Source organism: Rutidosis leptorrhynchoides, chromosome 10 (assembly GCF_046630445.1).
Source record: "Rutidosis leptorrhynchoides isolate AG116_Rl617_1_P2 chromosome 10, CSIRO_AGI_Rlap_v1, whole genome shotgun sequence".
NCBI classification, from domain to species: domain Eukaryota; kingdom Viridiplantae; phylum Streptophyta; class Magnoliopsida; order Asterales; family Asteraceae; genus Rutidosis; species Rutidosis leptorrhynchoides.
In genome coordinates, this window is record NC_092342.1 from 311,591,120 (window position 1) to 311,735,298 (window position 144,179).

The window sequence follows — 144,179 nt, forward strand, 5'->3', positions numbered from 1 at the left end:
AGAGATTATTAAATAAATGACGGATTATGTCATTTATAGTGGGATATTATGAAATGGTATGCATACCTGTCAACTCTCGATGTAATGAAAGTTTGTCTTTTAAAAACGAATGCAATGTTTGTAAAATGTATTATTTAGAGGTCAAGTACCTCGCGATGTAACCAACTGTTATGAATCGTTTATAATCGAGAAGGACTTCGTCTGGATGGATTTGGACGGGTCTCTACAGGTGGTATCAGAGCGGTGGTCGTAGCGAACCAAGTCGACATTAGTGTGTCTAACTAGGAGTTGTTAGGATGCATTAGTGAAGTTTGGACTTCGACCTAGTAGTTGTTAGGTTATATTAATGAGTCTGGACTTCAACCTGGTCCGCATGTCAAAAGTTTTGCTTATCATTCTTGTCAAAAATTATCTGCTTACCATCTTTAGTCTAGACACATCTTACTGCATTGGCTGCATGAATAGTGTATAGACAAAATTCATATCTTAGCGTATCTGCTAATCCATATCTTAACGTATCTGTTGCTATAAACTTTGCCTGATATATTTCGTAAATTCCTCAGTAATCTATGAAATCTTTTGTTCTATATATATAGATATCCTATGTAATTCGAATACTATTCGATTTTCGAAAATCATTTATTATCGAAAAATCCTTTATTCAATCGTACGCAGTGGAACTCACCACTAGTTCAAGTCCCTCGGATTTCGATATGGAGTCCCACTCCAGCTCCGAAAGTAGCATCACCAGAATGAATCAATCAATCAGCCATCCCCAATTCACCTGATGGGTTCATAGTCGACTTAATCAATGGAGACATGAAGAAGGTGATCCTTTCCATCAACCAAATTCACCTCTTGGTGAAGAACCTGAAGCACTTATCGGCGAACCTATTCGAATCATCATTTTCACTCTCATTTCCAGGATATCTCGCAACGATTACATAATATCTACAATTCTGAACCTTATTCACTCACCCGTTCTTACCGACAATCATCCCGAAATAATAGAAGAAGTCAACGAGCTTCGCACCCGAGTTGTAGCCTTGAAAAGTATGGTGCAAAATGTACCAGCTTCAGCAACATCAATAGTACCACCAACAACAACATCCGCATCCCAAGCCTCAATTTCACAATCTGTCCCACGAACATCAACATCATACGCACCATAGATACCAAGGAGTAACAACAGCAATTAAAAATGAAGTATTGAACCATAACTTCATTAATATTCTGCGAAGAATATGTGGATCCTAATAATTAACGATGAAGTATTGATCCATAACTTCATCAATATTCTGCGAAGAATATGTGGATCCTAATACTTTTAGAGATTACTTATTCTAGCTCAAATCGAAAATCAAACGAGTCTAATATTATATTGACTCATTAAATCCATAATTACATCTGAAGAAAATATATATGTATATATATTTTCATAAAGATTGTGATTAAAAAAAATAAAAAATTCTTTCGTACAAACTGTTAATGATGAAAATATTTTAACGGGTAGGTAATACCCGAAGAATATTTAAGATTTCACTTTAATAAGTTACATTGTTCATTCTTCAAATCTGATTCAACAGTCATTTCCTATCCTACTTACATCCACAGATATATAAATCTGATCACCACAGAATAACCATTTCCATTCAACTTTCATAATTGGATTTTGACCTATCAGGATCCAACAAGTGGCATAATGAAGAAAACATTTGATGGAATAAAATTTGATAGAAACAAACAAATTAACTATGAGAAATTTTGTTAAGAATCCACGCTAACAAAATCCTAGCTAACTGTGGACTAATCAACTGAGGACTACCAACAGTGAACAATTAAAATGAATTAAAATATTGATTATAACATATGAAACTAAATAATTCTCCAAGTTGCCACTTGATTTTCATCTTAAACCTCATTTGTATCTTGACGATTACAATCTGTGTTCAAACCTTTCATGATTTTTGAAAACATTTCAATCGGGAGGAGGAATCAACCGCACTTCATCTACGGGAGAAAAGATTGATGCATATAGTTATGCACTTGAAAACACTCGAAACCTGAGTAAACGTTTAACACTTATCTGTGCTACCTCCTTTGACGTTGTTATTACCTAAAATAACTTTGCAATCCCTTTTCAAATTAGCCAATTTTGTCACAGCTCCAGCAAATCAATTTCGACTTTCATTCGGATTAGTCTTATTATAACCTTGATATAAAAGTTTACCTTTCATCATCGTTACTTGGGAATCGTATATATCCCACCACTTTAGCAGTAAACTTACCAGCAACTTCATTACTCATTGGCTTAAGTCTCTCCGAAGAACCATTATAGTTGTTCGTTAAAACCTATTCATATACTCATTCACATCTTATAACGAGAATTGCCATACCAATTACCGAGAATCCGCAATCAGTATTTTGAATCTCACAGCGTTTCTACATCAAAAGTTATATATACATATAACATTTATCCTTTAGAATTATGATCTCTCCTCCTGAAACTCTGAACAAATTACAAGGACTAAACTTGTACATAAAGAATCCTGATGATTCTGTTCTGATGAAATTTTTAGCGAATACCTTGCTCCTTAACCACTCTAAATCATCGTGAATGAATTTCTTCATATTTGATTCTGAAATCCTAAGATATCATCGTACCTTTCTTTATTAATATCCTCAATATTTCTGAAGATATCTTCATAACTATTCTCGTCCGATATTAATTATCTCTCTGCACTATCCGTATAATATCATAAAAGGAAACTGTTTGGGTTCTATATTCTGTAAATCTTCGAATTTAAAATATGAATGTTTTTGAAGTAGTGTTGGGAACTGATGCATGAGTTAGTATAATATAATGACACTTGATCAACGTGATTATATTACAGTAATTCATGCTGAGTTTCTAATGAAACTTGATGATTCTCGGTACCATCATCATGTGCCATTTACACGACTCTTACATTTTACTCAATCTCCAAATATATTAAGAACATATCTTCTTGATAGTTCTATCTTTTCTCGTGACTTCTGATAATTTGACAAGTCAAATCAAGTTGTGGAAATAAGGAAACAAAGAGGGTGGATTTATAGTGAAATATTCGACAGAGAAATCGAAACGGATTATGGCATTTAATCAAAGAAGATCCTGATTTTCTAAATCACCGAAGAACCAAATCTTATTACAAACATTTTCTTTAAATCCCTTGAATTCTGAAAATCAATCATAACTACGTCATCGTTTAAAACGAATATACATTTACTCATTTCATTCTTTTGCGATAGCTTCACTTATACTCTTCGCGTAATTCAATTTGTTTTATCTACATTACTCAACGATGATAAAACTCTACTTACCAACTCATATTCGTCATGAAAACATTTGTATAGTTAGTCATGACAACCTCGATCAAATTTCGGGACGAAATTTCTTTAATGGGTAGGTACTGTGATGACCCGGAGATTTCCGACCAAATTTAAACTTTAATCTTTATATGATTTCGACACGATAAGCAACGTCTATTAAACCGAGTTCCAAAAATGTTTGAACTATTTTCATGAATACATTTGACCTTTGACCATTCCCGATGATTCACGAACAAATTATTTGAAAATAAATATGTAATTAAATATATATATATATATATATATATATATATATATATATATATACATATATATAAATGTAAGTATTTATGATAATTAAAAATAATAAAATAGGATTTAAACATTTGAATAAAAAATGTAAGGTAAGTTATAAAATAATTATGTTGTAATCTAAAAAGAATCTATATATAATTATATTTGATTTTTATGTATATCATAATATGTGTATAGAGTATAGATATTTAATTACATATCATATAACTATTAATTATGATATAATGGATAAAAGGTGATATTAACATATCAAATGCAATTACAATCTAAAAATAAAACTTATCATTAAGAATATTAATTATTACCATCAATATTAATAATATGAATATTAAAAAGCATATTAGTTAAATTATTATTTCCAAAGTACAATATATATATATATATATATATATATATATATATATATATATATATATATATATATATATATATATATATATATATATATGAAATTTATACATTTAATTTGTTATGGTATTATTATTACCAATAGTATTATTATCATTACTAATTAATATTATCATCACTAATATTATTATTAATATTGTTAGTATAATCAGTATTACTAAAGATCATAAAATTATTATAACTTTGATTATTATCATTATAATACAACCTATTAAATTTTATCATTAAATAATTACCATTATTATTAGTAACATTATTAGTATTAACTTTATCACTAAAATTGTTAAAATTATTATAATTCTTGTTATTGTATTATAATACAAACTATTATAGTTATCATTGTTATCATTATAAAAATAATACAGATTAATATTATTGATATTAATATTATTTCTGTATTTATTATTATTAATATTTTTATTATATTATTAACAATATATATATTTATTAATAATTCAAAATACAGATAGAAAGAATAACTTTCTGTTTCACATCCACATCGAGACTTTAGCTATTTTGTTTCTTGCCTCTAATTCTGTTACAGATTCGAATTGAATTACAGATGAAGTCAAATTCTGTTAGCAATCATTTTCTCTTTATTTCTTTGTTTATTTTGGTGTACCTGGTTAAAGATTCTATCGACTTCAATATTCAATACCAAACAAAAATCAATCCTATCATATGTACTGCCTCAACTATTCAATTATCATCTTTATATTCAGATTACATTTAATTGTAATTGGAAGAAAATAAAACAGAAATAATAATATTACTTACATGTACACTTGTAATTAATCAAGTAACCTATAATCATCAAACTCATTCTCTTTCGTGAACCTCATTGAAACAACCTTCAAACACAAACATCAATCCTTTATCTCTCTCTCTACTCTCTCTCTAGATATATTTTTCGTAAACATCCGAGAACAATCACCACCGTGACACCATCCTTCTTTCCTCGAAAACCATCGCCAACTAGCACCATTAAACCTACTTGCTTTAACTCTTATTACTTGGTCGAGCTATATAACTATTCTCCACTTTTTCTCTTCCTCTCTTAAAATATTAATAACCAAGGAACCATTTAACCACCACAACCACCAAGAACACCATCAAACTTACTTGCTATATTCTTGTTTTGTTGTTAGAAGACACAACCAACACTTTATTGCGACTGTTGACCATCAAGAACCGCCACCACCACCGGTTACCATCAACCACTGTAAGCTTCCACCACTCTCTCTCTTTCACTCAAAAATCTTGTTTTCCCATTTCCTTCTTCCATCGACTAACTCACTGCAGAAACCAAACACCCTCGTTTAAAAATAATAATAATAATAATAATAATAATAATACCAGTTTCTCTACTATATGTTTTTCTGTTGCTATACAAAGATGGAAGATATAATGTGAGTTAAATAATGAACGTGATATTAGGATACATAATGTTGAATTTTCCACATCCTTTTTTTTCCATTACAATCGTGGCAGACAAACAAACCCACCCAAATGATATTGCCGACAACTAATATTTTCCTTTTGCTAGTGGGACGTTTGAAAAAGATAATTAAATAAATGTTGGCCTGCAAGATTCCGTTTTCTATTGTGCCTAGACTAAATTCCATCTTATGTCTTGGGCCATAATTTGTATTGGTTGATTTGGCCGGTACCATTTTTGGATATGAGGGTAGTGGGCTTGCTCGAAATAAGATGGGTTATTAACATCGGTTAGAATTGTTCGATTATTTATGATGATAATGATCATGATGATCATGGGTGATGATGAGGTTAGTTTGAGATCATAATAATCGGATTATGATGATGATATTCGTTAGGCTATGATCGATTACTTTTGAAAAATAAGAAGTAAAACTGTTGGAGATACGAGTAATATATTTTAGCCAGTGATCTTAAAACAGAAATATATAAATGGAGGAATGGATGGGAGTGTTGTCGAGGAACGAGAGGTCATGGGTTCGAACCCGGGCATGGGTTTTTTTTTAATAGGAAAATCCTTCCTTTGAGGTAGTCTTTATGTATTATTATTATTATTACTTATTAACATTTATTATTAGTATTATTATTAATATTATCATAATTGTTATTAATAAGATTATTACTACTAATATAAGTAACATGAGAAAGAAAGATTATCATTTACTAATTTTTATGAGGATTATAGCTACAAACATGATTATTATTATAATCGTTATGAAATTGGTTATAACTTTAAATTATAGGAACTATAGATATAGGTTACAAATTTAACATGATGTTATGATAAAATTTATTATTACTAACATTGTTATTATTATTATCATTATATTATCAAAGTGGAGTATCATTATATTTTAAAATTTTCAAAGTATTACTTTTATTAAAGCTATCATTAACAGTAAAATTAATATTTTTTTACAGTTATAATTATTAATATCATTATTATTACCATTAATAGAATTATTAACATTATCATCTTATTAGTAATATATAGTATTATAATTATTATCATTTTTACCACTATTAATATTATCTTGAATACTATTATAATTAATATACAAATGATATATATATATATATATATATATATATATATATATATATATATATATATATATATATATATATATATATATATATATATATATATATTAAAAATATATTTAATATATATAATATAACAAAGATTAATATTTTATATAACAAAATGAATATAAGAAACATATATATACATATATATATATATATATATATATATATATATATATATATATATATATATATATATATATATATATATCATTAATATAAAAAGGATATAATTAATAAATTTATAAATATATTTGTTCGATTACAACTATGTATATTAATAAATATACAAATGATATAGGTTCGTGAATCCAAGTCCAACCTATATTGTTTAGTTGTTCAATGTCGTCATATGTATTTTTACTACAAAATACAATACGGTGAGTTTCATTTGATTCCCTTTTTACTCTTTACATTTTTGGGACTGAGAATACATGCGCTTTTATAAATGTTTGACGCAATAGACACAAGTACCTTAACTGCATTCTATGATAGAATTATCTGGGATTGGGGTTGATTATTATGACACGCATTAGCCCTCGGTTTCCGTTAGAGCGTGTGAGCTCCCGAGCTGGGTGGATGGTTTATTATTGATGACATTTTGACACCGGTTGTCCTATATTTTATAAACATGTGTTCAGCCGTGGGGTGTAAAGACCGGCACAGAGGTTCTATATTTTGAAGGTACATGTATTCAGCCGTGGGGTGAAAGACCGGCACAGATGATTACTATTATATTTTGAATCCTCACCAGGTGTTCTTCATATAACAGATATTTTTTTTGTAGTTGGAATGGGACTTCTGCACGTTTTATAATATTTAAAATCTTGTGGTCTATTAAAATGATTTAAATGAAATGATTACTATAAACTAATGAACTCACCAACCTTTTGGTTGACACTTGAAAGCATGTTTATTCTCAGGTTTGAAAGAAATCTTCCGCTGTGCATTAGCTCATTTTAAGGATATTACTTGGAGTCATTCATGACATATTTCAAAAGATGTTGCATTCGAGTCATTGAAGTTCATTAGAGATTATTAAATAAATGACGGATTATGTCATTTATAGTGGGATATTATGAAATGGTATGCATACCTGTCAACTTTCAATGTAATGAAAGTTTGTCTTTTAAAAACGAATGCAATGTTTGTAAAATGTATTATTTAGAGGTCAAGTACCTCGCAATGTAACCAACTATTATGAATCGTTTATAATCGAGAAGGACTTCATCCGGATGGATTTGGATGGGTCTCTACAATTTAGAGAAGATAGATAAGGATATTCATGGGATGAAGGTTGGTTGTGAATATTGTAGAGGATTACATTTAGCAAAAGATTGTGATGCGGGTTTGACTATGAATCAGAAAGAAGAGATCGCTTTTATTAGTCAATAGAACAACAATCAGTTTTAGGGACGTGCTCAGTTTAATAGGAATTTCAACAATCCTTATAATCCTCAAGGTAATCAGGGTTCGAGGTTCTAGCCGAGATCTAGTGGAGGATTTCAACAGCAAGCTCCCAGGTATTTTCAAAAGCCCCAAGCCAAAGAGAAAAAGTCCAACCTTGAAGCTATGTTTGAAAAGCTTGTGATATCTCAAACTCAGCTTGTTACTACTGTTACCCAGAACAATGAGAAGAATGATCAGATGTTTCGAAATCAACAAGCAGCTATTCAGAATTTAGAGAAACAAATTGGTCAACTTGCTAATTAGAGTAATGAGAGGAAACCGGGGGAGTTACCGAGTAAAACAGATACTAACCCGAAGAATGGGCACGCTAATGCTATCACCACCCGAAGTGGTTTAGCATATGATCCACCAAGGAAGCCCAATGAGTATGATTTGCGGATAGTGAGCCGGTTGTTGTTAGTGAACCGGAGGGGGGAAAGGAGCCGGAACAGGTGATTGAGAAATTTGTAAGGGTACCGGAAACCATTGCTGCTAAACCAGTAGTTAAAGAGTATCCACCACCGCTTCCATTCCTGAGGAAGCAGAGAATGGAGAAACTAGAGGCAGAAAAGTCCAAGTTCATGGACTTGATTAAAAAAGTTAACATAAATATGCCTTTTATTTATGTGATTGCAGGTATGCCAAAGTATGCAAGGTTTCTTAAGGATTTGCTAACTAACAGGAAGAAGTTGGAGAACGTGTCTTCAGTCAGGTTGAATACCACATGCTCAGCGGTAGTTGCAAACAAGCTTCCCGAGAAGTTTGAGGATACTGGGAGTTTTACCATTCCTTGTTTACTTGGTAATTTAAACTGTGTGATGGCATTGGCGGATTTGGGGGCTAGCATAAATTTAATGCCTTATTCTATTTATCTGAAGCTATTATTTGATGCCTTATTCCATTTATCTCTCCACTCTATCTATGTTATATCATAAAAGAAAACTGTTTAGTTTCTAAACCTCTGAAAACTTAGAGTTTGAAGTATGAATGATTTTGAAGTAATGTTGGAAATTGATGCATGAGTTAGTATAATATAATGACACTTGATCAACGTGATTATATTACAGTAAGTGATGCTGAGTTTCTGAATGGAACGTGATGATTCACAGATCATAACGTCATCATGTGCCATGTTACACGGCTCTTGTATTCCACTTAACCTCTAAACATATCAACAAAATATTTTTCTTGATGATTCGGCATTTTCCGGATATTCTGGTAATTTGACAAATCAAGACCATACTATTGCAATTTTTTTTAGAACATTAACTATGTTCATTTCGAAATCCATACCTACAAATTCTGGACCATTATTCGCTTGATTTGAAGTCGGGAAGAGGAGACAAAAGCATGAGACTTTGAAATATAAGGGAATATATAAAACTCAACAACACCCCAGAAATTACAAACCGTATATATCGATGCATATAGCAATATAAAGACACGGGAGAACTAAAAACACTATAAAACCAAGAGTATAGTAGAAGTAAATAGATTCTTCCAGCGGTAGATGAAAAAAAAGAATGACAGATATAAAAGTTAGGAATATATCAAGAAGCAGAACTGGATGAAGCATATTGACGAATGCTTTAAAGTATGAGTTGAGGGAGAAAGAATAGAAGGTGTGAGTGGTAAGGAAACGTAGGGGGTGGATTTATAGTAAAATATCCGACAGAGCAATCAAAATAGATAATCGCATTTAAAGCGGATCCTAATTTCCTTGATTACCGAAGAATCAAATCTTATTACGAAGATTTTCTCCAAATCTCTTGAACTTGGAAATCAATCCTATCTACGTCAAAAGATATGACAAATCTACGTTTATTCATTTCACTCTTTTGTGATAACTTCACTCTTACGCTTTACATTGTAACATCCCGTTTTTCCCGTATATATTTAAAGGTACAAACTTAATTATTAGTACGCTTATAACTTGTGCGTTTATGTGATTAATTGAGTTAGAGTGTTAGTTGTGGTGTAAATGGGTATATATATATATATATATATATATATATATATATATATATAGTATATACGCATGTATAAGTATTTGTATGTGTTGCGTTGGTGTTAAGTCGTGTGAGACTTAAGGTTGAAGTTTAGACGTGCATAGGAAGAGTGAATGAGGTGTACAAGTTATATAAATCATTGTTTGAGTTTAAGTTGTCGAAGTGATCAGGTGCAGGTCTTTACCGCGCCGCGGAAGCCTTTGTCGCGCCGCGTCATTGAACTCAAAACAAAGTCAGGAGGCCCGATAATTAGATCAAAATTTACTTGTAATGTCGCGCCGCGATAATGGGCGTCGCGCCGCGACCTTCCTGGGTTGCTGACTCCGAATTCTGTTTTTAAAAGGATAAAATTGAGTGTATAATCGTCTTTTCAAGTATAGATCTGATGGAGACCTTAAGTCTCAGCCACTTATCCTCTATTATCCATTTCTTTTCCATTTTCTTTCTCTAATTTCTCTCAAATCTTAAAAACCCATTTGATTTCAAGTGAGATTTGAGAGTGGAGATTTGTGAATCAAACCTTGGAGCAAGAATTAAAGTTGTTCTCCTTGTTCTTAGCTACAAGTGGATAGTGTTGGTAAGTCCTAACTCTATGTTTTAAGTTTTAATTGGTTTATGCTAGGGTTTTGTTCATTTGGAACTTGTATGACCCATTTGAGGGTTAAATGGGTGGATTTTGGGTTAGATTGTTGAAAGTAAACCCTAATAGCCATAACCTAGGGTTTGGTCTTATGATTTGAGGTTGTAAGTGTTAAATGGTGTTGTTAGTCACTAATACACTTTTAAATTGATGAAAGAATTGTTAATGGGTAAGTTTGACTTGATTGTGAGTCTAAGTATTAAAGTGGGTCAAATAGGTACTAGTTGACCTAATTTGGTGAAATGGGTATGAAATACCCCAAGTTTGTGTTAGTTGAAGTTAGTAGACTTTAATTCACTAGCTTTAGTGATTAAAGTTGAGTCATGGCCATTAATGGGCGGTTTGGTGAGTGTGAGTCATTTAATGCGGTTAGGACATTAAATGCTCAAGAATTGAATGATAGTGGTTAATTTCACTAGGTTGTATGTTAATTAAATGCATAATGTGATAGGTGCATTTCATTGAAGGTTGCGAGCTCGATTCACTAGATCACCAAAGGCGTTAAGGTGAGTGAAATAATTATATGCGTGCATATATGATGTATTTATTTGTGCAGTATGAGTTGTGAAGTGTCGACGTGTTAAGACACCACTTCTCACGTGGCGAGTGAAGTGTCGAAGTGTTAAGACACCACTCGGGAGTGAAGCATCAATGTGTTAAGATGCCGCTTCAAGAGATGTAACGAGTGAAGTGTCGATGTGCTAAGACACCACTCGGGGTGAAGTGTCGAAGTGTTAAGGCACCACCCGGGGTGAAGTATCGAGGTGTTAAGATGCCACCCGTGGGGTTAGTGTACGAAGTGTTAAGTGCACTAATGATTGTTATGAACTCCGACGATCTTTAAACACCGTTCCCTCGTTCGATTGGTTAACCATGGTGGTGTGTGGATTGTAGCATATTATATTGTTTAATCTATATGCTATTGACATGCTAGCTCGTATGGCGGAAGGTTTAGTATTATACTTGTGATGGTATGATTATTTATATTGCTAGCATGTATGCGATAAATGCTTAAGTGATTGCAATTAAGTAGGCTGTATATGTAATCGTATAATTATTGCAGTCACTAAGCATTAGCTTACCCCTCTCGTTGTTTATCTTTTTAGATGCAGGTGCAGGTAAGGGAAAAGGGGTTGTTGGACATTAGGTGTCCTTTGATGATGTTTCGTTGGAGCTTTTGGAAGTTGGCCTAGCGTTTTGGGTAGTTTAGCCCCAAACCATGCTCGATGTGTTGTTTGGATTAAAACTATCATTTTTGGATAGGTCAAACTTGTATCACATTTGTTAATGGCCTTCGTGCCTATTGTAAACACTAAACTTGTTGTATGTTTTAACGAAACGTGTGGAATGGTTTACATATTTGATTGGCGCATAAATGTGTATTATTTTAAAAAAAAATTTATCGTATGGAATACGGGTTGGGTTGTTTCAAGTGGTATCAGAGCATGGTCTAAGGGATTTAGGCGACTTGAGATAGGTGCCTAGACTTAGACTTTATTATGTATGCGCTTTTATGCGGGACTTGTAGGACTTCGGGTCGGATCGGGAATTGTTAGTACTTAGGTTTATGTGATCTAACCTTGCACTAATTGTTTTGTGTTGTAGTTGTAATCATCAAGTGAAATAAGCGTTGTACTAGCGAGTTAATGCGATGTGCTCGCGTAGCAATGACTAGCTACCATTGTTACGGGTGTAAATCGTGTCAAATGAGCGATGTACGACGATTGTTGAGAAAGATGGGGCGGTATGATGTATATGTGAATATATGTGTCATGTCTTTTGTTTTGTTGTTTAATCTTTTCCGTTTTATAGAATGAAGATGAGAAACGGACACGACACCGATAATGGGGGCACGAGCGAGGACCCCGAATTCACGGCCAAGGTTGAGGCCATTTTGAAAGATCATCGTACGTCTTTCCTTGAAGATGTTAAGAAAATGTTTCTTGATACGATTGACGAGCAATTAGTCAACGTAGTAAAGGAACAAGTCAAGATTGTCCTTCAAGAGGATAACGTAGGAAGGCGTGACTTTTTCTACAAAAACTTCAAAGATGCTCAACCACCTACTTTTGAGGGCGAAAGAGACCCGTTAAAGAGTTCCCGGTGGATCTCCGATATGGAGGGGGCTTTTCGAACTTGTGAATGCCCTCTTGATAAAAAGACAAGGTATGGTTGTAGCATGTTGAGAGGTGATGCTAAGCTATGGTGGGATGCGAAAATTCAAGTTTATGGTGAAGAACAATGCATGGATTTTACTTGGGACGAGTTTAAGACAGAGTTTTTCCAAGAGTACCGAAGTTTGGCCGATCTTACTAGGCTTAAGGACGAGTTGCGTTCCTTGAGGCAAGGGTTGATGGATTTGAACACTCTTAAATCCGTTTACTTGTCAAAGACCCAATTTTGCCCGGAGTATGTCGGGAATGATAAAATGTTAAAGGAAGACTTCTATCGAATCTTGAACGACAATTATCAAGAAAAGATTAGTGTAAATGTGGTGAAGAGTTTTGATGAGTTGTTTGATATGGCCAAAGGTTTCGAGTCGCTCATCTTGAGAAAGAGTGGCTTTACCTTAGGCAAAAAGAATTTTGAAGCTACTAGTCATTCGAATTTTTCTAACAAGAAGCACAAGAAGGGCTCCGAGAGTGTTGGTAGTGTGATAAAGGGTGCTTCCGGTGATTTTACTTATGCTTGCTACAATTGTGGGCAAAGGGGGCACATGGCTCGTGAGTGCCCGAAACCATCATCCACAACCAAGCTCACTTATTTTAATTGCGATAAAGAAGGGCATAAGAAGGCAGAGTGTCCCGATTTGAGGGGGGTGATCACGGTAAGAGGTTAGAGAGGCGGCGGGTACGACTAAGGGATGAAATTATTTGATGACTAATGATGAGGCCAATCATTCCAATGAAGTTATCTCAGGTACTTTCATGGTTAACTCTAATCCGGCAAAGATATTATTTGATAGCGGTGCTAACTTGTCTTTTGTGTCGCCTCGATTTGTGTCTAAGCTTAACAAACCACTAGCTAAGTTAAGTCATCCGGTAGAAGTTGAAATAGCGGATGGTAAGACGATGCTAGGGGTTAATGTGTGTAAAGATTGTAATGTTGTGTTTGGTACCGAAACGTTTAAAATTGATCTCATTCCGATGACTTTGGGTGAGTTTGATATTGTTGTTGGTATGGATTGGCTCGATCGTTATAGAGCCGATATTGCATGCCATGATAAGTTCATTCGTGTCAAAACCCCAAGTGGGGGAGAGTTGATTATTCATGGTGATAAACGAAGAAGACTCGTACCATTATGCACTTATGCACGGGCGTGACATTTTCTCAAGAGTGGTGGTATGTTTTATCTTGCCCATGTAGTTGATACTCGTGATGAGCCACCACCCATTCGTGAAATTCCGGTGGTTAATGAATTTGAAGACATTTTTTCGGATGAGTTACCGGGTATTCCGGCGGAAAGACAAGTTGAATTTCGCATTGAGTTGGTTCCGGGAGCTACTCCCATTGCTAAAACTCCTTATCGTTTAGTGCCGACGGAAATGCAAGAATTGCTAAATCAAACCCAAGAGTTGCTTGAAAAGGGTTTCATTCGACCGAGTTCCTCGCCATGGGGTGCTCCGGTTTTGTTTGTGAAAAAGAAAGATGGAAGTATGCGGATGTGCATCGATTATCGGGAGTTGAACAAAGTGACGATCAAGAATCATTATCCATTGCCTCAGATTAACGATTTGTTTGACCAACTCCAAGGTGAAATGTATTTTTCTAAGATTGACCTACGGTCCGGCTATCATTAAGTGCGGGTCCGTGAGGAAGACATAGAGAAAATGGCTTTTCGAACGCGTTATGGGCATTTTGAGTTTGTAGTTATCCCTTTTGGTCTTACGAATGCACCAGGGCATTCATGGATCTTATGAACCGAGTGTGCCAACCTATGTTGGACAAGTCGGTAATTGTGTTCATTGACGACATACTTGTTTATTCTAAGAGTATGAGGGAACATGAACACCATTTGCGTGAAGTGTTGAAGACATTGCGAAAGGAGAAATTGTATGGTAAATTCTCCAAATGTGAATTTTGGCTAAGGGAAGTTCAATTCCTTGGCCATATTGTGAATAAAGAAGGTATTCAAGTAGATCCGGGGAAGATAGAAATGGTGAAGAGTTGGGGACGACCGACTATGCCTACGGAATTCGGAAGTTTTCTCGGATTGGCCGGTTGTTATCGTCGGTTTATCCAAGACTTTTCAAAAATTGCTTCTCCTTTGACGAAGTTAACTAGGAAGAACGTGAGGTTTAATTGGGAAAACGAGCAAGAAATTGCTTTCCAATTGTTGAAGGAGAAATTGTGTCAAGCTCCGGTGTTGGTATTACCGGAAGGAATTGAAGATATGACGGTTTATTGTGATGCTTCATTAAACAGAATCAGGTGTGTTCTAATACAAAGAGGTAAAGTCATCGCTTACGCCTCTCGACAATTAAAGGGACACGAAAAGAGATACCCTACTCATGATCTTGAATTGGAGGCGGTGGTACATGCGTTGAAAATTTGGCGCCATTACTTGTATGGGGTTAAGTGTACGATTTATTCGGATCACAAGAGCTTAAAACATCTTTTTGATCAACGAGATTTGAATTATCGTCAACGTAGATGGATGGATGTGGTGAAGGACTATGATTATGAAATACTCTATCATCCGGGTAAGGCGAATGTGGTCGCGGATGCGTTAAGCTAAAAGAGTCAACATCCGGCGATACGAGTAGGATCGTTACTCATGATTATTACTAACGAATTTCTTGTTAAGCTTGGCGAGACTCAAATCGAAGCTTTTGTTAACAATAAGCATGAGGAACGAATCGTGGGACAAACAGAGTTTATTACCTTAGGTCTGCATGGTTTGTTGTCTTTTCAAGGAAGAGTGTGGGCGCCTAAGATGGGTGGTTACTGATAAGTGCTACTTGATGAAGCACATAAGTCAAAGTACTCCATTCATCCGGGTGCAACGAAGATGTACTATGATTTGAAGAAAGAGTATTGGTGGCCCGGTATGAAACGTGATGTTGTTAAGTACGTTGAACAATGCGTCACGTGTTTGCAAGTTAAAGCCGAACATCAAAAGCCGTATGGTAAGTTACAACCATTGGAAGTTCCGAAATGGAAATGGGAGCACATTACCATGGACTTCATTACCAAATTACCAAAGACGGCGAGAACCCAATATGATACAATTTGGGTGATAGTTGATCGGTTGACGAAGAGTGCTTTGTTTCTTCCCATTTGGGAAACGATATCGTCGGAGACTTTATCCAAGTTGTTTATCAAGAAGGTAATATCAAGACACGGGGTTCCTATATCTATTGTTTCAGATCGAGATACTCATTTCATGTCTCGGTTTTGGAATATGTTTCATGAAGATATGGGTACTCAATTAAAAATGAGCACGGCGTATCATTCTCAAACGGACGGTCAATCGGAACGTACGAATCAAACGTTGGAAGATATGTTAAGGGCGTGTATTATTGACTTTGGTGGAAGTTGGGATGAGTACTTACCATTGGTGGAATTCTCGTACAATACTAGTTACCACACTAGTATTGGAATGCCACCTTATGAGATGCTCTATGGGCGTAGATGTCGAACTCCCATTCGTTGGGGAGAAGTGGGTCAACGATAAATCGGGAGTACCGATTTGGTTTTAGAGACGAATAGTAAGATTGAGATGATTCGGGCTCGACTTAAGGCGGCGCAAGATAGACAAAAATCTTATGCCGATAAAGGTAGGAGAACGATTGAGTTTCAAGAAGGTGACATGGTAATACTTAAAGTTTTGCCATGGAAAGGTGTTATTGGGTTTCGAAAGCGAGGAAAGTTAGCTCCTCGGTTTGTTGGTCCTTTCAAGGTTTTGGCACGTGTTGGTGAGGTTGCTTATCGACTAGAGTTACCCGAAGAACTTGGGAGAATTAATAACACATTTCATGTTTCTTATCTTCGTAAGTGTCTTGCGGATGACTCGACTTGGGTGCCATTAGATGAGATTGCATTGAATAATAAGTTGGAGTATGGGGAAGAGTCGATTGCAATCCTTGATGAAAAGGTTAAGATGTTGCGGAACAAGGAAGTTAGAACTTTTAAAGTGCAATGGCGACATCGAAAGGGTTCCGAGTTTACGTGGGAATCCGAAGAGTTTGTCTTGGTTTATCTTCCAGCTTGTCATGCGGCTTGGGTTGCGAGGACGCGCTCCGATTCAAGTGGGGGAGAGTTGTAGCATCCCGTTTTTCCCGTACATATTTAAAGGTACAAACTTAATTATTAGTACGCTTATAACTTGTGCGTTTATGTGATTAATTGAGTTAGAGTGTTAGTTGTGGTGTAAATGGGTATATATATATATATATATATATATATATATATATATATATATATATATAGTATATACGCATGTATAAGTATTTGTATGTGTTGCGTTGGTGTTAAGTCGTGTGAGACTTAAGGTCGAAGTTTAGACGTGCATAGGAAGAGTGAATGAGGTGTACAAGTTATATAAATAATTGTTTGAGTTTAAGTTGTCGAAGTGATCAGGTGCAGGTCTTTACCGCGCCGCGGAAGCCTTTGTCGCGCCGCGGCATTGAACTCAAAACAAAGTCAGGAGGCCCGATAATTAGATCAAAATTTACTTGTAATGCCGCGCCGCGATAATGGGGGTCGCGCCACGACCTTCCTGGGTTGCTGACTCCGAATTCTGTTTTTAAAAGGATAAAATTGAGGGTATAATCATCTTTTCGCGTATAGATCTGATGGAGACTTTAAGTCTCAGCCACTTATCCTCTATTATCCATTTCTTTTCCATGTTCTTTCTCTAATTTCTCTCAAAACTTAAAAACCCATTTGATTTCAAGTGAGATTTGAGAGTGGAGATTTGTGAATCAAACCTTGGAGCAAGAATTAAAGTTGTTCTCCTTGTTCTTAGCTACAAGTGGATAGTGTTGGTAAGTCCTAACTCTATGCTTTGAGTTTTAATTGGTTTATGCTAGGGTTTTGTTCATTTGGAACTTGTATGACCCATTTGAGGGTTAAATGGGTGGATTTTGGGTTAGATTGTTGAAAGTAATTGTGACGATCGCTCCAAATCCATATGGACGAACACGTCATTTATCGATTTCATTGCGAGGTATTTGACCTCTATATGATACGTTTTGTAAACATTGCATTCTTTTGAAAAGGCATACCATAAATGAATATTTAAATCAAAAATTTTTGACATCTGATGACTTCTACATATAGACAATCACTGTAAATAATAGTTTACAATAGTACTTCCGTTGACAATGCAGTCAAAATAAGATACATGGTGATGATTTGGTGAATGCAACGTTTCTTTGAAAAATATGCCATGTACGACTCCATGCACATAGCTTGTCTAACATATAAGCAAACAGCGGAAGACTTCTAGGAAACCTGAGAATAAACATGCTAACAAGTGTCAACACAAAGGTTGGTGAGTTCATAGTTTTAGTGTTTCGCATAATCTGTATATAAAAGTGGACCGCATGGCCAGCTGGGGAGAGTCACATGTGGTTGTTTTCTTCTACCGACGGTTTTATAATATAATATAATATATATATTAATTTTAAGAATTAATTATATATTATATTATATTCATGTGCATAGTTGACTTGTAATTTTTAGTCTGTTGCGTCGAGCGTTGAGAGTTGACTCTGGTCCCGGTTCCGGATTTTCGAACGTCCTTGTGTACAATTTAATATCTTGTACTTTTCGTTTTGAATCTTGTACTCTTATAATTTTGAGACGTTTCTCATCAATAATTGGAACCTCTTTGATTGTATTTTATACTTTTGAGCTTTTTGGTCGTTTGCGTCTTCAATTCGTCGAATCTGTCTTTTGTCTTCAACTTTTATTATTTAACCGAATATCACTTGTAAATAGGACAATTGCAACTAAAAGCTTGTCTTTCTTGAGGAATAATGCTATGAAATATATGTTCGTTTTTAGCATTATCAAATATTCCCACACTTGAGCGTTGCTTGTCCTCAAGCAATATAGTCTTGAAATATACTAGAATCACTTCTTTATTCTTCACACTTTGTACATCAGTGATTTCTATACGGCGGTATAAACAATGGTAGTAACGATGTGGTTTACAGTCCCACATGACTATAAAATTTAGATCCATTATGGAAATTGGATCTTTATGAAAACATTTGATCTTTTGAAAATTTCATTCTAGATTTTACCCTAGATAAGTTTTCCGGAATAACCCTTCACCGGTGTTTGCAATTTCTTTTTGTGGGTTTGGTGGGTTTCATATTTGAAATTTTTAGCTCAAAAACTTGTGGTTTTGTGTCACCCACTTTCTAACCTTGTATTGGGAAAGCAACACGTCCAGTATACTTGCTCCGTATATTACCTTTCGGTAAACTACCGTTCGGTTGTAAAGGAAAGCGTTGAACAAGCAACTGTTAAGACAATGTCCCCTGACATGCTTTTAATTATGGTCTATAACGTATCGGATGCAATTACTATCCTTGGTAGGAGCAATAGTAAAGCTCACCCTTATAATTTTTCTGTCTGGCACAAGGTCCTGTCTTTGACCATGCTATGCAACCACCGTTCTTACGGTTGACACCCGATTTGGTTCAGGTGACCTAATGAATTCCAGGTGAATTCCTAGGATTTTACGTTCAATGGTAATGAACGCATTGAAAATAGGTTTTCAGAAAACAAATCGGTTTTAATTTGATCAAAATATTTTCTCGTTCAAGCTCGAGTTTAGATATCATTGAATTTCATGAGTTTGTAATTCTCAATCTTTAAGGTCAATCTCTAGGATTGAGTAATATCAGTCTTAAAAGCTGATTTTTGATCTTTTAAGAGATTATCCTTTCTGGGGATCTGATTCATTAGTCTTATCCAGCTAATTTGCACGGCGTCCTCCCCATTTTACAAGACAGATCCTCTCATGGTTAGGATAAGTCTGACCACTTGGCGACCCTGTTTGATGCTGAGGTCCGTGGATTTCCTGCTAATTTTAGAGATGACTTTTCTAGATTTTTCGTCAACCTATAGTTGGTCTGGACGACAACTTCATGACCTAAATCAAGAAGCGAATTTCTTTTTCGGAAGACTTTACTTCCTTTTAATGATGGAATTGATTCATCGTGTAGATCCATCTTTCTTACAGTAAATCGGGTAAAACTGTTTAGTTTAGTCCAAAGCAAAAGTATCTTCAATTATTTGTTACAGAAATATGTGACATATGTTTAAAATAACTTGGTAAATTTTCCCACACTTGGCTTTTATTTTCCTTTTTATTGTCCTCTATTCCATTTTAAATGAATTTTAACATTTTGGTTTGTTTCTCAATTTATGTCCTTTTCGAGGTAACAATAATTTCGGTGTTAACACCTAGTTTTATCGTTCATAAATATGTATAAACATGATTTTGAGTTCATTTAATTGAAAATTTTGAAAATTTTTACTAGAATTGGGTAGTCAGTATATAAGACTAGGGATATTCTTTATTATCAAAGAGCACTAGATTCTAATACAACTACTGCTTTACAAGTATTTTTAATGGTAACCAAGTGTTTAAGATAAAAATTTTAAAAATTCGAAAGAATTTAACCCCTTCCCACACTTAAGATCATGCAATGCCCTCATTTGCAAGAAATCAGTAACAATTTAAATTATTGAGGGTGATTAGCGCAGAAAAATGATTAAATTTTACCAAAGTTTCCAAACATATTGGCGTTTGTTTGGTGAATGATAAATGGTGCATATCATTTGTTCATTCCGTCTTGTTGTTACATCACATTTATTTTTCATCTTGTCGTCAAAATTAGTAGCTTTTGCTAAACTTAATGCCAGTCTTTGAAAATGCGCTGTTTTACCCTGTTTTGTACAATCGACAATATACATACATACAAGTATAAACATGCATGGCAATTTGAAATGGGACTTAATATCCCACTTTCAAATCCTAATGTGAAATATTAGTACACAATAATAATAAAAATGATAAAAATTACATAAATATATCCAATAACATAAGTTTAAACATGAATAATTAAAAAGATAAAAACATAAAAATTATAAAAATAACCAAATGGAACCAAATCAGTCTGGATAGGGGTTCCAGTTCATCTCGTCAGGTGGGTTCCATTGTTGGTTATAGGTGTTCTGATAGGCTTGGTTATAGTCATACCGGTTAAAGGGTGGTCGGATGTCGGGGCTGTGTGGTGGAAAATGAGCAGGTCGAGTAGGCACGTAATTATTTGGTACCTGATATGATAGCTGGCTCATGATTTGGTGCTGATGAACTAACCAGATATCGTGTTGGCGTCTCCTATAATCCTCGTATACTCGCTCGGAGTTCCACTGTTCGTACATACTATGTCTGGCCGCACTCGTCATTGATTCCTCATCTATACGAACGTGGACATCAAGAATAGCATCTCGAATGATATCCCTAATGTCTTCCGCTTCCTCCATTTCTTCGTCTAAACCCCTTTCTACCTGTGGATGATTACCTTCATAGGGCAATGCCTGGTTGCATCTACTCTTCAATACCTTAGCACCCACATAAACCCTCAATCCTATGGTTTCATCCTGTTCTCTACAAAGCTGTAATGGACCCCCTTGGTTCCTATCAACACCTAAATACTCTCCAATGAGAGTAACAAAAATACATCCTCCTATTATACTCCCGTCCTGCATTCCTTCTACCATTTTAGATAAATAAAAACCAACACAGTAAGGGATATTAACAAAGCTTCTCGGGTCCCGAATACACTTTAGGTAGAATAAATCATGTAAGGTCATTTTCTCCTTATTGTGACCTCTCTGTGTAATCGAGTTAGCCAAAAATCTATGAATCACACGAAGCTCGGCTTTGTTAATATGTAAGTAGGAGTGTTTTCCTCCTAGTGTAAAAACATTATAGTTTGACATACGCCTCCAAACGGCGTCAGAGTCAAAGTTCCTATCTACCCTTTCCCCATGATAAATCAAACTCATACAATCGGGTAGTAGCAATTCACTAGGAGTGTAAATCTGTAATGCCCTGGCCATGTCCATCATGGACATTCTGTACATCCTACCGCCAAGGATAAATCTAAGAAAACTTCTATCATCTAACCTATCTACATCTACATTTAACGCTATAGTACTCATCAGCTCAACACACCATTCCTTATATACAGGTCTACGAATGGTGAAAATACGTATCCAATCTGTAAAAGAAGAACTGCCATACCTTTGTACCAAATGCTGTCTAACACGGTTAGCTAGATGGACCGTTTCCAAAGGATTCCAATCAATTACCCTTGGCACCTCTACCTCTTTTGTTACTAATTTGAATTTATTACTTTGATATGATGGGTAATCTCTCCATCGTCTATCGAATCTCAAATTAGGATGCAATGTGTGTTCCAGAATTGTTGGGTATTCTACAGGTGGATGTGGGGGAAATACTATGAATTCATTAGGTAACTGTAGCGGATCATAATAAGGTACGTGCTATTCAGGCTAATGTTTTGGTTCCTGTTGTGGTTGTTGTTCAGGTTCATATTGCATTTCTGGTTCTGGTTCTGGAGCTGGAGCAGGCTGTCTAGATGATGATGCTCCCGAACCTCCAGTATCGGCTTTCTGCAAAATACATTAAACACAAAATTTGTGCATCCAAGTATGCATTAGTGTTAGCAAAATAACAATTTAAAACAATCACAATAACATGTTAAATCAAAATTAAACTTATACACATTTTCACAATTTTTCACAATTCTACACTTTTCCAAATAAGCACATATGAAAATGTAGACAAAGTTCATAGGCATTTAACTCAAATAACATGTCAAAATAGTCATTACTAACAATTAAACAAGTCTCAAATGGCAAATATATCAAATTAATCAAGTTCATGAATTTTGGACTTAAAAAGTCCACTTTAATCTCCAAAAATCATGTTTAGGATCAATGTTTGGATCATTTAACTACCTAAACATGTTACACTACTCAATTTAGCAATAATTCATGATAAAAATCGGCCATAACCTGTTTATATTAAAAAGCCCCAAATTGCTCAAGAACACAAACCCTAGATTTCTAAAAAAATTGAAGTTTTTGGCTTCAAATCATGTTAAATAGCATCAATCTAGGTTATACATGCATAAAATACTAACAATTTAACACTAATTACACTAGAAATCAACAAAATTGCATCAGGTAAAATATTGGTAATTATCACAAAAACTAGGAATTTATAGAGTTTAGGGGTGTAATTTTTATCTTTTTGCTGAAGAATGAGAATCTAGGCATGATTAGAGCAAAAAATTTGACGAATCACGGTGAATTTTGGTGAAATTTGGAGAGAATTTGAGTATGTTTTCGTATGTGTTTGTGTTTTGTGTGTTGAAGAACAGCTCGCTGAGCTATTTGAGTCTGGCCTGATTTTCAGCCTCATGCGATCGCATGAGGTTGAAGTGTAAACCCCATGCGATCGCATGGGGTGCCGGCTACAGTGATTTGGCTGTTTTTTTTTAATATAAAACCTTATACTTTATAAAACATATAATTAATTAAATTCTAAAAATTTTGTTTTCCTTTAGGAGCGAGGGTGTTTTGGATCGATGTCCTAGTCCGTCCCTCAACAATATTTTAAAATTTGTCAATTCAAAGCGCGGTTTTAAAAGCAAAGATTTTTGGATTTTTTAAATGTTTTTGGCATACTTTAGTTCAATAAGATTAAAAAATAATGATAATAAAAGTTCTCGTCCCTCTCTCGGGTAAAGCAATTTCGATTCAACGACCTAGTCTTCAACTCATGACGAATTTTTAAAAATCATATTTTTAACTTAGCGAAATAAAGTAAATTTTTGTTTTTATAATCACACCAAACTTAAATTTAAGATGCATAAAATTAAAAAATTATATTTTAAAAATTAAAAATTCACACCAAACTTATATTATATTTTTGTTTTTATACATACAAACTTTTAAAAAAAATATATTTATTTTTCAAATATTTACAATTTTAAAGAAGTTTACAATATTAAATTAATATTTATATATTAATTTAAAAACATGGTAAAAATAAAATTAAAAATCTTTTTGGCTTTTATCCCACTTTAATCAATCAAATATTATCAAAAATATACGCCCCTCTTTTCGGTAAAATAATTTCGGTTCCATAACCTAGTTTAACTCATGACGAATTTTTGAAATATTTTGGTTTGATTGATTAAAGATATTTATACCTTAAGAATAAACGGTAAATTTCGCAGTGATGTAATAAATTTTTGTATGATATCAATAATTTCGGTCGCAAGACCTAATTTTATCGAATACCAATTTAATACTTTATAGCGAATAAATTATCGTTTATTATCAAAAGGTTAAAAATAAAAATAAAAATAAAAATAAAAACTGTACATACTTACCTGTGAAATAAAATTCTTAATGATATGCTCTAGCCCACTCATAAGATAGTCGGACTAATTGGTTCTCCATGGCTACATAGGCGTAACCTCGAGCATTTAATATTTTTTTCTTCTAAACATATGAACGGTCTGTCTCTGCATAGAGTAACAAATTCGGTATTTGAATAGGTTTGATTATTTGAACATTTACCTTCGTGTGACCATTTTCCGCATTTGTGACATTTTTCAAGGTGTCGTGCTCTTCTTTTCGCTGCGAATTTTGATTTTCCTTTACCAAATTGTAACTTATTATTTTCGCATCTGGATTCTTTTCTTACTCCGTCCAATTTACTTCTGATTAATGATACTATTTCACTTGGAAGGGTGTCATTATTATGTTTAGTGATCAAAGCGTGTAGCATTAGACCATGGTTTAGTTCACAGGAAGTCTTCATTTCGTAAAAACCTAAAAAAAATAAAAATTCAGAATGGGGGGAGAAGACTAGTTCTTTAGGGTCTGCTAGGGAAAGACCATTCGGGTTCCATTTTCGAGAACTACACGAAAACAGAAAATCTAACTCTAACAGAAATACATATTATCCTTTAAAGACTTGATTCTCCCCACACTTAGTTAGCTGTGGTATCGAAATTGTGATTAACATCGTTGTCAACTTCCATCGGACTATCTATGTAATGTTTAACTCTGTGACCATTAACCTTAAATTCAATCCCATTTGAATTTATTAATTCTACTGTTCCGTACGGGAAAACTCTTTTGACTATGAATGGTCCAGACCATCTTGATTTCAATTTTCCAGGAAATAGCTTGAATCGTGAATTGAAAAGAAGAACTCTGTCTCCTTCTTTAAATTCTTTTGAACTTCTGATTCTTTTATCATGCAATTTCTTCGTTCTTTCTTTATAGATTAACGAATTTTCGTATGCTTCATGTCTTAATTCTTCTAATTCGTTTGATTGACTTAACCGTAGTCGTCCAGCTTCATGTAAATCAAGATTACATGTCTTCTAAGCCCAAAATGCTTTGTGTTCAATTTCTACTGGAAGATGACATGCTTTTTCGTAAACGAGTTTGAAAGGTGTGGTTCCAATTGGAGTTTTGTAGGCTGTTCTAAAATCCCAGAGTGCATCCTCCAATTTAATGGACCATTCCTTCGGATTTGATCCTACGGTTTTCTCTAGAATACGTTTTAAAGCTCGGTTGGTATTTTCAACTTGTCCACTTGTCTGTGGATGATATGCGGTGGAGATTTTATGAGTTACTCCATATCTTTTTAGAACTTTCTCAAGTTGATTATTACAAAAATGAGTTCCCCGATCACTTATTAAAGCTTTCGGTTTTCCAAACCTTGCAAAAAGACGTTTTAAAAAGTTGACTACAACTCGTGCATCGTTAGTTGGGAGAGCTTGTGCTTCCGCCCATTTAGATACATAATCAATGGCTACGAGAATGTAGAGATTATTATGAGATTTTGAAAATGGACCCATAAAGTCAATACCCCAAATGTCAAATACTTCACATACTTGAATGACATTTTGTGGCATTTCATCACGTTGACTTATTTTTCCGGCCCTTTGACAAGCATCACAGGATTTGCAAAGAAGGTGTTCGTCTTTGTAAATTCTAGGCCAATAGAATCCAGCATCATAAACTTTTCTTGCTGTGAGTTGAGGCCCATAATGTCCTCCTGTTGGTCCTGTGTGACAATGGTTTAAAATTTTACTAGCTTCATCTCCGAATACACATCGGCGTATTATTCCATCGGGAAAACTTTTAAACAAATGTGGATCTTCCCAGAAATAGTGTTTTATATCACTAAAGAATTTCTTTCGTTTTTGGTACGATAATCCTTTTTCAAGGAATTCACATACTAAGTAGTTTGCATAGTCTGCAAACCATGGAATTTCATTATAATCTATCTTCAATAGATATTCATCAGGAAAGTTGTCTTGTATGGCCGATTTATTTAGAACTTCTAATTCAGGATTTTCAAGATGAGAAAGATGATCAGCGGCGAGATTTTCTGCTCCTCTTTTATCTCGGATTTCAATATCAAACTCTTATAAGAGTAAGATCCAACGGATTAATCGTGGTTTAGTATCTTGTTTCGAAAATAGGTATCAAAGAGCAGAATGGTCAGTATAGACCACCGTTTTAGCTAGAACGAGATATGATCGAAATTTGTCAAAAGCAAAGACAATAGCAAGAAGTTCTTTTTCAGTAGTTGTGTAATTTGTTTGTGCTCCTTGTAACGTCTTACTAGCATAATAAATAGGTTGAAATCGTTTTTCAATCCTTTGTCCTAAAACGGCTCCCATTGCAAAATCCCTTGCATCGCACATAAGTTCAAACGGTAAATTCCAAGTTGGTGTTATCATGATCGGCGCATTAGTGAGTTTTTCTTTAAGAATATTAAAAGATTTGATACATTCCTCTGAAAAGATGAATGGAGCATCTTTTTCTAGGAGTTTATTCATAGGAGTGGCAATTTTAGAGAAATCTTTTATGAAATGTCGGTAAAACCGGCATGCCCTAGAAAACTCCTAACTCCTCTAACATTGGTGGGATGTGGAAGTTTAGCAATTACATCTACTTTAGCTCTATCCACTTCAATTCCTTCCTTTGAAATTTTATGTCCAAGAACGATGCCTTCTTTAACCATGAAATGGCATTTCTCCCAATTAAGAACTAGATTTGATTATTCGCATCTAATAAGCATTCGTTCAAGATTAGCTAGACATATTTCAAATGTATCACCGAAGACTGAAAAGTCATCCATGAAAACTTTCACGCATTCTTCTATTATGTCGTGAAAAATCGCCATCATGCACCTTTGAAAGGTTGCAGGGGCGTTGCAAAGTCCAAATGGCATGCGTTTGTAAGCAAAAGTACCATAAGGGCACGTGAATGTGGTTTTCTCTTGATCTTCGGGTGCTATTGGAATTTGAAAGTATCCGGAAAAACCATCAAGAAAACAATAGTAACTATTTCCGGCTAATCTTTCCAACATTTGATCAATGAAAGGTAAAGGAAAGTGATCTTTTCTGGTGGCGTCATTTAATTTTCTATAATCAATACAAACACGCCATCCTGTTACAGTCCTAGTAGGAATAAGCTCATTTTTCTCATTTGTAATGACAGTCATGCCACCCTTCTTAGGCACGCATTGAACTGGGCTTACCCACGGACTATCAGAGATTGGATAAATTAAACCTGCATCAAGCAGTTTAATAATTTCTTTCTTAACAACATCTTGCATATTAGGATTTATTCTTTGTTGGCGTTGCACATACGTTTTATGTCCTTCTTCCATAAGGATTTTATGTGTGCAATACGAAGGACTTATTCCTTTAATATCATGAATCTTCCATGCAATGGCTGGTTTATGAGCTTTTAATGCAGAAATGAGTTGAGATTTTTCATTTTCAGTAAGAGAAGATGATATTATTACAGGTAATTCAGATTCACCATGTAAATAAGCATATTCCAAATGGTTTGGAAGTGGCTTTAACTCTAATGTTGGTGGTTCTTCTATCGATGATTTATATCGATATCTGTCTTCTTCTTTTAGCATTTGAATTTCTTCTGTTGTTAGTTCATATCCATTAGCCATTAGTGTAACTAACATTTCAGTTTCATCAATTGGTTCAGTTCCTTCTCTTAAAGAACATTCTCCTGTTCCTTATAATTCTGGAAATTCTTCTAACAATTCTGCATGTGAATCTATAGTTTGAATATAATAATATGTATCATCTGTAGATTGCGGTTGTTGCATTGCTCTATCAACTGAAAAGGTAACACTCTCGTCCTCTATACTTAGGGTCAATTTCTTACCAAACACGTCTATCATTGCTTTAGCCGTGTTTAAGAATGGTCTTCCTAATATGAGAGGAACTTGAGAATCTTCTTCCATGTCCAGAACAACAAAATCTACTGGAAATACTAAAGTACCAACTTTAACTAGCATGTTTTCCATTATCCCTCTAGGATATTTTATTGATCGATCGGCTAGTTGTATGCTTATTCTTATTGGTTTCAATTCTCCAAGGTCTAGTTTAGTGTATAGTGAATATGACATTAAATTTATACTAGTACCTAAGTCTGTCAATGCTTCTATTGAACTAAGACTACCCAGAAAACATGAAATTGTGAAACTTCCTGGATCAGATAGTTTTTCTGGTATCTTATTCAACAGCACTGCAGAACAATTAGCATTCATAGTAACGGCCGAGAGTTCTTCCATTTTCTTTCTATTTGAGATTAGATCTTTCAGAAATTTAGCATATCTAGGCATTCCTGAAATTACATCAATAAAAGGAAGATTTACATTTATCTGTTTAAACATATCCAAGAATTTGGATTGCTCGGCTTCAAGTTTCTCTTTTTTCATTTTACTCGGGTAAGGAAGTGGTGGTTGGTATGGTTTAACATAAGGTTTAGCTTTAACTGTGTTATCTTCATTAACCTTTTCAACTACCGGTTCTGTTTCCTTATCTTGCTCAGGTTGTGGTTCTTGTGGAGTAGGAATAGCTTCATCAGAAATTACAGGTATTTCAGGTGGTTTAAGTGTAATACCACTTTTTGTGGTAATGGCTTTAGCTGTTTCATTCCGGGGGTTAGCATTTGTATCACTAGGTAGACTTCCCAGTTTTCTTTCACCTATTAACCTTGCTAGGTTACTTACTTCTTGTTCCAGATTTTGAATGGAAGCTTGTTGATTTCTAAATGCTTGAGCATTTTGTTCATTGGTTTGTTTCTGAGATGTGAAAAACTGCATTTGAGTTTCAACTAGCTTCATCATCATATCTTCTAAATTTGGCTTTTTATCATCGGTTTGTGGTGGTTTGTTTTAAAAGTTAGGTCTTTGCTGATTGTAAGTATTATTGGATACTTGTTGATTACTAGGACCTTGTTGGTTGTTGTATGGAACATTTTGGTTATAATTCTAGTTTTGATTGTAAATCGGTCTTGGCGGTTGATAATTATTCTGATAATTATTTCCAGGCCTTTGGTTTAGATATGAAACATTCTCTCTTTGTTCCATTGTTAGTTCAATACTGAGACAATCTTTTGTCAAATGTGGTCCTCCACACTGCTCACAACTAATTCGTATTGAGTGGATATCTTTAGTCATCTTTTCCATTCGTCTCTCGACAGCATCTATCTTTGCAGAAATGGAATCTAAGTCATGGCTAGAATCGGCTCTAGCTGCTTTAGATGATCTGACGATATCTTTTTCTTGGTGCCACTCATGTGAGTGGGAAGCAGTGTTATCAATAATTTTGTAAGCATCTGTTTCCGTTTTCTTCATAATGGAACCACCAGCTGCTATATCTATGTCTTTCCTTGTAGTGATGTCGCATCCTTGGTAGAATATTTATAGTATTTGACAGGTGTCTAAACCATGTTGCGGACATCCTCTCAATAACTTTCCAAATCTGGTCCATACCTCATCTAGAGTTTCATTTGGCTTTTGTGTAAATGTAACAATTTCTCCTTGAAGTCTCACGGCTTTAGATGCCGGAAAGAATTGTTTAAGAAATTTTTCAACTAAAATGTCCCATGTATCGATCGCCCCTTCAGGTAACGATTCCAACCAATCTTTGGCTTCTCCCTATAAAGTCCAGGGAAATAACATGAGATATATCTGTTCATCCTCAACTTCTCGGAATCACTAGAGGATTCTGATTTAATGGTTCATTCCTCAACAATCTCTGTTTGAATGATTGGTGGTTCCGGAGGAAAAATTAATGGTTCAGGATCTATGAATTGTCCCTGAATATTCTCCGAATTCTCAATTGTGAGGTCGGGTTCAAAAAATGGATTATCGGAAATTTGAACTGGAGTACTTGGTCGACTGGATGAAGATTCTAAAGAAAAATCAACGGTGGTAATATTTGCTAAATGTCTTGATCTAGTTACAGGTGGTGAACATACAAAAGGTGGTGAACGTCTTGCTCGGTACATTCACTAAATATCCTATTAGTTTTTAAAAGGAAAGAAAAATTATATAAGTTATCCAATTAATAGACTTTTCTGATTTTGCCCACGTTTCGAATAGCCAAAAGATGCAGCAGAGGGGCAGGATTCGTTTGGTCTCAATATAATTGAGTACTGTTTGGTTCCAATAACCGGGTCCACGTATAAATCCAACTATTACTACGAACCAGAAAATTTTGATGTCTATCAATTTAACCACTTAAAATAAATTTTTGTTTAAATTTGAAGAAATTTTAGATAAGAAATAGAGAAAATTCTAAGTCCTAAAAACTAGAATGGCGAGAAATAAGAAAGAAAAAGAGCGCGTCAGTATTAAAATTGGAGAAATAAGAAAGAAAAAGAGTGACTTATAAAACTTTAAAACACTCGACTAACCCAACCTTATTATTATCACTAACTTAAAATTAAAATTGCAAATTGAGATTACTAATTGGAGTGATAATTGATACATAGGTAAAAGGCGTCGAAAAATAAAAATAAGAAAGCAGCGCGTCGAAACTTAAAAAGGAACTAAAAACTTAAAAATTAAAAGTTGCGTCTAAAAATATTAAAGCTTACAAGTAAAACTATATCCCAAATGGCAATAACTTAAAAAGGTACCAAAACTTAAAAAGGCGTCGCAAAATTCTAAAGCACCTAAATCTTAGTCTAAAGAAAAAACACTTAAGGGATTTTACGGCAAAGCCTAAAAATCTAGAAATAAAAATAACTATTGCAAAAACTATATCTTAAAAGTAAATACGAACGAAAAAAATACAAATATTACGCTAAAACAAATAAAAAGGGACAAAATATAAATATATACTAAAAGTTGTAAAAAGTACAATTTTTTATAAAAATATTATTTTTATATTATTTATTTTATAAAACTATTAATTTTATAAATTATATAAACTAAATAAACTAAATATATAAATTAATTAAAACTAAACTAAATTAATTAAATAACAAAACCTAATTAGGGTTTTTAATTAAATAATAATAATAATAATAATACACCGTAATTAATGCAGTTAGGGTTTTACTGTGGCGTGTCAGTTGCCTTCATGCGATCGCATGAGTTCTAAGTTACCCAGCCATGCGATCGCATGGGCTAGGGTTTCGGGCCAGAGAGTGGGCTGCTACAGTACGGGCCGAGAGTTTTTATTATTATTTTTTTTAGTTTTCTGTTTTATACAATTATATAATATATATATATATATATATAAATTAAATAAAATTTATATTTTTATAAAATAAAGATAAAGAAACTTTTATAGAACTTATATATTTAACAAACTCTTAAAAATATTTATATTTTTGTTTTCTTTTTATATTTTCGAATATTTAAAACGTATTTTTACAAAAACGTATTTTAATAAAAGTAAACTTAAAAATTAATAAAATCTTTTTTTTATAGCGTTGCGCTTCCGGCATTTAAGCAGATATGTTCCCCGGCAGTGACGCCAAAAATACTTGATGTGCGAGCGGAGTGTATATAAAATAGCTTATATTTTACTAGGAAAAACTATTAAATACGATACAATTTTACACAAGATATTTATTTATTTATAGAATGGATATACTTAAACCTTGCTACAACACTTATAGGCAGTTTACCTAATCGTACAGTAGTTTAGTTTTTAGTAAGTCCGGTTCGTTCCACAGGGAAAATCTTTAAACAAAGCTTAACGCTATATTAATTTTAATTTAAAAAAATACAAATATATATAAGTAATATTATTATTATAAAAAGGGGGTTTTTACCGTTTAATGACCGGTTTTTCGATTTTAAAACTTTAGTCGCAGTTAAAACCTAATGTAAAATAATAAATAAATAAAAGACTTAATTTAAAGCGTAAAGTAAATAACGATAATGAAATTGCGATAAATAAAAGTGCGATAAAATAAACTTGCGATAATTAAAGAGTACGATAATTAAAAGTGCAATTAAATATAATAACAATAAATAAAAGTGCGATAATTAAAAGTGCAATTAAATATAAAATAAAGGAAATTAAATATGAAAATAAAGGAATTATGCTTATTTAAACTTCCATAATCATAATGTTTGACGTGTTGATTTTAGTTTTATGCCCATGGGTTAATTGTCATTTGTCCTGGATTATTTAATATGTCCGTCTGGTTTTTGTCCATAACAGTCCATCAGTCATAAATATAAAGTGCGAGTATCCTCGTCAAATTATCCTTATACCCGAAGTCAAATATTCCAACTAATTGGGGACTTAAACTGTAACAATATTTTAATACTTTGTTTAATAATTACACCAGGTTATCGACTGCGTGTAACCCAAGGTTTTAATACTTTGTTATCAATTATGCCAAGTGTCCTTGTACATAATTTCGTCCCTGTTTTAATAATTCCATAGACTATTAATCCATTCCCGTGTCCGGTTAAATGAACGATTATTCGTACATATAAATACCCCGCCCATCGTGTCCGATCGAGTGTATATGGTTATTTATAGGTACGTCCAATTGTAAATCTTTATATTAAAATTAACAAACTATCATTTAGTTAAACAAATATAAAGCCCATTAATAGCCCATAGTCTAATATCCACAAGTGTCGTTCTTTTGTCCAAACCCCAATTATGGTACAAAGCCCAATTACCCAATTTTAATATTTTTAGCCCAACATCATGATTACTTCGTTTTAAATAAGCATAATAATAACTTAGCTACGAGACATTAAATTAAAAAGGTTGAACATAACTTACAATGATTAAAAATAGCATAGCGTTACACGGACAGAATTTCGACTTACACCCTTACAACATTCGCTAACATACCCTTATTATTAGGATTTAAAATTAAAATTAAAATATATATATATATATATATATATATATATATATATATATATATATATATATATATATATATATATATATATATATATATACGTTTACATATGAGTGAATGAGAAAAATATGTGTTAAATGGTGCACCAAAGCTCGATTTTTATAGGCCTGTGAACTAGAAAAGGGCCTCATGTGATCGCATGAGTTTTGCCCTTCAGGCTCATGCGATCGCATGGCCAGCTGGGGAGAGTCACATGTGGTTGTTTTCTTCTGCCGACGGTTTTATAATATAATATAATATATATATTAATTTTAAGAATTAATTATATATTATATTATATTCATGTACATAGTCAACTTGTAATTTTTAGTCCGTTGCGTCGAGCATTGAGAGTTGACTCTGGTCCCGGTTTCGGATTTTCGAACGTCCTTGCGTACAATTTAATATCTTGTTTGAATCTTGTACTCTTGTAATTTTGAGACGTTTATCATCAATAATTGGAACCTCTTTGATTGTATTTTGTACTTTTGAGCTTTTTGGTCGTTTGCGTCTTCAATTCGTCGAATCTGTCTTTTGTCTTCACCTTTTATTATTTAACCGAATATCACTTGTAAATAGGACAATTGCAACTAAAAGCTTGTCTTTCTTGAGGAATAATGCTATGAAATATATGTTCGTTTTTAGCATTATCACAAAACAAGACGTACCTTATATAAGGATTCATTTACTCGGTTGGTAATATTCAAAAATCCATTTTATCAATCTCGTAAACAAGTTGTTTAAATCTAAATTGCAGATTCAAAAGCAATTTCAATTAACGTCCATCATAATTCAGTTGATCATATCTTTTAATCCGTTCATCGAAACTATTCGATATCTAAATGAAAAGTCATTGATTTTTCGCCAGCTTTTCAAAAACATGTATATCATATACCTTTTACCAGTAATATATGTATTTAATTCGTGATTCATTATAAACTGTTTAACGACAAAATTTAGCATACAAGCATATATAAATATATATACTCGAGCACTAGACATGGATACATAATTAATATATAAAAGATAAGATATAAGTGCTTATGTATCAGTATTGAGATTCAATATTGTAGGAAAGTACGTAGACGTAACGGAGATGATAAACACTAGGTTTGATTCACAAATATACCCCCGAACATTACCTATAACCTCCTTGGCAATAACCCATAATTTCCTTAGCTTTATCCCGCTCGAAAACTCATTTTGAAAGTGACACGCTCATAACCTCGTCGTAGTATTTTATGTATAATACTACTAATAATAATAAGATTAATAATATTATTAATCTTATCTTAATAATAATAATAATAATAATAATAATAATAATAATAATAATAATAATAATAATAATAATAATAATAATAATAAATATAAATATAAGATTGTGAAAGAGAAATGAATGCATCAAAAATCAGAAACGTTCGAGCTTTTATAGAGTTGGCCAGATTTCAGACACCATGCGATCGCATGGTTTCTGTGTGTAATGGCCATGCGATCGCATGGCCCAGGATACCAGCACACATATTTTTGTTTCTTTGTTTGTCGACATAATATCTAATTATATATATAATTTATATAATTTATATAATTAATTATATATTATATTAAATTCACGTGGATATTTGACTTGTAATTTTCGTTCCGATAAGTCGTACGTTGTTACTCGATTTATGTCCCGGTTCCGGTTTCTCGAATGTATTTTCGTACACTTAGAAAACTCGCTCTTTACGTTTCGTGACTCGTACCTTTGTTAAAATATAGTCTTAAATTATCCCTAAACCATACCACTCAAAGTATATCTTAAACTTTCGAGTATTTTGGTCATTTACTTCTAATATATATATATATATATATATATATATATATATATATATATATATATATATATATATATATATATATATATATATATATATATATATATATATATATATATATATATATATATATAATACATACATTTTTATTTTGAAATAGTGATTTTTACTGTAGCAATTCACTGTAGCAAAGGTAATTTTTACTATAGCAATTCACTGTAGTAAATAGTAATTTTCGAAAACACTGTAGCATTTTGGGTACTGTAGCAACTTGAAAATACTGCAGCAAATTAGTGTTTTACTGGTTCATCTTAAACGCTTTAGTTAACTTATCTAAATATCAATCGAATCAATAAACGAATGCTACTATCGTTTACTAAATAACTTGAAATTATATATATGTATATATCTTTTTAATATACATAAATCAGTTTTAAAATACACATTGGAAGTTATTTATAAATAAATTTTAATAATAAATATTTCAACTTATCATATATATTCAAATAGATATTTAAACCAATAAGTTTAATGTACGGTATCAAATAATTAATACATTGTTACCTTTTCAAGTTATAGTATATATGTATTTATTTACATATAATTGTTCGCGAATCGTTGAAAACAACCGAAGGGTATTTAAATATATAAAAGTAGTTCAAAAATTTTGAGATTCAGTTTTACAGACTTTGCTTATCGTGTCGGAAATGTTAATCATACAAAGATTAAGTTTAAATTTGGTCAGAAATTTCTGGGTCATCACAGTAAACCCTAATAGCCATAACCTACGGTTTGGTCTTATGATTTGAGGTAGTAAGTGTTAAATGGTGTTGTTAGCCACTAATACACTTTTAAATTGATGGAAGAATTATTAATGGGTAAGTTTGACTTGATTGTGAGTCTAAGTATTAAAGTGGGTCAAATGGGTACTAGTTGACCTAATTTGGTGAAATGGGTATGAAATACCCCAAGTTTATGTTAGTTGAAGTTAGTAGACTTTAATTCACTAGCTTTAGTGATTAAAGTTGAGTCATGGCCATTAATGGGCGGTTTGGTGAGTGTGAGTCATTTAATGCGGTTAGGACATTAAATGCTCAAGAATTGAATGATAGTGGTTAATTTCACTTGGTTGTATGTTAACTAAATGCATAATGTGATAGGTGCATTTCATTGAAGGTTGCGAGCTCGATTCACTAGATCACCAAAGGCGTTAAGGTGAGTGGAATAATTATATGCGTGCATATATGATGTATTTATTTATGTAGTATGAGTTGTGAAGTGTCAACGTGTTAAGACACCACTTCTCACGTGGCGAGTAAAGTGTCGAAGTGTTAAGACACCACTCGGGAGTGAAGCATCGATGTGTTAAGATGCCACTTCGAGAGATGTAACGAGTGAAGTGTCGATGTGCTAAGACACCACTCGGGGTGAAGTGTTGAAGTGTTAAGGCACCACCCGGGATGAAGTATCGAGGTGTTAAGATGCCACCCGTGGGGTTAGTGTACGAAGTGTTAAGTGCACTAATGGTTGTTATGAATTCCGACGGTCTTTAAACACCGTTCCCTCGTTCGATTGGTTAACCATGGTTGTGTGTGGATTGTAGCATATTATATTGTTTAATCTATATGCTATTGACATACTAGCTCGTATGGTGGAAGGTTTAGTATTATACTTTTGATGGTATGATTATTTATATTGCTAGCATGTATGCAGTAAATGCGTAATTGATTGCAAGTAAGTAGGCTGTATATGTGATCGTATAATTGTTGCACTCACTAAGCATTAGCTTACCCCTCTCGTTGTTTATCTTTTTAGATGCAGGTGCGGGTAAAGGAAAAGGGTTTGTTGGGCACTAGGTGTCCTTTAATGATGTTTCGTTGGAGCTTTTAGAAGTTGGCCTAGCGTTTTGGGTAGTTTAGCCCCAAACTATGCTCGATGTGTTGTTTGAATTAAAACTATCATTTTTGGATAGGTCAAACTTGTATCACATTTGTTAATGGCCTTCGTGCCTATTGTAAACACTAAACTTGTTATATGTTTTAACGAAACGTGTGGAATGGTTTACATATTTGATTGGCGCATAAATGTGTATTATTTTAAAAAAAAATTATCGTATGGAATACGGTTTGGGTTCTTTCATACATAATCGAACCGTTTTATCCATATTACTCAATGGTGATAAAACTCTATTTTTCAACTCATATTCATCAGGAAAACATTCTTATTGTTAGCCATGACGATCTCGATCAAATTTCGGGGACGAAATTTCTTTAACGGGTAGGTACTGTGACGACCCGGAAATTTTCGACCAAATTTAAACTTGATCTTTATATGTTTTCGACACGATAAGCAAAGTCTGTAACGTTAAGTCTCAAAAATTTTGGAATTATATTTATGTAACCAATTGACCTTTGACTGTGCTCGACGATTCACGAACAACTATTTGTAAATAGATACATATATATTTAAGTGTGTGTGTATGTATATATATATATATATATATATATATATATATATATATATATATATATATATATATATATATATATATGTACATGAATATTAATTGTAAATATATAAGATTAAATATTAAATTAATTATTTGAAAATATATATTTAATATAAAAATATGGTATTTTTTTTTGAAGAATTTTATCCGCCACTAATTAACAACGGAGGACGATACAACACCCCGTGAAAACTGTCGATAGTATACACCCAACAAATTGTCACGAGATATGATTGGATACTATTATTGTTGTTATATGTTACTATCACCTATGTAATATATATACATAAGTATGTAGCATATATATTTTCATTAATCCACCAATAACAATTGCCAGTTGTTTTGTGTGCTTTTGCTCAACCTATCATAACCCATTACCTTTATATAATATATCCAATAACTTGTACGATTCTTTGTTTCCACCTTTCATTGTTAAATTTGTTACTAGACATATGTATATCCACTTACATCTAATGAATGATCAAACTTTATCATTTTACAACACCATTTGAGAAACCATACACCACTACAAAATCACTTTATGCTTTTCTTCTTTCAATAAATCACACCCCACCACCACATAAATTTTCTGTTTCTTTTCTCGTTGTCAAGCACTCAACAATCTCTTTCTCTATATATATATAGATATATATGATATATATAAGTGATACATGAATGATATATTTCTAATATAATATATAATATATCCACCTTCCTTACTTTATATATATATATATATATATATATATATATATATATATATATATATATATATATATATATATATATATATAATATACATACATATATATATATATATATATATATATATATATATATATATATATATATATATATAATATACATATATATGCACACATCAAAAACCACAAACTTTTCCTTCTATGCTAGCCGACACCTACATTATTTTGATCACAACCCTCCCTTATCTCTCTTGCAACCACTCACTTTCATAATCAGTCTACTACTAATTGAATTTGGGTTGATTACTTCTATTACTCGTTGATCAGACAACAAACAAGATCACCATGGACTCCCTTATTATTCGAAGTTGTGGTTATTATTGTATGTTTTCGTTGCATCTATAGTCTACCACCTGTTTTGCAGTATAACCATGACAAACCATCATTTACAACCACCAAGTCACTACTACTATTGCCATTTCAGTACTATACCAGCTCGATCCAAACACTAGAACACCTCGACTTTACAGTTGTTTCAGCTGTTTCTTTTGGTTCCTGTTCTGGTCACGACACAAACCCATTTAATCACCACCTTAAAAACTAGACACCAATATATCACCACCATTGAAGAACCATCGAACCCACATGGATTGTTACTGCTGCTATATCACTTCGAGTTATTACTACAACAAATATTATTTTGTTTCAACCATCACCAACACAAACCATAAACTAACCACTCAACCGTCACCATTTAAAGACCACATCTGTTATCATTCTTTGTTCCTTCTGTTTATAGCTACGGCTATACAGTTTCTTTCTGACAACAACCAAACCATCTTTGTTTATTACACTTACATACTTCTTGCTACACCAACCTTACCTTTAAACTTCCTGGATGTAACTGAGACCCAGATCCCATAGAATTAGCCACTGTAACTTGCTACAATTACTGCCAAATTCCTGTTTCACTTCATTTCTGTTTGCTGCAACTGCAGCCTTATGTTTCGGTTTCATCTCAAATCACACCTAAAGAGAATACATGCTCGATACTACTAAATATTACTGCTGCTGTTATGCACCCATGAACCAACCCAACACCATCAAAACCGTCACCCAACTTAAACTTTTGAGCCACTATTGCAATAATTATTTTTTAGTTTTTTTGTTGTCTATTCCTGGTTATTCGAAGTCTGTCTGCTCGCTAATTCCGTCCAATAAATAGCAGTTATTACAGCAACCAAGCTGCAGTTGGCACTCGTTATTTTCTGTTGATATTGCACGCGAATGATGATGATAAAGGTTGCATTTTGTTTGTTTCTTTTTCAGATTGATACCTTTATGTTATAATATTAGTAAGGGAATGGGATGTGGGGTTCAGGATGGGATATGTATTGGATTCCAAATCTAATGTTTTTTTTAAAACGGCTCCTTATTCTAATTATAGAGTTCTAGTTGGGCCATCAGCTTACTTGGGCCGTGAGTGTGACATTAGGCCGAGGTTTAGTTATGAATTTTCTGTTGGGCCGTGAGCTAACTTTTCTGTTGGGCCGAAATTGATTATTGGGCCGAGTTAAGTAGTCGGGCTGCTATTAGACTAGTGATGATATGTGAATATGTTAATTAAGAAACAAATTAATAAGTGATGCTAGGATGATGACGATGGTTATAATGATATGTTGATTAAGATGATGATAATGACAATTTGAAATAATATTGGTGAATTACAAAATTTATGATAAGGATAAAGAAGTATGATGATAAAATGATATGGATAATATGGATATGATGAAGATGATGATATATGATTTAATGATAAAGATGATATAAGGTTATACGTGATGATGAACATGATACATGATATTAATGATGGACGATAATGGTGATTTCATGGTGATGAACGAGTACGTTGATAATGTATATTGATAATGATACATGGTGATGAAACAGAAAAGAAGTTATGGTGATGAGATGATTAGGGTATGATGGTTCACAGACAAGGGTTAATTTAGGTACCATTTAAATCAGAAAAACAATAAGAAGATCATTGGTTTAGGTTGTTATTGGAATAGCGGGACGTCGCGGGTTCAAACCTGGACTCGGGCATTTTTTTAAGGACTACTTCTTTGAGGTAGTTATTTATTTATTTACTTATCATTATTATTATTCTGATCATTATTATCATTATCATTATCATTAATATTATTATTATTATTATTATTATTATTATTATTATTATTATTATTATTATTATTATTATTATTATTATTATTATTATTATTATTATTATTATTATTATTATTATTATCATTTATTATTATTATTACTACTTTTATATTAACAATATTATTATAACAAATAAATATTTTCTATATAAGAGTATATATATTACAACTACCATAATATTACATATAATTATATATATTAAGATTATTTTTATAAATATTTACATATAACAAATTATTGATTTTAAATATAAAATTAAACTATACAAATATTAACTATTGTAAACATATATAAAATTAAATATATAAGATATATAATTTAAGATATAATATATGAATTTATTTGATTACAATTATATGTGTTAATATATATATATATATATATATATATATATATATATATATATATATATATATATATATATATATATATATATATATATATATATATATATATATATATATATAATGATATAGGTTCGTGAATCCGAGGCCAACCCTGCATTGTTCAGTTCTGTCGTATGCATATTTTTACTACAAAATATCGTATTGTGAGTTTCATTTGCTCCCTTTTTAAATGCTTTTGCAATATATATTTTTGGGACTGAGAATACATGCGCTGCTTTTATAAATGTTTTTATGAAATAGACACAAGTAATTGAAACTATATTCTATGGTTGAATTGTTATACAGGATATCGCCCTTGTTGAACTTGGTAGCCTAAGAATTTGTGTTTATTATAATTGCCACCAATTGACGCGAATCCTAAAGATAGATCTATAGGCTTTGACACGCCCCATTCAGAGAATTTGAACTGCTTTAGTACTTCGATGTTTATATGTTTGGGGATATTCTAGATGCATTTTGTTAATGTCGGTTACCAGGTGTTCAATCCATATGAATGAATTTTAAACACTTGCGAGTGTATGATTATTGAATAAATGAAACCTTGTAGTCTATTAAAATTATGGAAATGATAGATTACGATAAACTAATGAACTCACCAACATTTTGGTTGACACTTGAAAGCATGTTTATTCTCAGGTTTGAAAGAAATCTTCCGCTGTGCATTTGCTCATTTTAGAGATATTACTTGGAGTTATTCATGGCATATTTCAAAAGACGTTGCATTCAAGTCATTGAGTTCAATAAAGATTATTACTAAAATAAATGACAGATTAGGTCATTTATAGATTGGATGTTATGGAATAGTATGCATGCCTGTCAGCTTTCGATAAAATGAAATCTGTCTTTTAAAAATGAATGAAATGTTTGTAAAATTTATCATATAGAGGTCAAATACCTCGCGATGTAACCATATGTTATTGTATTCGTTCTTATAGATTTGGACGGGTCATCTCATGTGGTATCAGAGTGGTGGTCTTAGTGAACCAGGTCTTGCATTAGTGTGTCTAACTGATAGTTGCTTAGATGCATTATTGGGTCTAGACTTCGACCGTGTCTGCATGTCAAAAGTTTTGCTTATCATTTCGTGTCAAAAATTACCTGCTTATCATTCATAGGGAATCAGTTGCTTATCATTCTTAGTCTAGACACATCTTACTGCCTCTATTGCATAGGCAGTGTATAGATAAATTCATATCTTAGCGTATCTGTTATTGTTATCTTTGCCTGACAGCTTTCGTAGATTCCTCCGTAACTTATGAGATTTTAGTATCATATATGCATATGTAAATTATGTATTGCAGGGTACTAATCTACATCCTATAATCTATTTCTTATCGAAAATCCTTCATCTGATCGTACGAGATGAATCCCTCAACCAGTTCGAATTCCTCGGATTCCGACAACTATTCCGATATGGAGTTTCACCTAAGCTCTGAAAGCAGTGTCACCAGAATGAATCAACCAATTCATCTGATGGGTTCGTAGCCTACTTAATCATTGGAGACAAAAAGAAGGTGATCCTTTCCATAAATCAAATTCACCTCTTGGCGAAGAACCTGAAGCGCTTACCGGTGAACCAGTCCGAAATACCATTTTCACCCTCATTTCCCGAATATCTGATCATGATTACATACTATCTCAGATTCTAAATCTTATTCATTCGCTCGTTCTTACCGACAATCACCCTGGAGTAATCGAAGAAGTCAACGAGCTTCGCGCCTGAGTAATGATTTTTGGAGAATATGGTGCAAAATTTACCAGCTTCAACAACATCATCGGCACCAACAGTACCATCAGTAACAGCACCAGTACCATCAACAATCCATGCCTCAACATCTCATTCTGTACCTCGAGTATAGTCATCATTCTACGTATCATTCTACATCAATTATCTTCGTTCTTCATGGCGATTATGTAATCTCTAATGTCATAGAGATTATGTATTCTAGTTTTGACGGTAAACCAAATGAGTTTAATACTATATTAACTCATTAAATCCACGATTACATCTGAAGAAAATATATATGTAAGTATATTTTCACAAAGATTGTAATTTAAAAATTCTTTCGTACAAACTGTTAATGGTGAAAATATTTTAACGGGTAGGTAATACCCGAGGAATATTTAGATTTCACATTAATAAGTACACTTACATTCTTTCAAATCTAATTCAACAGTCATTTACTATCCTATTTACAACCACCGATATACGTATTCGTTCATCGCAGAATAACCATTTTCATCCAATTTCATATTTGGATTTTGATTTACCAAAATCCAACAAGTGGCATAATGAAGAAAATATTGGACAAAAATAAAATTTGTTAGAAACAAACAAATTAACCATGAGAAAATTTTGTTAAGAATCCACGCTAACAAAATCCCAGCTAACTGTTCCTAGCTAACTGTTAATTCCTTATTACATTTTATTATCGCAATTTATTTATCGCAGTTTATTTATCGCAATTTATATTCTCGCAATTTTATTTATCGTCATTTAATTTCTGTTATTTATTTTACGCACTTTATTTATCGTCATTTAAATACTGTTATGTACGCATTTTTAAATATCGGGACACGTATACAATGTTTTGACATATCATATCGACGCATCTATATATATTATTTGGAATAACCATAGACACTCTATATGCAGTAATGATCGATTTAGCTATACAGGGTTGAGGTTGATTCTACAATAATATATATACTTTGAGTTGTGATCGAGTCTGAGACATGTGTACGGGTCACGATACTTATTAATTAATTCGAATATTATATATTAAACTATATATGAATTATTGAATTACTAATTGTGGACTGCTAACTGTGGACTGCCAACATTGGACATTTAAAATGAATTAAAATATTGATTATACCATATAAAACTAAACAATTCTTCAAGTTTGCCACCTGATTTCATCTTAAACCTCATTTGTATCTTGATGATTACTATCTGCGTTCAAACCTTTTATGATTCTTGAAAACACCTAAATCGATAGGATTAACCAACCGCACTTCATCTACGGAAGAAAAGATTTATGCATATAGTTATGCACCTGAAAACACTCAGAACCTGAGTAAACGTTTAACATGTATCTGTGCTAGCTCATTTGGCGTTGTTATTACCGAAAATAACTTTGCAATCCCTTTACAATTTAGTCAATTTTGTCACAGCTCCAGCAAATCAACTTCAACTTTCATTCGGATTAGTTTTATTATAACCTTGATATATAAGTTTGCTTTTCGTCATCATTATTAGGGAACCGTTTATATTCCACCACATTAGCAGTAAACTTACCAGCAACTCCATTAATCTTTGACTTTCCAAAAAATCATTATATTCAATGAAACCCTATCATGTACTCATCTACATCTTGTAACGAGAATTTCCATACCAATTACCGAGAATTAGCAATCAGTATTTTGAAATCTCGTAGCATTTATACGTCAACAGTTATATGTATACATATAACATCTATCTCCTAGAATTATGATCTTCAATTCTGAAATTCTGAAAAGCACCCAGCCTACGAATCAATTCACTGAACTTTGAAAAAGCTGAATGAAGCAGTAGAAACTGTAGACATTACAGCAAGCATTACAGCAAGCATTAGGAACTCGTCTAGACATGAGTACTGCCTATCATCCACAAACTGATGGCAGAGCAAAAGGACGATACAAACGCTTGAAGATATGCTACGAGCATGTGTTATTGATTTCGAAAACAGTTGGGATCGACACCTACCGTTAGCAGAATTTTCCTACAACAATAGCTACCATTCAAGCATTAAGATGGCGCTGTTTGAAGTACTTTATGGTAGAAAGTGCAGGTCTCCGACTTTTTGCAGTGAAGTGGGGGATAGACAGATTACGGGCCCGGAGATAATACAAGAAACTACCGAGAAGATCATCCAAATTCAACAACGGTTGAAAACCGCCCAAAGTCGACAAAAGAGCTACGCTGACATTAAAAGAAAAGATATAGAATTTGAAATTGGAGAGATGGTCATGCTTAAAGTTGCACCTTGGAAAGGCGTTGTTCGATTTGGTAAACGAGGGAAATTAAATCCAAGGTATATTGGACCATTCAAGATTATTGATCGTGTCGGACCAGTAGCTTACCGACTTGAGTTACCTCAACAACTCGCGGCTGTACATAACACTTTCCACATCTCAGATTTGAAGAAATGTTTTGCTAAAGAAGATCTCACTATTCCGTTAGACGAAATCCAAATCAACGAAAAACTTCAATTCATCGAAGAACCCGTCAAAATAATGGATCGTGAGGTTAAAAGACTTAAGCAAAACAAGATACCAATTGTTAAGGTTCGATGGAATGCTCGTAGAGGACCTGAGTTCACCTGGGAATGAGAAGATTAGATGAAGAAGAAATACCCGCACCTATTTCCAGAAGATACGTCAACACCTCCAACTGCTTAAAATTTCAGGACGAAATTTATTTAACGGGTAGGTACTGTAGTGACCCAAACTTTTCCATGTTTATAAATATATTAAATAAAATTGATATTTACATGATTAAGTGTTTCCAACATGTTAAGTAATTAAACTTGTTATGACTTGATTAATTGAAATAGGTTTCATATAGACAATTGACCACCCAAGTTGACCAGCGATTCACGAATGTTAAAACTTGTAAAAAAAACTATATGATGACATATATATATATATATATATATATATATATATATATATATATATATATATATATATATATATATATATATATATATATATATATATATATATATATAGTTAACATGATATTATGTTAAGTAACTATCTCATTAGGTATTTTAACAATGAGTTATATATATATAAAAATGAGACTATTGAATTAAGAAACTTGAAAACGGTATATATAACGATTATCGTTATAACAACGCCTTATTAATTACATATGAATCATTTTAAGATATTGATACACTATATATAAACGTGATAAATGATAAGTAAATATATCATTAAGTATATTAACAATGAGCTACATATGTAAAAACAAGACTACTAACTTAAGGATTTCGAAACGAGACATATATGTAACGATTATCGTTGTAACGACATTTAATTATATATATATATATATATATATATATATATATATATATATATATATCATATTAAGATATATTAATACATTATAATATCATGCTAATGTAATAATTTAACATCTCATTAGATATAATAAACAATGGGTTAACAACATTTAACAAGATCATTAACTTAAAGGTTTCAAAACAACACTTACATGTAACGACTAACGATGACTTAACGACTCAGTTAAAATGTATATACATGTAGTGTTTTAATATGTATTCATACACTTTTGAAAGAATTCAATACACTTATCAAAGTACTTCTACTTAACAAAAATGCTTACAATTACATCCTCGTTCATTTTCATCAACAATTCTACTCGTATGTACCCGTATTCGTACTCGTACAATACCTAGATTCTAAATGTATTTACTATTGGTATATACACTCTAATAATCAGCTCTTAGCAGCCCATGTGTGTCACCTAACCATGTTGGAACCATCATTTGGAAACTAACATGAATGATTACACAAAATTACAAACTAATGAAGCCCATATGGTGGCTCCATTTTCACATGAATGAACACACACATATACACTTTCATTTTGTAACTTACATGCATTAAACTACTCTCTCTCAAGTGTTCTTCCATTGTTCTAAGTGTTCTTCATCATATTCATCAAAATCTAGCTCAATCTAGTTCATAAATCCATACATAAACCAAGTTATAAAACAACTACTCAAGAACACACCAACAACACTTCCAAGTTTGCTAGCTTACTTCCAATCTTGCAAATCCACTTTGAGTAATCATCCAACCTCAAGAAATCTTTCTTATTTAAAGTGAGATATCTTTCTAATACAAGGAAATACTCATATTCAAACTTTGATTCAATTTCTATAACTATAACAATCTTATTTAGAGTGGAAATCTTACTTGAACTTGTTTTCGTGTCATGATTTTGCTTCAAGAACTTTCAAGACATCCAAGGATCCTTTGAAGCTAGATCTATTTTTCACATTTCTAGTAGGTTTATCCACAAAACCTGAGGTAGTAATGATGTTCATAACATCATTCAATTCATATATATAAAACTACCTTATTCGAAGGTTTAAACTTGTAATCACTAGAACATAGTTTAGTTAATTCTAAACTTGTTCGCAAACAAAAGTTAATCCTTCTAACTTGACTTTTAAAATCAACTAAACACATCTTCTATATCTATATGATATGCTAACTTAGTGATTTAAAACCCAAAAACACGAAAAACACCGTAAAACCGGATATACGCCGTCGTAGTAACACCCCGGGCTGTTTTGGGTTAGTTAATTAAAAACTATGATAAACTTTGATTTAAAAGTTATTCTTCTGGGAAAATGATTTTTCTTATGAACATGAAACTATATCCAAAAATCATGGTTAAACTCAAAGTGGAAGTATGTTTTCTAAAATGGTCATCTAGACGTCGTTCTTTCGACTGAAATGACTACCTTTACAAAAATGACTTGTAATATGTATTTCTGACTATAAACTTATACTTTTTATATTTATATTCGTAAACTTAAGTTCAATATGAAACCATAGCAACTTGAATCACTCAAAACGGATTTAAAACGAAGAAGTTATGGGTAAAACAATATTGGATAATTTTGCTTGTTGTAGCTACGTGAAAATTGGTAACAAATCTATATTAACCATATCCTAGCTAACTTATATTGTATTATACATGTATTCTAATATATTATGTAATCTTGGGATACCATAGACACGTATGCAAATGTTTTGACATATCATATCGACCCATGTATATATATTATTTGGAACAACCATAGACACTCTATATGCAGTAATGTTAGAGTTAGCTATATAGGGTTGAGGTTGATTCTAAAAATATATATACTTTGAGTTGTGATCTAGCCTGAGACGTGTATACACTGGGTCGTGGATTGATTCAAGATAATATATATTAATTTATTTCTGTACATCTAATTGTGGACAACTAGTTGTAGGTTACTAACGAGGACAGCTGACTTAATTAACTCAAATCATTAAATCGTAATAAAAATGTTGTAAATATATTTTGAACATACTTTGATATATATGTACATATTTGTTATAGGTTCGTGAATCGACCAGTGGCCAAGTCTTACTTTTCGACGAAGTAAACATCTGTGAAAGTGAGTTATAGTCCCACTTTTAAAATCTAATATTTTGGGATGAGAATACATGCAGTTTTATAAATATTTTACGAAATAGACACAAGTAAATGAAACTACATTATATGGGTGAATGATCGAAGTCGAATATGCCCCTTTTGCTTGGTAGCCAAAGAATTAGCAAATCGATCTACTAATTGACGCGAATCCTAAAGATAGATCTATTGGGCCTAACGAACCCCATCCAAAGTACCAGATGCTTTAGTACTTCGAATTCGTTTTTATCATGTCCGAAGGATTTCCCGAAATGATAGGGGATATTCTTATATGCATCTTGTTAATGTCGATTACCAGGTGTTCACCATATGAATGATTTTTATCTCTATGTATGGGATGTATATTGAAATATTAAATCTTGTGTTATGTTATTACAATTTGATAAATATATAGGTTAAACCTATAACTCACCAACATTTTTGTTGACGTTTAAAGCATGTTTATTCTCAGGTGATTATTAAGAGCTTCCGCTGTTGCATGCTAAAATATGGACAAGATATGGTGTCAGCATGTTTGTATAAAATTGTTTAAAACTGCATTCGAGATTTACTTTGTTGTAACATACTAATATTGTAAACCAATATGTATTGGTAGTGTATAAGTGTGATATTTTTAGATTATCATTTCTGATAATCTAGGTGGTGTCCTTTTAACCTTGTCGATAAAATAAAGGTTATGGTTTGTTTTAAAAACGAATGCACTCTTTGAAAAACGTCTCATATAGAGGTCAAAACCTCGCAACGAAATCAATTAATATGGAACGTTTATAATCAATATGAACGGGGCATTTCAGTTGGTATCAGAGCGTTGGTCTTAGAGAACCAGAAATTTGCATTAGTGTGTCTTATCGAGTTTGTTAGGATACATTAGTAAGTATGGACTTCGACCGTGTTTTCTTTAAAAATGATTGCTTAACACTTTTGTTGGAAACTATATATTATTAACATGTAAATATTATGTGATATATTAACCTCTTAATGTGTTTGATATTGTGTGATAGATGTCTACCACTAGTACAAATCCCATCGACTCACCTAATAATAATGAAGAGTCGAATATATTTTGGGAAGATTCACAAATTCTCGAAGAGGAGGAACCGGAAGAGGAGGAACCAGAAGAAGAGGAACCGAAAGAGGAGGAACTGAAAGAGGAGGAACCGGAAGAGGAGGAACTGGAAGAGGAGAAATCGGAAGAAGAGGTTACGGAGGAAGAAATATTGATACCTACAGTAAATCGATTAAATAAAAGAAAATCCTCAACCAACGGACCAAAGTCAATAATGGTCAATGGTGTTTCCGCCGAGGAAGCAAAATATTGGGAAGATTACCAATTTTCCGATGAATCGGATCCCGATGAGGATTCCGATGATGTTATAGAAATTAACTCGAGCCAATTTAATAAAGCAAAAGAAAATAATAAGGGAAAAGGTATAAAAATAGAGAAAAATAATTCCAACCCCGATGAACTTTATATGTATCGGCAACATCCGTATTTCCTAAAATGTAATAATAACCCGGGAACCTCTAAACCACCAGGTTTTTCTAAACCATTGTAAAAAATGACGGCTCGTATTAGAGGAACACCATATATCCCTAGAAAATTAGGAAAACGAACCAAGTCCGAAGAAGAAGAAACCAGTGATTCAGATTAGAGGGTTGCAATCATGTTGCGTATGATATGTATTATAGTGTGCTTATACTTTTATGTTCTATGTAAAAATTGCTTGTATTGTTTGTTAATTATCTTTTATGAATCTAATCCTTGTCTATTTTACAGTATAAAAACACAAAATAGACGTTAAGGGTAGACAACCGAATATTTTAGAAGACCTACCAGAGGATATGATTGATGAAATCTTGTCTAGAGTCGGTCAGAATTCATCAGCACAATTAGTTATGGCGAAATTAACTTGTCAAACATTTGAAAGACTTTCCAGAAATGCCTTAGTTTATAAAAGGTTTTCCTTTGATAGGTGGGGTATATCACATTGGGGAGACCGTAAGTTACGCCGTGCTTTCTTTAAAGCGTTAAATGCTGGAAACCCAAATGCAATTTTACACTACGGGTTAAGAACCTATTTTGACTCAACATATCCCAACATAGGATTTCGTGAGTTAGAAAGATCTTCTAACATGCAACATAAAGAAGCATGTTATGCTTACGGGTTAGTGATGTTCGTTTCTTACCAAAGTGAGAAAAAGAACATCGGATTACAACTTTTAAATAAAATCTTCCCACAAGTGACGGATTCAGTAGTTGGGGTGAGAAACAAGGTTTTTAGATTATTACGGGGCTGTTGGACATTACGAAACCCTCGTCCTTTTGATGACATTACAACATGCTGCCTAGCCAATGGTCATAACGGTTACTTTCCACAAGACCAAGGATGGGAAGTCGTCTTAGTAAAACCATAATGCATGACTTGTTTATGGACTTATGAATTACGTGTCTTTATTTCTTTTGCTGAACAACTTACGTATTAACTAGAATTGCCTTTATAGCTGCCGGGTAGCAAAGTTATTATGTGCTATATTTCATCCTATATGTATAATAGCGGTATTGTAAGTTTGTAAAATATTGTATAAAATTTGAACGCGAAATATTATTATAACCAATTTTTTCATATAGAATTGTAGTAGTTGAATTGTATATTAGCTACTAAGTATGAACTTAACGGGTAGGTACGAATTAAAACTATAAAATGCTAATATGAAGAAAAAGCTTTTATAAATGAGTTCATACTATGCTGCGAAATACTATTGACTACTCTTAAAATTATATATGATTAACTTAATTCTTTTGGGCTATTTTTGAAGGAAATGGCACCGACGACTCGTCAGAATTTGAACATGAGCGAGGAAGACTTCCATGTTTTCCTTGCAGCAAACATAGTCGCAGTACAGGCTGCGATGCAAAATAACAATAACTCTGGATCTAGCAGTGGAACTAATTCCACAAGAAATCGTGTAGGATGCTCCTACAAAGAATTCACTGCCTGCAAACCTTTGGAATTTGATAGAACCGAAGGACCAATTGGATTGAAACGGTGGACCGAGAAAGTCGAATCGGTGTTTGCCATAAGTAAGTGTACTGAAGAGGACAAAGTTAAGTACACTACGCATACCTTCACAGGTACTGCGTTAACATGGTGGAACACCTATCTTGAACAGGTAGGAAAAAATGCTGCTTATGCACTACCGTGATCGGCATTCAAGCAATTGATGAACGAGCAGTTCCGTCCTAGAAACGAAGTCAATAAGCTCAAGGTAGAACTTAGAGAGTTACGAACACAAGGGTTCGACATTACCACATATGAACGACGATTCACAGAGTTGTGCCTATTGTGTCCGGGAGCATTCGAAGATGAAGAAGAGAAGATCGACGCGTTTGTAAAAGGGTTACCAGTAAGAATTCAAGAAGATGTGAGTTCACACGAGCCCGCTTCCATACGGAAGGCATGTCGAATGGCTCATAAACTCAAAAATCAGATAGAGAGAAGAATTAGAGAGCAGGCGGCCGAAGAAGCAAACAAAAAACTACTCAAGAGGAAGTGGGAGGAAAACGGTGATAAGAGTCACCAGTACAACAACAATGACAATTACAACAACTAACCCAACAACAGCAACAACAATCGCAACAATAACTGCAATCCTAACAATAACTACAATAAACGTCCCAATAACAACAACTACAACAACCATTTCAACAACAATAACAATCCTAACAACAACCTCAATAACAACAACGGCAAGAAAAACCAAAAACAACCATGTCATAGGTGTGAAGAAAATCACCCGGGGTTTTGCACGACATTTTGCAACAGGTGTAAAAGAAATGGTCATAGCGCGATAAAGTGTGAGGTCTACGGACCAAAGTTTAACAGAACTAAAGGAACAAATAGTGTCGTAACAAGTAATGCCGGAATGAATAGTGTCGGAGCAAGTTATACCAACGCTGTTTGTTTTAAATGTGGAAAACCAGGCCACATTATTAGAAATTGCCTGAATTAGGGGAATACTAATGGGCAGGGCTGCGGAAGAGTTTTCAATATTAACGCGGTAGAAGCACAGGAAGACCCGAAGCTTGTTACGGGTACGTTTCTTATTGACGATAAATCTGCTTATGTTTTATTTGATTCGGGTGCGGATAGAAGCTATATGAGTAGAGATTTTTTTGCTAAATTAAGTTGCCCATTGATACCTTTGGATAGTAAATTTTTACTCGAATTAGCAAACGATAAATTAATTTCAGCAGATAATATATGTCGGGAGAGAGAAATTAAACTGGGGGATGAAACATTTAAAATTGATTTAATACCAGTCGAGTTAGGGAGTTTTGATGTAATAATTGGCATGGACTGGTTGAAAAAGTTGAGAGCAGAGGTTGTTTGTTACAAAAATGCGATTCGCATTATGCGTGAAAAAAGAAAACCTTTAATGGTGTACGGAGAAAAGAACAACGCGAAATTAAATCTTATTAGTAGTTTGAAGGTGCAAAAACTAATAAGAAAAGGTTTTTACGTCATTCTAGCACACATCGAGGAAGTTAAACCTGAAGAAAAGAACATCAGTGATGTTCCCGTCGCAAAAGAATTTCCCGATGTATTTCGTAAAGAATTACCGGGATTACCCCACATTGATCCGTCGAATTCCAAATAGACCTTGTACCAGGAGCTGCACCAATAGCTCATGCTCCATACAGACTCGCACCCAGCGAAATAAAAGAATTACAAAGTCAGTTACAGGAACTTTTAGAGCGTGGTTTCATTCGACCAAGCACATCACCGTGGGGAGCTCCTGTTTTGTTTGTCAAGAAGAAGGATGGTACATTTAGGTTGTGTATCGACTACCGAGAGTTGAACAAACTTACCATCAAGAACCACTACCCACTACCGAGAATCAACAACTTATTTGATCAACTACAAGGCTCATCGGTTTATTCGAAGATTGATTTACATTCAGGGTATCATCAAATGCGGGTGAAGGAGGATGATATCCCAAAGACTGCTTTTAGGACGCGTTATAGTCATTACGAGTTTATGGTTATGCCGTTTGGTTTGACTAACACACCAGCTGTGTTCATGGACCTCATGAACCGAGTGTGTGGACCATACCTTGACAAGTTTGTCATTGTTTTCATCGATGACATACTTATTTACTCAAAGAATGACCAAGAGCACGAAGAACATTTGAGAAAAGTGCTAGAGTTGTTAAGGAAAGAAAAACTGTACGCTAAGTTTTCAAAGTGTGCATTTTGGTTAGAAGAAGTTCAATTCCTCGGACACATAGTGAACAAAGAAGGTATGCAGGTGGATCCAGCAAAGATTGAAACCGTTGAAAAGTAAGAAACCCCGAAAACTCCGAAGCATATACGCCAATTTTTAGGACTACCTGGTTACTATAAAAGGTTCATCCAAGATTTTTCCAGAATAGCAAAACCCTTGACTGCATTAACGCATAAAGGAAGGAAATTTGAATGGAAGAATGAGCAAGAGAAAGCATTTTAATTGTTAAAGAAAAAGTTAACTACGGCACCTATATTGTCATTACCTGAAGGGAATGATGATTTTGTGATATATTGTGACGCCTCAAAGCAAGGTCTCGGTTGTGTATTAATGCAACGAACGAAGGTAATTGCTTATGCGTCTAGACAATTGAAGATTCACGAGCAGAATTATACGACGCATGATTTGGAATTAGGCGCGGGTGTTTTTGCATTAAAGACTTGGAGGCACTACTTATATGGGGTCAAAAGTATTATATATACCGACCACAAAAGTCTTCAACACATATTTAATCATAAACAACTGAACATGAGGCAGCGCAGGTGGATTGAATTGTTGAATGATTACGACTTTGAGATTCGTTACCACCCGGGGAAGGCAAATGTGGTAGTCGACGCCTTGAGCAGAAAGGACAGAGAACCCATTCGAGTAAAAGCTATGAATATAATGATTCACACTAACCTTACTGCTTAAATAAAGGAGGCGCAACAAGGAGTTTTAAAAGAGGGAAATTTAAAGGATAAAATACCCAAAGGATCGGAGAAGCATCTTAATATTCAGGAAGACGAAACCCGGCATACGGCTGAAAGAATTTGGGTACCAAAATTTGAAGATATGAGAGAAATGGTACTTAGAGAAGCTTATAAAACCAGAAACTCAATACATCCTGGAACGGGGAAGATGTACAAGGATCTCAAGAAACATTTTTGGGGGCCGTGTATGAAAGCTGATGTTGCTAAATATGTAGGAGAATGTTTGACGTGTTCTAAGGTCAAAGCGGATCATCAGAAACCATCAGGTCTACTTCAACAACCTGAAATCCCGGAATGGAAATGGGAAAACATTACCATGGATTTCATCACTAAATTGCCAAGGACTGCAAGTGGTTTTGATACTATTTGGGTAATAGTTGATCGTCTTACCAAATCAGCACATTTCCTGCCAATAAGAGAAGATGACAAGATGTAAAAGTTAACACGACTGTATTTGAAGGAAGTCGTCTCCAGACATGAAATACCAATCTCTATTATCTCTGATAGGGATGGCAGATTTATTTCAAGATTCTGGCAGACATTACAGCAAGCATTAGGAACTCGTCTAGACATGAGTACTGCCTATCATCCACAAACTGATGGGCAGAACGAAAGGACGATACAAACACTTGCAGACATGCTATGAGCATGTGTTATTGATTTCAAAAACGGTTGGGATCGACACCTACCGTTAGCAGAATTTTCCTACAACAACAGCTACCATCCAAGCATTGAGATGGCGCCGTTTGAAGCACTTTATGGTAGAAAGTGCAGGTCTCCGATTTGTTGGAGTGAAGTGGGGGATGGACAGATTACGGGCCCCGAGATAATACAAGAAACTACCGAGAAGATCATCCAAATTCAACAACGGTTGAAAACCGCCCAAAGTCGACAAAAGAGCTACGCTAACATTAAAAGAAAAGACATAGAATTTGAAATTGGAGAGATGGTCATGCTTAAAGTTGCACCTTGGAAAGTCGTTGTTCGATTTGGTAAACGAGGGAAATTAAATCCAAGGTATATTGGACCATTCAAGATTATTGATCGTGTCGGACCAGTAGCTTACCGACTTGAGTTACCTCAACAACTCGCTACTGTACATAACACTTTCCATGTCTCGAATTTGAAGAAATGTTTTGCTAAAGAAGATCTCACTATTCCATTAGACGAAATCCAAATCAACAAAAAACTTCAATTCATCAAAGAACCCGTCGAAATAATGGATCGTGAGGTTAAAAGACTTAAGCAAAACAAGATACCAATTGTTAAGGTTTGATGGAATGCTCGTAGAGGACCTGAGTTCACCTGGGAATGAGAATATTAGATGAAGAAGAAATACCCGCACCTATTTCCAGAAGATACGTCAACACCTCCAACTGCTTAAAGTTTCGGGACAAAATTTATTTAACGGGTAGGTACTGTAGTGACCCGAACTTTTTCATGTTTATAAATATATTAAATGAAATTGATATTTACATGATTAAGTGTTTCCAACATGTTAAGTAATCAAACTTGTTATGACTTGATTAATTGAAATAGGTTTCATATAGACAATTGACCACCCAAGTTGACTAGCGATTCACGAACGTTAAAACTTGTAAAAAAACTATATGATGACATATATATATATATATATATATATATATATATATATATATATATATATATATATATATATATATATATATATATATATATATATATAGTTAACATGATATTATGTTAAGTAAGTATCTCATTAGGTGTTTTAACAATGAGTTAAATACATAAAAATGAGACTATTGAATTAAGAAACTTGAAAACGATATATATATTTAACGATTATTGTTATAACAACGTCTTATTAATTACATATGAATCATTTTGAGATATTGATACACTATATATAAACATGATAAATGATAAGTAAACATATCATTAAGTATATTAATAATGAACTACATATGTACAAACAAGACTACTAACTTAAGGATTTCGAAACGAGACATATATGTAACGATTATCGTTGTAACGACATTTAATTGTATATATATCATATTAAGATATATTAATACATCATAATATCATGATAATGTAATAATTTAACATCTCATTAGATATAATAAACAATGGGTTAACAACATTTAACAAGATCATTAACTTAAAGGTTTCAAAACAACACTTACATGTAACGACTAACGATGACTTAACGACTCAGTTAAAATGTATATACATGTAGTGTTTTAATATGTATTCATACACTTTTGAAAGACTTCAAGACACTTATCAAAGTACTTCTACTTAACAAAAATGCTTACAATTACATCCTCATTCATTTTCATCAACAATTCTACTCGTATGCACCCGTATTTGTACTCGTACAATACCCAGCTTCTAAATGTATTTACTATTGATATATACACTCCAATGATCAGCTCTTAGCAGCCCATGTGAGTCACCTAACCATGTGGGAACCATCATTTGGCAACTAGCATGAATGATTACACAAAATTACAAACTAATGGAGCCTATATGGTGACTCCATTTTCACGTGAATGAACACACACATATACACTTTCATTTTGCAACTTACATGCATCAAACTACTCTCTCTCAAGTGTTCTTCCATTTCTCTAAGTGTTCTTCATCATCTTCATCAAAATCTAGCTCAATCTAGTTCATAAATCCATACATAAACCAAGTTATAAAACAACTACTCAAGAACACACCAACAACACTTCCAAGTTTGCTAGCTTACTTCCAATCTTGCAAATCCACTTTGAGTAATCATCCAACCTCAAGAAATCTTTCTTATTTACAGTAAGATATCTTTCTAATACAAGGTAATACTCATATTCAAACTTTGATTCAATTTCTATAACTATAACAATCTTATTTCGAGTGGAAATCTTACTTGAACTTGTTTTCGTGTCATGATTTTGCTTCAAGAACTTTCATGCCATCCAAGATTCCTTTGAAGCTAAATATATTTTTCTCATTTATAGTAGGTTTATCCACAAAACCTGAGGTAGTAATAATGTTCATAACATCATTCAATTCATATATATAAAACTACCTTATTCGAAGGTTTAAACTTGTAATCACTAGAACATAGTTTAGTTAATTCTAAACTTGTTCGCAAACAAAAGTTAATCCTTCTAACTTGACTTTTAAAATCAACTAAACACATGTTCTATATCTATATGATATGCCAACTTAGTGATTTAAAACCTGAAAACACAAAAAACACCGTAAAACCGGATATACGCCGTCGTAGTAACACCGCGGGCTGTTTTGGGTTAGTTAATTAAAAACTATGATAAACTTTGATTTAAAAGTTGTTATTCTGGGAAAATGATTTTTCTTATGAACATGAAACTATATCCAAAAATCATGGTTAAACTCAAAGTGGAAGTATGTTTTCCAAAATGGTCATCTAGACGTCGTTCTTTCGACTGAAATGGCTCCCTTTACAAAAATGACTTGTAATCTGTATTTTTGACTATAAACTTATAATATTTCTGTTTAGATTCATAAACTTAAGTTCAATATGAAACCATAACAACTTGAATCACTCAAAACGAATTTAAAACGAAGAAGTTATGGGTAAAACAATATTGGATAATTTTGCTTGTTGTAGCTACGTGAAAATTGATAACAAATCTATATTAACCATAACCTAGGAAACTTATATTGTATTATACATGTATTCTAATATATTATGTAATCTTGGGATACCATAGACACGTATGCAAATGTTTTGACATATCATACCGACCCATGTATATATATTATTTGAAACAACCATAGACACTCTATATGCAGTAATGTTGGAGTTAGCTATACAGGGTTGAGGTTGATTCCAAAAATATATATACTTTGAGTTGTGATCTAGCCTGAGACGTGTATACACTGGGTCGTGGATTGATTCAAGATAATATATATCAATTTATTTCTGTACATCTAACTGTGGACAACTAGTTGTAGGTTACTAACGAGGACAGCTAACTTAATACACTCAAATCATTAAATCGTAATAAAAATATTGTAAATATATTTTGAACATACTTTGATATATATGTACATATTTGTTATAGGTTCGTGAATCGACCAGTGGCCAAGTCTTACTTCCCGATGAAGTAAAAATCTGTGAAAGTGAGTTATAGTCCCACTTTTAAAATCTCATATTTTGGGATAAGAATACATGCAGTTTTATAAATGTTTTACGAAATAGACACAAGTAAATGAAACTACATTATATGGGTGAATGATCGAAGCTGAATATGCCCCTTTTGCTTGGTAGCCTAAGAATTAGTAAACCGATCTACTAATTGACGCGAATCCTAAAGATAGATCTATTGGGCCTAACGAACCCCATCCAAAGTACCAGATGCTTTAGTACTTCGAATTCATTTTTATCATGTTCGAAGGATTTCCCGGAATGATAGGGGATATTTTTATATGCATCTTGTTAATGTCGGTTACCACGTGTTCACCATATGAATGATTTTTATCTCTATGTATGGGATGTATATTGAAATATGAAATCTTGTGGTCTATTATTACAATTTAATAAATATATAGGTTAAACCTATAACTCACCAACATTTTTTTTGACGTTTAAAGCATGTTTATTCTCAGGTGATTATTAAGAGCTTCCGCTGTTGCATGCTAAAATATGGACAATATATGGTGTCAGCATGTTTGTATAATATTGTTTAAAACTGCATTCGAGATTTACTTTGTTGTAATATATTAATATTGTAAACCAATATGTATTGGTAGTGTGTAAGTGTGATATTTTTAGATTATCATCTCTGATAATCTAGGTGGTGTCCTTTTAACCTTGTCGATAAAATAAAGGTTATGGTTTGTTTTAAAAACGAATGCAGTCTTTGAAAAACATCTCATATAGAGGTTAAAACCTCGCAACGAAATCAGTTAATATGGAACGTTTATAATCAATATGAACGAGACATTTCAAGGACTATGTTAGTTGAATATGTTGAACCGTCTCAACAAGGGGGAGCGAGTGGTAGTGGTACGCGACATGACGATGATGAGGACGTCGCAGCTCGCATTCATGAGTGTTTTGGTTCGGAGTCAGATGAGCCGTATGGTTCGGGTAGTGGGCAACCTTGGTCGATGTTTGAAGAAGTTTGGAATAGCTTAGTATCTCGGGTTGATAATGTTCAGATTGGCGTGTCGAGTAATTTTAATGCGTTTCAGCAAGATCAGCGATCACATAATGATCGCATGTGGGGGAGCCAACATAGAGTTGAGGCGAGCACGCTACGACAAGAGGAAATGGCGGCGGAGTCATTGCATGATCAGCAATGGATGCAGTATGGTAATGACTGGCAGCGTCATAATGCACGTATTTATTATAATTATCCGAATGATTATATGAGTACGACACATGTAGAGCCAGTTTACTACCGTAATCCGATCAGGCCCCGAGTGTCCACATCAACATACGACCCGCGTGAATCTATGGAAGAGATGAGGAGGTAGTTCTATGAGAGATACCCGCAAGGCCAATGGCCTTTTGGAGACTTTTATTGATGAGGCCTGCGCGCCAATGATCATGTTGTAACTTTTTGAAACTTTTCTTTATTGGTCTGTACTTCTTTAACAATTTACTTTGATTATGTACTGTAAACTTATTTGGGGATAAGGAGTTTCGGTTACCGGGTGGTGCCACCTTATCCCGTTTATGTAGTTCTTTTGTTTTTCTTTTATTAGGTTGATTGGTGAAACGAATTTTCAAGTCTGGCATTAAGTTCATCAAAACTACATGATTGATGATATTGGTGTGATGATCGGGAATGGATAATGTTCTTATGCTGGCAGTCAGTTCAACGCCATTTGTCACTGGCATTCCGCTATCAGTGGTTAAGCTCGATAAGTTTTTTTTTATATATTTTTTTTCTCACATTATCCTTTCGATTTTAATCTATGTTGATCTCACGTGATGGGGACATTACTTGATCTCAAGTGTGGGGTGGGGGATGTAAAATCTCTCGGGTTGGTTGTTAATTGAGTCATCATCATATTAGTTTTGATATAAAAAGACTTGACGTTTCACGGGTTTTGGCCGTAAAACAAAATTGAAAAAATTAGGGGAAAAATAACATAAAAAATAGAAAAATTAGAGAAAAAAAAGTAGAAAAATAATTGAAAATTCGGCCAAAACCTTATTTATTAAAATTGGTTTTGATATGGCTTGGTATTTTTATGGTCTAATTTGTGATTTCAAAGAAGCCTAAATCGATTCACATGTTCATTATTTTGGACATGAAATCCTACGAGCTCAGGGAACTCAATAGTAGGTCACCTATACCAAAACGGGTGTAAACCGTGAGAGAGCAGTGATTGCATAGCGTGATTGTGACCAAATCACATGACAGATCAAAAACTTTTGGTTGCTTGGTATAGCAGACTTCTGAAACTATATCATTTTATTATTACATCATCTAATGGTGTGATACTGTAGGAAGAGGAGCTGTGAGCTTCACCAGTGTTGTCCTTTTTAGGAACAATAGCTACGTGCTTGTGTTTGCTTAGACAACACAAACCATAGCCAAAAGCTATGGCACCCAAATATTTTTAGGATTTATCGGAAGGGTAGTATCTACTTCCTACCTTTCTTAAAACAAGCAGAAAAGCTTGTCATGTGGGAAGTAGGCAACTTGGAAATAATTTCAACCATGTTCATTACCATTAAACGTGAAATCCTACGAATTCTTTAAGAATTCAATCGTAGGTCACCTGCACCAAGGCAGGTGTCAACCGTATGAATGGTGATTGGATCGTGTGGTCAAAATCGGGCCATGCGCTAGATCGAAAACTTTAATATGGCGATCCTCATTGTTTCTCCTAACAAGGACAATGTTGCGTCCGACCACTTTGTATAACCCTAGGAGTAAAGTCTCCAAATCGACACACTTACTGATTTATTTCAAAAGTTGTTTTCTAGAGCAGTTGTAGGGTGACGAAAAATCTTGAAAAGTCATTTCTAACATCGACTGGAAATCTACCAGGCCTCAACATCAAACAGGGAAACTGCTAGTCAGACTTATCTCGATGAGGGAGATCTGTCTCATCAAATGGGGAGCACACCATGATACACCAATCTGTGATTGATCAGATCCCCAGTTCGATAACCTCTGGAAAGGGAAGATATCAGCTTTTAAGCCTGATGAACTTCAATCTTTATGATTGACTTAACAGATTAGACGGTCACCTCATGAACGTAATGTGTATCCTCCTAAGCACATTATTTTCTTACCGACATCTCGCGATGTTAGGTACTGTGGGAGGCATTGGCTTGACCAATTGCGGGGTAGCCCGTATGGTTCGCTTGGTTCATATTCTCGGTTCATGGCTCTACTTGCTTCCTAGTTTATTTTGAAGACTTTATGACGAGGTTTGAGATTCTTTTGCTTCAAGATATATATATATATATATATATATATATATATATATATATATATATATATATATATATATATATATATATATATATATATATATATATATATATATATATATATATATATATATATATATATATATATATATATATATATATATATTGTTGAGTCCCCAAAATAATTAAGGATTTAATTATGACAAAACTGTAATTTATTTGCACTAAAATGTTATGTGCAGGCAGCACAAGTTTGTTTATGTATAGACAGCAGATATTGCTGTGTCGAGTGTTTAGTTTTCTGCTTAGTCTACCAGTACAAGGTAGACAGTGTTCTTCAATCAACACAGGATGTATACTCAGCAACTTAATAATATCAAGTGTCTCAGCAATGAAGAACCATCATAGCTGGAATGCAGCTTACTACACAAGACAGCTATGCTCCATTACAAGCATAGTAGTTTCCTGAGTGGTCTACATCAATTGTACTATTCAACAAAAGTCAAAGACAAAGTTGAACATGAAAGGACATGTGTCGGCGGCTGACAAGTGACCTTACAAGACCACGTGGGAATGCAGAAGTTTAACACATGTGCATACATGTGTTATACTTTGTCGATACCTAGGGAACACAACATTCTATTTGTTTAAACAAATAGTGGTGCCAAATCGAATTGGGGTGTTCCTGCAAATAGCTACCAAAGAGGAAAGAGGAGAGCATGCTCTCTGATGCAGTTGTCCCCATAAGTACAGACATCCTATGTACCAGTGGACAATAGAACCATTACACGGTTAATAGGACTACTATGAATTGTTGTATCCACTATTGTAACAACTAGTGGTGTGGGTTTTATTATTTAGAGTCCAAAACGTGTAATAGCTTTAAGTTTATCCTCATAACTATAATCTAGGTAAATATGTATCAACAAACAATCATTCCACCAAGGATAGTTGTAATTCTTTGTGATTTTATCAATAAAGAATAACCGTTGAAAATTACCTCTGACTCTATTTAATTTACTTGCTTGAATACTAAATTGTGTTTAATTGTTAAGTTAATTAAAGAGAAATTGTATTCACCCCCTACAATACTCCTGTTGTTAATCAAGGGACCAACAACTGGTATCAGAGCTTCAGTCTTGATAATTTAATATCTTGGATCTGAATTCTCTTATGGTTGCATACTCAAATACAACTTACCTTGAAAATGGCTCATCCAATAGACCACCGAAATTTGATGAAGATGAGTATGAAACTTGGAAGGCAAGGTTCATGCTTCACCTGGAGTCTATTGACCCACTTATGCCTGGTATTGCCATAGATGGTCCATTTGTCCTAACTGAAACTATTGATAGCATTCCAGCCACTGTTGACACTCCTGCCATTCCTGGCAGAGAGGTTGTTCTCACTTCAGCCAAATGGGATGCTGAGGACAAACGTCGTGTTGGACTTGACCTTAAGATCAGAACTCTGTTAGTTATAACTTTACCTAATCACCTGTTCAAACTGATTAAGGGAAAACTGAATGCTACGCTTATGTTAGACTATCTAGATGTTACTTATAAAGGCATGGATGAGGTTAGGCAGAACAAGATTATTGCTTAGAAAAGAGAGTATGAAATGTTCTTTGCCTATAAGAATGAGACCCTTAAGCAAACCTTCATTAGGTTTAACTCCCTAGTTGCTGACCTGCTTACTTTGAAAATCACATATACCGATTTTGAACAAGTAAACAAATTCATTGACTCATTATCTACCAAATGAAAACCAGTGACTGACCCTCTAAGAACCACTCAGACTTTAAAGAACTTTAACATGTCTTCCCTCTGTGGTACACTTTGGAACCATGAGAAGGCAGAAGCTAAACTTGAACTAAACTTGAAAGAAAACTTTAAGTCTGCCCCCACCACTTCAAAATATTCTAAAACAGATGATACTGCTCTTATGGCTGCTGCTCAAAAGGCTTTACTGGTTCAAAAGTTGACAGCAGAAGAAGAGTCAGCTGAAGATGATGTGGATAGTGGTACTGGGTCTGAAGAAAGCAGTGATGATGAAGATGATGTGGAAGGTTTTTCTGAAGGTATGGCTTTGCTGGCTAGGCAGTTCAAAATGTTTAATCGTAATAAAATCAGCAAGTCATACAAAGGGAGTAAGAAACCAAGTGCTAGGTATAGCAGCAAATCAGTCAAGGGTCCTAAATCAGAGTGTTACAATTGTGGGAAGGTTGTACATTTTGCTACTGAATGCATGTCCAGGAAACCTTCTGTCTCACATGCTAACTCTTTCTCAAAAGCTGACAAGAACAAGTACAAAGCTATGAAAGCTCAGATGAAGGAAAGTGTAAAGGCTGATAAGAAGGGAAAGAAGCCAGAAAAGGTTCTAGTTGCTGAGCATCATGACTGGGATGAAACCAGCTCTTCTTCATCATCTGACAGTGATACTGATGATGATGATGATTATAACGACCCGTCAAAATCGCTATTGACGTGGCACGTTAATCATTGATTCCACAGTGAGGCATTGACCTCTATATGATACGTTTTGATAAAATATTGCATTCATTAAAATAAGTGACTTTCTAAACATAGAAAGTTATAAACACGTGGGCGAGTGCTTAAGTATAAGTAAATCCCCGGAAATACATAAGTCTTTATCTTACAGGTTTACATCACAGTCAAATTATTTATTACACAACATAGTTTTGTTTCGAATGCAATAAAATTTATACAAAGCATGAGAGACTCCATGCAGGCAACAAGCACATCACAGCGGAAGCATTCTAAGAACCTGAGAATAAAACATGCTAAAAAGGTCAACACGAATGTTGGTGAGTTATAGTTTTAATTGCTCGAGTCATAAGTATATAAAGATGGATCACAAGATTTCATCAAAAGTTTATCAATAGATTCTACATAACAGAGAACCCTAGTAACTAAACTTAACGCTATAGTATTAATTACCCTATTCGTTTTAATACACGCAAACCAACGTGTCGTAAAATCAAATAATATACGTCCGTTAAAAGGCTAGCGCTCTAGCTCGGACGGGGATGTCAAGCCCTATGGATCCATATAAAATTATTCGCGCCCACCAGTCCACATCCTATGTACTACTGGCAGCTACTAGTTACCAAAGCTAAGGGATTTTCGGTTTTACTCAGTGTAGAATAAGTATGTACTTGTATCCATTATTTTTAAAATAAATTGCATGTATTCTCAGCCCAAAAATATTTAAAGCATTTAAAAAGGGATCTATAAACTCACGGTTCAATATTGAGATTCAATATTGTAGGCAAATTGCGTAGACGTAATGATAGTAGACGACTGTACGATTGGCCTTGGATTCACGAACAATACCCAATATTTTCTTAGCTATAAACTGTTTGAAAACCCGTTTTAAAAATCACCCGAACATAACTCGTCGTAGTATTTTATGTATATTTACAATAATAATAATAATAATAATAATAATAATAATAATAATAATAATAATAATAATAATAATAATAATAATAATAATAATAACAATATATATATATATGTATTATATAACTATTAAATAATACATGATTAAAAAATTGTAACATTAATTTTTAAGTACAAATTAAAACATAAATGTAACATTAATATTATTATATTTATTTTCATTAGTAATACTAGTATAATATTAATATTAACATTAGTATAATGTTGATACAACTAATTTATTATATCATTATAAACTTGTAGTATTAATATGTATGATATTGATAGTATTATTATTATAGTTATAATAATTATTAGTAATATTAATTATAAACTATAAAAATAAATATATAAATATAACAGATAAACATATATAAAGGTAAATATATACAAATATATATAACATATAAATATGCTGATATATATACAAATTCATATTTTAGGAAATCTGTATTCATTTTATTTAGATTATTAATATTAATATAATTATAATTATTATATTAATTAGTAATAAATTTGTATAAAATCCTACGCATGACTTTAAGAATCAAGAGCAGGTTCACATCTCAATCCACACTGTTTTTATTTTTGTTTATATCCCTAAAATTCGTTTTACCTTGCATCATATCGTACCAATTAGTTATGATCATATTTGATTTTTTTTATTAGAGTTTCTGTCCTTGTTTTTGTCTGATTGAGAAAGTGTTACCCACTCCTTACTTAAGCGATCAATTCAGATTATGATACAGATATATGAACTTCTTTCCACTAACAAAAATCAATCATAACAACCTTTAGCAGAGAGATTAAACAGAAAATTATATTACAGCTCTTTTTTTTTTATCGTTTACCTCTGTTCTTGAAATTTTTAGCCAAATCTTCAAAACGAACCAATTATCAAAATCCTTAAATGCAATATTGTTAGGAATCATGCACTCAATCTTTCTTCAAAATATCAAGTTTCAATTCGTTGTATCGAGTGCGAATTCGTGGGTCAAAGTTTTAGTTTTTAAAAGTCAAACGTTATTTAATAATTAAATTCGAGTTATATAATGTGATTCAAGTCCAATTAGTGATTTCAGAAGATTATAGGAGTGATTTTAAATAACATTTGTGTTATAAATTTTGTCTATAACAGCCTCTAAACCAAAAATTGACTTCATTTTTTTTTGTGATACAACGACTGCCGTAGCAGCCGTATGGTTTCTTTTATATATATATTTTTTTCTTTCAATACATATGAACATTTGATATTGATTGATTGTTGATATTTTGATGTATATAAACCCCCGTTTAAATGTTTTGATTATTTGGTCGATTTATTGTTTGAGGAAGAAGAAGAAGGAAGATAGAAGGAGATATAGGTTTAATAAAATTAAAGTGGGAATTAAAAACAGAAAGACAGATTGGAATGTTCGGTTTAGATGGTGTTCGGGTATTCGAGAGGTCGCGGGTTCGAGTACCGTCTTGGGTAATTCTTTTTAGCACGATTTTAAAGGGTATATACTTTTAAATTTTATTTCTATTATTATTTTTATGATTTTATTAATGTTATTATTATTATGATAAGTTGTTATTGTTATTATTATGATTATTATTGTTATTAGTGTTAAATTTATTATTATCACTATCATTAATATGATTTATGTTATTATTATCTTTAGGAAGTATTATGAACATAAGTATTATTATCATTAACATAATTAATATTGTTATGATTATCATCGTTATTATTATTATGAAAATGATAATTATTATTACTCCTAATATTTATAAATATCATTAGTTTAATCAAATTAAGAGTATTATCAATTCCGTTAACATTAGTATAAGTATCATAATTATAATTAGGACTATTATTATTATTATTATTATTATTATTATTATTATTATTATTATTATTATTATTATTATTATTATTATTATTATTATTATTTAGTGTTACTATTATTATTATCATTAATATTAAAATGATTAACAAAAATTATTGTTATTACTAATGTTAGAATATGGATATTAGTATAATTAGTATTATTAGTATCACTATTATTAGTATTATAATTACTATTAATATTGTTATCATATTTAGATTTACAGTATTAGAAATATTAATATCATTGGTATCTTTATAAGTATTGTTATTATCAATAAAAGCAATAGTAATAAAATCATTATTATTGGTAATATAACTATTAGTATGGTTATAATTAAACTTATTATCATTATTATCATTAGTAGTAAAATTGTTATATTCATAGTTATTATTATTAATATTACTACAAATAAATAGTTTTATATAAAAAAATACATTACAGAATATTAAAATCACATATCACTATAATTTTATTATTAACAATATAATAACTAAGCTATATATGTAATATGTAAATTAATATATTCATATATATATTTTTTATATGAACTCTAATATAAATTATTACTATTAATATGTGACAATGAAAGATAAACGCTAGTTAAATAAAATAGATAAATCAATATATCTATATTTATATAACAAATAATTTAACAAGTATATTATTAAAAATAATATTAAGATTTAGTCGTTTACGAGTATATGTTTTAATATATATACAAATGATATAGGTTCGTGAATCCGAGGCCAACCCTGCATTGTTCAATATAGTCATATGTATTTTTACTACAAAATACATTAGGTGAGTTTCATTTGTCTTTTTACCCTTTTTATTTTTGGGCTGAGAAAACATGCGCACTTTTTATAAATGTTTTACGAAATAGACACAAGTAATCGAAACTACATTATATGGTTGAATGATCGAAGCCGAATATGCCTCTTTTTGCTTGGTAACCTAAGAATTAGTAAACCGATCTACTAATTGACGCGAATCCTAAAGATAGATCTATTGGGCCTAATGAACCCCATCCAAAGTACCGAATGCTTTAGTACTTCGATATAGTTTTTATCATGTCCGAAGGATTTCTCGGAATGATAGGGGATATTCTTATATGCATCTTGTTAATGTCGGTTACCAGGTGTTCAATCCATATGAATGATATTTTTGTCTCTATGCATGGGATGTATATTTATGAGAACTGAAAATGAAAATCTTGTGGTCTATTAAAATGATGAAAATGATTGTTTATGATAAACTAATGAACTCACCAACCTTTTAGTTGACACTTTAAAGCATGTTTATTCTCAGGTATGAAAGAAATCTTCCGCTGTGCATTTGCTCATTTTAAGGATATTATTTGGAGTCATTCATGGCATGTTTCAAAAGACGTTGCATTCGAGTCGTTGAGTTCATCAAGATTATTATTAAGTCAAATATAGTTGGATATTATGAAATAGTATGTATGTCATCAACTTTCGATGTAATGAAAGTTTGTCTTTTAAAAACGAATGCAATGTTTGTAAAATGTATCATATAGAGGTCAAGTACCTCGCGTTAAAAAATACTATTGTGAATCTTTTATAATGTATATGAACGGGTCCTTTCAGTTGGTATCAGAGCGGTGGTCTTAGTGAACCAGGTCTACATTAGTGTGTCTAACTGACAAGTCGTTAGGATACATTAGTGAGTCTGGACTTCGACCGTGCCTGCATGTCAAAAGTTTTGCTTATCATTTTGTGTTGAAAATTACCTGCTTATCAATCTTAGGGAATCACTTGCTTATCATTCTTAGTCTAGACACATAATACTGCAATGATTGCATGAATAGTGTATAGACAAAATTCATATCTTAACATATCTGCTAATTCTTATCTTAGCGTATCTGTTATTGTTACCTTTGCCTGACAGATTCCGTAGATTCCTCCGTAACTTATGGAATTTTAGTATTATATATGCATATGTAAATTATGTATTGCAGGGTACTAATCTACATCTTATAATCTAATTCTTATCGAAAATCCTTCATCTGATCGTACGAAATGAATCCATCAACTAGTTCGAGTCCCTCAAATTCCGATAGCTATTCCGATAGTTATTCCGACAGCTATTCCGACACGGATGTTCACCTAAGCTCCGAAAGCGGTGTCACCAGAATGAATCAATCAATCAGCCATCCCCAATTCATCTGATGGGTTCGTAGCCTCCTTAATCATTGGAGACAAGAAGAAGGTGATCCTATCCATCCACCACATTGTCCTTTTGGCGAAGAACCTGAAGCACTTATCAGCGAACCAATCCAAAACACCATTTTCTCTCTCATTTCCAGAGTATCTCGTCACGATTATATACTACATCAAATTCTAGATTTTATTTATCCGCTCGTCCGAACTGACAATAACCCCGGTGTAATAGAAGAAGTCAACGAGCTTCGCGCTCGGGTAGTGGCTTTAGAGAATATGGTGCAAAGGTTACAAACACCAGCAGCAGCACCAGCAGCATAACCAGTACCACCATCATCAACGCCAACAGTACCATTACCACCTCCAACCATAACTGCGTCGTAAACCTCAACTTCACAATCTGTTCCATGAGCATCAACGTCATACGCTCTGTAGATGCCAAGAGATACCACAAACAACAAACGATGAAGTGTTAATTTGTAACTTCATTGGAGAAAGATTTTGCAACGATTATATAATCTCTAAAGTCTTAGAGATTATCTAATCTAGCCCTAATCATAAATCAGTTAAGCGAACCAAAATGATAGAAGGAAGAATAGAAACCCTGACCAAAATGGTGTGTGGTTAATAAGCTAAACTTGTTTTACCAACAGCATCATCAGTACCATCAGCGTCATCAGCATCGTCAGTGCAGTCAGTGTGATGACCCGGAAATTTCTGACCAAATTTAAACCTAACCTTTATATGTTTCCGACACGATAAGCAGAATTTGTAATGTTGAATCTCAAAAACTTTGGAACTACATTCTTGTAATCAATTACCCTTTGACCGTGTTCGACGATTCACGAACAATTATGTGTATATAGATATGTATATATAATATATAATATTAACTGAAAATATTAACAAAGTATTAGATATATGATACTTTACATGAACGTATTTGTTTCGATATGTTTATCGACAGAATTAAGAGATAATATCAAATGATTGAATTATCAGATACATTATGATATGATTACGGGCCAATGTTATGAGGTCCACTGTGATTTAAGAAATCTATTCTTTTTGACAATATTCGGAAAATGGTAAAGTGATCTATAAGTAAGAACGTGGAGTGTAAATAACTTAGATGTTGGATATCGAAAAGTTAAGTAACTTGACATTTTTCATTAAGATGATTTCATACGTTTATTAAACCTTTGGACTTTATCCCATGCTTCACCAACAGACTGTAATTTAAAAACTTGAAAACTATTATGAATATATATAATTCTACTTTTCTAAAATATTTTATGATATAACGATTTAAATTAACTTTAAATATATTTATACGCGTATTATACGTACATAGTTTTATACTTTTACTATACTTTAACTTTACCTTTACTTTACTTTTACTTTACTTTTACTTTACTTTAACTTTAATAATTCACTTTAATAATTCATACTTTAATAATTCACTTTAATAATTCATACTTTAATAATTCACTTTAATAATTAATACTTTAATAATTCATACTTTAATAATTCACTTTAATAATTCAAAAATCTATTATAAATAGAATTCAATAGGTTTCATTATTTCATAGAAACTTGAAAATATATTTATCTAAACTCTCTCAATCGAATTAAATATATATATTTACTTAGTATTATTTCAAGATATTATTAGTATACATAAAATACTACGACGGAGTTATATTCAGACGATTTCAAAATAAGTTTTCAAATGGGATAGAGCTAAGGAAATTATGGGTTATAGCTATGGAGGTTATGGGTATTGTTCGAGGGTATTGATCGTGAGGTCAACCTAACGTTTATCATTTTCGTCGCGTCTACGTACTTTCCTGCAATATTGAATCACAATATTGATACGTGAGCATTCATATCTTATCTTTTATATATTAATAGTGTATCCCAGACTAGTGCTCGATTATATATGATTATGCATGTTTGTATACTTAGTTTCATCGTTAAATAGTTTATGATAAATCACGAATTTGATACATATGCTACTGAGATAAGGTATATGATATGCATGTCGTTGAAAAGCTAAAGAAAAATAATAACTTTTCATTTAGAAATCGTGTGGGTTCGATGAACGGATTAAAAGATATGGTCAACTGAATTATTATTAATTTTAATATTATTATTAAAACGATAATTATAATTGTTATCAGTTGATGTTATTACTAAAATTATCTTTATTACTAAAAATTAATATTTTTATTGAAACTATCATTTTATTATTTTTATCATTATTATTATCAATATTATTTTATCAAATAAATATGCATATTTTTACCACACGTAATATAATTACATTAATAATACATACCACTATATTTTTATGATATTAAGTGAATTTTATAAATTTTATTACTTGAGATATATAAAAGTATATTTTTATCATATATGAATTTAAATATAAATTTTTATTTATTAATAAATGACTTGTATTATTTAGTATAATAAGATCTGATAAATATATTTAAATATATAAAACGACAATATATAAGTTATATAATAAACATGTATAGATTTTGGAAGTCATTTTGGGTTAAGTTGACTTTTGTTGACTTTTGCATGTCGGTCTCGAACATTAGGATTGTGATACATTACGACTTGACCTAAATTGTTTGACAGATATTGACCAACATATAAATATATATACTTAATATAGGTTCGTGAATCCGATAAAAACCCTGTACTTGTTCAGTGCCGTCATATACATAATTGCTACGAAATACAGTTTGTGAGTTTCATTACTCCCTTTTTATATATATTTTTGGGCTGAGAATACATGCACTGTTTTATAACTGTTTTACAAAATGGACACAAGTACTAAAAACATATTCTACGTTGAGTTGTACCACTTTGCATATTTTTCCCTAATAGCTTGGTAAATACCATTTACATGCGGTATTGTAAACGCGAATCCTGTTGATAGATCTATCGGGCCTAACAACCCCAACCGGACTGGACGACTAGTATTTAACGGTTGCACAGTACTTCATTTCAGTGACTACACTTGGTACAGTGTCGTGAGATTTCATAATAAAGAGAATATACGACATTGATTAAATGTTAAGTATGGTTACCAAGTGCTCAACCACTTAGAATATTTATATTAAAACGTTTATGTATATGAAATCTTGTGGTCTATTACTATTACGGAAATGATTGATTATGATAAACTAATGAACTCACCAATCTTTTGGTTGACACTTTAAAGCATGTTTATTCTCATGTATTAAAGAAATCTTCCGCTATGCATTAGCTCATTTTAAGGATATTACTTGGAGTCATTCATGACATACTTTGAAAGACGTTGCATTCGAGTTGTTGAGTTCATCAAGATTAATATTAAGTCAATTATAGTTGGATGTAATATGAAATGGTATGCATGCCGTCAATTTTAGATGTAAAGAAAGTTTGTCTTTTAAAAACGAATGCAATGTTTGTAAAACGTATCATATAGAGGTCAAATACCTCACGATGTAATCAACTATTATGAATCGTTTATAATGTATATGAACGGGTCCTTTCAGTTGGTATCAGAGCGGTGGTCTTAGCGAACCAGGTCTTGCATTAGTCTGGACTTCGACCGTGTCTGCATGTCAAAAAGTTTGCTTATCAATTCTAGTCGAAAATCATCTACTTATCATCCTTAGGAAATTACCTGTTTATCATCTTAAGTCTAGACGCGTTTTCCTGCATTTATTGCATAATAGTATATAGACGGATTCTTATCTTAGCACATCTATTACTGTGAACTTTGACTGACATCTTTTCAAAGATTCTCCGTAATTTACGGAATTTTGGTATTATATATACATATGCAAATTATGTAATTGAAGAATACCAAATCTAAATTCTACAATCTATTTCATACTAAAAATTCTTTCCCTGATCCTACGAGATGGACCCCTCAACCAGTTCGAATTCCTCAGATTCCGACAGCTATTCCGATATGGATATCTACCTGAGCTCCGAAAGTAGCATCACCGGAATGGATCAACCAATTTCCCATCATCTATTTTGGATGAATTGGGTATGGGTCCGTAGTCAACTCAACCATTGGAGACAAGAAGAAGGTGATCCCTTCCATCCACCACATTGCCCTCTTGGCGATGAACCTGAAGCACTTACCAGCGAACCGGTTCGAGACACCATTTTCTTACTCATTGCTAGAGTATCTCGTCATGATTATATACTATCCCATATTGCGAATCTTATTCATCCGCTCGTTCCAACCGCCAATCATCCCGGTGTACTAGCAGAAATTAACGAACTTCGCGCCCGAGTAGTGGCTTTGGAACACATGGTGCAAAGATTACAAACACCATCAGCAGCACCAGCAGCATAACCAATACCGCCAGTAACATCCACATCGCAAGCATCAATACCACAAGCTTCAACAGCATCACCAGCAGTTACCGGCAGTATCATCAGCATCAACAATATCGTCAGCACCACCATCACCGTCAGTACTGTCAGCATCATCAGCTCTAGCAGCACCTATAACATCACAAGTTCTGTCAGTTCAAGAATCACCGTGGACGTCATCATTGATCAACAATGAGTATTTTGTATCAACGAGTTATGAAGTATTAACTCATTCTTCTGAAGAAATTATATATATATTTTATATATATGAATGCTGAAACTATAAAAATCTTTCGTACTAAGCTATTGAATATGAATGGAAAAAGGGTAGATACTACTCAGTTAAATTCATATTACTAATATGATATGATGTACATCCTTCGTTAACAACATAACCATCGTAACTACAATCTTTGATTCAATTAAATGAATTCGGTTTCATAATAAACCAAGTGTATCATTCAATAACATGTTTGATTTTACACTTTCATCTTCAATGTACTCGAAACTTACTGGAAAACAACATTCGTATCTTGTGAAGTTAGCAAGAGTTCTATGAGCATCAGCATAATTCACTAAGGAAATATCTATAAGAATAAATATTGAAGTATTGATTACATTAGCGAAATACTCCGCGAAGATTATGTAATCTCTAATGTTTTAGAGATTATTCTTTACTAATCCAAGCCGAAAATCAAATGAGCTTAATATGATATTAACTCATTAAATCTGTATTACATCTGAAGAAAATATACATACATATATTTTCATAAAGACTGTAATGAAAAATTCTTGTTCAAAATATTATTTGTGACATTTTTTTTAACGGGTAGGTAATACCCGAGAGATATATAAATGCACAATTAATATATTACATTCTTCGATTCTAATTCATTAAATCATCAACTATACTCCCTATTTTCACAACAATATACCTTCTTTTATAAGAAATCAAAACAACCATACTCATTCAAATTCAATCACCTATTCTGATTTTTGAAATCTCATAATGCAACTCGAGATATAAGCAAAACCATCACTCTTAGATCCTTACATTTTTTTCAAAGCTATACTTTGACTTTAAAACTGTGATAGAACATCACTTTTAATTGTATCACTCAAAAGGATACGAGAATCAATCGAGATTTATGACGAATTTATCCTTTGGATATTGACAATGACAAGCTACATTTAAAACGCCTCGAAATTTCAGAAGACACTTCAAATAAGGAACAATCGAGATGATGATCCAATCACACATTACCCGAAGTCTTGTACCTGAAAAACTCTTGAACCCAAAGTCATAGTTTAACACATACCCGCGTTGAATTCTTTAGCATTTATTAGCAAAAACAACCTTACGATTCTTTTCAAAGTAGCCAGTTTTGTCACAGCTCCAACAAGTCAACTTCGACTTTTCAGTAAAACTAATTTTATTATAACTTCGATAGATACGCTGCCCTTTCACCATCTTTACTAGGGAACCTTTCATATCTCACCACATTAGCAGTAAACTTATCAACAACTTCATTAACCTTCGACTTAAACCTCTTCGAAAAGTCACTATACTTATTCATTGAAACTCCTTCTCTTACTCATCCGCATCTTGCAACAAGAATTGCCATACCAATTACTAAAAATCAGCAATCAGTATTTTGAAATCTCGCAGCGTTTCTACTTCAATAGTTATATATACATATAACGTCTATCTCCTAAACTTACACACTTCGAATGTGAAGTTTCTGAAAAACATCTCAAACTGTGAATTAGTTCTCGAAATGCTAATGAAACAGCAGAAACTGTAAATGACTTTTACAGTCAAAAGTTTGATGACAAAGAATAATGTGTTGGTAAAGCCCAGAAAAAGAGAAGAGTTGGTACTGAACAATGGATTGAGCAGACCGTGAAGGAGACCAAGGACAAATACAAGGACCAAAGTCTGTATTTAAAGAATCTTGATGATTCTATTTCTGACGAAGTCATTAACGAATACCTTGCTCCTTACTCTAAACCTTTGCGGACCTTATTCTTTATCATCATCTTATCTTAAATATTATAAGATATCCTCGTATCTCTCATTATACATATTCTCCATATTTCTGGAGATATTTTCACAACTATTCTTATCTGAGATCATTTATCTCTCCATAATATCTGCAACATAAAAGAAACTGTGTTGGTTTCTAAATTCTGAAAAAATTCAAATATGAATGTTTTGAAGTAGTGTTGGGAACTGAAGCATGAGTTAGTATAATATAATGACACTTGATCAACGTGATTATATTACAGTAATTCATGCTGAGTTTCTAATGGAACGTGATGATTCACAGAACATACCGTCATCATGTGCCATTTACACAACTCTTACATTCTACCAAATCTCCAAACATATTAAGAACATATCTTCTTGATAGTTCTATCTTTCCGGATATTCTGGTAATTTGCCAAATCAAGATCGTACCATTACGATTTCCTTCTTAGAACATTAACTATGTTCATCCAAAACTTCATACCTACTAATTCTGGACCATTATTCGCTTGACTTAAAGCCGGGAAGAGAAAACAAAAGTATGAAACTCCGAAATGTAAGGGAGAATATAAAGTCCAATAACAACACATAAATTATAAACCGTGTATATCAATGTTTATCGCAACATAAAGACACGGGAGAATTAAAAACACTATAACCCCAAGGGCGAAGTAGAAGAAAACAGATTCCTCCGGTGAAAGTTGTAAAAGGAGAATGATTGTTGCGATAGTAAGGATAAGGACAAAGATTAGAACTGGATTAAGCATTTTCGCAATCTTTTAAAATTGGAATTGAGTATAGAAGTGGTAAAAGTAATGGAATGGAAAAGGTAAATATATAAGGGAAATATCAGACGTAGTAATCAGGACAGATCATCGCATTTAATTAAAGAGATCCTAATTTACTTAAATCTCGAAGAAACAGATCTTATAGATTTCCAAGATTTTTTATTTTTTTTTAATCCCTTGAATTCCGGAATTCAACCATGACTACGTCAAAAATTATGACGAAACTTATTTTCCTCATTCCACTATTTTGTGATAGCTTCACTCATACGCTTAGAGTAATCGGATCATTTTATCCATATTACTCTATGGTAATAAAATCCTATCTATTAACACATATCCGTCATGAAAACATTTTTATGGTTAGCCATGACGACCTCGATCAAATTTCGGGATGAAATTTCTTTAACGGGTAGGTACTGTGACGACCCGGAAATTTCCGACCAAATTTAAACCTAACCTTTATATGTTTCTGACACGATAAGCAGAATTTGTAATGTTGAATCTCAAAAAGTTTGGAACTACATTCTTGTAATCAATTACCCTTTTGACCGTGTTCGACGATTCACGAACAATTATGTGTATATAGATATGTATATATAATATATAATATTAACTGAAAATATTAACAAAGTATTAGATATATGATACTTTACATGAACGTATTTGTTTCGATATATTTATCGACAGAATTAAGAGATAATATCAAATGATTGAATTATCAGATACATTATGATATGATTACGGGCCAATGTTATGAGGTCCACTATGATTTAAGAAATCTATTCTTTTTGACAATATTCGGAAAATGGTAAAGTGATCTATAAGTAAGAACGTGGAGTGTAAATAACTTAGATGTTGGATATCGACAAGTTAAGTAACTCGATATTTTCCATTAAGATGATTTCATACGTTTATTAAACCTTTGGACTTTATCTCATGCTTCACCAACAGACTGTAATTTAAAAACTTGAAAACTATTATGAATATATATAATTCTACTTTTCTAAAATATTTTATGATATAACGATTTAAATTAATATTAAATATATTTATACGCGTATTATACGTACATAGTTTTATACTTTTACTATACTTTAACTTTACCTTTACTTTACTTTTACTTTACTTTTACTTTACTTTAACTTTAATAATTCACTTTAATAATTCATACTTTAATAATTCACTTTAATAATTCATACTTTAATAATTCACTTTAATAGTTCATACTTTAATAATTCATACTTTAATAATTCACTTTAATAATTCAAAAATCTATTATAAATAGAATTCAATAGGTTTCATTATTTCATAGAAACTTAAAAATATATTTCTCTAAACTCTCTCAATCGAATTAGATATATATATATTTACTTAGTATTATTTCAAGATATTATTAGTATACATAAAATACTACGACGGAGTTATATTCAGACGATTTCAAAATAAGTTTTCAAACGGGATAGAGCTAAGGAAATTATGGGTTATAGCTATGGAGGTTATGGGTATTGTTCGAGGGTATTGCTCATGAGGTCAACCCAACGTTTATCATTTTCGTTGCGTCTACGTACTTTTCTGCAATATTGAATCACAATATTGATACGTGAGCATTCATATCTTATCTTTTATATATTAATAGTGTATCCCAGACTAGTGCTCGAGTATATATGATTATGCATGTTTGTATACTTAGTTTCGTCGTTAAATAGTTTATGATAAATCACGAATTTGATACATATGCTACTGAGATAAGGTATATGATATGCATGTCGTTGAAAAGCTAAAGAAAAATTAATAACTTTTCATTTAGAAATCGTGTGGGTTCGATGAACGGATTAAAAGATATGGTCAACTGAATTATTATTAATTTTAACATTATTATTAAAACGATTATTATAATTGTTATCAGTTGATGTTATTACTAAAATTATCTTTATTACTAAAAATTAATATTTTTATTGAAACTATCATTTTATTGTTTTTATCATTATTATTATTATCAATATTATTTTATCAAATAAATATGCGTACAATGATATTTTTACCACACGTAATATAATTACATTAATAATACATACCACTATATTTTTATGATATTAAGTGAATTTTATAAATTTTATTACTTGAGATATATAAAAGTATATTTTTATCATATATGAATTTAAATATAAATTTTTATTTATTAATAAATGACTTGTATTATTTAGTATAATAAGATCTGATAATTATATTTAAATATATAAAACGACTATATATAAGTTATATAATAAACATGTATAGATTTTGGAAGTCATTTTGGGTCAAGTTGACTTTTGTTGACTTTTGCATGTCGGTCTCGAGCATTAGGATTGTGATACACTACGACTTGACCTAAATTGTTAGACAGATATTGACCAACATATAAATATATATACTTAATATAGGTTCGTGAATCCGAGACAAACCCTGCTCTTATTCAGTGCCGTCATATACATAATTGCTACGAAATACAGTATTGTGAGTTTCATTACTCCCTTTTATATATATTTTTGGGCTGAGAATACATGCACTGTTTTATAACTGTTTTACGAAATGGACACAAGTACTAAAAACATATTCTACGTTGAGTTGTACCACTTTGCATATTTTTCCCTAATAGCTTGGTAACTACCATTTACATGCGGTATTGTAAACGCGAATCCTGTTAATAGATCTATCGGGCCTGACAACCCCAACCGGACTGGACGACTAGTATTTAACAGTTGCACAGTACTTCGTTTCAGTGTCTACACTTGGTACAGTGTAGTGAGATTTCATAATAAAGGGAATATGCGACGTTGATTAAATGTTAAGTATGGTTACCAAGTGCTCAACCACTTAGAATATTTTTATTAAAACGTTTATGTATATGAAATCTTGTGGTCTATTACTATTACGGAAATGATTGATTATGATAAACTAATGAACTCACCAACCTTTTGGTTGACACTTTAAAGCATGTTTATTCTCAGGTATTAAAGAAATCTTCCGCTGTGCATTAGCTCATTTTAAGGATATTACTTGGAGTCATTCATGACATACTTTGAAAGACGTTGCATTCGAGTTATTGAGTTCATCAAGATTAATATTAAGTCAATTATAGTTGGATGTAATATGAAATGGTATGCATGCCGTCAATTTTAGATGTAAAGAAAGTTTGTCTTTTAAAAACGAATGCAATGTTTGTAAAACGTATCATATAGAGGTCAAATACCTCGCGATGTAATCAACTATTGTGAATCGTTTATAATGTATATGAACGGGTCCTTTCAGTCAGCATCAGAATCAACAACATCTATAACATCACAAACTCCGTCAGTTCAAGAATCACTGTGAACATCATTACGAATCAATAACGCGTATATTGTATCAGCGAGTTATGAAGAATTAACTCATTCCCTCTGAAGAAATTATATGTATATTTTATATATATATATATATATATATATATATATATATATATATATATATATATATATTTTGAAATAAAAATAAATCTTTTCGTGCTAAGCTATTGTGTGTGAATCTTAACTACTCGGTTAATTCATATTACAAATATGCAATAATGTACGTTCTTCGGCCGCAACTTAACAATCGTTAACTACAATCTCTATCTCAATTCAACAAATTCCAATTTATAATAAATCAAGTATATATTTGATTTTATATCTTCATCATCGATGTACTCGAAACTTTTCAGATAACATCATTCGTACTTCACGAAATTCACAAGAATTTAACGAAAACCAACATCACGCCTCAACAAATAACGAAGTATTGATTCATAATTTCAATATTATTGAAGAAATACTTATGTAATCTCTAAAGCCTTCAAGAGGTTATTCAATTCTAGTTCCAACCGTAAGTCGAATGAGTTTAATTTAGTATTAACTCATTAAAATCTATGTTACATCTGAAGAAAATATATATGTATATATGTTTTCATAAAGATTATAATTAAAAATTCTTTTGTACAAACTGTTAATGATGAGAATATTTTAACGGGTAGGTAATACCCGAGAAATATTTAGATCTCACATTAATAAGTTACACTGTACATTCTTCAAATCTGATTCAACATTCATTTACTATCCTACTTACATCTACAGAGATACGAATCCGTTCACCGCAGCATAACCATTTTCATTCAATTTCATATTTGAATTTTGACCTATCAGAATTCAACAAGTGGTATAATGAAGAAAACATGGGACAAAAATAAAATTTGTTAGAAACAAACAAATCAACTATGAAAAACTTTGTTATGAATCCACGCTAACTGTTCCTAGCTAACTGATTATATTTATTTATCGCAGTTTATTTATTGTAATTTAATTATCGCAATTTTATTTATCGTCATTTAATTTCTGTATTTATTTTATGCACTTTAAATATCGGGACACGTATACAAGGTTTTGACATATCATATCGATGCATATATATATATATATATATATATATATATATATATATATATATATATATATATTATTTGGAATAACCATAGACACTCTATATGCAGTAATGATCGAGTTTTCTATACAGGGTTGAGGTTGATTCTATAATAATATATATACTTTGAGTTGTGATCGAGTCTGAGACATGTACACGGGTCACGATACGTATTAATTAATTCGAATATTATATATTAAACTATATATGAATTATTGGACTGTCAACCGTGGACTATCGACTGTGGACTAATAACATTGGACAATTAAAATGAATTAAAATATTGATTATAATATATGAAACTAAACATTTTCTTCAAGGTTGCCACTTGATTTCATCTTAAACCTCATTTGTATCTTGACGATTACAATCTACGTTCAAATCTTTCGTAATTCTCGAAAACACCTCAAACGAGAGGATGAACCAACCGCACTTCATCTACGGAAGAAAATATTGATGCATATAGTTATGCACTTGTAAACCCTTGAAAACTGAGTGAACATTTAACACGTAGCTGTGCTAATTCCTTTAGTGTTATTATTACCCAAAATAACTTGGTAATCCCTTCTTTCAAAGTAGCAAATTTTGTCACAGCTCCAACAAGACAATTTCGACTTTTCGTTCGAAACAACTTTATTATAACTTTGATATATATGCGTTCTCTTTTACTGTTACCGGGGAACCTTTTATATTCCACCATATTACCAGCAAATGTACCAGCAACCGCATCGCTCCTTGGTTTAAATCTCTCCGACAAATCACTATATTTATCAATTGAAGTCTCATCATGTACTCATCCACATCTTGTAACAAGAATTGCCATACCAATTATCGGGAATTAGCAAATCTGTATTGTGAGTCTCACAACATTTCCACACCAACAGTTATATGTATCCATATAACATTTATCTCTTAGAACTATGATCTTCCATTCTGAAATTCTGAAAAGCACCCAGTCTACGAATCAATACTCTAAATGTTGAAAAAGTTGAATGAAGCAGCAAAAACGGTAAACGACCTAAACCGTCGGAAGTTTGATGATAGAGAATAGTATGTTGGCAAAGCTCAGAAAAGTTGGAACTGAAAACCAGATTGAGCAAACCATGAAGGAGACTCTGAAAAAATCACAAGGACTAAACTTGTACATAAAGAACCTTGATGATTCTATTTCTGATGAAATCGTTAGTGAATACCTTACTCATTAATAGCTCTAAATCATTGTGAATGAATTTCTTCATAATAATTTGATTCTAAAATTCTAAGACATTATCGTATCTTTCATTATAAATATCCTCCATATTTCTGAAGATATTTTCATAACTATTCTTATCTGAAATCATTAATCTCTTCGTGCTATCAGTGTTACATCATATAGAAACTGTTAGTTTCTATATTCTGTAAACTTTCGAGCTTAAAATATGAATGTTATTGAAGTAATGTTGGGAACTGATGCATGAGTTAGTATAATATAATGACATTTGATCAATGTGATTACATTACAGTAAGTCATGCTGAGTTTCTAAATGGAACATGATGATTCACAGATTATAACGTCATCATGTGTCATGTTACATAACTCTTTCATTCTGATTAACTTCTGAACATATCAAGAAAATATATTCTTGATAGTTCTATTCTCAGTGATTCTGGTAATTTGACAAATCAAATCGTGCTATTACGTTCTTTCTTGTTTAGAACATTAAGCTCATTCGAAACTCCACACCTATGAATTCTGGACCGATACTTGCAAAAAGAAAATAAAAGCATGAAGCTCCGAAATAGAAAGGGGGTATAAATCGTAGCAAATAAGAGAGAGCATTAACTATGAATGACAATGATTATAGAAGACGGAAACAGGTACTCCAAAATATAAGAGAAAATATAAAGCCCAATAACAACACGGAGGTTTCAAACCGTGGATATTAATACGAATAGCAATATAAAGACACAGTAGAATTAAGAATAGTATCCCCCCAAGGTAATAGTAGAAGTAAACAGCTTTTCTTGGTGGAAGATTGAAAGGAAGGATGACAGAAATGATAATTAGGAAAATATCAAGGATTAGAATTGAATTAAGCATTTTCACAATCTCTTGAATTTGGGAATTGAGAATAGGAAAGGTAAAAGTAATGGAATGGAAGAAGTCAATTTATAGTGAAATATCTGATAACGAAATCAAGGCAGATCTCCGCATATAATTAAGAGAGATCTTAATTTTCTTAATTTCCGAAGAATCAAATCTTATTACGAAGATTTTCTCTAAATCCCTTGAATTCCGGAATTCAGCCAAGGCAGAGTCAAAAGTTAAGATGCGCTCTATTTTCTAAATTCAAACCTGACTACGTCAAAAGTTAAAACAAATCTTTATTTCTCATTTCATTCTTTTGTGATAGCTTCATTTGTGCTCTTCGAATAATCGAATTTATCCATATTAAGCAATGATGATAAAGCTCTATTTATCAACTCATATTCGTCATGAAAACATTTTTATTATTAGCCATGACCACCTCACTCAAATTTCGGGACGAAATTTCTTTAACGGGTAGGTACTGTGACGACCCGAGAATTTTTGACCAAATTTAAACTTGATTTATATTTGATTTCGACACGATAAGCAAAGTCTGTTAGACTGAGTCTCAAAAATTTTTGAACTATTATATGGGATCATTTAACCCTTGACTATTTTCGATGATTCACGAACAATTATGTGTAAATAAATATGTGATTATATATATATATATATATATATATATATATATATATATATATATATATATATATATATATATATATATATATACATACATATATAAATATAAGTGTACATATTAAATTGAATTAATAAAATACAAAATAATCATTTGGAATTGAAAATGTAAAGTAGTATACAGAATAATTAAGTTATTAATTAAATAAATCTATATATATATATATACATACATATATATATGAATTCTATAAATAATTATTATTATATTGAAAGGTATAACTACTAAACATTCAATATATATATATATATATATATATATATATATATATATATATATATATATATATATATATATATATATATATATATATATATATATATATATATATATATATATAACTATTAAATAATACATGATTAATAAATTGTAACATTAATATTTAAGTACAAATTAAAACATAAATGTAACATTAATATTATTATATTTATTTTCATTAGTAATACTAATATAATATTAATATTAACATTAGTATAATGTTGATACAACTAATTTATTATATCATTATAAACATGTAGTATTAACATGTATGATATTGATAGTATTATTATTATAGTTATAATAATTATTAGTAATATTAATTATAAACTATAAAAATAAATATAAAAATATAACAGATATACATATATAAAGGTAAATATATACAAATATATATAACATATAAATACGCTGATATATATACTATAAATTCATATTTTAGGAAATCTGTATTCATTTTATTTAGATTATTAATATTAATATAATTATAATTATTATATTAATTAGTAATAAATTTGTATAAAATCCTACGCATGACTTTAAGAATCAAGAGCAGGTTCACATCTCAATCCACACTATTTTTATTTTTTTTATATCCCTAAAATTCGTTTTACCTTGCATCATATCGTACCAACCAGTTATGATCTTATTTGATTTTTTTTTTATTAGAGTTTCTGTCCTTGTTTTGGTCTGATTGTGAAAGTGTTACCCACTCCTTACATAAGCGATCAATTCAGATTATGATACAGATATACGAACTTCTTTCCACTAACAAAAATCAATCATAACACCTTACATAGGGAGCGGGCTTATTGCACACTATATTTTTAAACAACTATATTTGTACAAAATATATATAATTATATATAATAATATATAAAAGGGGGTTTTACCGTTTAATGACCGGTTTGTCGATTTTATATTTTAAGCGAAGCGTAAAGTAAATGACGATATTTAACTAACAATATAAAATAAATAACAATAATTAAAATGACAATAAATAAAAGTACGAGGAAATATGAAATAAAATATATTATGCTTATTTAAGCTTCCGTAACCATGATGTTTGACGTTTTGATTATTTATTACCCTGAGTTAATTGTCCTTTGTCCTGGATTATTTGATAAGTCCATCTGGTTTTTGTCCATAACAGTCCATCAGTCATAAATATAAAGTGCGAGTATCCTCGTCAAATTATCCTTATACCCGAAGTCAAATATTCCAACTAATTGGGGACTTAAACTATAACAAGGTTTTAATACTTTGTTTAATAATTACATCAGGATATCAACTGCGTGTAATTCAAGATTTTAATACTTTGTTATCAATTATGCCAAGTGTCCTTGTACATAATTTCACCCCTGTTTTAATAATTCTAGTGACTATTAATCCATTCCCGTGTCCGGTTAAATGAACGATTATTCGTACATATAAATACCCCGCCCATCGTGTCCGATCGAGTGTATGTGGTTATTTATAGGTACGCCCAATTGTAAATCTTTATATTAAAATTAACAAACTATCATTTAGTTAAACAAATATAAAGCCCATTAATAGCCCATAGTCTAATTTCCACAAGTATCGTTCTTTTGTCCAAACCCCAATTATGGTACAAAACCCAATTACCCCGTCTTTAATATTTAGTCCAACATCATGATTACTTTGGCTCAAATAAGCATAATAATAACTTAAGTACGAGACATTAATTTAAAAAGGGGAACATAACTTACATTGAGTATTTATCGCGTAGTGTTACACGGACAGAATTTCGACTTCAAAGACCCGTAAAATAACCTTTACATAACCCAAACTAACTAATATAAAACTATCCTATACTATATATATATATATATTATATATATATATATTTATTATTTATTTATTACAAAGTATTATTATTATTATTATTATTATTTTTATCGAACGAATGCATGGCCTTTTATAGGCGTTTTGATTTCTGACAGCTCCGCGAGTCGTGGAGTTTTTGGCCTTCAAACTCCGCGAGTCGTGGAGTTTGAAAATCCAGCTCAGGAGCCTTTGTCTCATAGCTTTTCGACATGATTATATATATATTTATAATATATAAATAATTTATATAATTATTTATATATTATATTTTATTCTTATGCATAGTTGACTCATAATTTTTGGTCCATTGCGTCGGGCGTTGATAGTTGACTCATGTCCCGGTTCCGGATTTTCGAACGTCCTTGCGTACAATTTAATATCTTGTACTTTGCGTTTTGTAACTTGTACTCTTGTCATTTTTAGACATTTTTCATCAATAAATTGAACCTTTTGAATTGTATCTTGAACATTTGAGCTTTTTGGACGTTTGTGTCTTCAAATCTTCGTTTTCGCCTTTTGTCTTCGCACTTATTTATTTAAACAATTACAATGAAATTATAATACAATTACATATGAAAACCTATTATTTAGGAGGGATATTGCTATGAAATATATGTTCCTTTTTAGCCTTATCAAACATCCCGACACTTGAGCATTGCTTGTCCTCAAGCAATACAGAACTTGAAATACTAGAATCACTTCTTTATTCTTCACACTTTGTACATCAGTGATTTCTTTACGGCGGTATAAACAATGATAGTAACGATGTGGTTTACAGTCCCACATGACTAGAAAATTTAGATCCATTAAGGAAATTGGATCTTTATGAAAATATTTGATCTTTTGAAAATTAAATCTAGTTTTTACCCTAGATAAGTTTTCCGGAATAACCCTTCACCGGTGTTTGCAAAATATTTTTGTGGGCTTGGTGGGTTTCAGATTTGAAAATTTTAGCTCAAAACTTGTGGTTTTGTGTCACCCACTTGCTAACCTTGTATTAGGAAAGCAACACATCCAGTATACTTGCTCCGTATATTACCTTTCGGAAAACTACCGTCCGGTTGTAAAGGAAAGCGTTGAACAAGCAACTGTTAAGGCAATGTCCCCTGACATGCTTTTAATTATGGTATATAACGTGTCGGACGCAATTACTATCCTTTGTAGGAGCAATAGTAAAGCTCACCCTTATAATTTGTCGGTCTGGCACAAGGTCCTGTCTTTAACCATGCTATGCAACCACCGTTCTTACGGTTGACACCCGATTTGGTTCAGATGACCTAATGAATTCCAGGTGAATTCCTAGAATTTTACGTTCAATGGTAATGAACGCATTGAAAATGGGTTTTCAGAAAATAAATCGGTTTATAATTTGATCAAAATATTTTCTCGTTCAAGCTCGAGTTTAGATATCATTGAATTCCATGAGTTTGAATTCTCAATCTTTAAGGTCAATCTCTAGGATTGAGTAATATCAGGCTTAAAAGCTGATTTTTGATCTTTTAAGGAGATTATCCTTTCTGGGGATCTGATTTATTAGTCTTATCAAGCTAATTTGCACGGTGCCCCCCATTGTACGAGATAAATCCTTCTCATGGTTAGGATAAATCTGACCACTTGGCGACCCTGTTTGATGCTGAGGTCCGTGGATTTCCTGCTGATTTTAGAGATGACTTTTCTAGATTTTTCATCAACCTACAGCTGGTCTGGACGACAACTTCATGACCTAAATCAAGAAGCGCGTTTCTTTTTCGAAAGACTTTACTTCCTTTTAACGATGGAATTGATTCATCGTGTAGATCCATCTCTTATTTTCTTTCATCGGGTAAAACAGTTTAGTTTAGTCCAAAGCAAAAGTATCTTCAATTATTTGTTACAGAAATATGTGACATATGTTTAAGATAACTTGGTAATTTTTCCCACACTTGGCTTTTATTTTCCTTTTTATTGTCCTCTATTCCATTTTAAATGAATTTTAACATTTTGGTTTGTTTCTCAATTTATGTCCTTTCTGAGGTAACAATAATTTCGGTGTTAACACCTAGTTTTATCGTTCATAAATATGTATAAACATGATTTTGAGTTCATTTAATTGAAAATTTTGAAAGATTTTACTAGAATTGGGTAGTCAGTATATAAGACTAGGGCTGTTCTTTATCATCAGAGAGCACTAGATTCTAATACAACTACTACGTTACTAGTATTTTTAATGGTAACCAAGTGTTTAAGATAAAAATTTTAAAAATCTGAAAGAATTTAACCCCTTCCCACACTTAAGATCTTGCAATGCCCTCATTTGCAAGAAATCAGTAACAATTTAAATTATTGAGGGTGATTAGCGTAAAAATGATTAAATTTTACCAAAGTTTCCAAACATATTGGCGTTTGGTTGCTGAATGATAAATAGTGCATATCATTTGTTCATTTCGTCTGTTGTTACATCACATTTATTTGTTATCTTGTCGTCAAAATTAGTAGCTTTTGCTGAACTTAATGCCAGTCTTTGAAAATGCGCTGTTTTACCCTGTTTTGTACAATTTACCATATACATACATACAAATATAAACATGCATGGCAATTTGAAATGGGACTTAATATCCCACTTTCAAATCCTAAATGTGAAATATTAGTACACAATAATAATAAAAATGATAAAGATTACATAAGTATATTCAATAACATAAGTTTAAACATGAATAAGTAAAAAGATAAAAACATAAAAATCATATAAATAACCAAATGAAACTTAAATCAGTCTGGATATGGGTTCCAGTTCATCTTGTCAGGTGGGTTCCATTGTTGGTTATAGGTGTTCTGATAGGCTTGGTTATAGTCATACCGGTTAAAGGGTGGTCGGATATCGGGGCTGTGTGGCGGAAAATGAGCAGGTCGAGTAGGTACGTAATTATTTGGTACCTGATATGATAGCTGGCTCATGATTTGGTGCTGATGAACTAACCAGCTATCGTGTTGGCGTCACCTATAATCCTCGTATACTCGCTCGGAGTTCCACTGCTCATACATACTATGTCTGGCCGCGTTCGTCATTGCTTCCTCATCTATACGAACGTGGACGTCAAGAATAGCATCTCGAAAGACATCCCTAATGTCTTCCGCCTCCTTCATTTCCTCGTCTGAGCCTCTCTCTACCTGAGGATGAGATCCCTCATAGGGTACTGCCTGGTTACGTCTACTTTTCAATACCTTAGCACCCACATAAACTTTCAATCCTAAGGGCTCAACCTGTTCTCTACAAAGCTGTAATGGACCCCCTTGGTTCCTATCAACACCTAAATAGTCTCCAATGAGAGTAACAAAAATACCTCCTCCTATTATACTCCCGTCCTGCATTCCCTCTATCATTTTAGATAAATAAAAAGAAACACAGTAAGGGATATTGACAAAGCTTCTAGGATCCCGAATACACTTTAGGTAGAATAAATCATGTAAGGTAATTTTTTCTTTATTATGACCTCTCTGTGTAATCGAGTTAGCCAAAAATCTATGAATAATACGAAGCTCGGCTCTGTCAATATGTGTATAGGAGTGTCCTCCTGCTCGTGTAAAAACATCAAAATGTGACATACGCCTCCAAATGGCGTCAGCATCAAAGTTACTATCTACCCTTTCACCATAATGAATCAAATTTGTACAATCGGGTAATAGCAACTCACCAGGAGTATATATCTGTAAGGCCCTGGCCATGTCCAGCATGGACATTCTGTACATCCTACCGCCAAGGATAAACCTAAGAAATCTTCTATCATCTATTCTAACTATATTTGTATCAAGTGATACAGTACTCATCAACTCAACACACCATTCCTTATATACAGGTCTACGAATGGGGAAAAGATGTTCCCAATCTGTAAAAGAATAACTGCCATACCTTTGAACTAAAAGCTGTCTAACACGGTCAGCTAGATGGACCATTTCCAAAGGGGCCCAATCGATTACCCTTGGCACCTCTACATTTTTTGTTACCAATTTGAATTTGTTCCTTTGATATGTCTCGTAATCTCTCCATCTCCTATCAAATCTCAGATTAGGATGCAGAGTGTGCTCAGGAATCGTTGAGAATTCTACTGGCAGCTTCATCGGGAATACTATGAATTCATTAACAAACTGTACCGGATCATAATAAGGTACGTGTTGATCAGGCTGTTGTTGTTGTTCCTGTTGTGGTTGTTGTTCGTGTTGCATTTCTGGTTCTGGTTCTGGTGCTGGTGCTGGTCGTCTAGATGATGATGCTCCTGAACCTCCAGTATCGGCTTTCTGTAAAACACATTAAACACAAAATTTGTGCATCCAAATATGCATTAGTGTTAGCAAAATAACAACTTAAAACAATCACTATAACATGTTAAATCAAAATTAAATTTATACACATTTTCACAATTTTTTACAATTCTATACTTTTCAAATAAGCACATATGAAAACGTATACAAAGTTCATAAGGTTTTAACTCAAATAACATGTCGAAATATTCATTACTAATAATTAAACAAGTCTCAAATGGCAAATATATCAAATTAATCAAGTTCATGAATTTTGGACTTAAAAAGTCCACTTTAATCTCCAAAAATCATGTTTAGGATCAATGTTTGGATCATTTAACTATCTAAACATGCTACACTACTCAATTTAGCAATAATTCATGACAAAAATCGGCCATAACCTGTTTATATCAAAAAGCCCCAAATTGCTCAAGAACACTAACCCTAGATTTCTAAAATTTTTGAAGTTTTTGGCTTCAAATCATGTTAAATAGTATCAATCTAGGTTATACATGTATAAAATACTAACAATTTAACACTAATTACACTAGAAATTAACAAAATTGCATTAGGAAAAAAATTAATAATTATCACAAAAACTAGGAATTTATAGAGTTTAGGGGTGTAATTTTTACCATTTTACTGAAGAATGAGAATCTAGGCATGATTAGAGCAAGAAAAATAACGAATTACGGTGGATTTTGGTGAATTTTGATGAAGATTTGAGAGTATTTTCGTATGTGTTGTGTGTGTGTTGGTGTGAGGCAGAACAGAACAGGTTGTATGTATCAGGCCTGTTTTCCAGCTCCATGCGATTGCATGGAGTTGGAGTGCAATACCTATGCGATCGCATGGGTATCCGGCTACAGTGAGTTGGCCTTTTTTTTTTATATAAAACCTTAAACTAAATAAAACATATAATTAATAAAATTTTAAAAATTTGTTTCTTTTTAGGATGAGGGCTTTTCGGATCGATGTCCTAGTCTGTCCCTCGACAAAATTTTTAAAATTTGTCAAATCAAAGCGCGGTTTTAAAAGTAAAGATTTTTGGATTTTTTAATGTTTTTGGCATACTTTAATTCAATAAGATTAAAAATAATGATAATAAAAGTTCTCGTCCCTCCCTCGGGTAAAGCAATTTCGGTTCAACGACCTAGTCTTCAACTCACGACGAATTTTAAAAATCATATTTTTAACTTAATGAGATAAAGTAAATTTTTGTTTTTAAATTCACACCAACTTAAATTAAAAATACATAAAATTAAAAATTAATATTAAAAATTCACACCAAACTTAAAATTTGAAATGCATAAAATTAAAAATTCATATTTTAAAAATTAAAAATTCACACCAAACTTAATTTAAAAATTCATATTATAAAATCACACCAAACTTATATTATATTTTTCAAATATTTAAAATTTTAAATATATTGATTTTACAAAGTTTACAATATTAATTTAAGATTTATATATTAATTTTAAAAACATGGTAAAAATAAAATTAAAAATCTTTTTGCCTTTTTATCCCACTTTAATCAATCAAATATTATCAAAAATATGCGCCCCTCTTTTCGATAAAGTAATTTCGGTTCCAAGACCTAATTTAACTCATGACGAATTTTTGAAATATTTTGGGTTGATTGATTAAAGATATTTATACCTTAAGAATAAACGTTAAATTTCGCAGTGATGTAATAAATTTTTGAATGATATCAATAATTTCGGTCGCCAAACCTAATTTTATTCAATACCAATTTAATACTTTATAGCGAACAAATTAGCGTTTATTATCAAAAGGTTAAAAATAAAAATAAAAATAAAAACAAAAAACTGTACAGACTTACCTGTGAGATAGTATTCTTAGTTATATGATCTATCCCATTCATAAGATAGTCGGTTTAATTGGTTTTCCATAGCTAGATAGGCGTAACCTCGAGCATTCAGTGTTTTTTCTTCTAAACATATGAACGGTCCGTCTCTGCATAAAGTAACAAATTCGGTGTTTGAATAGGTTTGATTATTTGAACATTTACCTCCATGTGACCATTTTCCGCATTTGTGACATCTTTCAAGGTGTCGTGCTCTTCTTTTTGCGGCGGATTTTGATTTTCCTTTACCAAATTGTAACTTATTATCTTCGCATCTGGATTCTTTTCTTACTCCGTCCAATCTTTCTCTGATTACTGATACTATTTCACTCGAAAGTGTGTCATTATTACGTTTAGTGATCAAAGCGTGTAGCATTAGACCATGGTTTAGTTCACAGGCAGTCTTCATTTCCTAAAAAAAATAAAAATTCAGAATGGGGGAGAAGACTAGTTCTTTAGGGTCTGCTAGGGAAAGACCATTCGGGTTCCATTTTCGAGAACTACACGAAAATAGAAAATCTAACTCTAACAGAAATACATATTATCCTTTAAAGACTTGATTTTCCCCACACTTAGTTAGCTGTGGTATCGAAATTGTGATTAACTTCGTTGTCGATTTCCATTGGACTATTTATGTAATGTTTAACTCTGTGACCATTAACTTTAAATTCAATTCCATTTGAATTTATTAATTCTACTATTCCGTATGGGAAAACTCTTTTGACTGTGAATGGTCCAGACCATCTTGATTTCAATTTTCCAGGAAATAGCTTGAATCGTGAATTGAAAAGAAGAACTCTGTCTCCTTCTTTAAATTCTTTTGAACTTCTGATTCTTTTATCATGCCATTTCTTCGTTCTTTCTTTATAGATTAATGAATTTTCGTATGCTTCATGTCTTAATTCTTCTAATTCGTTTAGTTGACTTAATCGTAGACGTCCAGCTTCATGTAAATCAAGATTACATGTCTTCAAAGCCCAAAATGCTTTGTGTTCAATTTCTACTGGAAGATGACATGCTTTTCCGTAGACGAGTTTAAAAGGTGTGGTTCCAATTGGAGTTTTGTAGGCTGTTCTAAAAGCCCAGAGTGCATCCTCCAATTTAATGGACCATTCCTTCGGATTTGATCCTACGGTTTTCTCTAGAATACGTTTTAAAGCTCGGTTGGTATTTTCAACTTGTCCACTTGTTTGTGGATGATAAGCAGTGGAGATTTTATGAGTTACTCCATATCTTTTAAGAACTTTCTCAAGTTGATTATTACAGAAATGAGTTCCCCGATCACTTATTAAAGCTTTCGGTGTTCCAAACCTTGCAAAAAGACGTTTTAAAAAGTTGACTACAACTCGTGCATCGTTAGTTGGGAGAGCTTGTGCTTCCGCCCATTTAGATACATAATCAATGGCTACGAGAATATAGAGATTATTATGAGATTTTGGAAATGGACCCATAAAGTCAATACCCCAAATGTCAAATACTTCACATACTTGGATGACATTTTGTGGCATTTCATCACGTTGACTTATTTTTCCGGCCCTTTGACAAGCATCACAGGATTTGCAAAGAAGGTGTGCGTCTTTGTAAATTGTAGGCCAATAGAATCCAGCATCATAAACTTTTCTTGCTATTAGTTGAGGCCCATAATGCCCTCATGTTGGTCCTGTGTGACAATGGTTTAAAATTTTACTAGCTTCATCTCCGAATACACATCGGCATATTATTCCATCGGGACAACTTTTAAACAGATGTGGATCTTCCCAGAAATAGTGTTTTATATCACTGAAGAATTTCTTTCGTTTTTGGTATGATAATCCTTTTTCAAGGAATCCACATACTAAATAGTTTGCATAGTCTGCAAACCATGGAATTTCATTATAATCTATCTTCAATAGATATTCATCAGGAAAGTTGTCTTGTATGGCCGATTCATTTAGAACTTCTAATTCGGGATTTTCATGACGAGAAAGATGATCAGCGGTGAGATTTTCTGCTACTCTTTTATCTCGGATTTCAATATCGAACTCTTGTAAGAGTAAGATCCAACGGATTAATCTTGGTTTAGCATCTTGTTTCGAAAATAGGTATCTAAGGGCAGAATGGTCGGTATAGACCACCGTTTTTGCTAGAACGAGATATGAACGAAATTTGTCAAAAGCAAAGACAATAGCAAGGAGTTCTTTTTCAGTAGTTGTATAGTTCGTTTGTGCTCCTTGTAATGTCTTACTAGCATAATATATAGGTTGAAATCGTTTTTCAATCCTTTGTCCTAAAACGGCTCCCATTGCAAAATCACTTGCATCGCACATTAGTTCAAACGATAGATTCCAATTTGGTGTTATCATGATCGGCGCATTAGTGAGTTTCTCTTTAAGAATATTAAAAGATTTGATACATTCATCTGAAAAGATGAATGAAGCATCCTTTTCTAGGAGTTTATTCATAGGAGTGGCAATTTTAGAAAAATCTTTTATGAAACGTCGGTAAAAACCGGCATGCCCTAGAAAACTCCTAAATCCTCTAACATTGGTGGGATGTGGAAGTTTAGCAATTACATCTACTTTAGCTCTATTTACTTCAATTCCTTCTTTTGAAATTTTATGTCCAAGAATGATGCCTTCTTTAACCATGAAATGGCATTTCTCCCAATTAAGTACTAGATTTGATTGTTCGCATCTAATCAGCATTCGTTCAAGATTAGCTAGACATGATTCAAATGTATCACCGAAGACTGAAAAGTCATCTATGAAAACTTCCATGCATTCTTCTATCATGTCGTGAAAAATTGCCATCATACACCTTTGAAAGGTTGCAGGGGCGTTGCAAAGTCCAAATGGCATGCGTTTGTAAGCAAAAGTACCATAAGGGCACGTGAATGTGGTTTTCTCTTGATCTTCGGGTGCTATTGGAATTTGAAAATATCCGAAAAATCCATCAAGAAAACAATAATAACTATTTTCGGCTAATCTTTCCAACATTTGATCAATGAAAGGTAAGGGAAAGTGATCTTTTCTGGTGGCGTCATTTAATTTTCTATAATCAATACACACACGCCATCCTGTTACAGTCCTAGTAGGAATAAGCTCATTTTTCTCATTTGTAATGACAGTCATGCCACCCTTCTTAGGCATGCATTGAACTGGGCTTACCCATGGACTATCAGAAATTGGATAAATTAAACCTGCATCTAGCAGTTTAATAATTTCTTTCTTAACTACATCTTGCATATTAGGATTTAGTCTTCGTTGGCGTTGCACATACGTTTTATGACCTTCTTCCATAAGGATTTTATGTGTGTAATAGGAAGGACTTATTCCTTTAATATCATGAATCTTCCATGCAATGGCTGGTTTATGAGCTTTCAACACAGAAATGAGTTGTGATTTCTCATTTTCAGTAAGAGAAGACGATATTATTACAGGTAATTCAGATTCACCATGTAAATAAGCGTATTCCAAATGGTTTTGAAGTGGCTTTAACTCTAATTTCGGTGGTTCTTCTATCGATGATTTATATCGATATCTGTCTTCTTCTTTTAGCATTTGAATTTTTTCTGTTGTTGGTTCATATCCATTAGCTATAAGTGTAGCTAACATTTCAACTTCATCAATTGGTTCAGTTCCTTCTCCTAAAGAACATTCTCCCGTTCCTTGTAATTCTGGAAATTCTTCTAACAATTCTGCATGTGAATCTATAGTTTGAATATAATAACATGTATCATCTGCAGATTGCGGTTGTTGCATTGCTCTATCAACTGAAAAGGTAACACTCTCGTCCTCTATACTTAGGGTCAATTTCTTACCGAACACGTCTATCATTGCTTTAGCCGTGTTTAAGAATGGTCTTCCTAATATGAGAGGAACTTGAGAATCTTCTTCCATGTCCAGAACAACAAAATCTACTGGAAATACTAAAGTACCAACTTTAACTAGCATATTCTCCATTATCCCTCTAAGATATTTTATTGATCGATCGGCTAGTTGTATGCTTATTCTTGTTGGTTTCAATTCTCTAAGGTCTAGTTTAGCGTATAGTGAATACGGCATTAAATTTATACTAGCACCTAAGTCTGCCAATGCTTCTATTGAACTAAGACTACCCAGAAAACATGGAATTGTGAAACTTCCTGGATCAGATAATTTTTCTGGTATCTTATTCAACAGCACTGCTGAACAATTAGCGTTCATAGTAACAGCCAAGAGTTCTTCCATTTTCTTTCTATTCGTGATCAGATCTTTCAAGAATTTAGCATATCTAGGCATTCCTGAAATCACATCAATGAAAGGAAGATTTACATTTATCTGTTTAAACATATCCAAGAATTTGGATTGCTCGGCTTCAAGTTTCTCTTTCTTCATTTTACTCGGGTAAGGAAGTGGTGGTTGGTATGGTTTAACATAAGGTTTATCCTTAGCTGTGTTATCTTCATTAACCTTTTCAACTACCGGTTCTTTTTCCTTATCTTGATCAGGTTGTGGTTCTTGTGGAGTAGGAATAGCTTCATCAGAAGTTACAGGTATTTCAGGTGGTTTAAGTGTTGTACCACTTCTTGTGGTAATGGCTTTAGCTGTTTCATTCCGGGGGTTTGCATTTGTATCACTAGGTAAACTTCCCGGTTTTCTTTCACCTATTAACCTTGCTAGGTTACTTACTTTTTGTTCCAAGTTTTGAATAGAAGCTTGTTGATTTCTAAATGCTTGAGCATTTTGTTCATTAGTTTGTTTTTGAGATGTGAAAAACTGCGTTTGAGTTTCAACTAGCTTCGTCATCATATCTTCTAAATTCGGCTTTTTATCATCGGGTTGTGGTGGTTTGTTTTGAAAATTAGGTCTTTGTTGGCTGTAAGTATTGTTAGATACTTGTTGATTGCTAGGACCTTGTTGGTTGTTGTATGGAATATTTCGGTTATAATTCTGATTTTGATTGTAAATCGGTCTTGGCGGTTGATAATTATTCTGATAATTATTTCCAGGCATTTGGTTTATGTATGAAATATTCTCTCTTTGTTCCATTGTTAATTCAATACTGAGACAATCTTTTGTCAAATGTGGTCCTCCACACTACTCACAACTAATTCGTATTGTGTGAATATCCTTAGTCATCTTTTCCATTCGTCTCTCGACAGCATCTATCTTTGAGGAAATGGAATCTAAGTCATGGCTAGAATCGGCTCTAGCTGCTTTAGATGATCTATCGATATCTTTTTCTTTGTGCCACTTATGTGAGTGGGAAGTAGTGTTATCAATAATTTTATAAACATCAGTTTCGGTTTTCTTCATAATGGAACCACCAGCTGCTATATCTATGTCTTTCCTTGTAGTGATGTCGCATCCTTGGTAGAATATTTGTACTATTTGACAGGTATCTAAACCATGTTGCGGACATCCTCTTAATAACTTTCCAAATCTTGTCCACGCCTCATATAGAGTTTCATTTCGCTTTTGTGTGAACGTAACAATTTCTCCTTGAAGTCTTACGGCTTTAGATGCCAGAAAGAATTGTTTAAGAAATTTTTTAACTAAAACGTCCCATGTACCAATCGCCCCTTCAGGTAACGATTCCAACCAATCTTTGGCTTCTCCCTTTAAAGTCCAGGGAAATAACATGAAATATATCTGTTCATCTTCCACTTCTCGGATTTTAAATAGTGTGCAGATCCTATTAAAGGTACGTAGATGTTCATTTGGATCTTCCTTCAGCGCACCACTAAATTGGCATTGATTAGTCACCATGTGTAGGATTTGTCCTTTGATTTCATAATCTGGCGCATTAATGTCTGGATGAGTAATTGCGTGACCTTGGCCAGTGCGTTTAGCTCTCATTCGGTCTTCCATACTTAAAGGTTCCAGATTCTCCATAATTGAATTTGTTGAATCTGAATCACTGGAGGATTCTGATTTAATGGTTCGTTCCTCAACAATCTCTGTTTGAATTATTGGTGGTTCCGGAGGAAAAATTAATGGTTCAGGATCTATGAATTGTCCCTGAATATTCTCCGGATTCTCAATTATGAGGTCGGGTTCAAAAAATGGATTATCGAAAATTTGAATTGGAGTACTTGGTCGACTGGATGACGATTCTAAAGAAAAATCAATGGCGGTAATATTTGCTAAATGTCTTGATCTAGTTACAGGTGGTGAACGTACAAAAGGTGGTGAACGTCTTGCTCGGTGCATTCACTGAATATCCTATTAGTTTTTAAAAAGGAAAGAAAAATTATATAAGTTATCCAATTAATAGACTTTTCTGATTTTGCCCACGTTTCGAATAGCCAAAAGATGCAGCAGAGGGGCAGGATTCGTTTGGTCTCAATATAATTGAGGACTGTTTGGCTCCAATAACCCGATCCACGTACAAATCCAACTATTACTACGAACCAGAAAATTTTGATGTCTATCAATTTAACTACTTAAAATAAATTTTCGTAATTTTAAGAAATTTAGATAAGAAGTAGAGTAAAAATCTATGTCCTAAAAACTAGAATAGCGAGAAATAAGAAAGAAAAAGAGCGCGTCGAAAAAGAAAAAGAAAAGGGTTGAAAAATAAAAGGCGTCGGAAAATAAGAAATAAAAAGAAATGACTTATAGAACTTAAAAACACTCGAATAACCCAACCTTATTAATATCACTAACTTAAAATTATAATCGCAAATTGAGATTACTAATTGGAGTGATAATTGATACATAGGTAAAAGGCGTCGAAAAATAAAAATAAGAAAGTAGCGCGTTGAAACTTAAAAAGGCACTAAAAACTAAAAATTAAAAGTTGCTTCTAAAAATATTAAAGCTTACAAGTAAAACTATATCCCAAATGGCAATAACTTAAAAAGAAACTAAAACTTAAAAAGGTGTCGCAAAATTCTAAAGCACCTAAATCTTAAAAAGGGACAAAATATAAAAATATATAAAAAGTTGTAAAAATTACAATTTTTATTAAAATATTATTTTTATATTATTTATTATATAAAACTATTAATTTTATAAATTATTAAAACTAATTTAGACTTAAAATACAAATTATAAATAAACTAAACTAAATAATAAAATAATTATAACCTAATTAAGGTTATTAATTAATAATAATTATTTTTATAAACCCTAATTTCGTACAGCTTATGTTTCAAACGACCATGCGATCGTATGGAGTGTATGCTATATATTCATGCGATCGCATGAAGTAGAAAATCGGGCCAGATGGGTTGGGCTGCTACAGTGTAGCCCGTAAACTTTTATATTTTTTTTTTCTGTTTTGCTGTTTTGATGTTTTATAAAAAAAACACAATATTTAAATAAAATTTATATTTTTAAATACTAAAAATAAAAATAAAGAAACTTTATAAAACTTATATATTTAACAAACTCTTAAAAATATATAAATTTTTGTTTTTCTTTTTATATTTTTGAATTTTTAAAACGTATTTTTACAAAAACGTATTTTTATAAAAGTAAACTAAAAATAAAAATCTTTTTTTTTATATAGCGTTGCGCTTCCGGCTTTTAAGCTAAATTTTTAAGTTCCCCGGCAGCGGCGCCAAAAATACTTGATAGTTAAAGCTAAGGGGTATAAAATACTATTAAATTTTACAAGGAAATACTATTAAATACGATACAATTTTACACAAGATATTTATTTATTTATTGAATGGTTATACTTAAACCTTGCTACAACACTATAGGCAGTGTACCTAATCGTAGAGTAGTATAATTTTTAGTAAGTCCGGTTCGTTCCACAGGGAGCGGGCTTATTGCACACTATATTTTTAAACAACTATATTTGTACAAAATATATATAATTATATATAATAATATATAAAAGGGGGTTTTACCGTTTAATGACCGGTTTGTCGATTTTATATTTTAAGCGAAGCGTAAAGTAAATGACGATATTTAACTAACAATATAAAATAAATAACAATAATTAAAATGACAATAAATAAAAGTACGAGGAAATATGAAATAAAATATATTATGCTTATTTAAGCTTCTGTAACCATGATGTTTGACGTTTTGATTATTTATTACCCTGGGTTAATTGTCCTTTGTCCTGGATTATTTGATAAGTCCATCTGGTTTTTGTCCATAACAGTCCATCAGTCATAAATATAAAGTGCGAGTATCCTCGTCAAATTATCCTTATACCCGAAGTCAAATATTCCAACTAATTGGAGACTTAAACTGTAACAAGGTTTTAATACTTTGTTTAATAATTACATCAGGATATCAACTGCGTGTAATCCAAGGTTTTAATACTTTGTTATCAATTATGCCAAGTGTCCTTGTACATAATTTCACCCCTGTTTTAATAATTCTAGTGACTATTAATCCATTCCCGTGTCCGGTTAAATGAACGATTATTCGTACATATAAATACCCCGCCCATCGTGTCCGATCGAGTGTATGTGGTTATTTATAGGTACGTCCAATTGTAAATTTTTATATTAAAATTAACAAACTATCATTTAGTTAAACAAATATAAAGCCCATTAATAGCCCATAGTCTAATTTCCACAAGTGTCGTTCTTTTGTCCAAACCCCAATTATGGTACAAAACCCAATTACCCCATCTTTAATATTTAGTCCAACATCATGATTACTTTGGCTCAAATAAGCAAAATAATAACTTAAGTACGAGACATTAATTTAAAAAGGAGAACATAACTTACATTGAGTATTTATCGCGTAGTGTTACACGGACAGAATTTCGACTTCAAAAACCCGTAAAATAACCTTTACATAACCCAAACTAACTAATATAAAACTATCCTATACTATATATATATATATTATATATATATATATATATATATATATATATATATATATATATATATATATATATATATATATTTATTATTTATTTATTACAAAGTATTATTATTATTATTATTATTATTATTATTATTATTATTATCGAACGAATGCATGGCCTTTTATAGGCATTTTGATTTCTGACAGCTCCGCGAGTCGTGGAGTTTTTGGCCTTCAAACTTCGCGAGTCGTGGAGTTTGAAAATCCAGCTCAGGAGCCTTTGTCTCATAGCTTGTCGACATGATTATATACATATATTTATAATATATAAATAATTTATATAATTATTTATATATTATATTTTATTCTTATGCATAGTTGACTCATAATTTTTGGTCCATTGCGTCGGGCGTTGATAGTTGACTCATGTCCCGGTTCTGGATTTTCGAACGTCCTTGCGTACAATTTAATATCTTGTATTTTGCATTTTGTAACTTGTACTCTTGTCATTTTTAGACGTTTTTCATCAATAAATTGAACCTTTTGAATTGTATCTTGAACATTTGAGCTTTTTGGACGTTTGTGTCTTCAAATCTTCGTTTTCGCCTTTTGTCTTCGCACTTATTTATTTAAACAATTACAATAAAAATATAATACAATTACATATGAAAACCTATTATTTAGGAGGGATATTGCTATGAAATATATGTTCCTTTTTAGCCTTATCGGGATCCAATTCTCTGCACAAAACTTGACTCATTTACATGCACATCATCAATCATGAAAAAAAAATATAATTAAAAACTCTATATGAAATAACCCCACATGGGGCAACCACAATCAAACAAGAACCCAAAAAAATCTTGTGCATATTAGTTGTCTTTATGTATACATGTAGTATATTGTGTTTTTCAGCAAAAATAATAACGGAAGTATATATTAAGAAACAAGTTCACGTGCCTAAAAATGGAAAAGTAATCCACCATATATTTGTTGCTAGTGTGAGATTCGATTGAACATATATATAACAACAAAACTTTACACATGTCCCCATTTCTTGTCATTTTTAAATCCACGTGAATTAACAAGGAAAATTATCCGTGACAAATTTTTTTTTCTAGTTTACATAACAATTTAGAGTGTAACTATTTAGGGTTTATTAAAACTTGAAATGTATATAAAATTTATAAATAAGAAGGTAACTATATTATTATATTTTTTTTATAACCTTAGAGTTTTAAAAATATTTTTCTAACCCTTGTTATTTATATAAAATATATAATTATTTATTTAAATCGTTATATATATATATATATATATATATATATATATATATATATATATATATATATATATATATATATACATATACATATTTATATATATCCATTTATAAATTGTTGTTCGTGAATCGTCGGTAATGGTTAAAGGGTACATGAATGTGTAAACTAGATCAAAAGGTTTAAGGCTCAACATAATAGGTTTGCTTATCGTCGGAAACATTCTATCATGTAATTAATTTATTAATGCCATTTTTTTTTTAGTCATCACAGTACCCCACAGTTAAAGAAAATTTCGTCCCTAAATTTTGAGTATAACCTGTTTTATGAGCGATATTAGTGAACAAATGTGGATACTTTTGCTTCATTTGATCTTCATGTTCCTAAGTAAACTCGGGTCCTCGTCTAGCGTTCCAACGAACTCTAACTATCGGTATTCTGCTTTGTTTTAATTGTTTGACCTCACGGTCCATTATTTCAACAGGTTCTTCGATAAAATGGAGTTTATCATTGATTCGTATTTCGTCAAGAGGAATTACGACATCCTCTTCAGCTAAACATTTCTTCAAATTTGGCACGTGAAATGTGTCGTGAACACTACTAAGTTCTTGCGGTAGCTTTAATCGATAAGCAACTGTTCCAATTCTTTCGGTGATTTCAAAGGGCCCTACGTACCTAGGACTTAGCTTTTCTCGTTTACCGAATCGTACAACACCTTTTCAGGGTAACACTTTCAACATGACTTTGTCGCCCACTTGAAATTCTAGCGGTTTTCTTCTGACATCAGCATAACTCTTTTGGCGACTCATGGCCATTTTAATCGATGTTATATTTGAATGATCTTTTCGGTGGTTTCATGAATAATTTCTAGTTCGGTAAGTTGTCTTTCTCCTACTTCACTCCAACAAATAGGAGATCTGCACTTTCTACCATAAAGTGCTTCAAATGGCGCTGCGTTGATGCTCGTATGATAGCTGTTATTGTATGAGAATTCTGCCAAGGGTAAGTGTCTATCCCAACTGGTTCCAAAGTCAATCACGCATGCCCGTAACATGTCTTCTAATGTTTTTATTGTTCTTTCACTTTGACCATCTGTCTGTGGGTGATAAGCGGTGCTCATATCTAATCGAGTTCCCAATGCTTTTTGTAATGACTGCCAAAAACGTGATGTGAATTGGGTGTCGCGATCAGATATGATGGAGATAGGTACACCATGCCTGGAAACTACTTCCTTCAAATATAGACGTGCTAATCTCTCCATACTGTCTGTCTCCTTTATTGTAGAAAGTGAGCTGATTTAGTGAGGCGATCAACTATCACCCAAATAGTATCGTGACTACTTGCAGTCCTTGGCAATTTTGTAATGAAATCCATGGTTATTCTTTCCCATTTCCACTGAGGAAATTCCGGTTGTTGCAGTAATCCTGACGGCTTTTGGTGCTCAGCTTTGACCTTCGCACATGTCAAACATTTGCTTACATAAGTAGCAATTTCTGTCTTCATATTAGGCCACCAATAGAATTTCTTGAGATCGTGGTACATTTTCCCGTTTCCTGGGTGAATTGAGTACCTTGTTTTGTGTGCTTCATCCAGTACTAGTTGTCTTAGGTTACCATGTTTTGGTACCCATATCCTACCAGCAAAATACAGGGTTCCATCAGCTTTTACTTCAAGCTGTTTTTCTAACCCTTTGCTCATTTCGCCTTTTTCGTTTTCTGCTTTTAAGGCTTCTAACTGTGCTGCTTGAATTTGCTTTATGAGATTAGTACGAATTGTAATGTTCAAAGCTCGAACCCAAAGAGGTTTTACTCTTTCTTTCCGACTTAGGGCATCAGCTACAACATTACCCTTTCTGGGGTGGTAACGAATTTCACAATCGTAATCGTTCAATAACTCTACCCAGCGACGTTGCCTCATATTGAGTTATTTTTGATCAAAAATATGCTGAAGACTCTTATGGTCGGTGTACACTATACATTTGGTGCCATATAGATAGTGTCTCCATATTTTGAGTGCAAAAACTACTGCTCTAAGTTCCAAATCGTGCGTCGTATAGTTCCTTTCGTGAACTTTTAGTTGTCGTGAGGCGTATGCGATAACTTTTGTGCGTTGCATCAATACACATCCTAATCCTTGGCGCGAAGCATCACAATAGATCCCGAAATCATCATTTCCTTCTGGTAATGACAAAATGGGTGCAGACATTAACTTCTTCTTTAAAAGTTGAAATGCGGATTCCTGTTCCGTGGACCAATCATACTTCTTTCCCTTTTGAGTCAATGTAGTTAAGGGTTTGGCGATTTTAGAGAAATCTTGAATGAATCTTCGGTAGTAACCAGCAAGACCTAAAAATTGGCGGATTTGTGTTGGAGTCTTCGGGGTTTCCCATTTACTAATGGCTTCGATCTTGGCGGTGTCAACTTTAATTCCATCTTTACTGACAACATGGCCCAAAAACTGTACTTCTTGTAACCAGAAATCACACTTCGAAAATTTTGCGTACAGTTCTTCTTTCTTGAGTACCTCTAGTACCATTCTTAAGTGTTGCTCATGTTCTTCCTTGTTCTTCGAGTAAATCAATATGTCATCGATAAAAACAATGACAAATTTGTCTAAATACGGTCTGCAGATGCGATTCATTAGATCCATGAATATTGCTGGAGCATTATTCAATCCAAATGGCATGACTAAAAACTCATAGTGACCATAACGGGTTCTGAACGCGGTTTTAGGAACATCTTCTTCCTTCACTCTCAGCTGATGATATCTGGAGCGTAGATCAATCTTAGAATAAACACTTGATCCTTGCAATTGATCAAACAAATCATCAATTCTCGGTAATGGGTATAGATTCTTGATCGTTAATTTGTTAAATTCTCGGTAATCTATGCACATTCTCATATATCCATCCTTCTTCTTGACGAACAGAATAGGAGCACCCCAAGGTGTAAAACTGGGACGAATAAATCCACGATCCGATAATTCTTGTAACTGGTTTTGTAATTCTTGCATTTCTGAAGGTGCAAGTCTATATGGGGATTGTACTACAGGTGCGGCTCCTGGTACGAGATCAATCTGGAATTCTACACATCTGTGTGGAGGTAGCCGAGGTAATTCTTCTGGAAATACTTCGGGATATTCTCTCACAACTGGCACGTCATCAATGCTTCTTTCTTCAGTATCGATCTTCTTTACGTGTTCCAGAATAACATAACAACCCTTTCTTATAAGTTTCTGGGCCTTCATACAGCTGATAAGGTTCAGCTTCGAGTTGATCTTCTCCTCATAAATCATTAATGACGTTTCATCCTTACGAGGGATACGGATCACTTTCTCAGCACAAACAACTTACACTCTTGTTTTGGACATCCAGTCCATGCCAATGATTACGTTAAAACTTCCTAATTCTACGGGTATCAAATCAATTTTGAAGGTTTCACCAGCGAGATTTATTTCGCAACCATAGCAAATTTTATCGGCTTTTATCAATTTACCATTAGCTAATTCAATAGTATATTTATCGTCTAGAGGTAATGATGCACATTTTAGTTTAGAACTAAAGTCTTTACACATATAACTTCTATCAGCACCCGTATCAAACATAATAGAAGCTAGTTGATTATTAACGGTAAACGTACCCGTAACAAGATCAGGGTCCTCACGTGCTTCGCTGATAATAATGTTAAATGCCCTCCCACGTGCGGGTTCTTTGTTCTTCTTCTTATCAGGGCATTGATTTATAAAGTGACCAGACTTCTCGCATCCAAAACATTTCTTGACATCGGTCGATTTTGTCTTTACTTCAGAAACGGTGGCATAACAATCTTTCGCCACATGTCCTTTCTTGTTGCACTTATCACAGACCACCTAGCAATAGCCTGAATGAGGGTGTAACATCTTTTGCAAAATGGATGGGGTCCCTTATAGTTTGGACTAGCAGTTTCCCCATCTTGTTTACCTTTAAAAGTCTCTCGCCTCTTCAGGTGAGTACTTTTGCCCTTATAGTCTTCCCATTTCCTCTTTCCTTCAGTTGTCTTGACTTCGGTAATTGGTGCCTTAATCGAACTCTCCGTGATCTGGTCCATGAGTTGGTGTGCCATTCTCATGGCTTCCTGCATCGTATTCAGTTTGGATGATGTAACATTTCCTTTTATATTAATCGACAAACCGTCAATATACATCTCTATCTTTCGTTTCTCGTTTGGCACTAATTCGGGACACAACAAGGCTAGTTCCATGAAACGCTTTTCATAATTATTGAGTTTCGCACCGACAACCTTCAGATTACGTAACTCAGATTCCATTTTTCTGATCTCATTTCGAGGACAGTACTGATCAATAACCATCTTTTTCAATTCTTCCCAAGGGATATCGTATGCCGTATCTACTCCTTCGGCTTTAGCATAATTGTTCCACCAAGTAAGTGCACCATCTTGTAACGTGCACGAAGCATACTTTGACTTGTCTCCGTCCGCACAATTACTGATTTTGAAAATGGACTCCATCTTTTCGAACCATCGGGTTAGACTGACTGGTCCCTTAGTTCCACTAAACGTCTGTGGTTTGCATGCTTGAAAAGTTTTGTATTGTCATGACCCGGAAAATTTCGATTAATTTTAAACCAAACTCTCGGTACGATATTGTATTTTTTTTACACGATAAGCAAAGTTTGTTAGTTGAGTCTCAAAGATTTTGAACTATTTTTATGAATGCAATTACCCTTCGACTGTTCTCGACGATTCACGAAAAACTTAATGTAAATAGATATATATATATATATATATATATATATATATATATATATATATATATATATATATATATATATATATATATATATATATATATATATATATACTACTTGTAAATATATAAAATAATATTAAATCTATTTGTTTAAAAATATATAATATATATTTATATGATAAAACTTGTTATTTAAAACTGATTATACATAGAGAGGGAGAGTAAATGGAAAATGAATGATTTCGAGTCTAATTAGTAAACGTCAGTGACACTCGGTTGACGTTTCGTTAGTTTTAATATAGATATAAAACGAGTCCATGAAGATTTGAAATAAAAGTTGGACTGTAAATCGATCACGAAGATTTTAGATTTGATAAAAATATTTTTTACCTTTTTAGTTTAAATATTAGTACTCTGTACATATTAATTGGAAGAGAAAATAAATAATTATCGAACCTTTTTGATCAGGTTTTAAACAGTTAATGAGTGAAATAATTAAATACATTTAATCTAAAAATATGGGATTTTTAGAAACACTTTTATACATTAGCTGTTTAGCAATGGACACGATATAACCAATCGGATTAAACCGTCGGTAGAATGGACAAACAAGATGCTGCTAGTACACGTTTCTTAAAGTTTTAATATGTGATATTTGATTATTATATTATTATTATTGAATTATTTATAATATTACTTTAACTATATATGTATGCATATGTCGTGCATATATTGAAACTAACACCCACTATCTCTATATCCTATCTTTTCCCTCTGTATATTAATTGTATATCTTGTAATAAACTTGCATTCATAATCATATTCATATACATATACATGCATATGCTTGATCAACCAACTTCATCCTCAAAACCACCTTTCACCACCATTAACGACCACCTTTATCAAGCTCGATCACCACTTCCAACCAACAACCACAACCATCGGCTTCCACCATCAACAAGCACCTCGGTCTCTTATATATATCTATACATGCAATTCATGCTTAATCAAACCAAACCCATTTGATTTTGGCAAAAACCAAGTTGAGCGATCGTTAACTTTGCATTTCTCTTGTTTCTTCATAAACCCATTTAACCATCATCAACCGAAACTCACTTGCAAAGAAAACCCGCCATAACAAAACCATCTAATCTTCGACTATTGTAAACCACCGGGAAACACCACCACCACCGGTTCTTTCACCATGATAGATCACCCTCCTCTCTCTCACTATCTCTCTTTCTGTTTATGATTTTTATTGTAAATGAAACTAGTAACCACCAAAACACCACGGTTGTTACACCCGTTATTTATTACTAAGCTGCTGCTATTGTCGATCCTTAACCAATACCAAGAACCACCATACACAACCATCACCACAAGCCACGACCATCACAACCTCTCTACCTCACACACTCTCTCTCTCTCTCTCCTAATGATAATGTTCGAAATCACCACCAGTTCCTTGCCTTATATTCTATTCGATCAACCATCAACAAACAACCGTAAACCACCACCATCATGATCCTAGGTTTACTACACAAAAGGCTGCTACAACCCAAGATTAGTGTTTCTGTTTTCTGTCGACAACCTGCTGCTACAACAGTTCTATTACCGATACGTTTTTATTCCAACTCCATTAATATTAATGGAACTAATATGAAGTGATACGATGAGGAGAAACAAACGACTGTTGATGGGCATGGATCCTATTACGATCGCGAAGAAGATAATAAATAGTAAATGTGTTAAACGTTGATAATTAATTGTTGCTGCTATTATCATCTGTTTCTGTTTCTGCACAGAACCGAGTATGATAATGATTTAATATGTGTCCAGCGAGAGAGAGAAGGAAGAAACAATGATGAAGGATCGAGCTGTTTCCCTTTTAATTCTGTTAAACCCCACAACCCCACTTGCTAAAGATTCGGTTGATATATTTTTTTTTTCTTTTTCCTTTATTAAACCGTAAACCTTTGGTATTATAAAAGAAGCTGGGTCATTTATTTGATTTAGAGATTGGGCCATGAGTATTAGATCTGTTGGGCCGTAATTTTTCTGCTGTTGGGCCAAAGAAATCATGGGATATACGATGGAAAGGAACCATGAATGATGATGAGGGAAAAAGGAGAAAACAGTTAACAAATTAATTAAATTTAAGTATGATTAATATCAGGAAAAACAATGACAGACGAATGGTTTGGTGTGGTATGGGTTAAACACGAGGTCACGGGTTCGAGTCTCTTCTTGGGCATAACTTTTTAGAAAAAGCTTGGAAAGGGTATACATTTTTATTTTATTTCTATCATTATTATTATTAGTAATGATTATTATTATTATTATTATTGTTATTATTATTATATTATTAATTATTATTATTATTAGTGTTATTATCATTGTTATTATTAATTATTATTGTCATTACTAGTATTATAATTATTATCATTATCATATAAGAATTATAATCATTTTTATCACTATTATTATTTTTAGTATCACTAATCATTAATACTAGTATTTTCATTAGTATTAGTATCATTTTAAAATTTATAGAGTTATTATTATTACTATTATTATTATCATTCTTATTGTTAAAAAATATTAAAATTATTAGTTGTATTAAAATCTACATTTTAAAAAGATTACCTTTATTATTTAAAACTATCATTGTTATTAATAGAATCTTTACTATATAAGAATGAATATAGGAAACATATATGTTATTAATATAAAAATAAAATAACTAATAAATATATATATATAAATTTGTTCAGTTACAATTACATGTGTTAATATATATATATATATATATATATATATATATATATATATATATATATATATATATATATATATATATATATATATATATATATATATATATATAAATGATATAGGTTCGTGAATCTGAGGCCAATCCTGCATTGTTCAATATAGTCATATGTATTTTTACTACAAAATACATTAGGTGAGTTCATTTGATTCCCTTTTACTCTTTACATTTTTGGGACTGAGAATATATGCACTACTTTTACAACTGCTTTATTAAATGCTTTTGAAATATATTTTGAACTGCGAATACATGAAATGCTTTTATAAATGTTTGACAAGATAGACACAAGCAAAACATGCCTCGAATGAATTATTATGTAGACAGAAGTTCTGCAGATTATTATTGAATTATGTGGACATGATAATTGCCACCGTTGAATTATGTGGACATGATAATTGCCACCATTGAATTATGTGGACATGATAATTGCCACCAGTTGATGTGAATGTTATATATCAAGAGAATGATTTTATACACAGGTTATGTGTAGGTTATTTTTGTGCATGAGATATGTGTACGGTTAATAAGATTTATGAAAAATGGTTTCTTACACAAGAAAGGTGTATTGTATTTAAAAGATATCGCATGTACATTACAGGTGGGTATAGGATTCGGGCCCATTTGTACCATGCAGGATTTAAATCTTGTGGTCTATCATAATGATGAATTTTATTGTTTTATGATAAACCTATGAACTCACCAACCTTTTGGTTGACACTTGAAAGCATGTTTATTCTCAGGTATGAAAGAAATCTTCCGCTGTGCATTTTCTCATTTTAAAGACATTATTTGGAGTCGATCATTGCAATGGAACCAGATGTTGGTGACTTCGTCCAGACGGATTAGGACGGGGTATGACATGTGGTATCAGAGCGGTGGTCTTAGCTAACTAGGTCTTGCATTAGTGAGTCTAACTGATAGTCGTTAGGATGCATTAGTGAGTCTGGACTTCGACCGTGTCTGCATGTCAAAAGTTTTGCTTATCATTTTTGTAGGAAATCATCTGCTTATCATCCTTAGGAAATTACCTGTTTATTATTCTTAGTCTAGACACCTTTTACTGCATTGACTGCATGAATAGTGTATAGACAAAATTCATATCTTAGCGTATCTGTTACTGTAGACCTTGCCTGATATCTCTCGTAAATTTTTCCGTAATTTAAGGGATCCTGGTACTGTATATATCTATGCATATTATGCATTGAGAATACATCCAACTATCAATTGCTGTCACTAAACTCTTCATACCAAAAATCTTTTCTGTGATCGCGTAAGATGGCCTCTACGAATCGACCACGTTCCTCTGACTCCGAAGACAGCGTGTCAGGAGCACACCAACCAATCAACTACCGTGATTACTGGATAAAATGGGGGTGGGTTCGTGACATACTCACCCTATGGAAAAGGGAAGAAGGTACTCCATATCATGAACCGAATCTACCACCTAACCTTAGAGTACTCGACCCGCTCACCGGCGAACCTGTTCGCAACACCGTTTATACCCTTTTTGCCAGAATTTTTCATCTTGAGACTACCATTAATGGAACTAGAGAAGATATCCGATCTCTACCTCACACTAATAACCAACCAGGGTTAGTAGAAGAAGTTAAAGAACTCCGAGCTCGAGTGTTAACTTTAGAGAGCACGGTACACAATTTACAAGCACCAGCAGTATCACCAACACCAGTAACATCATCAACCTCAGCACCAACATCACTAGTACCACCAACAACAACATTCGCATCACCAGCTTCGACATCTCATTCTGTACCTCGAGTATAATCATCGTTCTGCATGACGTTCTACATCATTTATCTTCGTTCGACATGGCAATTATGTAATCTCTAAAGTTTTAGAGATTACATATTCTTGTTCTAACGGTAAATAAAATGAGTTTAATATCATATTAACTCATTAAATCCATGATTACATCTGAAGAAAATATATATGTAAGTATATTTTCATAAAGATTGTAATTAAAAATTCTTTCGTACAAACTGTTAATGATGAAAATATTTTAACGGGTAGGTAATACCCGAGGAATATTCAGATTTCACATTAATAAGTTACAATGTACATTCTTCGAAGCTGATTCAACAGTCATTTACTATCCTACTTACATCAACCGATATACAAATCCGTTCATCACAGAATAACCATATTCATCCAATTTCATATTTGGATTTTGATTTATCAGAATCCAACAAGTGGCATAATGAAGAAAACAATTGACAATAAAATTTGTTAGAAACAGACAAATTAATTATGAAGAATTTTGCTAAGAATCCACGCTAACAAAATCCTAGCTAAATGTTCCTAGCTAACTGCAAATTCCTTATTACATTTTAATTATCGTAATTTATTTATCGCAATTTAATTATCGCAATTTTATTTATCGTCATTTAATTTCTGTATTTATTTTACGCACTTTAAATATCGGGACACGTAAATAAGGTTTTGACATATCATATCGACGCATATATATATATATATATATATATATATATATATATATATATATATATATATATATATATTATATATATATATATTATTTGGAATAACCATAGACACTCTATATGCAATAATGATCGAGTTCTCTTTACAGGGTTGAGGTTGATTCTACAATAATATATATACTTTGAGTTGTGATCGAGTCTGAGACATGTACACGGGTTACGATACATATTAATTAATTCAAATATTATATATTAAACTATATATGAATTATTGGATTGTTACTGTGGACTATCGACTGTGGACTAAGAACATTGAACAATCAAATTGAATTAAAATATTGATTATAACTTATGAAACTAAACAATTCTTTAAGTTTGCCACTTGATTTCATTCTAAACCTCATTTGTATCTTGACAATTCCAATCTGCGTACAAACCATTCATGATTCTTGAAAACACATCAATCGAGAGGATGAACCGACCATACTTCATCTACGGAAGAAAATATTGATGCATATAGACATGCACCTGAAAACACTCGGAACCTGATTAAACGTCTAACACGTCTCTGTGTTAGCTCCTTTGGCATTGCTATTATCGAAAATAACATTGCATTTTTTTTTTCAAATTAGTTAATTTTGTCACAGCTCCAACAAGTTAACTTCGACTTTTCACTCGGATTAGCTTATCATAACCCCGATATATAAGTTGTCTTTCGTCATCGATACCAAGAAACCGTTTATATCTCACCACATTAGCAGTAAATTTACCAACAACTCCGTTGATCTTTGACTTTCCGAAAAACCACTATATTCAGTGAAATCCTATCATTTATTCATTTACATCTTATAACGAGAATTACTATACCAACTACCGGGAATTAGCAAATCAGTATTTTGAAATCTCGCAGTATGTCTACATCAACAGTTATAAGTATACATATAATCCTTATCTTTTAGAGTTATGATCTTCTACTCTAAAATTCTGAAAAGCACTCAATCTACAAATCAATACCACAAATTCTGAAAAAGCTGAATACAGCAGCAAAAAAACTGTACACGACCTTAACCGTCGAAGGTATAAAGATAAAGAATAGTATTTTGGCAAAGCTCAGAAAAGTTGGAACTGGAAACCGGATTGAGCAAACCATGAAGAAGACTCTGAACAAATCACAAGGACTAAACTTGTACATAAAGAATCCAGATGATTCTATTTCTGATGAAATCGTTAGCAAATGCCTTGTTCCGTAATTGTTCTAAATTATTGTGAATGAATTTCTTCATCACACGTAAATCTAAAATTCTAAGATATTATCATATCTTTCATTATAAATATCCTCGATATTTCTGAAGATATTTTCATAACTATTCTTATCCGAAATCATTTATCTCTTCACGCTATTTGTGTTACATTATAAAAGAAACTGTTTTAGTTTCTAAATTCTGAATCCTTCGAGTTTAAAATATGAATGTTTTTGAAGTAGTGTTGGGAACTGATGCATGAGTTAGTATTATATAATGACACTTGATCAATGTGATTATATTACAGTAATTCATGCTAAGTTTATAATGGAATGTGATGATTCAAAGTACCATCATCATGTACCATGTTACACGACTCTTACATTCTACCTAATCTCCAAACATATCGAGAACATATCTTCCTGATAGTTCTATCATTTCTCCTGAATTCTGGTAATTTGACAAATCAAGATCGTGCCATTACAATTCCTTTCTTAGAACATTAACAATGTTCATTCCGAAATTCATATCTGCAAATTCTGGACCATTACAAGCGGTGCTTAATTACAAGAAGAGGAAACGAAAGAATGAAGTTTCGAAGTGTAAATGGGGGTATAAACCGCAGCAAATAGGAGGAGACATTAGCTGTGGATGACAATGATTATTGAAGACAGAAGTAGGGACATTGAAGTATAAGGGAAGATATAAAACCCAACAACTACTCAGAAATTATAAACCGTATATGTCAATGCATATAGAAATATAAAGACACGGGAGAACTAGAAACACTATAAACTCAAGAGTATAATTGAAGTAAATAGATTCTTCTGGCGGTAAATGAAAGAGAGGAATGACAGATATGAAAATTAAGAGTATATCAAGGATCAGAATGGGATGGAGCATATTGAAAAATGTTTTACAGTATGAATTGAGGAGAAAGAATAGAAGATGTGAGATATGGAAGATAAGGAAAAGAAGGGGGTGGATTTATAGTGAGATATCCGACAGAGAAATCGAGATGGATTATCGCATTAAATCGAAGAGGATCATAATTTCCTTAATCGCCGAAGACACCAAATCTTATTACAAAGATTTTCTTTGAATCCCTTAAATTCCGGAAACAAATCATAACTACGTCATCGGTTAAAATGAATATACAGTTACTCATTTCACTCTCTTGCGATAGCTTCACTTATACTCTTCACGTAATCAAATTGTTTTATCTATATCACTCAATGATGATAAAACTCTATTTATCAACTCATATTCGTCATGAAAACATTTTTATTGTTAGCCATGATGACCTCACTCAAATTTCGGGATGAAATTTCTTTAACGGTGAAAGGACCCGTTCATATACATTATAAACGATTCACAATAGTTGATTACTTCGCGAGGTATTTGACCTCTATATGATACATTTTACAAACATTGCATTCGTTTTTAAAAGACAAACTTTCTTTACAATGAAAGTTGACGGCATGCACACCATTTCATAATACATCCAACTATAATTGGCTTAATAATAATCTTGATGAACTCAATGACTCGAATGCAACGTCTTTCAAAATATACCATGAATGACTCCAAGTAATATCCTTAAAATGAGCTAATGCACAGCGGAAGATTTCTTTAATACCTGAGAATAAACATGCTTTAAAGTGTCAACCAAAAGGTTGGTGAGTTCATAGGTTTATCATAACAATCATTTTAATATATTAATAGACCACAAGATTTCCATTTATAAATATATGTACACTCGCAAGTGTATAAAAGTATTCTATAAGTTGTAGGCACCCGGTAACAAGCCTTAACATTCATGTTTTACCCTCTGAAGTACACCAGATCAGGTGTGTTTAAAATAACCTCGAAGTACTAAAGCATTCCATAGTCAGGATGGGGTTTGTCAGACCCAATAGATCTATCTTTAGGATTCGCGTCTACCGTACATAGACAAGTAGTTTAATGTTACCAAGCTAAGGGTATATTTCTAGTTTAAACCCACATAGAATTAGTTTCAGTACTTGTGCCTATTTCGTAAAACATTTATAAAACAGCGCATGTATTCTCAGCCCAAAAATATATATTGCAAAAGCAATTAAAAAGGGAGCAAATGAAACTCACCATACTGTATTTCGTAGTAAAAATACATATAACGTCATTTAACAAGTGCAAGGTTGGCCTCGGATTAACGAACGTATCAATATTGAGATTCAATATTGCAGGAAAGTACGTAGACGCAACGAAGATGATAAACACTAGATTGACCTCACGAGCATACCCATGAACCATACCCATCACCTCCATAGCTATAACCCATAATTTCCTTAGCTTCGACTTATTCAAAAAACTATTTTGAAATCACTCGGACATCACTCCGTCGTAATATTTTATGTATACTAATAATATCTTAAAATAATATAGAGCAAATATATATATATATATATATATATATATATATATATATATATATATATATATATATATATATATATATATATATATATATATATATATATATATATATATATATATATATATATATATATATATATATATATATATATGTAAATCGATTGAGAGAGTTTAGAGAAATATATTTTCAAGTTTCTATGAAATAATGAAACCTATTGAATTCTATTTATAATAAATTTTTGAATTATTAAAGTGAATTATTAAAGTATGAATTATTAAAGTGAATTATTAAAGTATGAATTATTAAAGTGAATTATTAAAGTATGAATTATTAAAGTGAATTATTAAAGTATGAATTATTAAAGTGAATTATTAAAGTATGAATTATTAAAGTGAATTATTAAAGTATGAATTATTAAAGTGAATTATTAAAGTATGAATTATTAAAGTGAATTATTAAAGTATGAATTATTAAAGTAAATTATTAAAGTTAAAGTAAAGTAAAAGTAAAGTAAAGGTAAAGTTAAAGTATAGTAAAAATATAAAAACTATGTATGTATAATACGTGTATAAATATATATAATATTAATTTAAATCGTTATATATATATTTAATGAAATAAAATATAAATATCGTTATATTTATTATACTAGTTAAGTAATGAGTTTTCAAAAGTGATTCTAGATATTTATAAAAGTTATATACGTTTTAATAATAAAGTTCTTTTTAAACTGAAAACGTTTTTGTACGTTTGAAAATAGATTAATAGAATATTATGGAAACCAATTCTCCAATAGCTTTTGTCTAACTTTCGTAAATGACACTTTTTATTTTTATTTATAAATAGCTTTACAAATTATTTCGAATATCGTTAAGCGGAATAGATTTCTCAAATCATAGTGGACCTCTCAACAGAGATTTGTAATCATAATTCAATGTTTCTGATAATTCAATCATTTAATATATATATATATATATATATATATATATATATATATATATATATATATATATATATATATATATATATATATATATATATATATATTTTTAATTTCGTCGATAATCATATTGAAACAAATACATTCATATAAAGCATTATACTTTTTAATACTTTGTTGACATTTTCAATTTATAACATATACACATATACATACATATTCATATATGTTCATTTAATGGTTCGTGAATCATTGGAATTTGGTCGAGGTTTAAATGAATGTATAAACATATTTTAAAATCCTTGAGATTTAACTTAACAAACATTGCTTATCGTGTCAGAATAATATAAAGATAAAGTTTAAATTTAGTCGAAAATTTCCGGGTCGTCACAGTACCTACCCGTTAAAGAAATTTCGTCCCCGAAATTTGATAGAGGTCGTTATGGCTAACAATGAGAATGTTATTATGACGATTATGAAGTTTTATCATGTCTAAGAAGTATGGATAAAATAATTCGATTACTCAAAGCGTATGAGGGAAGTTATCGTAAATGAAGGAAATAAGATTATAGTGATTCGTCATATCTTTTGACGTCATCACAATTGATCTCCGAATTTAAAGAAAATCTTTATAATCTATGTTGGATTTGATGCTTCGGTGATTAAGGAGATTATGATTCTCTTCGAATTAATACGATAATCCATCTTGATTTCTCTGTCGGGTGTTTCACTATAAATCCACCTCCTTCATTTCCTTACAACTCACACCTTCTATTCTTTCTCCCTCAACTCATATTTTAAAGTATTTGTCAATATGCTTCATCCAGTACTGATTCTCGATATACTCCTCACTTTCATATCTGTCGTTCTTCTTTTTCATCTGCCTCCGGAAGAATCTATTTATTACTACTATACTCTCAGTTTTATAGTGTTTTTAGTTCTTCCGTGTCTTTATATTGCTATATGCATCGATATATACGGTTTATAATTTTTGGGTGGTTGTTGGGTTTTTTTTTTATCTTCCCTTATATTTCAAAGCCCCTGCTTTTGTCTTCTATAATCATTGACATCCAAGTTAATGCTCCCTTCTATTTGCTGCGATTTATACTCCAATTTCTATTTTGGAGTTTTGTCCTTTCGTTTCTTCTTCTTGCGATTAAGCAACGTTTGTAATGGTCCAGTATTCGCAGATATGAATTTCAGAATGAACATAGTTAATGTTCTAAGAAGGAAATGGTAATGGCACGATCTTGATTTGTTAATTTACCAGAATACCCTGAAAAGACCGAATCATCAAGAAAATATATTCTTGATATTTTTAGAGATTAAATAGAATACAAGACTCGTGTAACATGGAACATGATGACGGCATGGTCTATGAATCGTCATGTCCCATTAGAAACTCAGCATGACTTACTGTAATATAATCACGTTGATCAAGTGTCATTATATTATGCTAACTCATGCTTCAGTTCCCAACACTACTTCAAAACATTCATAATTTAAACTCGAAAGTTTATAGAATATAGAAACTAATAGTTTCTTATATGATGTAACACTGATAGCGCAAAGAGATAAATGACTTCAGATAAGATTAGTTGTGAAAATATCTTCAGAAATATCGCGGATATTTATAATGAAAGATATGATAATATCTTAGAATTTCTAATATTGATGGATGATGATGAAGATTTGTCTGTAAAGGTTTAGAATAAAGAGTAAGGTATTCGTTAATGACTTTAGCAGGCACTGAATCATTTGGATTCTTTGAAGGCAGATTTAGTCTTTGTGATTTGTCCACAGCCTCCTTCATAGTCTGTTCAATCCGTTTTCCAGTTCCAAACCTTCTCTTTTTCTCAGCTTTACCACCTTACTATTCTTTGTCATCAAACTTTTTACTGTATCGTTTACAGTTTTTGATGCTTCGTCAGCATTTCAAGAACTAGTTTGCAGTTCAGAATATTTTTCAGAACTTCACATTCAAAGTATGTAAGTCCAGGAGATAGACGTTTTACGTACACATATAACTGTTGGCGTAGACATGCTGCGAGATTTCAAAATACTGGTTACTGTTTTTCGATGATTCGTATGACAATTCTCGTTACAATATGCGAATGAGTAAATGATGTGATTTCAATAAATATAATGATTTTTCGAAAAGTCAAAGATAATTGAAGTTGTTGGTAAGTTTATTACTAAGGTGGCGAGATATGAAAGGTCCCCAGTAATGATGATGAAAGGGCAACGTATCTATCGAGATTATAATAAGACTAGTCCGACTGAAAAGTCGAAGTTGACTTGCTGGAGCTGTGACAAAACTGTCTACTTTGAAAAGGAATTGAAAAGTCATTTTAGCTAATAAATGCCAAAGGGTCTGACACGGATACGCGTCGAACTATGACTTTGGCTTCGAGAGCTTTTTAGGTACATAAATGTGGGTAATATGTGGTTGGATCATCATCTCGATTGTTCATTGTTTGAAGTGTCTTCGAAAACTTCGGAGAGTTTGAACACAGTTTGTAATCGTTAATATACATATGATGTTCTAACACGGTTTTGAAGTCAAAGTATAGCTTTGAAAGATGTAGGAATCTAAGAGTGATGTCTTCTGTTAAATCATGACTTGGATTTTGATTTGTCAAAATCAGAATGCGTAATCAAATTTGGGTGAGAATGGTTGTTTTGATTTCTATACAAGAATGTATATTGTTGTGAGATTTTGGGAGTATAGTTGATGATTTGCTTAATCAGATTCGAAAAATGTAATATATTAATTGTGAATTTATATATCTCTCGGGTATTACCTACCCGTTAAAAAAAATTTCACAATTAATATTTTGTACAACAGAATTTTATTACAGTCTTTATGAAAATATATATGTGCATATTTTCTTCAGATGTAATATAGATTTAATGAGTTAATATTAAATTAAACTCATTTGATTTACGGTTGAAACTAGAACTGAATAATCCCTAAAGACTTTAGAAATTACATAACTTTTACGGAGTATTTATTCAATAAAATTGAAATTATGAATTAATACTTCGTTATTTGTTGGTGTTTGTAACCCTTGCACCATATTCTCTAAAGCCACTACTCGACCGCGAAGCTCGTTGACTTCTTCTATTACATCGGGGTGATTGTCGGTTCGGACGAGCGGATAAATAAAATCTAGAATTTGATGTAGTATATAATCGTGACGAGATACTCTGAAAATGAGAGAGAAAATGGTGTTTCGGACCGGTTCGCCGGTAAGTGCTTCAGGTTCATCGCCAAGAGGGCAATGTGGTGGATGGAAGGAATCACCTTCTTCTTGTCTCAAATTATTGAGGAGGCTACGAACCTATCCCCAATTCATTCATAATAGATGATGGCTAATTGGTTGATCCATTCCGGTCACATTGCTTTCGGAGCTTGAGTAGGATTCCATATCGGAATTCGAGGGACTTGAACTAATGACGAATTCCATTTCGTTCGATTGAATAAAGAATTTTTTTGATATGAAATGATTTTTCGGCTATCGGGTGGTATTCTAATTACATAGAATATCTATATATATAGCACAAAAGATTTCGTAATTTAAATTACGGGATATGTCAGGCAAAGTTTACAGTAACAGATACGCTGAGATATGAATTAGCAGATATGCTAAGATATGAATTTTGTCTATACACTATTCATGCAATCAATGCAGTAAGACGTGTCTAGACTAAGAATGATAAGCAGGCAATTTCTGACAAAAATGATGAGCAAAACTTTTGAAATGCAGACACGGTCGAAGTCCAGACTCACTAATGCATCCTAACGACTATCAGTTAGACACACTAATGCAGACCTGAATCGCTAAGACCACCGCTCTGATACCAACTGAAAGGACCCGTTCATATACATTATAAACGATTCACAATAGTTGATTACTTCGCGAGGTATTTGACCTCTATATGATACATTTTACAAACATTGCATTCGTTTTTAAAAGATAAACTTTCTTTACAACGAAAGTTGACGGCATGCACACCATTTCATAATACATCCAACTATAATTGGCTTAATAATAATCTTGATGAACTCAATGACTCGAATGCAACGTCTTTCAAAATATGCCATGAATGACTCCAAGTAATATCCTTAAAATGAGCTAATGCACAGCGGAAGATTTCTTTAATACCTGAGAATAAACATGCTTTAAAGTGTCAACCAAAAGGTTGGTGAGTTCATAGGTTTATCATAACAATCATTTTAATATATTAATAGACCACAAGATTTCCATTTATAAATATATGTACACTCGCAAGTGTATAAAAGTATTCTATAAGTTGTAGGCACCCGGTAACAAGCCTTAACATTCATGTTTTACCCTCTGAAGTACACCAGATCAGGTGTGTTTAAAATAACCTCGAAGTACTAAAGCATTCCATAGTCAGGATGGGGTTTGTCAGACCCAATAGATCTATCTTTAGGATTCGCGCCTACCGTACATAGACAAGTAGTTTAATGTTACCAAGCTAAGGGTATATTTCTAGTTTAAACCCACATAGAATTAGTTTCAGTACTTGTGCCTATTTCGTAAAACATTTATAAAACAGCGCATGTATTCTCAGCCCAAAAATATATATTGCAAAAGCAATTAAAAAGGGAGCAAATGAAACTCACCATACTGTATTTCGTAGTAAAAATACATATAACGTCATTTAACAAGTGCAAGGTTGGCCTCGGATTCACGAACGTATCAATATTGAGATTCAATATTGCAGGAAAGTACGTAGACGCAACGAAGATGATAAACACTAGATTGACCTCACGAGCATACCCATGAACCATACCCATCACCTCCATAGCTATAACCCATAATTTCCTTAGCTTCGACTTATTCAAAAAACTATTTTGAAATCACTCGGACATCACTCCGTCGTAATATTTTATGTATACTAATAATATCTTGAAATAATATAGAGCAAATATATATATATATATATATATATATATATATATATATATATATATATATATATATATATATATATATATATATATATATATATATATATATATATATATATATATATATATATATATATATATATATATATATATGTAAATCGATTGAGAGAGTTTAGAGAAATATATTTTCAAGTTTCTATAAAATAATGAAACCTATTGAATTCTATTTATAATAAATTTTTGAATTATTAAAGTGAATTATTAAAGTATGAATTATTAAAGTGAATTATTAAAGTATGAATTATTAAAGTGAATTATTAAAGTATGAATTATTAAAGTGAATTATTAAAGTATGAATTATTAAAGTGAATTATTAAAGTATGAATTATTAAAGTGAATTATTAAAGTATGAATTATTAAAGTGAATTATTAAAGTATGAATTATTAAAGTGAATTATTAAAGTATGAATTATTAAAGTGAATTATTAAAGTTAAAGTAAAGTAAAAGTAAAGTAAAGGTAAAGTTAAAGTATAGTAAAAATATAAAAACTATGTATGTATAATACGTGTATAAATATATATAATATTAATTTAAATCGTTATATATATATTTAATGAAATAAAATATAAATATCGTTATATTTATTATACTAGTTAAGTAATGAGTTTTCAAAAGTGATTCTAGATATTTATAAAAGTTATATACGTTTTAATAATAAAGTTCTTTTTAAACTGAAAACGTTTTTGTACGTTTGAAAATAGATTAATAGAATATTATGGAAACCAATTCTCCAATAGCTTTTGTCTAACTTTCGTAAATGACACTTTTTATTTTTATTTATAAATAGCTTTACAAATTATTTCGAATATCGTTAAGCGGAATAGATTTCTCAAATCATAGTGGACCTCTCAACAGAGATTTGTAATCATAATTCAATGTTTCTGATAATTCAATCATTTAATATATATATATATATATATATATATATATATATATATATATATATATATATATATATATATATATATATATATATATATTATTTTTTTAATTTCGTCGATAATCATATTGAAACAAACACATTCATATAAAGCATTATACTTTTAAATACTTTGTTGACATTTTCAATTTATAACATATACACATATACATACATATTCATATATGTTCATTTAATGGTTCGTGAATCATTGGAGTTTGGTCGAGGTTTAAATGAATGTATAAACATATTTTAAAATCCTTGAGATTTAACTTAACAAACATTGCTTATCGTGTCAGAATAATATAAAGATAAAGTTTAAATTTAGTCGAAAATTTCCGGGTCGTCACAAACGGGTAGATACTGTCATGACCCGGAAAATTTCGATTAATTTTAAACCAAACTCTCGGTACGATATTGTATTTTTTACACGATAAGCAAAGTTTGTTAGTTGAGTCTCAAAGATTTTGAACTATTTTTATGAATGCAATTACCCTTCGACTGTTCTCGACGATTCACGGACAACTTAATGTAAATAGATATATATATATATATATATATATATATACATACTACTTGTAAATATATAAAATAATATTAAATCTATTTGTTTAAAAATATATAATATATATTTATGTGATAAAACTTGTTATTTAAAACTGATTATACATAGAGAGAGAGTAAATGGAAAATGAATGATTTCGAGTCTAATTAGTAAACGTCAGTGACACTTGGTTGACGTTTCGTTAGTTTTAATATAGATATAAAACGAGTCCATGAAGATTTAAAATAAAAGTTGGACTGTAAATCGATTACGAAGATTTTAGATTTGAGAAAAATATTTTTTACCTTTTTAGTTTAAATATTAGTACTCCGTACATATTAATTGGAACAGAAAATAAATAATTATCGAACCTTTTTGATCAGGTTTCAAACAGTTAATGAGTGAAATAATTAAATACATTTAATCTAAAAATATGGGATTTTTAGAAACATTTTTATACGTTAGCTGTTTAGCAATGGACACGATATAACCAATCGGATTAAACCGTCAGTAGAATGGACAAACAAGATGCTGCTAGTACACGTTTCTTAAAGTTTTAATATGTGATATTTGATTATTATATTCTTATTATTGAATTATTTATAATATTACTTTAACTATATATGTATGCATATGTCGTGCATATATTGAAACTAACACCCACTATCTCGATATCCTATCTTTTCCCTCTGTATATTAATTCTATATCTTGTAATAAACTTGCATTCATAATCATATTCATATACATATACATGCATATGCTCGATCAACCAACTTCATCCTCAAAACCACCTTTCACCACCATTAACGACCACCTTTATCAAGCTCGATCACCACTTCTAACCAACAACCACAACCATCGGCTTCCACCATCAACAAGCACCTCGGTCTCTTATATATATCTATACATGCAATTCACGCTTAATCAAACCAAACCCATTTGATTTTGGCAAAAACCCAAGTTGGGCGATCGTTAACTTTGTCTTTCTCTTGTTTCTTCATAAACCCATTTAACCATCATCAACCGAAACTCACTTGCAAAGAAAACCCGCCATAACAAAACCATCTAATCTTCGACTATTGTAAACCACTGGGAAACACCACCACCACCGGTTCTTTCACCATGATAGATCACCCTCCTCTCTCTCACTATCTCTCTTTTTGTTTATTATTTTTATTGTAAACGAAACTAGTAACCACCAAAACACCACGGTTGTTACACCAGTTATTTATTACTAAGCTGCTGCTATTGTCGATCCTTAGCCAACACCAAGAACCACCATGCACAACCATCACCACAAGCTACGACCATCACAACCTCTCTACCTCACTCTCTCTCTCCTAATGATAATTTTCGAAATCACCACTAGTTCCTTGCCTTCTATTCTATTCGATCAACCATCAATAAACAACCGTAAACCACCACCATCATGATCCTAGGTTTACTACACAAAAGGCTGCTGCAACCCACGATTAGTGTTTCTGTTTTCTGTCGACAACCTGCTGCTACAACAGTTCTATTACCGATACGTTTTTATTCCAACTCCATTGATATTAATGGAACTAATATGAAGTGATACGATGAGGAGAAACAAACGGCTGTTGATGGGCCTGGATCCTGTTACGATCGCGAAGAAGACAATAAATAGTAAATGTGTTAAACGTTGATAATTAATTGTTGCTGCTATTGTCATATGTTTCTGTTTCTGCACAGAACCGAGTATGATAACGATTTAATATGTGTCCAGCTAGAGAGAGAAGGAAGAAACAATGATGTAGGATCGAGCTGTTTCCCTTTTAATTCTGTCGAACTCCACAACCCCACTTGCTAAAGATTCGGTTGATATATATATTTTTTTTCTTTTTCCTTTAATAAACCGTAAACCTTTGGTATTATAAAATAAGCTGGGTCATTTATTTGATTTAGAGATTGGGCCATGAGCATTAGATCTGTTGGGCCGTAATTTTTCTGCTGTTGGGCCAAAGAAATCATGGGATATACGATGGAAAGGAACCATGAATGATGATGAGGGAAAAGGAGAAAACAGTTAACAGATTAATTAAATTTAAGTATGATTAATATCAGGAAAAACAATGACAAATGAATGGTTTGGTGTGGTATGGGTTAAACACGAGGTCACGGGTTCGAGTCTCGTCTTGGGCATAACTTTTTAGAAAAAGCTTGGAAAGGGTATACATTTTTATTTTATTTCTATCATTATTATTATTATTAATGATTATTATTATTATTATTATTGTTATTATTATTATTATATTATTAATTATTATTATTATTAGTGTTATTAGCATTGTTATTATTAATTATTATTGTCATTACTAGTATTATAATTATTATCATTATCATATAAGAATTATAATCATTTTTATCACTATTATTATTTTTAGTATCATTAATCATTAATACTAGTATTTTCATTAGTATTAGTATCATTTTAAAATTTATAGAGTTATTATTATTACTATTATTATTATCATTCTTATTGTTAAAAAATATTAAAATTATTAGTTGTATTAAAATCTACATGTTAAAAAGATTACCTTTATTATTTAAAACTATCATTGTTATTAATAGAATCTTTACTATATAAGAATGAATATAGGAAACATATATGTTATTAATATAAAAATAAAATAACTAATATATATATATATATATATATATATATATATATATATATATAAATTTGTTCAGTTACAATTACATGTGTTAACATATATATAAATGATATAGGTTCGTGAATCTGAGGCCAATCCTGCATTGTTCAATATAGTTATATGTATTTTTACTACAAAATACATTAGGTGAGTTCATTTGATTCCCTTTTACTCTTTACATTTTTGGAACTGAGAATATATGCACTACTTTTACAACTGCTTTATTAAATGCTTTTGAAATATATTTTGAACTGCAAATACATGAAATGCTTTTATAAATGTTTGACGAGATAGACACAAGCAAAACATTCCTCGAATGAATTATTATGCAGACAGTAGTTCTGCGGATTATTATTGAATTATGTGGACATGATAATTGCCACCGTTGAATTATGTGGACATGATAATTGCCACCATTGAATTATGTGGACATGATAATTGCCACCAGTTGATGTGAATGTTATATATCGAGAGGATGATTTTATACAAAGGTTATGTGTATGTTATTTTTGTGTACGAGATATGTGTACGGTTACTAAGATTTATGAAAAATGGTTTCTTACACAAGAAAGGTGTATTGTATTTAAAAGATATCGCATGTACATTACAGGTGGGTATAGGATTCGGGGCCATTTGTACCATGCAGGATTTAAATCTTGTGGTCTATCAAAATGATGAATTTTATTGTTTTATGATAAACCTATGAACTCACCAACCTTTTGGTTGACACTTGAAAGCATGTTTATTCTCAGGTATGAAAGAAATCTTTCGCTGTGCATTTTCTCATTTTAAAGACATTATTTGGAGTCGATCATTGCAATGGAACCAGATGTTGGTGACTTTGTCCAGACGGATTAGGACGGGGTATGACATGTATGAGCATCCGTTTCATGAGTTTGTATTTACAGCTGCTGCTTTGGCTGCTGCTTCGGCTGCTGCTTTTGCCACCTCGGCTGCAGCAATTCTTTCATTCACACGTTTCTCGACTAATTCCTCAAACTCAGCATCCGACATTTGAGACATGTTTCTTCCATAAACACAACAGATATAATTAATCACGTAGAATATTATAGATGTAGCGAGTAATTAATGGTACCTCATGGCATATTAATAATGTGAACCCATTATTATAAAAGTTGTTTCTTCTTTATTAGCACTTTATAATTATAACTCGGGTAGTACCTACCCGTTAAGTTCATACATAATAGCTAGTACAAGGAATTAACTACTAAAATCCTAATAATATTCCACTAAGAAAAATTATAGCGAGTTACTACGTTATTATGTAATAATAATAATAAGAAGTAGTAATAATACAAATAATCATTCCATGCATTTAATAAACCAAAATAATACAATACCATACAATACTGATATTTTACATATGCTTATTTTACATAAGAAGATAGAGTAGCCCACATAAGCAATAGAATAGCGCATGGAAGATTTATGGTTGCGAGATCGTTTATTCAAAACTATCAGAAGCTTCTTCCCATTTGGTTCTCTCTGCCAATTGCTTGTGTGTGCATGGTCCGACAGACATTTTAGTAGTGTATTTAATTTTTGGTCGGGGTTTTGAGGTACCCATTGCCTCAGTGGGTTTAATACAATAAGGGTGGTTACGGATTGAATGGTCCTGTTCCTTTTTAATAATTAAGGAATTTTTATTTTTGTGGTTCTTTATAGCAAGTTTGAATTCCTTCCTAGTGATTTCTTTTATTTCATTAGCGAAATCCTCCTCTGGGTTTATGGGGAGTAGAGATTCCCCGACTAACACAGTTTCTTCTTTAATAAGTATTGGAACGCCCTTTTTAGTTGTGGAAAAAATAGACTCAGTGTCCGATTCAGAATCGTACAAAATGATGGGATTAGAAGAAGTCATTTATCACATAATTGAAACAACAATTATGTTAGCATATAAATATATCACATATAATGTTTTTGACAAAATGATAAGCAAAAAATTGTTAAAAACAGATATGGTCATAGTCCAGACTCACTAATGCATCCTAACAATTACCAGTTAAACACATTAATGCAAATTCTGGTTCCCTATAACCTCAAGCTCGGATACCAACTGCAACGACCCTGTCAAAATCGCTATTGACGCGGCACGTTAATCATTGATTCCACAGTGAGGCGTTGACCTCTATATGATAAGTTTTGATAAAATATTGCATTCATTAAAATAAGTGACTTTCTAAACATAGAAAGTTATAAACACTTGGGCGAGTGCTTAAGTATAAGCAAATCCCCGGAAATACATAAGTCTTTATCTTACAGGTTGACATCACAGTCAAATTATTTATTACACAACATAGTTTTGTTTCGAATGCAATAAACTTTATACAAAGCATGAGAGACTCAATGCAGGCAACAAGCACATCACAGCGGAAGCAGTCTAAGAACCTGAGAACAAAATATGCTAAAAAGGTCAACACGAATGTTGGTGAGTTATAGTTTTAATTGCTCGAGTCATAAGTATATAACGATGGATCACAAGATTTCATCAAAAGTTTATCAATAGATTCTACATAACAGAGCACCATGGTAACTAAACTTAATGCTATAGTATTAATTACCCTATTCGTTTTAATACACGCAAACCAACGTGTCGTAAAATCAAATAATATACATCCGTTAAAAGGCTAGCGCTCTAGCTCGGACGGGGATGTCAAGCCATATGGATCCATATACAATTATTCGCGCCCACCAGTCCACATCCTATGTACTGGCATCTACTAGTTACCAAAGCTAAGGGATTTTCGGTTTTACTCAGTGTAGAATAAGTATGTATTTGTATCCATTGTTTTTAAAATAAATTGCATGTATTCTCAGCCCAAAAATATTTAAAGCATTTAAAAAGGGATCTATAAACTCACGGTTCAATATTGAGATTCAATGTTGTAGGCAAATGACGTAGACATAATAATAGTAGACGACTGTATGGTTGGCCTTGGATTCACGAACAATATCCAATATTTTCTTAGCTATAAACTGTTTGAAAACCCGTTTTGAAAATCTCCCGAACATAACTCGTCGTAGTATTTTATGTATATTTACAATAATAATAATAATAATAATAATAATAATAATAATAATAATAATAATAATAATAATAATAATAATAATAATAATAATAATAATAATAATAATAATAATAATAAGATTGATAATAATAATAATATAGAATATTGGTATATACGGAATATTATTGAGTTAGATATATGTATGAGATTTAACAAGAATAACATGAAAGATATATGAAAACATATGTGTGTGTTTTGTATTATCACTAGGCCAACTAGTAATCAATTTATAACTAAATAAATGGACACATTTGTCCCACCCAAGTTCACGTGGAGTATCAGACAAACAAAATCACAGAGTAAAATATATGAGTAGGTGTGGGATCCAATTCTCTGCACAAAACTTGACTCATTTACATGCACATCATCAATCATGAAAAAAAAAATATAATTAAAAACTCTACATGAAATAACCCCACATGGGGCAACCACAATCAAACAAGAACCCAAAAAAATCTCGCGCATATTAGTTGTCTTTATGTATACATGTAGTATATTGTGTTTTTCAGCAAAAATAATAACGGAAGTATATATTAAGAAACAAGTTCACGTGCCTAAAAATGGAAAAGTAATCCACCATATATTTGTTGCTAGTGTGAGATTCGATTGAACATATATATAACAACAAAACTTTACACCTATCCCCATTTCTTGTCATTTTTAAATCCATGTGAATTAACAAGGAAAATTATCCGTGACAAAATTTTGTTTCTAGTTTACATAACAATTTAGAGTGTAACTATTTAGGGTTTATTAAAACTTGAAATGTATATAAAATTTATAAATAAGAAGGTAACTATATTATTATATTTTTTTTATAACCTTAGAGTTTTAAAAATATTTTTCTAACCCTCGTTATTTATATAAAATATATAATTATTTATTTAAACTATTTTAAACATGCATATATATATATATATATATATATATATATATATATATATATATATATATATCCATTTATAAATTGTTGTTCGTGAATCGTCGGGAATGGTCAAAGGGTACATGAATGTGTAAACTAGATCAAAAGTTTTAAGGCTCAACATAATAGGTTCGCTCATCGTCGAAAACATTCTATCATGTAATTAATTTATTAATGCCATTTTTTTTAGTTATCACAATGATGATGATGCTGGTTATGCTTCTGGTAGAAAGCTGTGTTTGATGGCCAAGGAGGTTGAGGAGTCTGATGAGGATGATAATGGTAGTACGTTTATGGCTGATATGAGGGAAGCTGATCTGAAAAAGGATTCACCTCAATGGAAATCTAAAACGCTGTATAAGGTTGATAATTTTCGAACTTATACTGATGATGAAAAAGCTGAAATGTTTGACTACCTAAGAGTTGATTTATGTAGAGGCAATAAACGTGAAGAAGTTTTAAAATCTGATAACAAATCTCTAAATGAAAAACTTAAAGGCAAAAATGATGAAATTAAAATCTTGAAAGATGAAATTTCAAAACTTGAAAAACAAAATTTTACTTTAAAGTCTCTTCACGTTGAGGCAGCAGAGGTCAAGAACCAGCTAAATGATCTCAAAAAGATTGTTGCTTCCTGGTGTACATCTGCTCAACGCACAGCAAAATGTGTGAATGAGCAGGTGCCTGCCCTAGTTAAAGCATTCTTTGCTGGTGACTATGCTGTTGCTGCTGCTCTTGCGAAAGTTACTTACATGGACCCCATTCTCGAAACTGATCCTGAAGCTGTCTTGCCAAATACTTTTGCCAAGATAGTTAAGGGTAAAAAGGTCTTAACAAATAAGTTTGTCAGACCTACAGAGACCCCACCACCGTCCATGAAAGAAATCTTGGAGGATGAAGTAAAAGCCAAGGAAACCAGTACTTCAATTGATGAAACTACTGATCCCTCAAGCATTTACTACATGACTCCAAAGGAAAGACGCATTAAAAGGGAAATCATTGAAAACAACTAAAGAAAGTCAAAAACAATTGATTCCCCTTCATGTTCAAATTCCACCATTGCTGAGTCAGCTGATAAAAATTGTACTGGTCAACCAGTAGCTGCTGACAAGCCAGCAAAATGCAATACTGGCAAGTCAAAGGCAGCAATCAAGATTCACACGAATCGTCCGGTATCAGCTGACGGGTCAGTAACTTCCCACACTGGCTCGTCAAATAACAAAGGCAAGGCAGTATACCATGATTATGGTACTGGTTCTAAAAGGAAAGCTGCCCTTAAGGGAAAAGCTAAAGTGAACCAAATTGTGAAATCATGTGCTGAGTCATCTATCACTGAGATAATGACTGTCAAGCTTGACCAGCTCATAGCTGCCATATCTGAAAGTAGACCCGATCTTACTGCACCCATTTACTCAGTGTATGACCAGTCACCGATACCAAATGTGAGAAAATGCTACAAGTGTGGCAGCAAGTTTCACTTAGCCAACCGGTGTACTCTAACCCTAACCCCATCTGCTGTTGCCTCTTTAAGCAAGCCAGCAGACAGGAAGTGATCATCAAAGATGACCCTTCCAGAACCCATCCTTGGATGGGTTCCCAAAAAGAACTAATCTCTTAGCTACTGTGCAGGGCATTTAAAACAAGCAAATCTGGTATCTCGATAGAGGTTGTTCGAGACATATGACCGGATGTAAGTCCCTGCTGATGGACTATCAAGAAAAGGATGGTCCAGTTGTATCATATGGAGATAATTCATTGGGTTACACAAAGAGTTTTGGTACTTTAACAAATGCGAATGTTACATTTTCAAATGTAGCATATGTCGTTGGGCTTAAACATAATCTACTCAGCATAACCCAACTGACAAGCAAAAGTAAGATAGTCCAGTTCAGAAGGAAGATTGGCACTATTTTTGATAAGACAGGGAAGCCACTGCTGACAGCAAAAAGACATGAGAACATGTATCAAATTGACATGAACACAGCAGTCACAACAACTGATACTTGTTTTTATTCAAAGGCAGCAGACAACCTTAAGTGGTTATGGCATAAGAGACTCTCACATCTCAACTTCAAATATATTCATAAGTTATCTAGTAAAAGTTTGCTATCTGGGCTACCCACAATTTCTTATGTGAAGGACAGACTGTGTCCTGGATGTGAAAAAGGGAAGCATCACCATGCCTCATTCAAGTCAAAAAAGATTTCATCTGTTGAGAAACCATTTCACCTACTTCATATGGATCTTTTTGGTCCTGTTAATATAGCCAGCTGTAGTGGGAAGAAGTATACACTGGTGATTGTTGATGAATATTCCAAATACACTTGGGTATTATTTTTTGAAGCAAAAGATTGAAGCTGCTGATGAAATTATCAATTTTATCAAAAGAATGGAACTACTGAATGGGCAACTGGTGAAGCAGCTTAGAAGTGATCATGATACAGAATTCGGAAATGCTACTTTGGAAGAATTTTGTGCTGACAAAGGTATTTCACAGAACTTCCCTGCTGTGAGAACACCTTAACATAATGGTATTGCAGAAAGAAGAAACAGAACTCTCATTGAAGCAGCAAGATCTATGTTGGCTGAGTCTAGGCTGAAAAATTCATATTGGGCGGAAGCTGTGAACACTGCTTGTTTTACTCAGAATAGATCTTTAATAGTGAAAAGACATCAGAAAACTGCTTATGAAGTTCTCAAAGGCAGAAGACCCTCAATTTCATTTCTTCATATATTTGGCACTCCCTGTTTCATTCTAAACAATAGGGATCAGCTAGGCAAGTTTGATGCTAAGGCTGATGAAGGTATATTTTTAGGATATTCCAACATATCAAAGGCATATAGGGTTTTCAATAAAAGAATGGGTTGTTTTGAAGAATCCATCAATGTTACATTTGTTGAAACTGCCCCTACTTCATCTTTTGGTCAAGAAGATGAGGAGTTATTGTTTGAAGAGCCTACTCAGCAAGTTCTTGATGATGAAGAAGAACCAGCAGCAAATCCCTCACCAATCCACGTTACTGGGTTCTCTGATGATGAGATGGAACACTCTGTTCCATCGGTGTCTAAACCAGGTGGACCTGCTGACTCTACTGAAGTTTTACAACTTGAGCATAGGTCTGCTGGTTCTGAAGGAACTCAAGCTGGTACTGGTTACACTCATAATGAATAGCTGTCTCCCACTGCTGCTCATTCCTCTGAGCCAGCTGATGATCAAGATGTTGTGTGTTCCACAACTAGCTCACCCGTTCATAACACTAGATGGACAAAGGAGCATCCAATTGAACAAGTTATTGGTAATCTGGCCAGTGGTGTTAAAACAAGAAGACATGCAACCAGCAATTTTTGTATGCATGTAAACTTTGTATCTACCATTGAACCTACGTGTCCTGAACAAACAATCAAAAATCCAAGTTGGGCAGGAGCTATGCAAGAAGAGATCTCCCAGTTTGATATGAATAAGTTTTGGACATTGGTACCTCAACCTGATGATGAAACTAAAAAGATCATTGGTACCAAGTGGGTTTTCAAAAATAAGATGGATGAAGATGGGATTGTGATCAGAAACAAAGCTAGATTGGTAGCCTAGGGTTTCAAACAGAAAGAAGGATTGGATTATGGAGAGACATGCACTGATAACTCCTAAATTATACAGTTTTTTGATAACATTTTGAGGAGTTATCTTAGTATTTTTGAGTCATTTTGATGCCAAAACACACTAAAATGGGTAAAAATGGGAAAAATATATTTCTAATGATTATGTCCAAGTTATGTATTAAACAGAATCAAAAATAAAGAAAATTACAAATTGGCTAGATGAAGCCGCCGGCCTAGGAATGATGAAGCCGCCGACTTGGTGTTAAAAGTACCAGAATGTTCCAGAATCGATGCAAAATTGAAAGAACTTGTTGATCAAGAAAAAGGCAAAGGAAGCCGCCGGCTTCCCTATGAAGCCGCCGGCTTGGTTAACATGGTTTCTAACCTTATCGACCAAGTTCAAGTAAAAATGAAAACAAAATCAAGATAAAATCAGAAAGATTTGGCGAATCAAGTGAAGCCGCCGGCTTGGGTATAACGGTTACCAGATCTTAGCTTGCGGATCAAGTATAACTTGTACGGGGAGTCACCGACCCAATGCAAGCCGCCGGCTTCCCACTGAAGCCGCCAGCTTGGCCACCGCCCCAGAATTCTATAAATTAAGGCCTCTAGTCTCAGTTTTCATATGTTCAGAAGTAGATAGTTTTTCCAGAATTGGTTAGGTCATTTTTTAGGGGTTTTCTCTAAACCCTTAGGTTATATTTACCTTTTGTAATCAAGATTCAAGTTTTAATTCAAGTCTTTTTACATCTACCTTCTTTTCAAGGTATGATTTTATCCTTATTTTATTATTTTGTCTATTTTATTTTCTGTATTCATTCATGTTCGTCTTTTACTATGAACTAAATGTTCATAGTGATTACGTGGATGAAAGTTAAACTTCATCTGGGAGTCAGATGAAGCCACCGGCTTCACTCTCAAGCAGCAAGCTTGGAGTGAAGGAAGTCGCCGGCTTTGTGCTGTATTCTGTGCAGTTTCTGGTTCTTTTCCAGATCTGTATGGTTGAGTTTCTGTAATGATATTTGAATTGTTTCGAATCTGTTTTGCTTGATTACACTTGTTTGCCATGCTTAAAGATTAAATAACATGATTTTAGGGTTATTAGTCCTTGATCTGATAAAAATTATTATTCGATTCATGCTACTTGTTTAGATCTAGTCCATCAAAATTGTTAAATTGAATTGCATGCAACTAAGTTAAAGAGTTTAATAATGATAAACTTATTTGATTTGAATTACGCTTATAGAATAAAAGTTGATATTGTTAGGCTTAATCAAAGATCCTTTGTTTGGATTTGTTTAATTAATGATTGCATGAAAACTTAGTAGTAATTGACTTTCAGCTAGTAACTTGAGTTGATCTACTTGGTGTTTAATAGCTTATATAATTTGTCAGTCTATTTGCATATTGATCCTCATCACAAGATTGGTATATATCATGTAATTAAATTGAACATGAAGAATTAAGATGTTAGTTATGCACATCACATATCTAGCATATGCTTTAAGTCCTACCTATTGATTGATATGCAACACTTAGTTTAACCTATTAAGGGATAATAATTGGTCTATGATTGTTATTCTACTTTGTGTTAATATAAGTCATGAAACTTATCTAATATGATTCCCGAATGAATTAATTGTCCATGTAATCACTTGTATAATTACTTGTATCTTTACTTGTATTTTATTTTGAATCTTCAATTCCTTGTTTTGTTTTGTTTATCTTTAAAAACAACTCTTTCCTAAGAGATAAATCTATACCATAAAAGACATAAAAATATATCTTTAATTCTTTAATAAGAATTAAATAATAAAGCAATTCTTATCCATACCTAACACTTCCTTGGGACGATAACCTAAATTGCTACCTCTGATCGGGTTTTGTTGCTCGTTAGGGTGTTAAAGTGTAATAATAAAAGGTTTTATAAATTTAAAAGTTGAAGAATAAGCTAAGCACTACTGCACACACTTTAAACACATCATGCACCAGTGGTTAGGATGGAAGCTATCAGATTGTTCTTGGCATATGCTGCTAAGATGAACTTTAGGGTATTCCAGATGGATGTTAAATCTACATTTCTAAATGGGAAGCTGCAAGAAGAAGTTTATGTCAAACAGCCTCCTGGTTTTGTAAGCAGTAAATATCCAGACCATGTCTACAAGTTAGACAAAGCTCTTTATGGTCTCAAACAGGCACCAAGAGCATGGTATGAGACACTTCATGTGTATCTCACTGGTATAGGTTTTAAAGTTGGAACAATTGATACCACTTTATTCTAAAAAAAATAGATGGTGATCTCTTGCTGGTACAGATATATGTGGATGATATTATTTATGGTTCTAAAAAATGAAACACATTGTCAAGAATTTTCAAAACTTATGTCAAAGACATATAAAATGAGTTTACAAAGAGATCTGCAATACTTTCTTGGGTTGCAGATTAAACAACTTGATGATGGAATTTTTATAAGTCAAGATAAATATATCAAAGATATGTTAAAGAAATTTGGTGTGACCTGTTTAAAAGATCTAGGGACCCCAATGGCAGCATCCATTAAAATAGACGCTGATCCCAATGGTGAATTAGTCAATATCACTGAATATAGAGATGTGATTGGATCCCTACTTTATCTCATAGCCAGCAGACCAGATATTATGTTTGCCACATGTCTCTGTACCAGATATCAAGCTGATCCTAAAGAGTCACGCTAGTTAGCAGTAAAGAGGATATTTAGGTATCTGAAAGGTACTGCTAAACGTGGTCTTTGGTATCCCAAAGACCAGTATTTTGAGCTAATTGGGTATTCAGATGCTGACTTTGCAGGGTGTAAGATAGACAGGAAAAGTACTACTGGTGGTTGCCAGTTACTGGGTGGTAGGCTAGTCAGCTGGACGAGCAAAAAGCAAAATACTGTGTCCACATCCACTGCTGAGGCAGAATATGTTTCTGCTGGTAGCTGTACTGCTCAAGTACTATGGATGCAAAGGCAGCTGAAGGACTATGGTGTTCATGTTTCAAAAACTCTAATCTACTGTGACAACACATGTGCAATTGCCTTCACCAACAATCCTGTAATGCATTCTAGAATGAAGCACATTGACGTTCGATATCACTTCATAAGGGATCATGTTCAAAAGGGAGATGTGGAGCTTCACTTTATTTAAATAGACCAGCAGTTAGCAGATCTTTTCACAAAGCCCTTAGATGAGAAACGTTTTAACTATCTCATCTCTGAGCTGGGTATGCTTGAACTCTAAAATAAAAGATAACTTTGTTGGTGTGCTGGTTCTACAACATGTAGGACAAACCAGTAAGTCACAAATTCTTTCCTTACTGCCTACATGTCAAACAATCAGCACAAGAAGGTCTTTTAGGTCATGATTATTCAAATGTTTGAAATGAAATAATAAATAGCTCATAACACTTAAATGATACCTTAAAACTGAAACTCATTTACTCCCAATGATTTAAAATTAAATTCATGACATATTAAATGTAACAAAGAATTTTTGTATTAAATACAAAATTTATCTTATGGTTTTTAACTTCATTTTGAATTGAAAACTGCTGCATTTAATGCTTAATGGGAGGTATGAGTGTTCAAACCGATTAAACGTCATGTCAACAGTCTGTGTCCCCTCGAAAACGTGCCAGTCTGTCACATCTGCCCACGCGCCTACAGATGACAGTTGCCATTTTCTCTCTCCTGCACTTTTTCCACCAATCCGAAAGGTTAAATAAGGCGATCCATTCCACATAATAACCTTCGGTTATTAACTCTTTGATTTACCTTTCAAGAACACACTTTTCTCTCTAAATTCCCAAATCTTCAAATCTCTCAAACTCTCATCTTCAACAAATCCATCAATGGCAGACCAACAACAACAATAATCACCACCCATAGAAAACCAACCGGAGGAACAACAACCACACCTACAATAACCAGAACTGCAACCTCCACCGGTCATAGAGGAACAAGTTGTACAGGGTCCACTGTTCAATCTTCACCCTAATCTGGTCAGGGCTGCTAATGCACTAGATCACACTCTTATTCTCCTATCGAGAGGCAATGATGTTTATGCCCTGTCCATTCCCAAATCCAAATCCAACATGGGCTATGAAATGTTAATCGATTATATACAGCAATCACCTCTGGCTCGAGCAATTACAGGTGTACCTTCACGTCTTTATCCAGCCTGCTTGGCCAAATTCTGGTATACTGCCACCATGGCCACCACTTCACAGAACGTTCCATGTATTCGTGGCATGGTTACTGAAAACCTAACCTGCTCAATCACCGTTGATGCCATTCGACGAGCTCTTCATCTACCAAGAGAACCTTTTGTTACTTTACCTACCAATAATGAGTTTAGAACGGAGGTACTGGAAATTATAGGGTTCAATCGACCAGTGGCTCATACGCCCTTAAGGAAGCATATTCCACCTCTATGGTATTATTTCTTTGGATTACTGACTCAATGCATCAGCCAGAAGTCATGAAGTTTGACCAGTGCTCAGATTTTGAGCTAAAGATTGGTCACGGGTTGCTGTTTAACCGCAATATTGATTATGCCGGTGAAATTTACTTGAGGCTAAGGGAAATGGTGCTTGCACCCAATCGAACACACTTAATCCCCTTTCCAAGGTTCTTGAGCCTTGTTTTTGAAAATGAGCTGGGTGAAACTTACCAGCAGATTGCTGATGAAACATTCAACCTGCCTCCAAAGCAAGGGGGATGCCAAAAGATGCTCCTACTGGTCCATATACTGGTTTAACACCAGGCATGCTCGAGTATCTTGCTGCTCGGGGTGGAGTTCACCAAACGACTGCCTCTGGTGTTGTACCAGCTGAGGGGGAGGGACCTCAGTACAAGCCAGCTGTGAAAAGGAAGAAGCCAGCTACCTCAACTAGTACAGCCACCATCTCACATACTGGTAAAGCAGTATTTGTATTAGAATTTAGTGCTCTTTGATAATAAAGAACTGCCCTAGTCTTATATACTGACTACCCACTTCTAGTATTAGAATCCGTTGCTTAACTATTTCTTGGTAACATGGAAATCCAAACGAGCTAAAGCTGGCTCCAAGAAAACCACAGAAGGGATTGCCCCAGTCTCAACTGCTACTTCTGAAAAGAAGCCTGCTATGGAACCTGGTGCGTCTCTAGACCAAACAGCAGAAATCTCTAACTTAATTAAAAATATTTTAACTGATGACTTGAAAAATGAAAGTGGAGTTAAAGGCTTAATCTTATCTCCCAAGCTGACTGGTTTTAAAACTAGTGTTAAGAAGAGTAGCAACCCATACTCTTCTATCCAGGCACTTCCACATTTTTCAAAATTATCCTTCAAGAAATATCCTCTGATGACAGTACAACCAGCAGAGAACATAACTGACCCCCAAAGCAAACTTGAGGTGGCTCCTTATCGTGCTGAGTCAGCTCAGGCTACTGCACAGCCCAAATGTTAATTGGATCATGATAAGAGTCTTACTCCTACATCCTTACCAGCCAGAACTCTTACACAATCTGGGTCAACATGTGTTGCCAATGAGTCAGCAGAGTCACAGCTGCACTTATAGACACCTTACTCTGTCTCAATCAAAGGGCTGACTAAATCACCAGTCTGTCCCCAGAGACCAACAACAGATGCAATTATTGAGTCAAATTTATTTGGTTCTACAGTTGTTAACATAAAATGTTCTCTTGTTTCAGTTCTTAGCAGGGTAGATGAACAGGCAGAGGGGGAGCAAGAAAAGGATGTTATTGGTTCTACTGATGAGCTCTCTGTTTCTGCTACTGGTGTTGGTGCTACTGATTTGTCTACTGGTGGTGTTGATACTAGTGTTGTTGCATCTACTGCTGCTAGCTCTACTGGAGACATTGTGGCTGCTGGGTCCACTGATCTTACTGTTAATGAAGATCTAGCTACTACTGATATCTCTGCTACTCCTCCTACTATCTCCAGTATTGCTACTTCAACCACTGATTCTGAAGTGGTTGATGAGATGATAATGGAACCTCCTCCTGCACTTGAAAAGTTTATTGATAATATCGTTAAGGAGGTTCTTGATCTTGATGCTGCTGGCACTACCATTGTTACTCCTCCAACTGCTTCTACTGAGGAAATTATTACAGGTGGTGACCAGGGTGACGTGGTGCTTCCTGATGAGCATATCGCAGCAAATGCTGCCTATTCTGCACATATAACGACCCTCACTTTTCCTTTCCTACTTTACTAAATTACCCTTAGGATTTTGTGTGCTCGTAAACTTTGTTTAACAAAACTTTGATTAAATAGTAATTTTTGATCAATATTTCCTGTTAGCATAAGTTTATGTATTTGTGTGATATTTTTATTATATAAACTATATGTAATAATTCAAAAGGTGACAATTATATAAATTAAAACTAATGGGAAGTAAAGAAAAAAAAATAATTAAACTAGTGTAGTAAAAGTAGTAAATAAAATGATGCTTATCAAATTAAAAAAAACGGTAGGGATTATAAAAAAATAATAAAATAAATACAAGTTTAAAGATAATTAGTAGACTAATCCTAATCTAAATTTAATCCTAATCAAACTCCAAGTATTCAAGTCCTAAGTTAAATCAAATTCCAAAACTCTATCTTTAAACACTCCTAATCTAACTCAAACTTCTAATAGGTTCCACAAGCCTTAGAACTCCTAACTCATCTCTACTTGCTAGCCTATATAACCACTCCTAGACACCTAGTTTTCATTCACAAAATAAACTCAAAAACCTCTCCTTCTCTTTCTCTTTTGCTCGGCACAAACACCACTCCCATCATTACCCGACCACCACCACCCTAAAAACACCCTCTAGTTGCTGCGTTTTTAGCAGCCCAGACCATCACCTGTGCAGCAGCTTTCTGCTGCCTTTCGTAACCCAAAACAGCCCCCAACCATCGCCAAATTACTGTCTTCTGCAGCCCATCCATCACCACCACCTGCTGCGATTGCAGCAGCCCCACACCCGCCATTATCTGCAGCTTTTGCTGCTATTCCTGTGCACCAAAAACAGCCTTATAATCAACCATTGTTGTTGTGCTTTCTTGCTGTGCTGCTGCTGCATTTTTCTCCTGTCCTTCTACGTGACAAAAACAGCCCAAGAAATTTGTTTTGGGTCGTCCTTGCTGCTGCTGTTTATGTTCCTTATTCGCATAATCATCATCATCATAAGCCTTGGTCTTTAATCCCTAAGGTATACCTAATAAACCCTAGTTAATCTTGTTCTTAATTTAATTACCTTTAATGTTATATATAAGTATTATGATTAAGTATTAAGATTAATTAATGAATGAGTTATGATGGTTGTAAGGATTTTGTTAAAAATATGGTTAATACAAATATAAGGTTTATGATTTTATGTAGGTGAAAAAGTTAAAAGTAGAATATAAATAAGAATTGTTTATGAATAATAAAGATTAGGGTTACTAGGTGATGAATATAATAAGGTTAAGGGATGTAATGGAAGATTATGATAAATGTTAATAAGTTAGTTAAATAAATATAAGATTAAAGTTATTAAGTTATGATGCCCATAAAACTAGTTTGATAAGTTAAAGGTTATGATTTAATGTGAGATAATAATGATTAAGAGTTAAGATTATGAATGTTAATAAGTTCATAGGTCATGATTATGATTAATGGGATTAGTTATTAAATATGAAAGAGTATTAGTAAATAATAATGATAATAATATACACATGCATGCATGCATGCATACGTATGCATGTATATATATATAAGCAGGTATATGCTTGTGTATATGCAAATATATACATAGGTGTATATGTATGAGCATATATGTATGTATATGTACATGTGTGTGTGTATGTATGAATGTGTATAATGAAAGTTATATAATGTTAGTAAATATAATAATAAAAGTAATATATATATATATATATATATATATATCATCTTACACTTATGTATATGTAACACTTACATATAACATATACATATATTATATAGCTATAAACACATATATGTATAATAATAACAAAGAATATATATGCATGTATCATATAAGTGTATCTATATATAACACATATAATGATAAGATTACATGATGGTTGATTAATTAAATAATAATACTATTATTAGTATAACTTATACATTTATCTATATAGTAACACTTAAGTATACTAAGTATATTATCACTTATATAAATATAACTTTTCTCGAGAACGGTCACTGTTAATATAGTTTGCTATATTAATAAACAAACTTTATGTCTATTAGACATTAACTAATCGAACATAATATCTCTAGGTTGAGATCTCCGTGTTCAATACTCCGATCATATAACTTGCGTGGAATATCTATCTGCTATTAAGGTGAACTTCATAGCCCCACTTTTTAACTGTTTATCTATTACTTATTTTGAACTTTAAGGGTGAGACACATGCTTGCTTTTAAACTGTTTTACGCTTAGACACGAGTACATGAAAACTTTATTTTTGATTAGTTCAAACTGTGCTAACATGCTTTTATTCATGCTAAATCACTGCCATGATATCGTTAATTGCTACATATAAAGGCAAGCTTAGTTATTGTGAATAGCGCTATTGAGAGTGACGTCTCTATCCGGATGACCGATGGTCAATGGATACATAATAATGATTCACGACACGAACGTGATGTGTTTAGGGTAACTTATGGTTAGTATCGATATCATATACACCAGCACTACTACCGAACTGATTAATCTCTATAACTAAATCTTGTGGTCTAAAAACTTATTATAATTGTTAAACCTATGTTGTTCACTTAACCATTTTTGGTTGACACTTTAAGCATGTTTTGTCTCAGGTGAGGATCGCTAAAGATTATTTGCTATTTGGACTTTGCTGCTTTTGGAATTCGCATATCATCATTCATATTATTGCATTAGAACATTTTAGATTACATTTAAATTTAAGGAGTCATTTGTAATGACTTAATACCTTCCGCTGCTTATAATACACTAGTTTTTAATTAAAACGTCTCATATAGAGTCGTTCTCGTTTATACATACTTGTGTTGTGATATTGTGAAGTCATATTTTCCCCGGCCCTATTTGGGGGTATGACAGAGTGGTATCAGAGCCAGGTTTGTTATAGAGAACCAAGATTGCATTTTATGTGTGCCTTATGTTTTATTTAGGTGCCTTAGCAATCTATAGGACCATAACCTTTCCTGCCTTAGTTTTAAGAGCTTTCTTTATACTGCCCTTTTCATCTTACTTCCTGCCTTTATCTTTTTTGATATTTTGTATCCTTTCCTAAGGATATCATGCCAAAACCCTATAATCTTGCCTGATCCCGACTCTAAAGGATCGGTTAGTATGTGATTGTTATCATATCCATACATATCTTATGACCTGACTTCGCCATTGTGATTCAAAGTATTCTTTGACTCACGTGAACAGAAGTCACTCATGACTCAACATTCTCACGTCAACTATCTAAGTTTGATCACATGTCCCGACCTTATGAGGTGATATTAAAGTGGAAGTATGAATTAGTGAAATATAATGACACTTGGCCGACGTGATTATATTACGGTAATTCATATAGAAATTCCAATATCATGACATATGGAATAGAAAGTGAATCAAAGAAAAATTTCCAAGTCATTCATTCAAAATCTCAATGTTATTACATGAAGGGTAATTATCATCTGATTTATATATATACGAAGAGATCGTTACGATCAAACTATCTATCTCATACCCATGAGTAGATTAACAAATTCTCCTATGCCATAAAAGTTGTAAAGCTTAGCATTCTTTCTTTCTTAAACAACTTATCTCTTTGACGCTTAATTATCACATCCCCACTGGAAGGAAGGATGCATGTTCTTAAGTGACCAGAAGTGACACCCCCCGAAACTTCTTCGAAGCATGCCTCCTGTTATCTGCAATTACGCTCCTAGTGTAGATTTTCATAATTCCATTAGGAAACCCGTCGAAGATAAGCGACAACCACTCACAAGATTTTCATTTGAATATTCAAACGAAGATATTATAAACACCACGTTCACAATCACGTTCTCATACTCTACCACTCATATATCACTTGCCAGTAACAGCTTCACACATGAACATTTTAAATTCCAGGAATGTATGCCCTAATAATAGTCAACAACCATATTTAAATACAATAGATTTCATTACCTCGCAACATTGTTGCTTAAAAATAACCTGAAATTTTCAAAATTTCTTCACCCGACCTTCATCGATCTTTTTCCAACTCGTAACCTCCGAAATATGAAAATTTTATTTACCAAATTTTCACACACACTATTTTACTGTGCGATCCTCTTGAAATTTAAAAAAATATATATTTATTCTTGCAAATTTTATAAATCGTATATATTTACATAATAACGTAATTAAAATCACCTTTACTTATTTTGACTAATGCATATCAAATTATACTTTTACTTTTACAAATCAATTATTCAAAAGATATTTTACTTAAAATAGTACATGTTGTATATAACTCCAGTTTTACTAAGAACTTCATTCCTTTTTAAATTGTCACCTTAAACGACTCGAACTTCTGTAAAAATTTTCATTTCTTGTTTATATAAAAATTTTCGTATTATTCTACACCACGTAGTAATCACAATTCCTCTTGCTCTTCGAAACTTACCATTGAGTTCATCATTCAAAACTCTATGTTCTCAGTAACTTTTCCCTTTTTAAGGTTGACCGTTGAGAAAATTTTACTTCTGATATCTCATAGCTAAACCACGACAACCTCGTAAAACGTCAATTCTATGATTTAATATCTTTTTGACATAAGAAAGTATTTTTCGGAGATTTCCTCACCTGTTGGAAATAATTTTTATAGCTAATGATTCACATTGATTCTCATCCGCACTTAAACTCATAAGTGAATGATAGATTGACTCGCCATCTGAGCGTGAACGTCTTTCTCATTAAGAGATCACACCTTTCGTGCGGTTTCCTATCAGAAATATGACTTATGATCCTCGCTATCCTCTCTAAAGGAGTTATCTTAAACGATTATGGTGTTTATGTGTTTACACTAAATATTTCTTCCTCACTAGTTACAACTAGATGTTATCCTAGTC